The sequence below is a fragment of the Mustela lutreola genome, chromosome 15 (genome assembly GCF_030435805.1).
Source record: "Mustela lutreola isolate mMusLut2 chromosome 15, mMusLut2.pri, whole genome shotgun sequence".
NCBI classification, from domain to species: Eukaryota; Metazoa; Chordata; class Mammalia; order Carnivora; family Mustelidae; genus Mustela; species Mustela lutreola.
Genome location: NC_081304.1, coordinates 23,205,438 through 23,338,312, shown reverse-complemented (window position 1 = coordinate 23,338,312; position 132,875 = coordinate 23,205,438). Strand labels below are relative to the sequence as shown.

General features: G+C 40.1%; 1 protein-coding gene across 3 annotated transcripts; it reads right to left on the bottom strand.

Moving 5' to 3' along the window:
* Positions 1 to 28,380: 28,380 nt before the first annotated feature.
* NPEPPS (aminopeptidase puromycin sensitive) lies at positions 28,381 to 116,687 on the bottom strand. Of its 3 annotated transcripts, none has more exons than XM_059149533.1 (23): positions 116,579 to 116,687; positions 100,554 to 100,638; positions 72,139 to 72,216; positions 63,055 to 63,176; positions 58,087 to 58,194; positions 56,682 to 56,882; positions 56,137 to 56,233; positions 55,992 to 56,025; positions 55,030 to 55,144; positions 52,764 to 52,928; positions 51,826 to 51,930; positions 51,330 to 51,390; positions 48,787 to 48,896; positions 47,619 to 47,682; positions 45,822 to 45,961; positions 44,143 to 44,277; positions 42,533 to 42,752; positions 37,726 to 37,868; positions 37,220 to 37,276; positions 33,399 to 33,506; positions 32,744 to 32,899; positions 32,383 to 32,430; positions 28,381 to 30,030 (listed from the first exon to the last, which is right to left on the bottom strand). In XM_059149533.1, the coding sequence occupies exons 1-23, from the start codon at positions 116,654 to 116,656 to the stop codon at positions 29,878 to 29,880; spliced, it is 2,583 nt and encodes an 860-aa protein (XP_059005516.1). In that variant the 5' UTR covers positions 116,657 to 116,687; the 3' UTR covers positions 28,381 to 29,877. The 3 variants fall into 3 exon arrangements, with proteins under 3 accessions (XP_059005516.1, XP_059005514.1, XP_059005517.1); XM_059149531.1 differs by lacking the exon at positions 116,579 to 116,687 and adding an exon at positions 111,529 to 111,950; XM_059149534.1 differs by lacking the exons at positions 100,554 to 100,638; positions 116,579 to 116,687 and adding an exon at positions 97,621 to 97,741.
* Positions 116,688 to 132,875: the final 16,188 nt, after the last annotated feature.

Genomic DNA, 132,875 nt, shown 5'->3' with positions numbered 1-132,875 from the left:
GCTCTCATGGCCAGGCCTACTTGGTATCAGGCTCTCAGCTGGGAAGGACCTTGAAGACCATGCGGTTCAACTTCCAGTTTGCAGGTGTGGAAACTGAAGCCCAAAGAGGGTATGCGACTTGTCCAAGATTACACAGTCGGTTAGTGGCCTGCTCGGGACTGGCCTTAAGCTCCCCTGACTGCCCTTGGTCTTACACGCAGCTTCCCTCCCCCTCGAGGAGGTGAATGCTAATGCAGTTTTGAGGCCTAACTAAGGTGGGGTGGGCATCCCGGATGCCCCCATCCTTAGCTGCCAGCTGTTTGAAGGAATAGTAATGTTTTCAGCCTGCGAAGGTGCCTCTCTAAAGGCACACTCGTGAACCCGAGAGAGTGTGTTTGCAGGCATAAAGGATTGTTAGCTCTTAATCTTTTTTAGTTCAAATCCTGCAAGAAATTAATGAAAGCCTTTCTGTATCAAAATGCAGATAAAGAAAGTGTGCATACATTGACCTCTGAGATTGATACATGGGTTTCTGGCGAAGAATTTCCTGAATTACTACGTTTTCACCGTATTGAGTTAGAGTTAATGGGATGTAACTAGTTGAGAGAGCTCTTTACCGTATCTCTTGAGCTTGCAGAGTAATTACTCTAGCCCTACTGGGAAGACCTAGAAAGACTCTGTCCTTGCTCAGAGGGTTCCACCCAAGAATTAGGAAAGGTTGGCTAGCTACCCTCAATCTTTTCTTTGCTAGGGAAGTCTTTGCAGTTCTGCATCTTAAAGTGTGGGGACCATTCTCACCCATCCTGTGACTGCTTGGTTTCCTATGGCTTATTAGCAGCCCGCCTGACCCCAGCCTTTTGCCTCACCTATGAGCTCAGGGAGAGCTGCCCTATGTGTGTAAGTTATCTGGAATCAGTGAAGATTCAGTAAGACGACATCCATGGAAATCTTTTGAGTTGCCCTTATGTGGACTCCCCATACTACAAATGATCCACAATTCTGCCTCACTCCAACCCAGCTTCCTCCCGTCCCTCAGCAGTTTGCTCCACATGATAGTACCAGGGAAGGCAAATGGATTTTTTAAAGACCTGGAATAAAATGCTGGGAAGAGAATATGTTGTGCAGCAACGTTCCAGTCAAACATAAGATCCTTGCCAAAACCCAAGTGAAATGATTTTTTTTTTCTTTCAGTTGAGCTAAGGTTAATGATGGTGCTATCTAGTCCCTTTCAGAAGCACTCAACACTAGCCTGCATTCAGTGATGACACACAGACTCCGAAACAGACTGCCTGCTTTTATATCCTAGCTGTGCCACTTCTTAGCTTGTATGACTTCCTTTGCTTACATGGAAAATGGGGCTAGAAATTGTACCTACTTCATCTAAGGCTTTTGGGAAATCTTAAAATGAGTTAATACATGGGAAGTGCTAGGAACACTGCCTGACATGTTATATATGCCCTATATACATTGGCTGTTATCTATTAAGCATGTATTTTGTACTAAGTGAGTGGTTCTTAGTCTTTGGCCTATTAGGGAAGAAAGATTTTAATTGATTAGTCTCACAAGTAAATGTAAAAGTGATGCCAAACCCTGACCCAGTTGGGGGCTCAGGGAAAATTTACCTGAGAAAGGGAAGAGTTATTCAGGTGGAGAAGGGAGGAACAGCATGTGTAAAGGTCCTGTGGTGGGAGGGAACATGGGGATTATAAGGAACAGCAAGAGGGCAAGTAGCCCCAAAGCCCAGAGAAGAAGGGATTGAGGTAAAGTTGGGAAGTTGAGTAGGAGAAAGAGCGTATGAGACTTTGTGTACCATGCATGTGATTTTGTCTATATTCTAAGAGCAAAGGCAGCGAATCAAAGGTCTTAAGACTGGTGATGATAATGTGGATATTAGACTGGAAACAGGGCAAAGGAGATGCAGGGAAACCAGTTAGGAGGCCTTTGCAATATTCTACGTAACAGAGGATACATGAAGAGAGGAGAGAGGTAGAAGTAATAGTGGAAATAGGAATAGGTATCAAAATTAATTGAACCTGGTAATTGATGGAAACAAGAAGGAGGTGGCACTCATACCTACTAGATTTCTGGGCTGCACTATGCAATGGAGGGTGATGTGATGCCCTTGCAGTGTTTCCCAGGTAGGAGGAATTGGAGGCCACATGGTTTGGTAGAATGCACAGGCACACAGGCTTCAAGTTGTGTTTCTTGAGCTGTGGATGGTGTCCATGGGTTTCAAGATGTTATTCTCTCTAACTTTTTGAATGTCAAGAATACTCAGGTCCAGTGGACAAATTCTGAAATTAAAGAGAAAAACTGGGTTTCGTTCTTACTCTGCCCCATTCCTGCTGTATGATCTGGAACAAGTTACTTAATCTTTTGGATCTGTGAAATGGGAGAATCTCTGTCCCCAGCACTGGGTGATCTGAGCACAAATGGGAGCCTGTCCATGGGGCGCTCACTGCAGGCGTCCTGCGCTGGGAGACGCTCACGGGCGTCTTTGAAGCAAGTGTGTTTATGAAGGGACGGCACCTGCTGGCGTCTCCCTACCCAGTCCCCCATCCCACAGGGCACATGAGTGAGAAGATCCGCTGCCAAGGGAGAAGCAGTCAGCCTGTGACCTGATGCCCTTTCCTCCTGAGCAAAGCTAACGGACCCAAGATGGGTCAGACCTTGGCCTCCTTGGGGCTGAGGAAGAAGGGAGGTGAATTATCATGTCTGGAGATCTGAGTGCCCCCCTGCTTAGTAATGGGACAAACTGACTCTCCACACCACACTCCTTCCAAGTTAATTCAGAAAAGGGATCATTTGAGGGGCTCCTGCATGGCTGTTAACTGTCCAAATTGATTTCAGCTCAGGTCGTGATCTCGGGGTGCTGAGATCGGGCCCCATGTTGGGCTCTGCGCTCAGCAGGGAGTTGGCTTGAGGATTCTCCCTCTCCCTTTGCCCCACCCCTCCCTCCCGCTTGTGCACATGCGCACACTTTCTCACTAAAATAAAAACAAAATCTTGGGGGGAGAAAAGGAAGAGATGATTTGCAGAAAAGCAGCTGAGACTTCCTGCTCTTTCCTCCTCAGTCCTCGGGGCAGAAATACTGTCCTCATAAAACAATCCTTCCAGCCCCCCTGCGGTCCTTACCTGTGCTCACTAGGCTCTAACCTTCTTGTTCCCTGAACACACCTCAGTTTGAGTCTCAGGACCTTGGTATTGGCTGTCCCTTCCGCCGGGTCACTCTTCCGCCATTTGTTCCTTCCCATTCCTCTCTTAGTTCAGATGTCACTTCTTCAGAGAGGCGTTCTCTGATCAGCCCACCTAAGGCAGGTTCCACAGGTGCTGGTTGTGCCCTATTTGCTGATGATCAGAACTCCTCAGTACCGGCAGTAATCTGTCGGTGCGGTCTGTCCCCACCCCCACTAGAATGGTGGTCTACAGGAGCAAGACCTTGTCCATCTAATTTGTTCCTTAAAATTGTGCCTCACACCATAGTAGGTGCTCGGATATTTGTAAAATGGATGAAGCAGTAACTAAGCACGTAACGTGTCCTTAGGGCCTATGAGGAGCGACTGTCTAGTTGTGTTAAAGGTGCTTCATGATTTACCTCGCTCTCTCTTCCAGTGTTGTCCACACTGGTGCCCAGGGGTACCTTTGGTCCAGTCAAGCCGGCCATGTGACTGTATCTCCCAGAAGTAGTTCATCATCTGTCCTCCAACCTGGAATCCCCTCTTTGTCCCTCCCTGTCTTCAAGATGGTTCTCTTGTTAATTTGTTCCCTTGACTACCTTCATTTTGGGGCTCCCCTCTTTCCAGGCATCTCAGGTATAACACGGGGACTATGATAATGGCCGTCAGAAGGGTTTGAACTAAATGCTGTCATGGAGCTAAATTCTCAGAGGAGGAAGAGACAGGTGGTTCCTGGCTTAGCTATGAGAACACTTAGTAGGCAAGGGAGGCTTTGAGCTGAACCTTGGAGGAGTGGAGAAGATTGAAAATTGCGGGCGCCTGGGTGGCTCAGTGGATTAAGCCGCTGCCTTCGGCTCAGGTCATGATCTCAGTATCCTGGGATCGAGCCCCGCATCGGGCTCTTTGCTCAGCGGGAGCCTGCTTCTCTCTCTCTCTCAATCTGCCTGACTCTCTGCCTACTTGTGATCTCTATCTCTGTCAAATAAATAAATGAAAATCTTAAAAAAAAAAAAAAGATTAAAAATTGCCAGGAAGACTTCTCCAGCCAAGGTTGACTTTGTTTACTAATTATGTTATCTTGGGAAGATTTATTTGAGGCCTCTGTGTCTCAGTCTCCTCATCTGCAAGGTGGGGATAAGAGTCTTAACCCCGGGGACGCCTGGGTGGCTCAGTTGGTTGGACGACTGCCTTGGGCTCAGGTCATGATCCCGGAGTCCCGGGATTGAGTCCCACATCAGGCTCCCAGCTCCATGGGGAGTCTGTTTCGCTCTCTGACTTTCTCCTAGCTCATGCTCTCTCTCACTGTCTCTCAAATAAATAAATAAAATCTTAAAAAAAAAAGTATTAACCCCGGTTGGCTTATGGGTACCAGACCTGTACAGTTACCCCTGCGCTTAGGAGGGCTGGCCCCTTCCTTGGTTTAATGCTCTGTTGTCACCACATGAAGTTCTTAATAGTTTTTGAACAAGGGGCCCTGGAAATTGTGTTCTGACTATGCTTCAAACGGTTACTGAGAAGTCCTAGGAAGTTAATACATGAACATCTTTTAGAACAGTGAGGGCCTGGCATTTAATGGGGGTTTACTAGGTGCCCGCTGTCATTACTTGTATTGGTATTCTTCAAACTCTTGTCTTGGCACAGCTCACAGTGCCCCTCAGGCTAGCCTTTGAACAACCCACAACATTTTTAAAAAACACTTTTATGTATTTGATGGAGCACCTGGGTGGCTCAGTCAGTTAAGCGTCTGCCTTTAGCTCAGGTCATGACCTCAGGGTCCTGGGATGGAGCCCCACATCTGGCTTTCTGCTCAGCGGGGAGTCTGCTTCTCCCTCTGCCCCTCCCCCATGACTTGTGCTCTTGCTCACTCTCAAATAAATAAAATCTTTTAAAAAAATAAAGATTTTTTTGGGCATCTGGGTGGCTCAGTGGGTTAATCCTCTGACTTCAGCTCAGGTCATGATCTCAAGGTCCTGGGATCGAGCCCTGCATCAGGCTCTCTGCTCAGCAGGGAGCGTGCTTTCCCCTCTCTCTCTGCCTGCCTCTGCCTACTTGTGATCTCTCTCTGTCAAATAAATAAATAAAATCTTTTAAAAAACATAGTATCAAAAATAAGGATTTTTATTTATTTGTGAGAGAGATCACAGAAGGAAAGGGAGAAGCAGACTCCCCACTGAGCAGAGAGCCTGATCCAGGACTCTGGGATCATGACCTGAGCTGAAGGCAGAGACTTAACCCACTGAGCCACCCAGATGCCCCTAAAATCATACTTTAAAAATTAAATTTGGGGGGTACCTGAGTGGCTCAGTGGGTTAAGTATCTGACTCTTGATTTTGGCTCAGGTCATGCTCTCAGGGTCATGAGATTGGGCCGTGTGTTGGGCTCCATGCTGGGCATGGAGCTTGCTTGGGATTCTCTCTTTCCCTCTCCCTCTTCCACTCCCCACCCATCACTACCCTCCCTCAAACGCATACACATGTGCATGTGCTCTCTCTTAAAAAAAAAAGTGTGTATGTGTATATATATATATATATATATGGATTAAATTTTTCAATGCCTGAAAAAGCTGAGCACATAGTAGATACTTAATTATGGATTACTTCCTGTGGAGCAGAAGATGGTATCCTAGGAAGGGGCAGTCACAGAGGGCTTCCTGGAGAAGATAATTCACCCCTACAAGTAGTATGTTTGGATGGGAGGAAGGCTTCTGATGACACAGTCTAGCAACAGTCAAGATATTAGGTGGCCCTATTGGAAGAATGCTGAATCGCAAAGTAATTGATGGGAGTTAGTGGCTGAGTAGATACAGAGGAGAGGAAGGCTGGAAGGTGAGGCCTCAGCCTCCAGCTTGAGTGAGGGTGGGTCATTTTAAAAACTAGGTCAGGTATGGAAGCTGAGTTGGTGCAGAGAGGTTGGGGGGAGGGGTCACCAATCCAGTTTTATTTATTTATTTTTTAAATATTTTATTTATTTATTTGACAGACAGAGATCACAAGTAGGCAAAGAGAAAGGGAAGCAGGCTCCCTGTCCAGCAGACAGCCCAACGTGGGGCTTGATCCCAGGACCCTGGGATCAGGACCTGAGCCGAAGGCAGAGGCTTTAACCCACTGAGCCACCCGGGTGCCCCACCAATCCAGTTTTAAAAACAATAATTTTTAAGGTCACAAGACATCCAAGGGACTAGACACTCTTATTAACATGTAATGTGTTATTTGTTTCAGGGGTACAGGTCTGTGATTCCTTAGTCTTACACAATTCACAGCGCTCACCATAGCACATACCCTCCCCAATGTCCACCACCCAGTCACCCCATCCCTCCCACCCCTCATCCCCCCTTCAGCAACCCTGTTTGTTTCCTGAGATTAAGAGTCTCTTATGGTTTGTCTTTCTCTGTCTGGTTTTGTTTTGTTTCATTTTTCCTTCCCTTCCTCTGTGATCTTCTGTCTTGTTAGTCAAATTCCTCATCAGGGAGATCATATGATAATTGTCTTTCTCTGATTGACTTACTTCGCTCAGCATAATACCCTCTAGTTCCATCCACATCGTTGCAAATGGCAAGATTTCATTTCTTTTAATGGCTGTATGCATTCCTTTGTGTATGTGTGTGTGTATGTATATATTATATATATGTGTATAAATATAATATACACATCTTCTTTATCCATTCATCTGTTGGTGGACATCTAGACTCTTTCCATAGTTTGGCTAATTGTGGACATTGCTGCTATAAACATTGGGGTCCACATGCCCCTTTGGATCACTACGTTTGTATCTTTAGGGTAAATACCCAGTAGTGTGATTGCTGGGTTGTAAGGTAGCTCTATTTTCAACTTTTTGAGGAACCTCTGTACTGTTTCCCAGAGTGGCTGCACCAGCTTGCATCCCCACCAAGAGAGTAGGGGGGTTCCCCTTTCTCTGCATCCTCGCCAACACCTGTCATTTCCTGACTTGTTAATTTTAGCCATTCTGACTAGTGTGAGGTGGTATCTCACTGTGGTTTTGATTATATTTCCTTATGCCAAGTGATGTTGAACACTTTTTCCATGTGTCTTTTGGCCATTTGGATGTCTTCTTTGCAGAAATGTCTGTTCATGTCTTCTGCCCATTTCTTGATTGGATTCTTCTTTTGGTGTTGAGTTTGATAAGTTCTTTATAGATTCTGGATACTAGCCCTTTATCTGATATGCCATTTTCAAATATCTTTTCCCATTCTGTTGGTTGTCTTTTGGTTTTGTTGACTGGTTCCTTTGCTGTGCAAAAGCTTTTGATCTTGGGATGCCTGGGTGGCTCAGTTGGTTGGACGACTGCCTTCGGCTCAGGTCGTGATCCCGGAGTCCCGGGATCGAGTCCCACATCAGGCTCCCAGCTCCATGGGGAGTCTGCTTTGCTCTCTGACCTCCTCCTCGCTCATGCTCTCTCTCACTGTCTCTCTCTCAAATAAATAAATAAAATCTTAAAAAAAAAAAAAAGCTTTTGATCCTGATGAAGTCCCAATAGTTCATTTTTGCCCTTGCTTCCCTTGCCTTTGGCGAGGTTTCTAGGAAGAAGTTACTGTGGCTGAGGTCGAAGAGGTTGCTGCCTATGTTCTCCTCAAGGATTTTGATGGATTCCTGTCTCACATTGAGGTCTTTCATCCATTTTAAGTCTATTTTTGTGGTGGTGTAAGGAAATGGTCCTGTTTCATTCTTCTGCATGTGGCTATCCAATCTTCCTAACACCATTTGGGAGACTAGACACTTTTGATTGGGACTTTGGGGAAAGGTTGGTGCTTCCAGAGTAAGAAGTTGGAAATCAACAACAACAACAACAACAAAGAAGTAGAGGTCAACAGATCATTGAGATCCTAAGAGTAAATTATGTCTTGAAGGATGTTGTATAAAGACAAAAGCAAAAGATTTGGGGAATGGAAGAGGGTTTCCACACTAGCAGGCAATAAAATAAGAGGGAGAAGAGAAGGAAGACCAGAGGTAGGAAAAGAAATGGGTTAATGGACTGGTTATAGCTGTATAATGGTCTGAATAACATTCCCCCAAGGATGTCCACATACTAATCCCTGGAACCTGAGAATGTGTTACTTTATGTGCTAAAAGGGACCCTGCAGAGGTGATTAAATTAAAAAATTTTTGTGGGGGGTGATCTTCCTGGATTATCAGGGTGAACCCAATGTCATCACAACGGTCTTTATAAGAGGGAGGCAGGAGGATGAGTCAGGGAAGGTGAAGCGAAGACAGTAGAGGCCAAAGTGATGGACCAGGAGCCAAAGAATGTGGGCAGCCCCAAGAAGCTGCAAGAGGCAAGGAGCAGCTTCTCTCCTATAGCATCTAGAAGAAACATATGCTTCTTCTAGAACTATAAGAGGATAATATGTGTTGCTTTAAGGCCCTGCTTACAGTAATTTGTTAGAGCAGCAACAGGAAACAAATGCAAGAATAACAAATAAACAAGCTAAATCATCACCATTAATAGATGGGTTCCGCAAGTCATGATCCGTTGGTGTGGCGACTGTTACAATGGTAGTCATTAACAAACCAGAAGATCATCTAATCATGTAGAAAATATTCCCAATAGATTGCCAAGTATAGACAGCAAGTTATAATATCACCGGTATTTATATTAAAAATTCATCAAGCAGTACCCTAAAGATTCATCCATTTTAGGCATTTGACTATAGGTATGATATACGTCAATAAAAAAGTTTTGCACATTGAGTTTAGATGTCCTGTTTTGTTCGAAGAATAGAAGGCTATGTTCTATCTGTATATTGCCTGAATAGGAAAGACTGCGAATGTATAGACCCAATGTTAATAACAGACGTCCCTGGATGGTAGTACTAGAGATGACTTTTATATTCTTTTCAGATTCTTCTCGGTGTATTCCAATTTTTCTTCAGTGAACAGATGTTACGTTTTTTAATGTGAAAAAAAATCTTTAAAATTTGTTTTTAGGAGCACCTGGGTGGCTCGGTTGAGCAACTGCTTTCAGCTCAGGAGTCCTGGAGTCCTGGGATTGTGTCCCGTATTGGGCTCCCTGCTCAGTGAGGAGTTTGCTTTTCCCTCTAACCCTCTCTCCCCTCTCATGCTCTCTCTCTCTCAAGCAAATAAATAAAATCTTTAAAATAAAATTCATTTTTAAAAATCAAGGAAAAGGGATAGGGAGAAAGTGTTTTTGTTTAGTTTTGATTAAGAGAGAGCCTGCATGCACGTGAGCAGGGTGGGGAAGGGGGTTAGGGCAGAGGGAGAGAGAGAGAATCCTAAGCAGGCTCCATGCCCAGCACAGAGACCAGTATGGAACCCAGCGTGGCTCCATCTCACAACCCTGAGATCATGACCAGAGCTGGGGCCCGTTTCTATAGTGTAGGGGTTATCACGTTCTTCTCACATGACCAGAGCTGAAATCAAGAGTTCTGGCTTAACTGACTGAGCCACCCAGACGCCCCAGGGGTAGGGAGAAAGTTGGAAGAAATAAGTGTTAGCCAACGGGCAAGGCCCCTGCAGCATCTGACCCAATCAAGCTGCTATAAACAGTTTCTGAAAATAGGTGATACTTTTTTTAAAGATGTATTTATTTATTTTTTAGAAAGAGCGCCACTGGGGGGAGGGCAGAGGGAGAGAGACTATCTCAAGCAGACTCTGCACTGAGCAAAGAGCCCAACTCGGGGCTCAATCCCAGGACCCTGAGATCATGACCTGAGCTGAAATCAAGAGTCAGGTGGTTAACCGACTGAGCCCCCCAGGTGTGCCCCTCCCCCTCCCCCAGGCAGAAACGGACTCTGTACTGGGGACAAGGAAGGAAGAAGGAGAAAGGCAGGAATGTGGAGATTAAAGCTTCATGAACCTTGAGTCAGGAGGACCCCTGAGGGAAGTGTGGCAAGTGGAGCACATTATTTAATCAGCCTTCTCCCCGCCCCCTCCCCTGTTTGTGGGCACACCAGACACCCTCGGCCACTTTGTCCTTCCGTTTCTTCAGTCCTCCTTTATTCCCTTGCTTTGTTCTTTTTGATTACCATAGTAATACATGGTTCTCAATGGGAATGTTCTGAAATGCATGAGAGGTAAGAAGCAAAAATCACCTATAATCCCAGATTATACCCACCATGAAAACACTGCCATATTTTTCCGTCTCAGTTGAGAACCAAAACATTACTATGTAACATTTTTTTGTCACCGCCTAAAAATGGACTTCAAAGATTTTTAAATTGGTTCAACTCTTTATCGGATTGCATTAAAAAATAGTATGAAATAAATGTATTTGAAGGGGCGCCTGGTGGCTCAGTGGGTTAAGCCTCTGCCTTCAGCCCAGGTCATGATCCTGGGGTCCTGGGATAGAGCCCTGCATCGGGTTCTCCGCTTGGCAGGGAGTCTGCTTCCTTCTCTCTCTCTGCCTGTTTCTCTGCCTACTTGTGATCTCTGTCTGTCAAATAAATAAAATCTAAAAAATGAAATGTATTTGAACTGGCTCTGAATGGGTTTTGACACAGGAAGTGTAATGCAAAATTCAATGAGCCCTTCTAACTCTGATTAAGCTGTTAAAAGGCCAAAAGAATAAGTGAAAAATTGAAGATCACCGAAGTATGCCCACCAACCCCAGAGCTCACCGAGGCTTCTCTTCCTGGCCAGGTGTTACGGGGAATCCCATATTCTGGGCCCAGACTCGTCTCATTTTTCTGTTCTTCTTTTCTTTATTTGAGTACATCCTCAATCTGGATGATCTGCTTTGTTGTTGGGGGAAAAACCCAGCTCTTCTCTTCTATGTGTCTTCTTTATTCTCACATGACTGCTACACACAGATCTTTTTTTTTTTTTTTTAATTTTTATTTATTTGACAGAGATCACAAGTAGGCAGAAAGGCAGGTAGAGAGAGAGAGAAGAGGAAGCAGGCTCCCCGCCAAGCAGAGAGCCCGATGCGGGGCTTGATCCCAGGACCCCGAGATCATGACCTGAGTCTAAGGCAGAGGCTCAACCCACTGAGCCACCCAGGTGCCCCCACACACAGACTTCTGACTCCAGCTGTGGGTCATACCCCCATCACATGGGTCTTACCCCCCGCCCCCACCCCCAGCAATACTCTGACACCAGCTGGCTCCTACAATTTGACTCAATTCTGACTCTGTCTACTTGCAGACAGCGGCAGATCGCACAGGGTAAGGGTTCATCCCACAAGACTGTCCCCGCTCCACTTCAGAAGCCAGCTGCAAGTGGTGGGTCTCCCAGGTCCCCCATGACTTCTGGCTACAAATCAGAGGTCCCGTGAACCCCCCCCTCCTAGGGTTCAGTCACTTTGCCAGAACAGCTCACAGAACTCAGGGAAAGGCATACATTAGCCAGTATCAAAGGATATGGTGAAAGATACAGATGGACAGCCCAGTGAAGAAGTACACAGGGAGGGTCCGGAGTGCAGGAGCTTCTGTCCCCGTGGTTCATGGATTGTTTGCCCACCTGGAAGCTCCCCAAGCCCCCTACTCTTGGGACTTCTGTAGAGGGATCCTCATGTAGGCATGATCAATTATTAGTTCCATTTCCAGCCCCTCTCCCTGCTGGAGGGGGGCATGGTAGGGCTGAAAACTCTAAGCTTCTTACGATGGCTTGGTCTTTCTGACATGGCTTCCATCCATGAGCCCAGAAGTACCTCATTAGAACAAAAGATGCTCCGAGTGCTCCTATCACTTAGGAATTCACAAGGGTTTTAGGAGCTTTGCACCAAGAACCAGGGGCAGAGACCAATATATATATATATTCAATCATCCCACATTTGTATGCACGTTTTGTTTGCACACATCTATCTTTTTCCCCTGTTATAGCATAACCCAAGGTTTCTCACACTTGGCCCTGTTGTCATATTGGGGCAAACACTTCTTTGCTGGGTAGGGGAGGGCTGTTGTGTGCGTTGCAGGATTTTTTAGTAGCATCCCTGGCTTCCACCCATGAGATGCCAGGAGCACTCCCTTCTTGAGTCATGGCAATCACAGGTATCTCCAGACCTTGCTTGATGTCCTCTGATGGCAAAAATTGCCCCCCCATCCCCCGTTGTTCGGAAACACTGCTATAGCTCCCTGAGGTCACAGTCCATGTCTTATAAATTCCTGTACTCCCTAAAATGCACAGCACATAGCATTTTTATTGTCCAGACAGGATCATTGCCTCGTGAAAATAACAGCTAATATTTATAAAGCCCTTTCTATTTTCCTTGTTCTAAGCTCTTCACCTATATTAACTCATTTAATCCTCATGACAAACCTAGGAGATAAGTACCATTATTACACCCTTTCTACAGTCAAGAAACTAAGGCTCCAAGTGCTGTCTGGCGGGGCTCAGTCAGTTAAGTGCTGGATTCTTGATTTCCGCTCAGGTCGTGGTGTCAGAGTCCTGAGACTGATTGATGCGGGGGCATCAAGCTCCCTGCTGAGCATGGAGCCTGCTTAGGATTCTCTCTCTCCTTCTGTCCCTCCCCCTTTCCCTCTCTCTCTCTCTCTCTCTCCTTTAAAAAAAGAAAGAAAGAAACTAAGTCTCCAAGAGGTCACCCAGGGAAATGACACCCGGAATTTGAACCCTAACCCCGGCAGTCCGGTGGGAATTCTGGGTTCTCAACCATTTTCTCTCTACTGCTTTTAAATACACACACACACAAATCAACTAATTAAAAAAAAAAAAAAAAAGGCCGGACATTATCCATCTGCCTACAGAATTTGCATAGGCAAACACATGATAAAAATAACATTTCCTGTTCTGCCTTTTTACAAAACATGATACAGCAAAGCATTTTGCCATGTTGCTAAGATCTTCTAAGTTGTTTGAGTGGCGGTATCCTAACCAGTCTCTTTTTGTGGGCATTTTGGTTGTTATTAATACTTTATTTGAAAAGTTATAATCAATTTCTTGAAGCGTAATTTACATGCAATAAACTGCATCCATTCTAAGGGTACACTCTGATATGTTTCAACAAGTGTGTACACCCATGCACCCACCAATACATTTTTTTTAAGGTTTAAAAAAAAAAGATTTTATTTATTTATTTAAGAGAGAGACAGAGATAGCAAGAAGAGCACGAGTGGGGAGAAGACGGAAAAGAAGGCTCCCCACTTAGCAGGGAGCCTGACACAGGGCCCGATCCCAGGACCCTGAGATCATGACCTGAGCCGAAGGCAGATGCCCAACTGACTGAGCCACCCAGGTGCCCAAAATAAAGAACATTTTCATCGTCTTCGTTCCTTACTGTATGGTGTGTCAACACTGGCTAATACCCGAGTATCCACTTGGGAGAGCCAAATTAGGTACATCTCTTCTCAAAACCACAGGTTTAGTGACATTGCATAAGTAGTTCAAAATTGGCAATGGTTGAAGTGTTTCCACCAAAGATACCAGTAAAGTGCCATGAATCAGGGTTTGCTTTTTTCCTTTTTGAGAACCAGTTTGCCAGTGCCACTCCTTCTGCCCTTGGCAGTCAACCTTTCGTCCTGCAACCAGTCTTTCTGACATTTTATTTTGTAGTGTTTTTGTTTTTTGTTTTTTAGAAATCTATATAAATAAAATGCATCACGGACTCTCCTGTGGCTAGCTTCATCAGTGCTGCTGTGTGTTACCAATAGCTCGTTCCTTTCCATTGTATTCTATTGTACAGATACACGTCTCAGCCAGAGCCTGTATTGTGGTTAACACAGGAACAGGTGAGGTAGGGTAAACAGGTTTAGGGTTGGCTAGTTTAACAATTTCAGTGGACCTTGGGGCGTAGGTACTGTCTCTGATTGTCTGCTACCTGGCCTTGGAGTGATAAGGGCAGAGGAATAGCGACCCTTGAGGAAAGTAGTGAAGTAGGTAGTTGAGGGAAGGGCTTTGGTTTGGTGGGTCTGTGGGAAAAAGGGGGCACTGAAGGGAGAAAAGTTTACGATCTTGAAGAATTGGCTAGCCTGGGAGGAGCAGTCTTTCCAGAATCAGCAAGGTCCCAAGATGCCAAAGCATCAGGAAATACATAAAGTTAAAAAAAAAAAAAAAAGATTAATACACCTTCTTTAAACACCTTCTTAAAAGGGTAATCTAGAAAAACTCTGAACTCTGGATGACAAAGCATTGTATCGTACTGAAAAGTAAGAATTAGGTAAAGACAACATAATACCAAACGGTGAGACCTCCTGGCCCCCTCGTCCCCTTGGCCCTAAGATTCTCCCAACCGAGCTAATACCCCACAACAAGTAGATTGGAGGATTTTTTTTTTTTTAAAGATTTTATTTATTTATTTGACAGAGAGAAATCACAAGTAGGCAGAGAGGCAGGCAGAGAGAGAGAGAGGAGGAAGCAGGCTCCCTGCTGAGCAGAGAACCCGATGCAGGACTCGATCCCAGGACCCTGAGATCATGACCTGAGCCAAAGGCAGCGGCCCAACCACTGAGCCACCCAGGCGCCCAGATTGGAGGATTTTTGTTTGGGAAAACTGACAAGCCTGGGAGAAAACACCCACAGATACTGTATTTGTTTCCTAGGGCTTCTGTAGAAAATTACCAAGAACTTGATGGCTTAAAATGAAAGAAACTTATCCTTTCCCAGTTCTGGAGGCCAGAAGTTTGAAAGCAAGGTAGCAAGCAGAGCTGTGTTCCCTCTGGAGGCTTGAGGGCCTGTTCCTGTCCTTTTCTCTTCCAGCCTCTGGCTCCAGATGTTCCTTAGTGTGTAAATGCATCCATCATCACGTGCCTTTCTCCTCTCGGGTTCTCTCATAGATATTTCTTATGGGACTTAGGGCCCACCCCAATAATCCAGGATGGTCTTATCTCAAAATCCTTAACTTATATGTGCAAAAATTGTTTTTCCAAACAAGGTCATATTCTCAGGTTGTAAGGATTAGGATGTAGATGTGTCTTTTGGGGGCCACCATTCAACCCGATACAGATGCTAGGAGCTTAGGGTCCCCTGTGAAAATCAGCTCACTATGGGAATGCTCCCCAATCAAGAAGCCCTGTTTCATGAACACCGAACTTTCAGACAATTTTAGTACCTCAGTCTCAGTCATGAATGGACTGGCAAGAACCATTAGGTAATTGTAGGAACTCTCTGACATGAAAGACAAAAACCAAACAAAGAAATAAGATAAGGGGAAATTGGAGAATACAGTAATGGCACAGAGAACAGAACAAAACAAAATCTAAACTTTAAAAAAAAAAAGAGAGATAGGACACCTGAGTGGCTCAGTAGGTTAAGTGTCTGCCTTCAGCTCAGGTCATCATCTCTGGGTCCTGGGATCAAGTCGCAGCAGGGAGTCTTCTTCTCCTTCATCCCTCCCGATACGGGGCTCAATCCCAGGATCTGAGATCATGACCTGAGCTGAAGGCAGAGGCTCAACCCACTGAGATACCCAGGTGCCCCAAATAAATAAAATCTTTAAAAAAAAAAAATAAATATTCTCAGATAAGGAGATATTGCATCCATGAAACAAGAACAGAAGGTTATTTAAAAAGAACATAAGGGAATAAAACAGATCTAAAAATATGAAAACCAGTAACTTTAATCAAAGTGTTGGAAGATAAAATTTAGGAAATAACCTAAAAAAAAAAGTCAGAAAATAGGCATGAGTGGTGCCTGGGTGGCTCAGTCAGTTAAGCATCCCACTCTTTTTTTTTTTTTTTTTTTTTTTTTTAAAGATTTTATTCATTTATTTGACAGAGAGAGATCACAAGTAGGCAGAGAGGCAGGCAGAGAGAGAGAGAGGAGGAAACAGGCTCCCTGCTGAGCAGAGAGCCCGATGCGGGGCTCGATCCCAGGACCCTGAGAACACGACCCGAGCCGAAGGCAGCGGCTTAACCCACTGAGCCACCCAGGCGCCCCAAGCATCCCACTCTTGATCTCAGCTCAGGTCTTGATCTCAGGGTCATGGGTTCAAGCCACATGTTGGGCTCCACGCTGGGCACATAGCCTACTTAAGGAAAGAAAGTAAAAAGACAATGGGCATGAAAGAATTTTTTAAAAGCTAGAGGTAGCCCAGGAGGACTAATATGCAACTCAGAACAGTTATGGAGAACAATGGAGGGAAAGCATGGAAGGAATAATTCATGAAATGATTGCAGAACTGAATGGCCTAGATCTCCAGAATGAGAGGCCCACTGAGTGCCCAACACAATGGAGGAAAAATCATGACAATTCAGATCAGTGAGTAAACAGGGGAAGGTTATCCAAACCTCCCAGAGATAAAAATCACGTCATGTTCGAAGGAACAGCCATCAGAATGGTGCCATGCTTCTCCTCAGCCATGCTGGAAGCCAGTGGAGGAAAACTTGCATATTATTTGCGACCTGTAGTTTTACAAATCAGTCACATTCTGAATTCAGGGAAGTAAGCACGTTTTCAGACATGTGAAATCTTAAAAACTTTACTTCCTACCCATGGACACTTTCTCAGGAAACCTCTTGGAGGATGTGGTACACCAAAATGAGAGAAAAAAAAAAAAAAAAAAACAAGAAACAGGAAGACATGTGATCCTGGAAACACACAATTCAACATGAAGAGAATCCCTGAGATGATGATGGAGGGACATCCCAGGGTGACAGATGGATTGGCAGCAGCCTAGCAGTAATCAGTTAAGACAGGGACAGGAAGACAGAAGGGCCTGGAAAGGATGTCTCCAAGAAATAAGATGAAACGAATAGAAGAAAAATTTATACCTTTAGTGATGGTGGAGGATGAATTCATTACAAGGACATGGAACACTGAGCAAATAAAAATGAATTTGTTTTTATTAATAATTAACTCCAAGAAAGTTAAAAAAAAAAAAAGTGGGGGAGAGCCTGAAAAAGAAACAAAGCTTAATCATAGTAGACTGGAGAGCTTGGCTGTGAATAGTATTTGTGGTGGCATAATTATGTAAACAGAGTATATTGATCTCCACCAACCCCAGCCAGCACGGGTGACTGCCCGCCCGCCAGCAGGAACTCTCTTTATCCCAGGTAATTAGCAAATGAATACATTCACAAATTAAATTGTTGAATCAAAATGGCTATCAGAAAATTGGGTCTAAGGAAAAGGCTGTGGACAAAAGTATACACACACTTTTTTTTTTTTTTTTTTAAACTAAACACTTGGAAAAGATTGTCTGAAGCTTTAAATGTACATGCTGCTAACCCATTTAAGAACTGTTTTTTAGGGGCGCCTGGGTGGCTCAGTGGGTTAAGCCGCTGCCTTCGGCTCAGGTCATGATCTCAGAGTCCTGGGATCGAGTCCCGCATCGGGCTCTCTGCTCGGCAGGGTGCCTGCTTCCTCCTCTCTCTCTGCCTGCCTCTCTGCCTACTTGTGATCTCTCTCTGTCAAATAAATAAATAAAATCTTTAAAAAAAAAAAAAAAAAAGAACTGTTTTTTATTGAGGCACCTGCGTGGTTCAGTGGGTTAAAGCCTCTGCCTTCGGCTCAGGCCATGATCCCGGGGTCCTGGGATCAAGCCCCACATCGGGCTCTCTGCTCGGCGGGGAGCCTGCTTCCCTTCCCCTCCCTCTGCCTACCTCTCTGCCTACTTGTGATCTCTCTCTCTCTCTGTCAAATAAATAAATAAAGTCTAAAAAAAAATAAATAAAAAAAGAACTGTTTTTTTGTTTTCTTTTGTTTTGTTTTTGAATAAGCTCTATGCCCAGCATGAGGCTTGACCTCACACTCGGAAAGTCGAGCATCTCCAGCTCTATCCAATGAGCCAACCAGACACGCCCAAGGTAAGACCTTTTGATTTATCCAAACAACACATCCCTGTTTATACCCAAAGTTCATCCCATTATAGGGAAGGTAAATCATATATATTTGCCTTCAGCATACATTAGACTGACCCTTAACACATTATATTGCAAATGTTTTTCTAGTTTTGTTTTTTATTTTTCCACTAGACTGTGAGGGATTTGAGGACAGCCTCTTGTTCTTTCCTCCGTAACATCCTGGCACCTAACACAGACTTTGGCTTTCTTGCTTTATTTCCTTTATTTATTCTTTTTTTAAGATTTTATTTATTTATTTGACAGAGATCACAGGTAGACAGAGAGGCAGACAGAGAGAGAGGAGGAAGCAGGCTCCGTGCTGAGCAGAGAGCCTGATGCAGGGCTCAATCCCAGGACCCTGGGATCATGACCCGAGCAGAAGGCAGAGGCTTAACCCACTGAGCCACCCAGGTGCCCCAGGCTGGTGTTTTTATTACCATCTCTTCCCCCTCCCGGTTTACAAAAAAGGGTCTGAGTTCCAGAGAGAGCCTTTTGCTCGAGGTCATAGAAGTCAGCATTGAAGCCTCTAGTGGAACTTCTGTCTCCTGACACCCTGTGATGCACTTTAAGTATTAATTAATTAATTGTAATAAACTGATCTTTATTTTTTATCGTTTTATGTATTTTTTTTAAATTTAACTGACACACAATGTTGCAGTGGTTTCCGGTGTAACAAGTATAGTGATTCCACAAGTCCATACGTTAGGGGCTGTGCCGACCACGAGTGCCACCATCATCTGTCCCCAACACCACGCTATTACAATACCACTGACTGTGTTCCTGTGCTGTACCTTTCAGTCCCAGAGGTGACTTACTCTATAACAGAAAGCCTGTATCTCTCATTCCCCTTCACCCATTTGGCTTATCCCATCAGTGATGCATTTTTCACCCCACATTTTATTTATTTGTGGGGGGAGGGCCGAGGGGGAAGGAGAGAGAGAATCCCAAGCAGGCTCCATCCCCAGCACAGGGCCCCATGTGGGACTCAAGCTCACCACCCTGAGATCATGACTTGAGCTGAAATCAAGAGTCAGAGGCTTAACCAAATGAGCCTCCCAGGCGCCCCCCTCCAGGGATGCATTTTAAAAAATTTAATCGTGGTTAAAAAAAAATTATCATCTTATCCATTTTCAAGAATGTAGCTCAGTAGTGTTAAAAAATATTCGCATTGTCGTGCAACAGCTCTTCAGAACTTTCCTCCTTTTTTTCTTCAGAACTTTTTAATCTTGCAAAACTGAAATTCTGTATCTGCTGAATAACCACTCCCCATTTTCCCCTCGCCCCAGCCCCTGGCAAGCACCAGCCCGCTTTCTGTCACTAGATTCCTGATGTGAATGGAATCATACAGTATATGTTTCTGTTGTGTGATCAGCCGGTTTCACTTAGTATAATGTCCTCCAGGTTCATGTATGCTGTTGCCTGTGTCAGAATTTCCTTCATCTTTTAAAAAAGATTTTATTTATTTATTTTACAGACAGAGATCACAAGTAGGTAGAGAGGCAGGGAGAGAGAGAGGGAGAAGCAGGCGTCCCGCTGGGCAGAGAGCCCGATGCAGGGCTTGAACCCAGGACCCTGAGATCATGACCTGAGCTGCAGGCAGAGGCTTTAACCCACTGAATGATCCAGGCGCCCCAGATTTTTCATTTTTAAAGCTGAATAATATTACATAATATTAATAATACTGCATTTATGGTTGGTTTTTTTAAAGATTTTATTTATTTATTTGACAGAGAGATCACAAGCAGGCAGAGAGGCAGGCAGAGAGAGAAGGGGGAAGCAGGCTCCCTGCTGAGCAGAGAGCCCATCAAGGGGCTCGATCCCAGGACCCTGAGATCATGACCTGAGCCGAAGGCAGAGGCTTTAACCCACTGAGCCACCCAGGCGCCTCCAAGGAATACATTTTTTTAAAAAATTCTCCATCTAAAAATGATTTGAGAACACTACCTTACCATCTCCATAAGTATTACCAAAATAAAAATTCTGAGTCTTAAATGAAGGAATGAATGAATGAACGAAGGAACAGGTGAGTCAGAATGGAAAAGGGGAGCCAATAGAGTGACCTAATCTAAGTCTTTGATGGAAGGAAGCTTTTCATCCTTACCCTCCAGAAGTAGCTGCAAATAATCACCTAAGAGCCATCAGAGATGGCCTGGAGGGACCAAAGCTTGTTTTGTCACCTACACATTCCTTAAGTTACATTCAGAGTAGGCTCTTTACATATGAAAGGGTCACAAAGGAGGGATAATGAAACTCATAATACTTGGTCCAAATGGGAGTGAGTGCACAAGTGCAGAAATTCTGGGCCCGTCCCTCCACCTTCCTGAGGTATGGAGGCTGACTGGGGACTGTGGTCTAACAGGCTGGTCATAACAAGGTACTCAGCCCCGGACAATTTGCCAGATCTTCTGATTATTCAAGATAAGACGGAAAGCTGGATTTTTATGTAAAATGTGATATTTATTTATTTATTTATAAAGATTTTACTTATTTGAGAGAGAACGAGCTGGGGCTGGGGGAGAGCAAAGGGAGAGGGAGAAGCAGACTCCCCACTAGGCAGGGAGCCCCACGCCGGGCTCATCTCAGAACCCCAAAATAGTGACCTGACTTGAAAGCAGATGCCCAATCAACTGAGCCACCCAGGTGCCCCAAATATTGTGATTTTTAAAAAAATTTTTTATTTATTCGACAGAGAGATCACAAGTAGGCAGAGAGAGAGAGAGAGAGAGAGACAGAGGGAAGCAGGCTCCCTGCTGAGCAGAGAGATGCTGGACCGATCCCAGGACCGATCCCAGGACCCTGAGACCATGACCTGAGCCGAAGGCAGTGGCTTAACCCACTGAGCCACCCGTGCCCCAAATATTGTGATTTTTAAAAACTGGCATTTACATTTTCAAGAAGATTTAAAAGGCATTATATTGGTCAAGGAGAAAATACAAGTTTTCAACCTCTGGTGTGTAGGACTGTGGAGCATTTATGGTCATCAGTTACTCTAGGGAAGAATTGTGTCTGGTTTGTTCAACCAGAGCTGGGAAGCGGGTTGTGGTAATGGGTCCTCAATCACCTGCTGAAACTCTGTCCTTCCGCACTGGGGTAGTCGTTAAGATGTTGCCTTTCTGTACCTGCATAATAGTTGATCAATTTCAGGCAGAGAGGTGCTGGTCATGCTGGAGAGGCGAACCCCAGGTTTTGCATCTGTCCCAAGGCTCTGTTGTACCTAGTTCACAGAAGCATGGTAGGAATAAAATGTCCCAGATTTGGAAAGGTGTTGAAATTTTCCTAAAATGTAATCCGTGTGCTAAGTGGGATCAATATTTTGCCATGAACAGCTCAGAGGAGTGTAATGTTTTTGAACGAGGGCAGTTTCTACAAAATCTGACCTAAGCAGATGCTGGGCCCAAGTCCTGATGGGAAGAAATCAAGAAGAAAGGGTGTCTGAGGGACGCCTGGGTGGCTCAGTTGGCTAGGCAGCTGCCTTCTGCGGCTCAGGTCATGATCCCAGCATCCTCCGATCGAGTCCCACATCGGGCTCCTTGCTCGACAGGGAGCCTGCTTCTCCCTCTGCCTCTGCCTACCATTCTGCCTGCCTGTGCTCGCTCTCTCTCCTTCTCTCTGACAAACAAATGAAATCTTCAAAAAAAAAAAAAAAGAAAGAAAGGGTGTCTGAGTGTTTCTCCTCTGGTGGGCATGAGGATGTGGCACGCCAATCCTTTCTGGGAGTGGTGCTGGAGAGTTGGTATGGAGTTGGGGAATACACATGGCCATAAATGGTGTGATCCTGCTCCAAACAACTGAGCTCATCCCTGGGCTTCTGGAACCTCATGCTGGAAATCTCAACCAAAATAAACTTCTGACCTTTCCATCAGTTCCCTTTTTAATTTTTTAAAAGATTTTATTTATTTATTTGACAGAGAGAGAAAGCACAAGCATGGGGAAGAGCAGGCAGAGGAAGAGGGAGAAGCAGGCTCCTGGCTGAGTAGGGAGCCCGATGCAGGGTTAGATCCCAGGACTCCAGGATCATGGCCTGAGCTGAAGGTAGATGCTTAACCTACTGAGCCACCTAGGCGCCCCTCCATCAGTTCCCTTGAGTAAGTCAGGGTTTTATGGACTATTTCATATCCCCACTTAGAAGGGGACTTGAACTATTACTTCTATTACTCAAGAAGGCGGCACAGCATGTTATTACCACTAACGATATTATATAGTTTTCCTACAGCACTAAAGACCTTTCCCTTGTATTCTCATTTTGTTCCCTGGTGACTCCAGGAGTATTACCATTCTCATTGCACAGATGCAGAAACTCATGGTTTCCTATTAACCTTTACCTAAAGTATAGAATCTTCCTCCTCCTCCTTCTTTTTTTTTTTTTTTTTTTTTTTTTTTTACAAGTAATCTGTGTACCCAATGTGGGGCTGGAACTCATGACTCCGAGATCAAGAGCCACACCTTCTACTGATGGAGGCGGCCAGGCGCCCTGGAGTGGGATCTTTAATGTGGCCTGAGTCCCTCTCTAGTCTGGCCCTGGCCTGCCTCTCCAGGCTTCTCTTCCACCACTTTTCCAAGAGTTCTCTTTGTTCCAGCTATTCTGGATTTCCTTTGGTTCCTTAAATAGGTCAGGTTCTTTTTTTTTTCCTTTTTTTAAAAAAAGATTTTATTTATTTGACAGAGAGAGAGATCACAAGCAGGCAGAGAGGCAGGCAGAGAGAAGGGGAAGCAGGCTCCCAGCTGAGCAGAGAGCCTGATGGGGATTTGATCCCAGGACCCTGAGATCATGACCTGAGCCGAATGCAGAGGCTTAACTCACTGAGCCACCTAGGTGCCCCTAATTTTTAAAAAAATTTTCAAAAGATTTTATTTATTTATTTGATAGAGGTCACAAGTCGGCAGAGAGGCAGGGAGAGAGAGAGAGAGAGGAAGCAGGCTCCCCGCTGAGCAGAGATCCTGATGCAGGGCTCGATCCCAGGACCCTGAGACCATGACCTGAGCCGAAGGCAGAGGCTTAACCCACTGAGCCACCCAAGCGCCCCTAATTTTTAAATTTTTAAAAAGATTTTTACTTGGGGCGCCTGGGTGGCTCAGTGGGTTAAGCCGCTGCCTTCGGCTCAGGTCATGATCTCAGAGTCCTGGGATCGAGTCCCGCATCGGGCTCTCTGCTCAGCGGAGAGCCTGCTTCCCTCTCTCTCTCTCTGCCTGCCTCTCCATCTACTTGTGATTTCTCTCTGTCAAATAAATAAATAAAATCTTTAAAAAAAAAAAAAGATTTTTACTCATTCATCTGAGAGAGGGAGAGAGGGAGAACACGAGTGGGGAGGGCAAGGGGCAGAGGGAGAGGGAGAAGCAGACTCCCTGCTAAGAAGGGAGGCCCAACATGGAGCTTAATCCCAGGACCCTGGGATCACGACCTGAGCTAAAGGCAGACTCTTGACCAATTGAGCCATCCAAGCGTCCCCAAGTGGACAGGGGTTACTGATACAATGTTCCTAGACGAAGAGCAATGTTACAACGTGGCTGGTAAAGAAGAACATGTATCATGTAATTATTTTCTACCATAAACAAAAAATACACTTACACACCCTTGGTGTTTGGAACAGAGTGGTCCAACAGAACTTTCTTCAATGATGGACTAGGATGTGTACCTGGTGTTGCCCAGTATAGTGGCCACTAGCTGTATGTGGCTAATAAGCACTTGAAATGCAGAATTTAATTTTTAATACATTAGAATTTAAACTTAAATAGCTACATATGGTTAGAGGCTACTGTACTTGGACACACAGCTCTAGAAGCTTCCATTTCCTGAGAAGAAGAGTGCCAGCAGGGGCAGGGAGAGCAGACCAGATTTGGCAGCTGTGTTGTCTTAGGTAAGTCATGTACTGTTCTGTTGGCTATACAGAAATCACCTGTATATTCTATTACTGTTCGGGGAATGAAGAGAGAAAGCCTGAATGGCCAAAGCCACCTTGAGAAAGAACAACAAAGCTGGAGGCATCATACTCCCTGATTTCAAACTATACTACAAAGCTCTGAAAATTAAAACAACATGGTATTGGCATAAAAACAGACACATAGATCAACGAAACAGGATAGAGAGCCCAGAAATAAACCCATTTATATATGCTCAATTAATTTATGACAAAGGAGTAAAGAATATACAACAAGGAATAAACCGTGTTGGGAAAATGGTGAGTCGCATACAAAAGAATGAAACGTGACCACTATCTTTCACCATAAAAGTAGATTAAAGACTTGAAAATAACCATAAAACTCCTAGAAGAAAACAGTTTGGCATAGGTCCTGGCAATGTTTTTTTAACCTGACACCAAAAGTAAAAGCAACAAAAGCAATAATAAATGAGACTACATCATATTAAAAAGCTTCTGGGGGCACCTGGGTGGCTGTCACTAAACGGCTGCCTTCAGCTCATGTCGTGATCCCAGGGCGCTTCTCCGGCATGCTGCTCCCCCTGCTTGTGTTCCCTCTCTTGCTGTGTCTCAGTTAAATAAATAAAATCTTAAAAACAAACAAACAAACAAAAAGCTTCTGTACAGGAAAGGAAACCAACAAAACAAAAAGGCAAACTTTACTGAATGGGAGAAAATATCTGCAAATCATGTATTTATAAGGGATGAATATCCAAAATACATAAAGAACTCAATAGCAAAAAACCCCACAAAAAATCAAATTAAAAATGGACATAAGATCTGAGTAGACGGGGCGCCTGGGTGGCTCAGTGGTTGAGCCGCTGCCTTCGGCTCGGGTCATGATCTCAGGGTACTGGGATCAAGTCCCGCATCGGGCTCTCTGCTCAGCGGGGAGCCTGCTTCCTCCTCTCTCTCTCTCTCTCTGCCTGCCTCTCTGCCTACTTGTGATTTCTCTCTGTCAAATAAATAAATAAAATCTTTAAAAAAAAAAAAAAAAAGATCTGAGTAGACATTTTTTCAAAGATATGCAGGGGCACCTGGGTGGCTCAGTGGTTTAAGCCTCTGCCTTCAGCTCAGGTCATGATCTCAGGGTCCTGGGATTGAGCCCCGGGTCAGCGCTCTGCTCAGCAGGGAGTCTGCTTCCTCTTCTTCCTCTGCCTGCCTCTCTGCCTACTTGTGCTCTGCCAAATAGATAAATAAAATCTTTTTTTTTTTTTTTTTTTTAAAGATTTTATTTATTTATTCGACAGAGAGAGATCACAAGTAGGCAGAGAGGCAGGCAGAGAGAGAGAGGAGGAAGCAGGCTCCCTGCTGAGCAGAGAGCCCGATGCGGGACTCGATCCCAGGACCCTGAGATCATGACCCGAGCCGAAGGCAGCGGCTTAACCCACTGAGCCACCCAGGCGCCCCGATAAATAAAATCTTAAAAAAAAAAGTCTTGGGCTGCCCAGGTGGCTCAGTGGGTTAAAGCCTCTGCCTTCGGCTTGGGTCATGATCTCAGGATCCTGGGATCAAGCCCTGCATCAGGCTCTCTGCTCAGCGGGAAGCCTGCTTCCCTTCCTCTCTCTCTGCCTGCTGTGATCTCTGTCTGTCAAATAAATAAATAAAATCTTTAAAAAGAAAGTCTTAAAAAAAAAGATACGCCGATGACCAACAGGCACATGAAATGATGTTCAACATCATCAGTCATCAATGAAATACACATCAAAACCACAATTAGCTTTCATTTTACGCCTGTCAGGAAGGCTAGCATCAAAAAGACAAGAAATAACAAGTGTTAGGGAGGATGTGGGGAAAATTGAACCCTTGTGTACTATTGGTGGGAATGCAGGTTCACCAAAAAATTAGAAATAAAACTACCATATGATCTAACAATTCTTCTTTTGGGTATTTATCTGAAGAAAATGAAAACACTAACTCCACAAGATATATGTACTCCCTTGTTCATTGCAGCATTATTTACAATAACCAAGACATGAAAACAACCTGCATCCATTGATGGATGGATGAATAAACTATAGCTTGTAGACACACATACACACGAATATGACTCAACTAAAAAAGGATGAAATCTTGCCATTTGCAACAACATAGATGGACCTCAAGGGCATTATGCTAAGTGAAACAAACCAGACTAAGAAAGACAAATAGTGATTTCTCTTAAAAGTGGAATCTTAAAAAACAAACAAAAAAAAAAACCCCAAGTTCATTGAAACAGAACAGATTGGTAGTTGCCAGAAGCCCCAAAGAGTAGTGGTGAATGGGGTAGAAAACAAGAAAAAAGAACAAAGTGAGAGAAGGTACTTCTTTATACTCTTAAAGGCCACAGTATTAAAAAAAAATATCTTATTTATTTATTTGACAGAGATCACAAGTAGGCAGAGAGAGAGCCAGGGAAACAGGCTCCTTGCTGAGCAGAGAGCCTGATGTGAGGCTCGATCCTAGGACCCTGGGATCATGATCTGAGCCAAAGAAGGCAGAGGCTTTAACCCACTGAGCCACCCAAGTGCCCCAAAGGCCATGGTATTAACTTCTCTGCTTGAGAAACTCTATCCTCCCTCTGCCCCTCCCACTCTTGCTTTCTCTGTCTTAAAGGGTGCCCAAGTGGCTCAGCTGGTTAAGCGTCTGCCTTCTTTGGCTCAGATCATGATCCCAGGGTCTTGGGATTGAGCCCCAGGAAATCTGCTTCTCCTTCTCCCTCTCTCTCAAAGCAATAAATAAAATCTTAAAAAAAAAATCTTAGGAAAACAATAGTCATCTCATCCATCCTCATTCATGTCAACTATTTTAAATGTTTTGTACTTTTTCTTATAAACTGTTTCTCCATCACCTCTTCATTATCTTGCTTTCTGTGTTCTTGAGATTCTATTAAGTCATTAGCCATTCAGTATTTACTTTTCTTCCTAACTTCCTTAGTAGAAGTCTAAATAGTAGCGATAACACTGAGAATATCCACAAGATTAGCATATATAATACAAAGTAGATGATCAGCCCCCCAATAGAGTGGGCTGAAACTGTAGTCTTACGTAATATACCTACACAATTTGTCAAATTAATGATAAAGGTTAGAGTTGGCTGGGGGTGGAGGGGAGGCAGGTGTCTTAGAGGACCATACTCGTATGGTCAAACTATGGTTAAGATTAAATGACTTTTCGGGACGCCTGGATGGCTCAGTTGGTTAAGCAGCTGCCTTCGGCTCAGGTCATGATCCCAGCGTCCTGGGATCGAGTCCCACATCGGGCTCCTTGCTCCGCAGGGAGCCTGCTTCTCCCTCTCCTTCTGACTCTGCCTTCCACTCTGTCTGCCTGTGCTCGCTCTCTCTCTGACAAATAAATAAATAAAATCTTTAAAAACAAAAAAAAAAAGATTAAATGACTTTTTTTTTCTTCCTGGTAGTCACCGTAATTGGTGTATAGTGTGTCTACTGTCAGCTGCTGGCCACTTCCCGGAGAAAGCACAGATTAACAGTAAGCTATGTTTCTCCTCTGTTGTTAATTCTAGCCCAATGCTGGAACCAGAAATTCAATGGTGAAAGCTACAGCCACCAGATGCCACCAAGAGAACTACAGGGGCAACCAGACCTTTTTCCAAGTAGCACTTACAACCCAGTCGACTCTCCTTCCCCTGACTCTGCCCTCGATCCCATTTGCCATCACATGTACCAGTGGAACCACCCATCTTCTAGTTGGGTTTCCAAGGGAAAACAATTGCTTGGCCTCATGTGTTAGTAACACCAGGGTCTCCTATCGCTTATGCTTGTGTTTGAAAACAAACACCTTGACCAGTCTGTGTCAACCGGCGGCAGTACAAGAAGGCACAGTCCATCTTGGGTTGAGTTTTTGTACCATCACAAGAGAAGACAGTGTTATAAAAAATTAACAACGACAACACTGAGAGCCTAAAACCAGTACATAGCAAGAGGAGATTCATTTCTCCCCAAGTAATCTATTATTCGGTCAGAAACGAGATTGTCTGTAAGTACAGACTCAGTGCTATAAATAGATGATCAGAAGCTTGCTTTTATTTTCTGCCCTAAGAAAAATAATCACTCACCCTACAGAGGTGGCTCCAAGTCTTTCTGATAACATTCTAGGACCTGCTTGGCTACTAGAACTGAAAGAACTCTTTTAAAGTTACAGAACTCCTCTCATATCCCCTAAATTGCACACTACAGAGACACATTCTTTACAAATAATTTCAAAGGGTTCCTTGCAGCCTAAAACCCATCCTGGAAACTGGAAATTTAAGAATTCATCCAAATTTAAGAAATTTAAGAATTCAGCCTAAGAAAATCCAATTTCTCCAGTGCAGCTATGAGTGTGGCCCCTAGACAGGAAAGCCTTGATAAACGGGAATCGGTAAGTCTCCAGTTAACTCCTGAATGCTAACTCTAAGTATCTCCACAAGATTTCTGAGCATCCAGAACGAATTTAGAAGGAATCTTAGGATTTTTCTCTTTAGGTATCACTCATTAAGCAATTCAGAAATTGGATTTTCTTAGGCTCAGAAAATCCTCTGGTTGTAAAACTTCTTGTAATCCTAGTGAATGACAGGAAAGTTTATAGTTTCTTATGAAAGAGAATAAAAGAAATCAGGACATCAATTTCACATTGACATTTTTATTAACGCCAACTGTTTTTTAATTATTATTTTTTTAAAACAATAGCACAAAAATGTTTCAAGGAAGCAGTCTCACAATCTGATGACCTTCTGAAATACAGTCAAGCCACACCAAATATGAAATTCCTGTTAATAACACAAAACAAATATTTTTAAAAAGGAAAATAAAAAGAAGAGGAAAAAGAGAAGGAAAAAAGGTAAGGGCAGAGAAAAGCAATGAGATGTAGTTAAAACTCATTGGGTCAGGCAGGTGAGGCTTATTAGTAGAATACACTGTTAAAGCAAAGAGTGGCACACACAGGCTTACTATCTCTGCTGTTCTACCCAGTCACCACTAATACACGGCCCCCGGCAGCGGCGGCCACTGACTTCTTCCACGTCCACAGTGAACCGGGAGAAGCCAGTGTTGATACTGTCATGAAGAGGTTTAACCGTTGGCCTGTCCGACAACTATGACCATTCTGTTTGTTTTTTAGCAGAATAATTCCTTCAGGATGGTCTGGCTGAAAACCCTTTCTTTTCTATGTGTCACTTATATGCATCTCAGGGCTCTTAAAAGTTGTCTTAAAAAAGAAAGAAAAAAAATCATGTATATCAGTTTCTCTTATTTAATGTGGCTATAAAAGATGTTTCCTTATTATTTCTTTATCTCTAAGAAGGACACCGGGGATGGAGGTTGGGGGTGGAACTAAGAGGAAGAAAAAACCCAGACCAGGTTAGGTTTTTTTTTTTTTAAACTTTTTTTTTTTCCCTTTTGGCCAGGGGTGGGGTCACACAGAAGGGAAGGCATGGAGGAAAATTACGATCCTTGGTTTAGATTGAGTTATGCAGGAAAATATATCTTCCCGATCAGTCCCCATGCCAAAAAAACCCCAAAAAACAAAACAAAAACAAAAACAAAAAACCCCAAAACAAACCAAACAAAAAAAGCCTAACAAACCCAAGAAACCAAAAAAACACTTGGAATTAAGCACAGATTCTATGTTATACCAGCTATCAGCCTTTCATGTTTAACCATTCCCAGCAATGGACACTACCCTCGGCTTGTAGGCTGCTTGCAGAACCCACTTCACAAAAAATCTTCTTCACCCAGAAGCCTCTAGTTTCCTTTTGGTAGGTTATAAAAACAGAACATCTGTCATTAAGAGGAGAGTGTTAAATACTTTTAACCACTGACAAGGCTTCAGGAAGTTTCACAGTTTCGTTATGCTCTATTTTATTACTATCATATTTACATTTTTATTTTTTTATTTTTTTGCTGAATCGCTGATTTTCCTTTTTCAATAGAATTTAATTCTGGAGTGTGAGCAGGAACCAGTTAACTACATTCATTGTCCAACCCCCACTGGTTTGAAAGAAGACTCCAAATTCTCTGCATATGAATCAGCTGTTCAGTAGCCCCACCTCCCCCCGTCCCCCCCCCCCCCCCCCCCCCCCCCGACAGCCAAGCAGCAGGACCGAAGCCGGTGGCACGCCAGGCTCACGCTGTAGGGGGCGAGGACTTTCGCTGAAGGAGGTACTGGTGAATGCTCTCAGCATCTCGCTTTAGCCAAGCAGCATTCAGCAGGATATTCTCACAACACTGCTGGATGGTACGCTCAGCTGACGGAGCCGGGTGACTCTCGAAGAAAGCCTGGCGTAAAACAACCCAGAGTGTAGGGTCAGTACCAGCAATAGTAAGAAGGTAACAGTATCACAGCTCTGGAAAAAATACCACTCTTCTGTAAAGGATTCAAAAACTTCAATCATGAAAATTTACCACTGCCACTCCCAGGCTAAAAGAAAACAAGCAGCTCCTTAGACTTGCATTCAGGAATTCTTTCCCAAATACATGCTTAAAATCGAATCCAAAGTTAATGAAGAGATAGAACCTATGGCCTTTCTTTTAGTGTAGGCGCTAGAATTAGACTTGGGACTCAAATCTAGACTGGATCATGTATAAACCTATGACTTTTCGCTAAATTAACTCTTCTGTTTTCTCATTTATGAGAAAATATTTACTCCAGAAGATTCAAGAAAACCCCATATAAACTGTTAACGTAATAGTTGGCAGGCAGGGTCCTTAAGGACTCAAAGCACATTCTGGCTGCTTCTAATAGAGATTAAACTGCAAAGGATGATAAAACCATGAAGCTTTGATAGACTCACATTTTTCATACAAGACTATTTATGAGTTTGTTGTAATTTATTACAAAGCTTATTGATTAAAGACGCAATGAATTATTTTCTAATGAAGTATGCCAAGATTCACAGAAAACAAAGCAATTCTTGGGGCGCCTGAGTGGCTCAGTTGGTTAAGTGTCTGACTCTTGATTTCAGCTCAGGTCATCATGATCTCAGGGTCCTGGGTTCAAGCCCCGTGTCAGGCCCCACGCTCAGTGGGGCGTCTGCTTGGGATCCTCTCTCTCCCTCTGCCCCTCCTCCACTCTCTCACTCTCACTCACTCTTTCTCTCTCTCTGAGATAAATAAAAACTTAAAAAAAAAAAAAATGAAAACAAAGCACCTCTTAAATACCAACCAGTGAAAGGATGGGGGTCTTTACTTTGAACTCATCATCATAGTGTATAAGGGAGAATGACTAATTCATCAGATTACGTCTAGAACTTTTAGAAATCAATAACCTTATTTTGTTTACATACAAGACAACGGCTCCTGCTCCAAGGCTCTTTAGGGCCTGAGTAAGATACAAGACTTCCCCTCATTCCAACTCCACAAACAGCACTACCATTTACATTTTAGGAACCTGGGAATTATCCTCAACTCTTCCTTCTTCCTCTGCCAGGTATGTCCATAACACAGAGAAGCCACTCAGTAAATATTTGTTGAACCAAAGATTAACAAAATCAAGCCCCCTGAATTTCATTACTCCATCTCCCCCAAGCTACTTTATCATTCTTGCTTGGACAGTTAGCATCCCGACATCTTCTCTTCGCCAACCCAAACTTTCTCCACACTGTAGCCAGGCTGAAATTTTTATCACACAAATCACATCAACTCACTTTGTTTATAGGCAATTCAAGGGCTTCCTGCTTTTAGGAAAATTTTTATACAGCCTATAGGGCCTTCCACGGTCTGGCCTCTACCTATCTTACCAGCCTCTGCGCAGCCACTCACTGTCCTTCCGCTCCAAACCCAGTGTATGTACCTCTCCTTCTGGCACTTATATCCTTTACAATAAGGGAACTGTTTGCACAATATACAATGAAAACTAAATGAAGGCAGAGATCAAGTCTCTCACTGTTTTCTCAAGCTCTGAATTCTTAAAATTTTATTCCTAAAATTTGCAGAATGAATGAAACAACACTACAGCTCTCAGAACTTCTAAATTTACCTCTCATAACCCCATTGCCTTCAACAAGAGGAAGGTGAAAATGATATTTCAAAAGTACTTCACAATTAAAGGCAATGAAAGGCTTAAAGTTAAGATTTTCCTCATCAGTGTAGATTTGTTCCTCAAATGTTGAACTTTACCACTTAACTGATTATTATCCTTCGTAAAGGCTAAGAGGAGAGCCCCTACATAGCCATCTTCTCTCCCTGTGCATATGACAGATTACAAAGGTTATTAGAAAGGAAAAAATTATCAAGGACCTACTACTCCATTCCAGTCTGTTACTGGTGATGTCAGTTACTCTAAATAACAATCTTATTATTACCCCATTTTATGGATGAGGAAACACAGGGAGATCATGGGGTTAAAAACATGCTTGAAATCACATAGCTAACCAGGGCAAGGGATGGTTTTCTACTCAGACTGACTGATTCCAAGTTCCATGTTTTTTCAACCATATTTCAACGCCCTCAAAGATGATTCCAACCCCAAATTCCTCAAGCATTAAAGATACAACCCAAGCGGTCTTTTTCCAAGCAAAAACAAGGATAAATACAGCATTACCCCATTACCTGCACTGTATGATTACAATGTGGCTTATCAGTTTTTACTTACTACCTTGAAAAGTAAAAAGTAAACAGCACTTTGCTTACCTTAACCTCTCCAGCCATTTTGTCAACTGCAAATCCCTCAACTGACAGCTGAAAAAACAATGGGTTAAACAGTAAATGCAACTAAAAGAGGCTAGGAACAAAGTTCCATTTATCCTAAAAATGAGCCATTCTATTCTCTCCCAACTTCAGAATATTCTAGAGAATGCACGATGGGTGAAGGACAAGCCCTTTAATAAAGCTAATAACTATTTAAAGAAACTTTCTTTTCTTTTTTCTTTTTTCTTTTTTTTAAGAAACTCTTAAAAAGCAAAGACCATTGTCTATAGACCTAGTGAATCATGGATGTCCTTAAATAACATCTATGATGAACAAGGTACTCAAAATAAAAATCTTCACATACCTTTATTAGTCTGGATATTAAGAATCCTCCCTGGTATCGGTTATATAGTTCTTCCCAGTTGTCTTTTATAAACTTCCAAGCAGCCTTCCTTCCATGCTTGCTGCCTCCAGCCACTCCACCGATTACTGATACAGTGTCCTGTGGACGTACCTCTTCCTAAAAATAGAAAGGGAACTAAAAATCTACTGTATTCAAAACATCTTCTGGTGCTAGAAAGGGCAGATACTTTTGAGGTACCCAAGCAATCACACTGAAGACCCGCATTCCTGGTTTTAGGAATAACTGGCACCAGAAGCAAAGAGAAGAATGTTTAACCTAAAGATGAGCCAAATTGAGAATGAGGCACTGGGACAGGTACAGACAGGCTGCTCAAAAGATATTTGCTTGGGTTCCTCCAGGGTAAAGAAAGGAAGAGACAGAAGGAAGGTACTGGGATAATTGTGCTTTCCAGTTTATTTCTGCCTCCAACTATTCTGATTCTCACCATTATGGAGTGATATACAGGTCAGTAGCAAAAGCCCATTCCATTTTCCCCAGACTAAGAGGAAGCCTCAGTTTAGGGTTAAAGCAGATCAAGAGGATACTGAATCAAAGACATGTGCCACAGATCAGTGGGTTACAATTCCCTCTGTAGGCAGTTTTTGTTGGAACTTACTGAAAGTGCAAACGTGAGGACTTTTTGAATCAATTCAGGTGAAAGAGTAGCCCCAAGGACCCTTTCAATTCGGTTTTTCTCTTCCTGCATATCTGCTTGTTTGTGAAGCTACAATGAAAAAATAAAGATATAGTTAACTCTCCCCTAGAAGTTATGCATATGCTTGTATGAGTTTCTCCCCGAAACTTTTTGCTCTACATTCTCGCTGGCCGAGAGTGCACAGTATTAAATTAACAAAAGGAAATACTTTTTAAGATGTTCAGGCACTACATTTTTCATATGTCAAAACAGTAAGTCACTATGTAAGTCTGTACTATGTGAATGGCTTGTCATCAGTTCTGAGCAGTTTAACATCAAGGTCTGAGGGATATATGTCTGACTAATGTTCTATGTTAGATGATCTGACTAATGTTCTATGTTAGATGAATAAACTAATCATCATTAATACCATTGAAGGTCATCAATTTAATTTCTAATAGGAAAAAGTAAATGTTAATTAAAAAAATATTTTATTTACTTATTTATCTGAGAGAGAGAGAATGAGAGAGAGAGCATGAGAGGGGGGAAGGTCAGAGGGAGAAGCAGACTCCCTGCTGAGCCTGATTCGGGACTCGATCCTGGGACTCCAGAATCATGACCCAAGCCGAAGGCAGTCACTTCACCAACTGAGCCACCTAGGCGCCCCAATAAACGTTAATATTAATTCATGAGTCTCTGATCAGTGGGATTCTGTATCATCATATTTTTTAACTGCAAAATCAGCACATGCCGAACATAGAAAATTGCGAAAATAGAGAGGCATAAAGAACTAATTAAATTATTGGGGCACCTGGGTGGCACAGACAGTTGAATGCCTGCCTTCAGCTCAAGTCATAATCTCAGGGTCCTGAGAACAAGCCCCACATCAGGCTCCCTGCTCAGTGGGAAGTCTGCTTCTCTCTCTCCTTCTGCCCCTCACCCTCACTCATATTCTCTCTTTCTCTCTCAAATAAGTGAATAAAATCTTTAGAAAAAAAAAAAAAAGAAGAAGAAGGGGTGCCTGGGTAGCTCAGTAGGTTAAAGCCTCTGCCTTCCGCTCGGGTCATGGTACCAGGGTTCTGGGATCAAGCCCTGCATTGGGCTCTCTGCTTGGCGGGGAGCCTGCTTCCTCCTCTCTCTCTCTGCCTACTTGTGATCTCTGTCAAGTAAATAAATAAAATCTTTAAAAAAAAAAAAAAAGGACAAAAAATTAAAGTATTGATATGTACATTACCAATCAGAAATAAGACCCCCTTATACCTGCTATTTTGTGACTTTTAAAAAATATTTAAATTACAGGTAATTTTATTTTCTTTATACTTTCATGGCCTCTAAATCTTCCACAGTGAATATACCAGGTTTTTTTTAAATCATCAGAAGCAAAACATTATACATGTAAATAATTAGAATTACAAAGGTATATGAGATACCTCTCCAAAACAACAATTTATAGATTCTGCTGATCATCTCTCCCATTGAAGAGTCTATACTGACCAGTGTCTGCAGACCCCATCACAGGTCCCATTTTCCCCTTTCCTTTGGACTCTTGAGCAGCAATGTGGTAAAATAAATAGGAAGTTAGGAGATCTGGGTTCTAGTCCTAGTTTTGCCTCTAACTAGCCGTGTGATCTTGACTAAGTCCTCAACCCTTCTAGATCTCAGCTTCCCCAGCTGTAAAATGAGTGGGATGGACAGATAATTTCTAACGGTCCTTTTCTGCTCTAATGCTCAGTCTGAACTCTGGCTTTCAGGAAGCATGGTTTTCCCCAAGGAGAACCTGTTACATTTGACCACTAGATGGCACCATAACACCACATTCCAAATACACTTTGATATAAAAGTTTGGTTTTGTTTCTTTTAATCCTGCCTCATTATTCCTAAATTACCAATAGAAAACAATCCTCCTCATCTCCCATCAACTGGTTCCTTGAAGAAACTTAATTTGGTCTTCATTAGAGCTCTGCTTATAGCAAAGCAGAACTACAGTCAGCTCCCTTGTATTAACAGATGCAAACACTTACTAAAATATACATAGTGTAAGTTCTTTAAAGTATGCCAGGACATGAAAATGTCCAGGTTATCTGTCACAAGAATTCCAGAACCCCTATTTTTGTGCCATACTTTTATGGAAAAGACAAAACCCACAAATACCTGATTTCATCTACAAAGAAATACATGATTTATAGTGCACAGGTTCACAGAATATTAAGAATGAGAAACGAGGGATGCCTGGATGGCTCAGTTGGTTAAGCAGCTGCCTTCGGCTCAGGTCATGATCCCAGCATCCTGGGATTGAGTCCCACATCAGGCTCCTTGCTCAGCAGGGAGCCTGCTTCTCCCTCTGCCTCTCCTGCCATTCTGTCTGCCTGTGCTCGCTCGCTCTCCCTCTCTCTCTCTGATTAAAAAAAAAAAAAAAAAAAAAAATCTAAAAAAAAAGAATGAGAAATGACCAACCCAAAGTATAATTTTTCTATTATTAGAAAGGAAACTCTTGCACAAGATCAGTAAAGTGGCACATTTTGAGTTTCTTAAAGTTTCTATTTTTCAAAATATTTTAGTCATTTAAATAGGATTTGTTTAAAACTAAATACTAGAAATTAGATTTGCAATTCTGATCCACTTGAGATCAGAAATGCTCTTAATCCATTAAGGATGGAAGTAATAAAGCACATTTCATTCCTGTTCTGGTTGTTCCCCTCCTTAAGTGTGGGTCTTTAAATGAATGGGCTTTATAGGTCTGGCAGATAATTTGGATATTTACACACACTTTGCACATTTTATTTGATGGTAATAGATTCAGCTCCCTCCACCACTGATGCAATCAGCATAGTCCAGTTATTCCTTAGATTGATAACTACATGGACAGGGACTTAGGAAGTACTTGTTCCACAGTATTAGTATTTAAGTTTAATTATATGCCAACCACCCTGGGAAAACTACAGAGGCAATGTAGGCAGGTCAGTTAATTTCCTGTCCATTCACAAATGGAGCACTGGTATAGCTCAAATCCTTGAAGTATGTAATCATCTATCCGCTTTCTCTCTTTAAAGGATTTTATTATTTACTTTTTATTTACTTGACAGGAGAGAGAGAGCACAAGCAGGGGGAGCAGCAGGGAGAAGGAGAAGCAGACTCCCTGCTGAGCAGGGAGCTTGATGCAGTGCTTGATCTCAGGACCCTGGGATCATGACCCGAGCCAAAGGCAGACACTTAGCTGACTGAGCCACCCAGGTGCCCCCATCTATCCCCTTTCCAAGCACAGACACAAGCCTTGGGAAATACCCTAGTAACTTTACACTAAAGGGAAAAATTTTAAGAACCTGACATGTTAATCAAAATGAACATTTCAATTTTTTATATTTAAGGTGCATAAACTTACGAATAAAAAGAAAGAAGTGAAATTAGATGACTTTTGGCATTGTATTGGTAGTATACATGAACAGACATTATGTATTTCTCCCAAGTTTTCTTTTTGAGAGAGAGAAAGAGAGAGTGTATGTGCACATGCATGTGGGGGGTGGCACTGAGGGAGAGAGAGAATCCTAAGCAGACTCCCTGCCAAGTGCACAGCCTGACACGGAGCTCCATCTAATGACCCTGAGATCATGACCTGAGCTGAAATCAAGAGGTGACTAAGCCACCCAGGTGCTCCTCCCATAGTTTCTTAGTATCTGCCTGACTGCAATATGCAGATCTGCACGTATGTCTTTTGCCCAGACTTTTAACCACCTAACAATGCGCACAGTCTCTGTGTCAATCGTGTTAAAGAGCAGAAAATGGGAGCCCTTCCCAAATTTACTCACCTTTAGCATAATGTCTAAGGTAGTGCCATCACCATGTTTCAGCACAGTCAGATAGACCTACAGAGAACACAGGAACAAAAAAGAAGACATCTGATTAAACGTATCTTCTTCCAAATAGTTCAATGTTAAGAAAAGACATAAGGCGAATCAAACAATTTATAAATAGCTGTGTGTGGATGTTACATACAAATGTGGCAAAGAGCTTAGAGCCCACACTGAAAAGCAGCAAGGCAAACAGCACGTGGTGAGTAACAGCAGCACACACCCGCTTTCTCTCAGGGAAATGTGCGCTGATCATCACCTTTCAGCACCAGAGTCTGGCCTGAGAAACGTTAGACAAAGGACATGCTGGCTACAGAACACTGAATGCACCTATTAAATCAGAATCAGACATGATTTGTGGGTCAGTACTTAGGTCATTTTTGGTTCCCATTAAACACATTCCACAGTATACACAGAATGATGCAGTCACTTAGAGATCAAGGTTATTCATCATGAAAACGTACAGGACTCCTCAGATCAGCGGAGAGAATCTGTTTCCCTTCTACGTGGTCCTTAAACCGACGACGGGCTTCTTCTAACGTTGCCTTATGTCCTGCTTTTCCTAGTTTGCCCAGAACCAAGCCCCTCAGGAGTGCATCTAGATGACCTGATTAAGAAGTAAGAGACACGGAACTGCTTAAAAATCCTGTTTTCACAAATACGCTACCTGGCTATCCTGTAATTGTGTTATACTATGTCTACCATCTTGAACAAACACAATCAATTACCTTAGTACTTGAGAGAACACCTGATTTACATTATTCAAATCATAAGAGTGAAATGAAGTACTAAACAGATTAGCTAAACAAATAAATTTGCTGACTTTGTCTACAAATGTCAATGATCTGAATTTATTAAATGTTTACTCCATCTAGGAAAGTACACTGCTAAGGACTGTATGTGAAAGGAAGAGGCAGAACAGGCTTAGATCATGCAGTTTTGACCCAAGATTCAGAGAAAGATCACATACAGAAATAGTATGCTGTGTATAATAAATTGAAATCTTAGATTTAAAAATCAACTTCTGATGGATCTATTGACTCCAAAGACGTGTATATGTGCAATAAGCACATAAGGAGAGTCTCAATATTGGTGATTAGGGAAACACAAATCGAAATCACAGGGAGATGCCACTTTACACCCACTAGGATGACTGAAGACAGACAGACAGACAGTAACAAGCACTGTTAAGGATGTGGAGAAATTAGAACCCTCATACATTGCTGGTAGGGTGTAAAATGTGTGGCCACTTTGAAAAACAAGCTGGCAATTCCTAAAGAGGTTAAACAGAGAGTTACCATATGATCCAGCCATTCCACTTTTAGGCATATACCCAAGAGAAATGGAAGCATTATGTCCACACAAAAACTTGTTTACACACATGTTCACAGCAGTATTCACAGCTGTCAAGTAGGAACCATCCAAACATCCATCAAGTTATGAATATACAGAATGTGGTACGCCCATACAATAGCGTATTACTCAGCTATAAAAGGAATGCAGTACTGATAGACAACGCAAAATGGACGTACCTTTGAAACATTCTGCTAAGTGAAAAACATGAGACACAGAAGGCTACATGGGGTAGGAGTCCACACATATGAAATGCCCAGAGCAGGCAAATCCATAGAGACAGAAAGCAGATTAGTAGTTGCCAGGACGGAGGTTGCCAGGAAACGGAAAGTGACTGCCAATGGGTAGGGAGTTTCTTTTAAGGCTAAAGAAATTGTTCTGGAATTAGATATGGGGATAGTTGTGTAACCTTGTGAACAAACTAAAAAAGACTAAGCTGTATATTTTTAAGAGGTCTGTTTTATGATATATTGATTATATCTCAAAAAAAGAAAGTTAACACCAGCAATGACAGATTGCAATACCAAAATGGACAGGCAAGTCGTGGCATATTCACATAGTGAATACCACTAAGCAACAGAAAGGAATGAACACACTGGATGTATCTTAACTATGATACTGAGCGAGAGAAGCCAGATAGAAGAACAGAATATATATTAGCATTCCATTTATATAAAGTTCTAGAAGAGGTAATATTAACCGAGGGTGAAAGAAGGCAGAACAGTGTTTGCCTGCAGGGGACGGGCAGGGGACACCTGAGTGGCAGTGACTGACAGGGAAGAGGCCCTGAGGCAACCTCCTTTGGTGTCTGCATTTGTCAAAAGTCAGGGAACTGTAACATTTACACTGTGCACCTTGCTACACCTAAATTGTACCTCGGTAAAAAGTAAGTTTAAGAAAACCACAGATCAATAGATAACACAAGAGGACATCAATGAAGAACCAATTTGTAATTCTGGCTCTGGTACTGACTTGCAAGGCAATGTTTTTTTTTTTTTTTTTTTAAGATTTTATTTATTTATTTGTCAGAGAGAGAGTGAGTGAGAGCGAGCACAGGCAGACAGAGTGGAAGGAAGAGTCAGAGGGAGAAGCAGGCTCCCTGCGGAGCAAGGAGCCCGATGTGGGACTCGATCCCAGGACGCTGGGATCATGACCTGAGCCGAAGGCAGCTGCTTAACCAACTGAGCCACCCAGGCGTCCCAACAAGGCAATGTTTTGTTATTTTGCAGTTTGGCCCTTCCAGCTATAAACCTAGAAAGCTAAAGACATTCTCCTTGGGGCACCTGGGTGGCTCAGTGGGTTAAGCCTCTGCCTTCGGCTTGGGTCATGATCTCAGGGTCCTGGGATCGAGCCCCGCATCAGGCTCTCTGCTCAGCTGGGAGCCTGCTTGCCCCTCTCTCTCTGCCTGCCTCTATGTCTACTTGTGATCTCTGTCAAATAGATAAATTTAAAAAAAAAAAAAAAAAGACATTCTCCTTATTTCATAAAGCTCTATTTGAGCCCATAAAGTTTTACACATTATCACCATGACAAAGAAAGACAACATCCACTATTTTGCCTATAACTGTCTCCACATACCCTCTCCTGTCTTGTTTCTGGGATCTCTGTTCCTGCCTAAAGCCAGTCCTCCACTGATCTGACTTTTCTCCGTCACTTGGCCATCACTCCAGCAATTACTCCCCTCTTTTTACACCATGAATTTTTCTGTTACTATTCCATCACTGTCATCAGCACAAAAACGTTATAAAATCTCCCACTTTGTTAAAAAAAAAAAAAAGTATCTCCACTCACCTAGCTCTCTCCAGACTACCCCCTTTCAGCCAAGACTCCTTTAAAAAGCTGTCTAAGTATGTTGTCTCCTCTTCCCCTACTCCCAGTCTGGAGAACCCAAAACTGGTCACCACCACTCCACAAAATTTGCCAAGGTAATCACCAATTCTTTACCTTGCCTGACTCAGAGCAGCATTTGTCATGGTGGATTACTCTCCAACTGTACTGTCTTTTTTTTTTTTTAAGATTTTATTTATTTGAGAAAGAGAGAGAGTGTGCACAAGACGGGGTAAGGTCAGAGAGAAGCAGATTTCCCACTGAGCAGGGAGCCTGATGCGGGACTCGATCCTGGGACTCCAGGATCATGACCTGAGCCAAAGGCAGCCACGTAACCAACTGAGCCCAGCCACCCAGGCGCCCCTCCATCTGCACTGCTTCTTAAGCTGTCTGGGACATCTCCTTGCTCCTTACTCTCTCACCTCCCTGGTCAGTGAGTCTCCCTAGCTGATACCTCCTCTTCCACCCAATCTCCAAATCCTAGCCTAGCCGAAGACCTAGTCCTCAGACTATTCTTCTCTCCACTTACATTCAGGCCCTGCATGATCTCTAGTTTCGTAGCTATATATACCATCTACAAACTAAGTGGATTTATTTGGCCTAGACCACTAGGATGTTTAAAAGGACCTCACATTTCTCATGTCTAAAACTCAACTCCTGATTGCCTCCGCCCCCAGCCTGCTGCTGCAGCAGTCTTCCCCATTCCTGCAGATGGCAACTTCACTCCTTCAGTCTCGAGGCCAGAATGTGGCGACTCCTCTCACTCCACTGCAGCCAGTCCACCACCAAACAGATTCAGTTCTGCCTTCAGAACAACCACAGAATTTACCACCTACAAGCACAAGCTGCAACCAGTGCCTCAACTGCACTTTGTAACCTGTTTCCCTGCTCCTTTCTCTGGGCTCTCAACTCCATTCTGGTTTCCACAAAGCAGATCCAGTCATGTTCTTCTTCAGCTCTCAAGTTTGCTTCTCATACCACTAACTGTGAAAATCCAAAATAGTGTACGAGCTCCCACAGGTCCTACAGGAGCTGAACCGCTTCCCACTCCCTGTTTCTCTCACTACTCTGTCCTGACTCTAATCACAAGGACACAAGCATGCTCCTGCTGCAGGCCTTCCACACTGGCTGTTCCCTGCTGGAACCTTTCCCTCTGGATGGCCTCCCAGCTCTCTCTCAGAGGTCTCTGCTTATGCACACACATCACCTCATCACGAGGGACAGCTGCTCTGACCACTCGATGAGCTACTGGCCTCCTCCTCTTTGGCTACCTCACCTATCTGGATTTTTCTTCATGATGCCGCTGCTAGCTAAAATATCATGTATTTAATGATTTTCCGTGCCTCCCACTAGAAGTAAGCCACACAGGGCAATGCTTTCTTCACTGTTGTACCACCAGCTCCCAGAACAGAACCTGGTTATTTACTAGGTGCATAAGTATTTGCTGAATCAATGAAGGTAAAACACAGAGCTCTAGGTAATTGTTTCTGCTGCTCTTACTGCAAAAGACCCCCTCTGGGACAAGACTGCTCGGGAGGGAAATACCATCTTTAGTTATTTGCAGATGGTAGAAAATAATTATATATAAAGTCTTCAGATCACCCACCATTCCCAACATGTACAGGACAGCAAAAGAGTAAATATGTGATTACAGAAATAATCAGAGGAGAGAACACATGGAGAAAGTAAATAATTTCCTTAGTTCAGGTACTGTCTCTCAGTGTCTTTATAAGTCATACATATAAGGTGCCTGGAATTTAGGGTAATAATAAATAAAATAATCCAAAATTCCCTTTAGCTTTCCTTGATTATAGATTGGCCTTTGGAACTCTGTAAAAGATTTCTATTTCCACCATTTGATTTGTTTACAAATCATATTTAGCCGTGAATACACATAACCACCACTGTTTTTACTTTGCAACCCATGTAATTTCACCAATAAACTTAAAAGGCCTAAGAGTTAATTTCTGGTGAGCTGAATACATAGTAACATCCAGCAGATACAAAAACATTACTGACACTGTTAACAACAGCTGAGTAAAAAAGGATCAATTTCTCCTCTACTACTTCCCCATTCAGCACACCCATTACCTTCTCCAGGTTTGGGGTCCCAGCCCAGTCTCTCCCCTATAGGTGAAAAGACATCTTTCACAAACTCCTGGATTTCCTCATAGAAGTCTGTGTGGGACAAGAGAGTTGAGAGAATCCCCAGGTTACAGCTCAGGTCGCTCCACACAGTATAATTGGGCTCATTCACAAAAGCCTCCATGACTTTTAGAACCTCTACAGTGCTAATGATTCCAGCTCGAGCCTGGGATAGGAAAAAACATAAATTAATCTAGTCTTCAAACAAAAACTAAAACAAAAAAACACAAGCATGTATTTTCAGCATTATCTACTGCTAGTCAGTCATGTCTCTGATTTAAAGGAAATGAGGCTATATAAAATCAGGGGATTATTTAAATAAAAATGCTATCATGACAACATTCCTTATTTACTTTTTTTTTTTTTTGCTATTTATAAAAGAGCCAAGTAAGGAAGCACACTTGGTCTGGTGACAGATGGTGGCTACACGTGCAGTGAGCGCAGCAAGAGGCACAGACTTGTGGAATCAGTAAGCTGCACACCTGAAACTCATGTAACATTGTGTATCAACTACACTTCAAAGCGAAAGAAAGCAAGAAAGAAAAAAAAAGAAAGCAAGAAAGAAAACAATGAACTTCTATTTCTATCCAGTGTCTGGGCTTTGGTTTTCTTTTTATTTAAAAAAATTCTCAGACTTTCAGAAAAGATGCAAAAATAGTCAGGGCTTTGGCTTTTGACAGAGGCTCTTTCAAAAACTTGAAGACTGTGTCAACGTCAGCCTGTCCTTCACTCATTTCTAAAAGAAGGCAAACTGGAAGGCACTACAAATTCAGAGTCCTTTCAGAATTAACTAACAGAGCTAGGAAAAAGAACTTCTGTTACAGCAGCCAACTGCACAAACACACCACTCTCCTGGGACAGGTCTCTCTCAGCAATGAGATCAGCAGATGTGAGGTTTTGTGCATCAATGCTAATCTGTGTTTATACAAAGGAGGAATCCAAAACCAGTTACTGCAGAGGGGAGGGAAAATTTCAAGTCCAATTTAAAGGAACACTAGGAGGAATCTGACAATTTTATCACAGACATCTGGCAATTATCTAACCTATGTTGGAGTCATAAAGATAATATTACTAATTGCTGATTTATATCCTTTCTGGAACAAAGTCAAATATAACATAATTCTAAAGCTAATGGGCTATTATTAGAGTAGCAATGGAATGTTAAAGAATACTAGATGTTTCAAGAGAAGTACAATCACTATTTTAGAACACATAAATCACTCTAAATTAATTATTTTTAAAAAAACCAACACATCAATAGGGAAGTTTCTTCCAAGGCTCATACCTATTTCTACCAAGAAGAATTTCTGCCTTACAAAGGATAGTTTTAGTTGCAAAACCTGCCTTAGGAGTAGTGAGATGGGATTTGTTTCTGGTAAATTAGATGTGTTTAATCTTGTCTTGTTAATTAATAATTAGTCATTTGTTCTAGTCCCAGAAGGTGTTCAACCTTCAGGAAGAACCATATTCTTCTAATTATGTTTCAGTCAGACACTCCAGGAAAAACAAAATCCTTTAATCAACAAAATCCATCATACTACTTGAGGGAGACTCACCAAGGAGAAGAGGTCATTCTGTAATCCAAGTCGATCCACAGGGGGCAGAGAAAGATCACGAATGCCTGGTAATAAACTTTCCAGCATGGCTGAGCTATACTGGGTCCGATAAAATCCAACTGTTCCCAGGTTTAACTGAAAAGACACCCAATGGTCATTGTTAATAAAACAGTTTTTCTTTTTCTTTTTTTTTTTTTTTTTAAACAATCTTTAGCAGGTGTGAAAAGTGTTCTGGTTTTTGTTTATCTGAGCAAAAACAACAACAAAGCTCACATATGCAGGCAGGGATGAACATGAAACAACACGTAAAGATAGAAATCGGTTGTCGGGGCGCCTGGGTGGTTCAGTTGGTTAAGCTGTCTGACTCTTGATCTCAGTTCAGGTCATGATCTCAGGGTCAGGAGACTGAGCCCCACATCAGGCTCCAAACTGAGCCGGATGGTAGGGAGGATGGGAGTCACATGGGCCAGTTTCTATCCACTCGAAGTGGACAGTTTTAAGTTTACAGAAAATATTTACTGTATGTAAGAGTGCATGGGCTGTGGAATATCTGAGGAAGACTAAGCCTTTACACTCATCTACTCAGCCAGACTCTCAAGAGAACAATGCTCAGGTCCTAGATTTTAAAGACTTAAGGAGACTTAAAAGGTAATTTCACATGATTTGTGGAGTAAGGTAATCAGGGACTGTCATTATTCTCTATAAGCTATTTACTAATAGGCAAAAATATTTCTTTTTTTAAAAGATTTTTTATTAACATATAATGTGTTGTTAGCCCTAGGGAAAAATATTTCTGATAATACTTATATACATAACACTTTGCAGCTAAAATAATAGCATAAGATATAAATATTTTTCTATTTATATGTAAGTATTTTTTAAAAAATCACCTCACAATAATACAACTGCTATTTTATTGATTCCCTTTACCTTTCATTACAGGAATAATACCTTTATTTACTCAATTACAATCACTGTGTACATATGTTTTTCTTATTTGTAAGAAAAATTTCATACAGCTACATCATCTTCCAGATATAATTTCAAATGGTGGTAATACACTATTCCAGTAAGTAAAATATGTATTAAAACAAAGGGAAAAATGGTTCTTTTCAGAAAAGCAAAGAAGTCTGTGACAACATATAAGTCTTATTAGGAACCTCTAACTGGGTAAAAAGTCTAGTAGATACTTTCATTATGAATGGTGCAGAGTACAGGATAATGAAAAATCATCTTTACCAACTGTTATTTTTTATGAAATGGTTTCCCAACATCAGTTACAGGATTTCACATTTCAGTGACACAAACTTATTATTACATGTCTGAGCTCACCTGATTATAGCTGTACATTTCCAATGACAACATATCATCTCATCACAATGACAGTGCAGTTTGAAGTTGCAAGACTACAAATCGTTTGGTTAATGTGACTTCACACATAATCTACTATTTTTTCCCCTTTGATCCCATCTTTTAATATCTGCTTATCTATCACTTCCTTAACTGACATAAGGGAAGATATCTAGACCATATTATTTGAAAATTGGCCCTACGTTTCTGTCTTTGTAAGTCCTAGTCCAAACTAACGCAGAATTTAGAGCCAGCCATAACATGCATAAGGGGAGTGACAGAAATCAATCAATTTAGGTCAGATAAAAACAGGCCATTTCTAGACTCACCTTTACCCACTGGTCTGGTCTGACGTTTTTCAAAACCACATTCATCTCTGGCTTATCCATCAGAATTTTCAGTTTGGCATGGTTGGGATCTTCGCTAGTAGAGATCGTGATAGGAACCATCCACTGGGGACAGTCTTCTCCTTAAGCAAAAGAAGAACGAATAGGAAACTTGAGAAATAGTTTGTCACTGGAAGAAAAAGAGGGTAAGGCGGAGAGAGAGGACAGGCGTCCTACACATGAACTCGAGTCTAACTGTTAAGCCAACAGCTCATGTTCAATGGTACATAAACTCTTCCACAACCGGAATAATACTAGTATAAAGGAAGAGCCACTTTCCTGTTACAGAGCAATAGAGACAGTAATGATTTTATTGTTAAGAGAAATTTCGAGTACGTAAAAGCTCTCACATAGCATTTAAAAACATTCTAAGGTGCAGGTATATATACTCCTGAAACAATGAAGGGTTGATTTTATTTCTGTGATAGACACGACAATCCCTGGAGCTGATGGATTCCACCACTAAAAAGTGATAGCTAAAAGTCAAAACTTTTTTAAGGCAGATAACATACTGCCTTTGAGGTATCAGATAGCAAAACAGACTCTGAATTAAGATACTGAACAGAATAGAGTCACCGCCCAGTGCGTTAATGTAAACTCTTAATAAGTTATATACTTTATGCTATTAGGCTAAACGACAAATCAGAATTTTCTTCTAATGTTGAGATAGTTCCGGTTTTATTACTACCTATACTGGTCACAGAGTGTTTGAAAAAACTGCAAATCCTGTCAGTCCTATCATGCAGACTGTTATGAGGCAGCAAACAGAAAATGTAACACTTAAGGATTTATTTTGGATAACAAGCCTGTCATCTAACTTATCAGACATAGTTATTTAAAGAGTAATTCTAAATGCTAAGCAAGGGAAGGATGGAAGGCTGTACCTCTTAACCCTAGTAGAGTGTACCATATTTTGGAGGGTGGAACATAAAAACATATTGGTGATTCTGATATACATCTCCCCTTACTAAGAATTGTTATTATAAAGGAGGTGAGAAAGGTACAGAGAAACACTTCTAATTTTCTGAGCAAAAGAATCAACGACCTGTAGAAATCTTTGAAAAACCAGAGTCGAGTGGTGGTTAAAGGTATAAACTCATGTAATCCAACTATTTTGTTTGAATTCCTACTCTTTAACTCATTAGATAGGTGACCTTGGGCCACTTAACTAACCCACCTTTGCCTTAGCTCCCTCATTTATAAAAAGGAAATAATACTATCTACCTAATGGGGTTGCTAAGACTTTAAAAGAAGGATCAGTACTTCTAAGTACTACTAAGCTATACTGCTTAGCACGGTAACTGGTACATAATAATGCTAAATAATGACTGGGCTTTATTTATTTACTTGTTCACTTACTTAGTATGCCCAAGAATTAAAAAAAAAAAAAAAAATTAGCTACCCATACAAGTGTGCACCAAGGCTTCTTTTAGGAATGAAGGCTAGAGACATTACTTCTTGGGTGTTCCTAATTTATTCCTTATAGCTTCCAATAATACACAGAAACAGGGAATTTAAAAAATCAAAGAATATCAAAACACTACAAATATCTCATGAATCATTTTTGATTTCCTAGATTTCATTTTTATTTCATTAATATTTCCTTATTTTTTTCCTTATTTTTAATTCTATTAATTCTATTAAAAATACTGAAAAGTGGATTATTTCCTATTAATTGGAACACTACTCATATGGTATTCAAATTCATTTACCAACTCCCACTTAAAGCCACTTGCTTACCAACAAATGGTCCACTGGCACAGAACTTCCTTTGGGACAACCTCAATAATCTGTCATCTTCTACCTAAAGAAGGAAAAACAAAAGCTAAAATAGTAGTATTGACTTTTTTTTTTGTGGGGGCAACACTTCTGTGACAAAACAGAAGGTGAAACCAGGACAGCCAAGTGTCCCAAACTGCAACAGTGATGAAGATGACGACACTATATAATGGGAGAAGACATCACTTCTCATTTAGTCCTCAAAATAACAATACTTTTTTTTTAAGATTTTATTTATTTGATAGAGATTACAAGCAGGCAGAGAAAGAGAGAGAGAGAGAGAGAGAGAGAGGAGGAAGCAGGCTCCCTGCTGAGCAGAGAGCCTGATATGGGGCTGGATCCCAGAACCCCGGAATCATGACCTGAGCTGAAGGGAGAAGCTTTAACCCACTGTGCCACCCAGGCGCCCCTCAAAATAACAATACTTTAAATAAAAGGCCATGTTGTACGTAATGAAGGGATTTATACGCAGACAAGAACTTAAAACTACTACCACTTCCACAAGGATACATAATAAATAACAGTACAGCAAGCTGTTTTAATCTTTATAGAGGGAGGTTATGTCTTCAGACTCTTCCACTTCTAAAAAGTGCAACCTTAGATTAGCATGTCAGGAATTTAAATTTTCAGAGTGACCAATAAACATGAAGAAGCACACAGCTTGGTTCAAAGGCTGAGCTTAAACCAATTCTGCAGTCCTGGAATAAATCCCAGTTGTTCATTTTAGGTTTACACCATGGGGTGCCTGGCTGGCTCAGTCAGAAGAGCAAGCAACTCTTGATCTCAGGGTCGTGAGTTCAAGCCCCACATGGGGAATAGAGATTAAATAAATAAATAAATAAACTTAAAACAACAACAACAACAACAGCAACAACACATCAACAAGTTTACAGAGTTCTCCTTGGGGACAGTGAAAGTAGACAACACTTTGTTTTCTCCTGTAAGTATGTATGATTTTAATGATGTGGGGGACAAACGGTCAGAGATAATATATCGCCAAGGAAACAATGCAAGGGCTGGGTTCAATGTTACCTAGAATACAAACATACAGAAAAGCAAACCTGATGACACTGACTGAATTTCATTCCACGCCGCGGCAGGGGAACTGGAGGGTCTGTTGTAAGGTTACCTGTTCTGCTTCCACATAAATGAGGGGGAATCCCATCTGTTTGGTCCAGGTGTTCATCACTGCTGCTATAGGTTTACCACTGGCATTCTCTAAACTTTCCCAGAGATCCTCTAGAAGATAAACACAAACAATGAAAATCTAAAATGTTTATATTTTTGTTTTCTTAAACAAACCAAAAATTTTCTGTAACTCCTGACATCATACTGCTAACCGATTTTTTTTCCTTTTTTTAAGATTTTTTAAGATTTTATTTATTTATTTGACAGACAGAGATTACAAGTAGACAGGCAGGCAGAGAGAGAGGAAGGGAAGCAGGCTCTCTGCAGAGAGCCTGATACGGGGCTCAATCCCAGGACCCTGAGATCATGACCCGAGCCGAAGACAGAGGCTTTAACCCACTGAGCCACCCAGGTGCCCCTTTTGCTAACCAATTCTTTGGTTCTTTCAGGTTCAGGAGACAAACAGGAGTCAAATTAATGTCCCCTCATCTCCACATTAAATAAACTCTATTACAAAAACTGGTCTTAAAAGTCTCAGATGTCCTTAATTGTTCCAATGTACTAAAAAAAAAAAAAAAAAAAAAAAAAATCACAAATTATAGGGGTGCCTGGCTGGTTCAGTCGGTGGGGCATGCAACTCTTGATCTCAGGATCATGAGTTCAAACCCCACGCTGGGCCTAGAATTTACTTAAAAAAAAAAAATCACCAATTTTAATAAATAAAAGACAAACAGGTAAATTCATACAAGAAGAAATGGAAACAAATAGAAACATCTTCAAGATCACCCCTAAACAATCCATATAAAACCATTATACCCATTCAATTAACAGAAGTTAAAAAATACTCAGTGCTCTGAGGCTGCAGTAAACTCACGGTCAAACAGCACTGGTGGTCAAGTAAACAAAAAAGCAATACACTGTAATACACACTAGAAGGAGGACATGAACAGAGGAAAAGCCCTTCAAGAAAAATCCAAAAAAATAAAGGCTTCATGAGAGTTAGGCTTTTGGACTGCATTTTGAAGAGGAGTTGTTCATTAGACTCACAAAGGGAAAAGGGCAATCCAGGTAGAATAAATGGCCTATGTACAAAGAAGAAAGTATTAAGAAAAGACAGAAAATATCAATAACAGCAAATGTTCAGTAAGCATAAGACAGAGGCCCAGGTGTGGGAGCAGTAGGCAGTGAGGCTGAGACAGTAGGCGGGGCTAGCTGCCAGGGGCTCTGCTGTACAGGGGAGTAAAGTAACACAAGTGTTTTTAATCAGCAGGTGAGGCAGTCAGAGACTCGCTTTAAAAAGATGACCCTGGGCAGCCTCAGGGTGAGAGAGAAAACTGAAGAGAGGGGGGCAGGCAAGAAGTACTAAGCTGGTAGGCAACTATGGAGTTGAGGAGAGAGATCGTAAAGGCATGGATTAAGCAAAGGGGAGTGAAGAGAGACAATCAAAACCATGGATGGGGGTTGCATTGTGTCTGAACTACCAACTGTCCTTCATAACACCAGCAAATCAAGAAATAGTACAAGGTAGGCCTCGCTGTGCAAAGGGTGGCGGCTAAACCAGAGGTACCGGCTTTGCCCGGAAGCTTGTTAGGCAGATCCTCCGGTCTCTCCCCAGACCAAATGAACTACAAACACTTCCACAGACCCTGGGTCATGGCATGTATGTTACAGCTTAAGCACTATAAGGTTCTGTCCTCAGGTATTACATGTGGGCATGCTAAAGACTCAGAAAACTTACAGGAGCACATTTCCCTGTAGCTCTGCTTTAAGGAATGGAATGCCTCTCTCTTATAAACTGAGATGGAAATTTACGGTGGGGGGTTGGGGAGGTGGGAGGAGAGAGTGTCAGGCCTACATCATGTCCTGAACAGAGGGCAGATATACTGTATTTTTAAATTCATGGGTTACAAACCTCAGAAACAGCCCATGGCCAGCCCTCTCTGAACTTCTGTCATTCTATTAGGTATTAGTGACATTACACACATCTTGCTTTTAAACTATTTTTGTTCACTGAAGAACTCAAAACTCCAACTCTGGCTCTTTTTATCTTCAGTCAACTCATACCTTTATTCTTTCTTTTGGCTCCCATACACAGTAAATCACAGATCACTACACACTCTTAAACCACTTAAAAATCTTAAACCTTCACTCAAACTCACTGAACTAGTTTCATAAGTTCACTAAAAAATGGTTAATTTGCAGCAATTTTAATGGCCAATGGTCAACTTGGGCCAAAAAAAAAAAAAAAAAAAAAAAAACCCCAATGAGCCACCAAAAAGAACAAGTTCTGGTAAGGTAAACCAAACTCTTCAGATTCTCTAAGGTATCAGGACACTGAGCTATGGAGAGCAGAGTCCTAGAGAGGGACCGGTAGGATAACAGGTTCTGTTTCATGCTGATCCATCACTTAACACATGGCACCAAACAGGTCAACTTTGTTTCCTATCTATCACAAGGAAGGTTAAGCATTTGGAAAAAATGTCCCACTCTGGATAGAGTGCCAACACCTCCTCTTCACTGCTATCTCAAGCTCTTAAAGATTACCTGTGGCAGCATTCTTTTGTTGGAACTTGGTTAAATACATGTTCATTCCTTTCTTAAAGTCCTGAGAAAACACAATTTTTAAAATCCAGGAGATTAAGACCTTGGTATTTATAGTGTATTTGCATATTAGTACTCAAAAGCTAATTTACTCAAATTAGCTGAGTGTCAGACTTACTGAAAAACAACTATCTGTCATAATGTCTACTGTCTTTTACTTAAGTATGCATCCTCTTTGCCTTGCATGTCTGTTTTTAACTTTTATACCAGCCTCCCACACATCCCCCAAACACATTTATACATCATTCATCTAAGAGACCGTAAGAGTCAATATTAAAAAGAAAAAAAGATAAGCCAGATCAGGGTAATATCCTTCCAGAGTCTAGAAAAATTACTTAGGAACTTAATCTAAATAAATGTAGACACTTTTTTCCCCATGCAAAACACTGTGTGATTTCACCATAAAAGGATGGAAGACTTTTTAAAATGGCTTTTTTACCTTATCCCCAATGTAGTCATGGAGCATTCGGATGACAGATGCACCTTTGCTATATGATATAGCATCAAATATCTCATCAACTTCAGCAGGATGGCCCACACTGACCTGGCAGACAGTGTGATTCAGGGTTATGACAGGAAACGAACAACCTCTAATACCGAATGACATAAAAAGCTTTCTAGGAAAACCCTCCTAACTCATAAGACACTCTTCCGCCTTTAGCTCACTCATGAATACATAATGATGACCCTTAAAAAAGAGTGTAGTAACTAACAGTAATAAAATGCATAGAACATGATCCCCATCATCTCTCCAGGTCTTGGCTTGGCTTTGCCAGGAGGCAAATCACCATGGATCTTTTTATTGGGGAACTGGGAGAGGGAGGAAGGAAGAAATGAGAAACATTTGATTTCTTGCAACTGTAATGGCTTACAATTACATAGGAGCCTGGTTAAATATGTTAAAGTAGACTGTAAGTCTAGTTCTTTGGAGGCAAAATTTGTCCATCTAAACTAGCCAAAATAAGGACAGGCTAAGTCAAAAGAAATAAAATATATATAGAAACAGACAATGACAACAATAAAAGAATATGTTCAGTTTTCTTTGAAACAAACAATAGAATCATGATGTTCTCTTGTGCATACTGCCCAACAAGCATGGTTCTCCCATACTAGTCAATAAAAATGTATTTAATGAATGCTTATGGGTATATAGCACTTGCCTCTACAAAGATAAAATTCTTACGCTGCCTACCTTAAAAAGAAACATAATTATTAAGTCTTGTGAGATTTCAAGACTGAAAACATGAACTAAAAAAAAAACAAGTGAATTGTCCACGCAATTTTCCTTTCTTTTCAGGCTCCTAAGTATGTCTATAAAAAATTACTTATTTCTTTAGAAATGAGAGCAAAGGACAATGGCTGAAAAGTATGGCTCACTTCAATAGGATGGCTGTTATCTAAAGCATCAAGTTCCTGGGCACGGGTGTAATCAGCAGATACAAACTGAGTCCAGATATCATACTCTGGGAAGCAGTGGTCTACACACAAATATTCAATCCATGATGCAAAGCCTTCATTTAACCAAAGATGAGTCCACCATTCCTAAAAATAAAAGAAATAAATGTATAAAGAAAACAAAATTTTTATCATTCCACTAATTTAAAAAACTCACATGTCCCTCCCACTATACTCTACAACTTTTAATAAGCCAAAATTCAGGAAAAAACATTCAGTAAATAACTCACATCTCTAAACAGAAAAGATGCTTAAAAGAGATGCTAAGGAAGGCCAACTGGTGATTTTGGCATTAGGCCTAAGGGACCTTTCAAAACATAGCTAAGTAACTCTATTACCAAAGCTAGGAAAAAATGGAAGGAAAAGGGAGGGAGGGAGGGGAGAAAGCCTTTATACGGAAAAGAGGAAGAGAACAGGTAAATGGAGGCAAGAGACTATATATATGGTCAGGTAAAATTTAGTTGAATAAACCAGAAAGCTACCAGAACCAAACAAGGAAAACTGGAAAAGATTTCCATAATGACTGACTGACAAGTTAAAACTTTCTAGATAAATAGAAAAGTAGTACTGCTTATAAAAAGATTAGGTAAAATTAACAGAAGTTTCATGGCATAAGTAGTTCAGTAATGAACGGTGTTTAAGTACTTATAGATTATAAAATTCTCACCTGCTAATAAAATTAAACATTAAAATGGACAAAGAATATAAATGAGTCAAAGATAAAACCAACTTTAAAAAAAAATCAACTTTTTAGAAAGAGATTTTATTCTGTTTCATTAAAGTTGATTAAATCACTTACAAAAAGAAAGCAATATAAGAATCCAAGATATATGCTAAAAGACTAATGTAATGGTGAAAAGAAAAAAGGCATTTAAAATTCTGAAAAGATCAAATATTTTCAATATTTAAGTGATGAAAGCCTATCTAAGTGGTTTGTACACTTACTTAACTAGTAGCTTCCAAGAAGATAAGCTGGTACAGAGCTCATTATTCACCAACTTATCATGAGCCCTTAAATTTCAGTAAAGAAACAACTGGCATCTAATAACTATAAGGTCACTCAATTCAGTAAAAAGTTGTTTAAAAGCTATATGAGAATGTGCACATTTTCCCTACTAAAATTTATTGCTGGTAGTTTAAAAATAAAATCATAAAAAATAAAGACTGCTCAAAGCTAACAAAAAATTGGTAGCAACGAACTTGCTACATTTGGAGAGGAGAATATTTCTGCACATGTTGGAATACACGTTCCAGCATACTTAATTCCACATGAAATTATATTTCAAAACTTTTTTTCAGCCCCAAGTAAAAATTTAAACATCTAAAGCAAAAGGAAATGGTTTAATTTCAAGGGCTGGCGTTCTTTAAAAACTGCCTCAGACATGTAATGGTTGCTAAATGTCTTACTGTCTTGCTTATTCCTGTGACATATGGACCCAACTAACATCCAAGTCAGGTTCTGCTCTTTGGCAGCCTAAAATGCTATCAGGGAATTTGGCTGGCTCCAGAACTTCCAGTTCTTTCCTTATAGAGGACTTCTAGTTCAAACTCATTAAACTCTGCTCCCAAGTTCTAACACAACTAGCCAACATAGAGAGTACTTATTTGGAGTGAGAGGGAAAGGTCAAGACTTGAGAACAGAGATCATTCACTGCAAACACTGTAAAATTCACTGCAAACATAATAAACAATAATTTCAATGGGACAGCTGGAAATTTTATTCTACTTAACAGTTACTCCCTAGTTTCATTTCTATCAAATTTCAACTTAACATTTTAAGCAATGAGAAAACTGACTCCTAAAAACATTGCAACCTAATGGATTATGTTCAGGTTACTTTTCAGCTACCTAACTTACATAATAAATATGCTCAAGAAACTACAGTTAGCCTGGAATCTCTGAACCTAAGAGGAGTCTCTTTCTCTCACCATAGTATTATGACTTCACCATTTGCAGGCAAATTCTACAACAGTTTAGGAAATATTTTCTGTTGAATAAAGACTGTCCACATTCTTTTGATTGACAAAGTTATCTGATAAACACTGCTGAGCAGACATTCTAAAATAAAGCTTTTCTCTCATTCATTTTTTAGTACTATGTTCCAGTCAAACCTGAAATACTATGTAGCCAAAATAATGTGCAGCAGGATGAAGATAAATATATTTGAGCACTTAAAAATATTAAATACCATAGTAACAAGATTTCCAAACCATTGATGGGCGAGTTCATGTCCCACAACCAGAGCAACCCACTGGCGTGATGAGGAACAGGAGTTTTTTGGATCAATAAGCAATGCAGTCTCCCTGTGTTTAAAAAAAACCTTTTTTTAAACAATGTTAAGTATTGCAATAAAAGGAGGCATACACAAATGGGGGAGGGAGAGTCAAACAGTAAATAAGATGGTCAAGATAGGTTTTAGAGATATCAAAAAAACATTTCCTCAGAGTGCACAGAATAGAAAAAGTTCTGGGAAGATTAAGGACTATTCCAACAGAATTCATACAACAGAAGATCAAAGATGAGACACAAGTTTAATCATCAAGTTTGTAAATAGGACAGTTGTCTGAAAGTTTTAAAAAGCTTTGTCTAAAGGATTAGGGATTATTGTGCTAGACAGAGAGTAGACAGTCCTTCCATTAAAAGAAGGGGAGTGGCAAATGGGGGGGGAGATGCATTCCACAGTCCCAACAAGAACACTGAGCAGGCTGTCCAAAACTTAACTCATCAAAGAAGGCGGGGCAAAAGCTTGTTTACAGATCCTGCTTTAAAAATTATACAACCCACATGTTTGTATTGTGGTGACAGATAAGTAAAAACTTGGCTAGAAAACATTAAAGCAGAGATCGTTCTTCAAGCTGGAAAAATAACTATGAAACTCCTGGGAGGAAGAGGAGGTACCAAAATGAGAAACTCAGCCAAAAATAGATCTAAAAATGTTACTAATGCCAGATGCTCACTTTAAAATCTTATAATCTGATAGTAGCACCAGAGGGTGTTCATCTGCGTTCCTGAAATGTGTGCAGAAGTGGGGGAGGTAGGAAAATTTACAGCAGATCATAAAGCAGAAGCTACTCAACTGTGATTAACAGTGAAGCTCTTATGAAATCAGTGACTGAAAAGATAAGGCAGGGTAATGAATCATTAACATACCTATAAGTAACAAGGCCCCAGTTCTCCATGGCACCTTCATAAAATAAATATAAACATTTATTGATATATGTACATACTTCTTCCTCAAAATCACAAAATTCAAAAAAGTTATTACAATTCAGCAATAAAATGAAATTTACTTTACCAGCTGCAAAGTCTGCAATAGCAATGAGATCAATTTTAGGTAGAGGATAAGGAACATTGAAGTAGTCCTTATAAAAAGGCAGGGTTTTAGCAGCAACCTACAAAAGTATAAACAAAAGAACCATCTGATAAATATTTTATTGTAATTCATATAGAAATCCACAAAGGAATCCTGTTGCAAGCCAAAGCATCTCAAGTTACTAGAAACCAACCCTGGGGAACCCTACCTCCAAGTCTTTGGCTTTTGTTATGTTGGCCAAACTTTAATCCATTTATAATATATTGGTATGAAAAATACATTACATCTTTTCCCAAGCACTCTGTGGATAAATAAATTCCACTCTAATATTCTCTTAATCATTATCTTACAAAATGCTAATGTGACACCAAGGTTGGTAGCTTCAAAATTCTATTAAAAATAAACCCAAAGTACACAACAAATTTCAGACTAAATTATAAATAATTGTACTAGTAATTGATCAGAAATGTAAATTCCCCAACCTGGAGTTATGGACTGTTGGAACAATCCTCTTCAAGTACATTTACCTCTAACGCAAATTTTCCTTGCTCTGCTTTGCCAACAGGGGTGTAAACACGGACACACACACCGTCTTTTGACCTTGTTTCTACAAAGTCATATTCACCCACAACAAATGCCACCAAATATGTAGACATGACAGGTGTGCGGGCAAACTTCACTTCCACTACATTTTCATCATCAGGGTATGGTTTCCGATCAATTACATTCTTAAAAAAAAAAAAAAAGAAAAGAAAATTTAAAAAGATTTACATTAAATATCTTAAAGCAAATACTAGCCAAAAATATGTGCGGCTTCTCCCTCCCCCTTTCCAGCACGTCTTACTTATCTATCCCAATTCATCTACTGCTTTTATGCTATCAAAATCTCTCCTATTAAGAAGGAAACACTAAGAAGTTGGGGGCTGAAGTGTTAAAACTACCAGGGATCTATGAGAGAAAAGAAGCAACTTTTCTTGAATACCTACTATATGCCAGGCACTGGGATGTTTTAAGTAAGACCTCAACACTTTCCAAGTGAAATAAGGATAGAAGGCAATAATTATTATAAACGGTAATTGTAAAATCTACATTTCAAAGGGTACAGATATCTAAATTTAGAACATTCTCTATACCAAGCCTGACTCAACAAATTTGTGGAGGAATCTCCACTTTACCAATAGAGTTCCTAATTTCTCTTTGTTGTTACCAACCTCCACCCCCCTCTGCCTTATTTTTTTTTTTTCCCTATTCAGGGTCTCCACTTTCTCAAGACCTCTCTATTCTTTCTTCCAAGGAAGTCTTATTCAAGAACAGATGGGATAAATTCATTCATACTAAACTGTAAAATAGTATTTCAGTTTAATATATTAGCCTCCTTTTTAGAAATATTTTAGAAGAGAACGGCATTCTCTCTATGGAATTCTCTCTACCATAAAGGAGGCAGAAACCAGTTAGTTTCAAAGTAGGCTTTTCCAAGTTCCCAGAGTCTTATGACCAGCTGTTGGGCACTCTCTGTGTTAAACAATACACTTCAAGAGGTAAATGCTTACTCTGTTTATGAAAGAGATAATGACATCAGTGAAGAGAGCATATTCTAAGAATACAATCAACCAGAAACCTAAACACACTTCATATATGGCTGTATCTTTCGGCACTTAATAAGAAAGTCAGATTTTTTTTTCAGGCAATATTTATTAAACTCATCATGTTTTTAGTTTTCCAAATTATAAGAAATTTTTTCCATGAGGAAGGAAACTCCAAATAAGGGAATTTAAAAAAAGAGGGCTTACTGGACATAAAGATGACGACCATCTGTGTTCCTGTTATGTATCAAGCACTGTGCTAGGTGGTTTCATGCTATTACATCTAACCAGCAAACTAAATATTCTAAACACTTGTTCAAATTTTCAATATACTTACATACATACATACCATGTTTGATAAAGCTACTCTGTCTTTAGGAACAACCAATGAGATATCAAAAGTTGCTTTGATGGCAGGCTCATCCCAGCAAGGAAAAGCCCTCCGGGCATCAGTAGCCTTAAAAAAGGAAAATGAAATATGAATATTACTGAATTAACCTAACCGACTGTTTTATGAAGTAACTGTCATCATCTTTCTATCATCCATTCCTTCACTTGTTTAAATATTTACTTTTTACTCCATGCCAGCAACACACCAGGCAGTGACTACAGAGAACACACGGGGCGTATTATCCCTGCCACATCAACAATGCAAAAACAAACAAAAACAAGCAATAACCCAGGAATTAGGTCTGCTACAGATCTTAATAATCTATAGTTTTAGAATAATTTAGAATAATATATTTTTTAAATTTAATTTTAACTTAAATTTTTTTAAGATTTTATTTATTTGACAGAGAAAGAGAGATCACAAGTAGGCAGAGAGGCAGGCAGAGAGGGGAAAGCAGGCTCTCCGCTGAGTAGAGAGCCTGATGCGGGGCTCGATCCCAGGACCCTGGGACCATGACCCTAGCTGAAGGCAGAGGCTTTATTTATTAGAGAGAGAGAGAGAGCATGAGCAGGAGGAGGAGGAGAGGGAGATGTGGGGCTCGATCCCAGGACCCAGGGATCATGACCCGTGCCAACTAATTGAGCCACCCAGAGACCCCTAAATTTTTATTTTTAAGAGAACATTCCAACATCTCAAAAATCCAATTTTAATGGTTTCAGCAGTAATGTTCAAAACACAGAGCACAGGAAGGTCAAGAAGTATACTGTAGGGACGCCTGGGTGGCTCAGTGGGTTAAGCCGCTGCCTTCGGCTCAGGTCATGATTCCAGGGTCCTGGGATCGAGTCCCACATCGGGTTCTCTGCTCAGCAGGGGGCCTGCTTCCCTTCCTCTCTCTCTGCCTACTTGTGATTTCTCTCTGTCAAATAAATAAATAAAATCTTTAAAAAAAAAAAAAAAAAAAAAAAAAAAAAAAAAAAAAAAGAAGTATACTGTAAGAATTTAGAGCTGGGAAAATAGGATAGATTGCCTCTCTGGCTTTTATTTCAAAAACAAAAATATTTCCAGAATCTCTAATGTGCTTTATCTTCATCTGAAATGATAACAACAGGAATAAAGACAGATGCTCTTACCAATTCTAAACAGGTCATTCTTTGTCTTTGTTTTTTGTTTTTTAAGGGGAGAAGGGGCAGAGGGAGAGGGAGAGAATCTTTTCTTTTTTAAAGTTTTTATTTATTTATTTGAGAGAGAACACAAAGGGAGAGTGTGAGAGAGAAGCAGACTCCCCGTTGAGCTGAGAGCCTGATGTGGGACTCGATCCCAGGACCCTAAGATCATGACCCGAGCTGAAGACACTTTAACTGACTGAGCCACCCAGGGGCCCAAGACAGATAATCTTAAGCAGGCTCCCCGCCCAGCACAGAGCCCAACTTGGGGCTCAATCTCATGAACCTGAGATCATGACTCGAGTTAAAGTCAGGAGCTAGACACTTAACCAACTGAGCCACTAAGGCGCTCCATCATTTTTCTTTTTATTATTTATTTATTTTTAAAGATTTTATTTGTAAGTAGAGTGTAAGGAAAGAAAAGATAGCACAGAAAAACTGAACTTAGGAGCAGCAGCAGTAGAGAAATGAATAAGCAGGGAGAATGGCAGGCAGAAGGAGAAGCAGGCTCCCTGCTGAACAAGAAGCCTGATGCGGGACTTGATCCCAGGATCCTGGGATTATGACCTGAGCTGAAGGCAGATGCTTAACTAACTGAGCCACTCACGTGTCCCAGGGTATCCATTTAATAGCATTTCCATATAGAACACATAAAACTGTCACCACTTGACCTACTTAATGAGAACTCATTTTTTTCTTTAAAAATAAAGAGGAAAGTTGTTTTTTAAGAAAGAGCAACCTTGTTAAACCAAAATATAGTCTTTGTAGAATACCAGTTATAAGAGAAAGAAACTTTAATAAAACAAAACAAAGTAAAAATAAAAAAAGAACCAATTACAAGATTCTGTATCATGAAAAGAAGGAATAAATTATACAGAGGTATAGGAAGCACATACTTCTGGAAAAAAGTTTCTCTAAGGAAAATGCTAGATGGCTAACTGCACTCTCAAAGAAGTTAAGTAAATGATGAATTCATTCAAAGAATAAATAAGACATCTGAAAAGTAAGCAGAGTGTACAGAAAGAAAAGATAGCACAGAAAAACTGAACTTAGGAGCAGCAGCAGTAGAGAAATGAATTTATACTAGAGGAAATTAAATGAGTAACACAGATAACAAGATCTAAAAGTTTCTAATACAGAAAGGACAGTGACGAAAGCCATCAAAACTTCATCTGAGGGACAGACATCAGATATAAACCTATTATGAAAGAGCACACACCACAGTGAATGTAATATATAAGAGGAGAAAACTTGGCTACACTGAAGATCTAAATCTGAACATCAAAAGGGTTCACCAATTACTATGTAAAGTTCATGAAAAGTGAACACCTGGTAAAAAAAAAATTTAATTTTTAAGTACAAGGAAATAATTTAACAAGCAATCAGGAAGAAAGCAAAGCAAAGCAAAGCAAAACAATGTTATTCTACAAGGGAAAAAAAGATATTCCAGTCTGATTCTTCCCCTTGACAAGATGAGATATGAAAGACTGTGGAACAACATTTATATACCTTTGAAAGAGAAAAACTATAACCCAATTGTATATACTTGCTCTTACAGTTGAAAAGTTGGGTTTGTACTCTTTGTAGCAAGGGAAAACTCACAGTAAGGGGAACCCTGGGGTGTGTGAGAAACAAGCTATCATATGTGTATTCAGGATTTGGCCCGGTGAATTGGGGGAGGATTTAGATTCACTGTAAACTGGGTGCTGTCAGAAAGTGGAGGAATTCTGTGGGTAGGCATCTCAACAGATCTCACTTACAGAGAGGGCAGACTAGAGCAAGAGTAAAACTGACACTGAAAAAGAAGTAGTATTCATTTTAACTAAGAGACGGACTTGGTCGCTATTTCATGGGTAGCACAGTGGCCCTGCTTTTGTCTGTCCTTAGATGAAATTATGAAGCACCCTTGTTTTGTTTCCCTTTATCATAGTCTTAGAGTAACCCTGCCTGAGGGTGGTGCTCTACGATGCTTTATGTCGAAAAGGAGACCAACAGGGACTAGCTGGGAGTGCTGGCACAACTTTTTAATGTTAGGGGCTGCTGCTCCTCCTTTCCCCCACCCTCAACAAATCTATTATACACCCATTAACACTGGTCATGTATTAAGCAAATGAAAGATTTTCAGTTGTGCAGAGACTCTGGAAGTGTACTATCCACATACCCTCCCTTAAAAATTTTATTGGAGAAATACTCCAGGCAACCATTGCAGGATGCAGAAGCGCTTAAAGGGCTAAAGATAAGCATTGAAATAACTGAAACACAGAACTAAGCCTAAATAGTTATGGGAATTTTTTTTTTATTTATTTATTTTTTTTTTTTTTATATGGGAATTTTTTTTTTAAAGATTTTATTTATTTATTTGACAGAGATCAAAGTAGGCAGAGAGGCAGGCAGAGAGAGAGAAGGGGAAGTAGGCTCCCCACTGAGCAGAGAGCCCCATGTGGGGCTCGGTCCCAGGAACTCCGGGATCATGACCTGAGCTGAAGGCAGAGGCTTTAACCCACTGAGCCACCCAGGAGCTCCTAGTTATGGGAATTTTTAAAAAAATATTTTATTTATGGGGGAGGGTGGGGGGGAGCAGAGGAGACTCCATGCTCAGCATAGAGGCTGACTCAGCTCAATCCCACAACCCTGAGATTATGACCTGAGCTGAGTCGGTTCACCCAAGTGCCCCTGCAAATGTCATTTTAAAACAGAAGGCAAAACAAAATTCTTGAAAGAGAAGATACACCAGGTTAGACAAATTAGTAGTAAACTAGAGCTGAAACTTTATTTTTTAAAAAGGACTATATTTATTTATTTGAGAGAGAGAGCTAGGAATAGAAAGCACAAGCAGGGGGAGCTGCCGGCAGAGGGAGAAGTGGGCTCCCTGACCCCAGGATCATGACCTGAGTCAAAGGCAGATGCTTAACCAATTGAACCAACCAGGCACCCCAAATCCAAAACTTTAGGTGTGCAAAACAAACAACACAGAGATAAAGACAGAAACATAAAAACAGATATGATCAGCTATTTCATCATCCACACTGAAATGTACAGGACTAAAATTAATTAGATTTACTACTTAAAAGTACCACTAGCAAATTCAAAACAAGTTATGTAATTTTAATATACATGATAAACAAAAATCAAAGAAAGTACAGATAATATAGTAAGATAAACAAATAGGACATTTCAAAGAAGCAAAGGAATGCTATACAACATTGCCATTAATTTGGTAGGATAAGCTACAGGTGTCAAATACTAAGAGCATAATTTTAATTAAGAAAGGTACACAGTATAAAGACAATTCAGGCACTGAAATTCTGCCACATATATGCATGTATGCAGATGTATACATACATGTATATACACATACATGCATATATAATTTTGTCACATACATATTTTATTACATATATGCATACACATTTATACAAACATATGTAACAGAATTTCAATACCTGAATTGCTTTTATATAAGCACCTTTTTAAATTAAAATTATCTTCTTAGTATTTGATTCCTGTGGCTTCTCCTATGAAATAGTAATGCCGTTGTGTGTGTGTGTGTGTGTGTGTGCGCGTGTCCATTCTCCATCCTACATCTCTAATTCTGTCCCTCTATAATGGAGATAACTGGATGAGTACGCAATAAAAATTCCAAAATCATGAATATAATCATGGCCAAAGGCACCTACCTGGAAACAATCACGCAAATAATGGAATAGAACTTTGTCAGAATATCTACTTTAAGATCACAGCATTTTAGAGAAGAATACCATACCTCAAACTGTGTGACAGCAGCATAGCGCACCTCTCCAGAAGGGGTAGTATATTTACTTCTATAAAAACCTTTCATTTTGTCATTCAGCTCTCCAACAAAATCTATCTTTAAGGTTCCTGTACCTGTGATTGAAGATGAATGAAACCACTCAAATACAGATATTAAGTACAAGTTATCAAAATACAAGTTATCAAAAATATGTCCTTAAGACACTAACTTATGTTCAAATCATTTTTTTTTTCCTTTCTCAAACACTTCTGGCAATGGACAGAATCTAGTATCTACTGAAAAATGGTAAACTAATCCTAAAGTGAACCTTAATATCATGTTTAGGGTGACTGTTTAGAAAGTTCTTTAACTGTATTAACTTAATCTCTAATCACCAATCCATAAAGATAAAAACAGGAAAGGAAATGAACATTTATTATTAAATTTATGACATGCTACTGTGCATGGAGCCTTAAAAATATTTAGAAACTTGGAAGTAGTATAGTCTCCATTTTTTCAGATGAGGAAACTGAGGCTGAAAATTAAGTAACTTGCTTGATGTCACATGATTATTAAGTAGCAAGAAAGAGATAAAAAATTTAGGCCTGTTTAATCCAAAATTCATGTTCTTTGCCAATGATGCCATATAAATTGGTCCATTTAGAGGACTTCATGACAATTTAAGACAAAAACCCTATCTGTTCAATCCAAATAGAACATTGATTCCATACTTTTGAAAGGAACTATATAGGGAAGATCAATGATTTGGCTGGCAAAAAGGCATTAAAAACTCTTACAGTCACCTCAATCATTTGAAATGATAATATTAAAGAAATACATTTATCCAATAATTACTAAATGCAAAATGAATGTATATTCTACTGGTGTATAAGGGCAAAAACAAATTAGACAAAATGGGAGTTTTGTGAGTATATATACCTTCTTTCATAACAGGAAAGAGATAATAATTAATATCTATCAGTCATCTACCAAATTCAGGTGCATGACAAAACAAGAATCCCCTTCTACATTTTACAAATTAAATCTCCCCAAAAAGCCAACTAGAAAAATGTTGACTTTTAATTGATTCTTTTAAAAATGCCTATTTATAACAGGATCTACAGCATGGGAATCTAACAAATCAAAGACACAGTATGACTATAAAGTAATTAGGCAATGATTCCAAAACTTTTATATCCTAATGTTTCAAACTGTCATTTTGGAATGCCATAGAGCAATGACACTGACATTGTTCAAAATGTTCTTAAGTCCCTCTCTTTCTGACATATCCTTTTGGATGTTCTCAGTCAGATAGCCACCTTCCAAATCCGAACTGACTTTTTTGAAAAGCTCCAAAAGTCATGAAGAGTCCAAGTCTACAGAAAAAGTGAATGACAAACTGCAAACTGTTTCTAGATAAAATGCTGTTGTTTATTAAGTATGTCAATTAAGTAATTAAAACGATTTTCACATGTGCTTCAAACTCATTCTGAAAGTAACTTCAAGAGAAAATTTCAGGCCTCTGCTGTGAAGTCATCATCAATAAACAGAGCGCCATATTCTTTTTTTTATTGTGCTCAACCTACGGCCTGAACTCACAACCCCAAGATCGAGAGTTGCATAATCTGCTGACTGAGCCAGCCAGACACCCCGAAGTGCCATATTCTTAATGTAATCATGCTGGGGGGAAAAAAATTGAAGCTCATTTGAATAAATGTGTGTGAATCTTATTTTTTAAAAATCAGACCTTCTGTCTAAAGGGGACAATGAATACTCTCTTAGAGAGAATGACAGATTACTGGAACGGTAAGTAAGAATACAGTAAAAGAATGTGAAAGAATTCTTAATGATTGATACTAAAGAATTTAACTATAATATAAAATTTCTCCCTGTTTTCTTTAGGAATTCAGTAATCTTTAGGAAAGCAGATATATATACATTAATAAAGTTTACAAGGAATATCTAGTACATTGTAAAAACTCACTGCATTTAAAGAGAAGTATTTGTTGGAATTTTATGTTGCAATTCCACAAATGGAACTGGCCAGTCTGTTTTCACTAGTCAGCTAACATGTTAAGATTTCTTTTCTATAACTCATACTCAAGGGGAAATCTACTTTTGCCTCTTCCTACTTGGAATAATATGATTTAAAACTCATAACTAAATAAGAAAGGCTGCTTACACTTTTACTTGGTTTTAAATCTCCAAGGCCATCAAACCATAACAAGATACTGATAGTGACCACTTCCAAAAAAGTGGCATACTAAACAAAATACAAAGTATTGGAAAAGGTTATTACCTGAAATTCAAACAAAACACAAGTTAAAGTTTTAAAAAATTATAATAAATGTAACTAGTGTTATATTATACAATTATAATAATTACAAAATATTTACCATTAATATAGTAAAGTTACAGGGCAAAAACAGGAGAAAAAATGCTTAATAAATGTCAACTTATCAAATTTACACCATATTGAAGAACTGATTGCCAGACTGCCTAATCTTATAACTGATTGCCCACATAATTTACATTGCTTCCTCACATTAGACACCTTATTTCAATATCCATTATACACAATATTTATCTGCTTGGGATGATAAACCTTTTAAAACATACAATAAGCTCATTTATAAATTAAACAACTGGAAAATTGCAACTTCTACCAAAAGCCTTATTTCTTTAAAGGTTAGGAGAGTATAATTGCTGTAAAACCTGAAGTAGATCTTGAAAAACTTCAATAAAAATTTAATGAGCCTACTAAATACCAAAAATATTAAAGACAGATTAATTTGTACAGAAAGAGAGTAAATAAAGGTCTCTGCCTTTGTGTCACTGTTTCCTGTGATCCTGTTTTTCACTCTTAGAAATGTCAGTATCACCTATGTTTCTCCAAATAAACACCACTCTGTAGGATCCTTAACAGAAGATTATGAAGTTGTTGCCAGCTTATAATGATCATGGTAATTTAACCACTATTCTAGAACATGCCAATTCAGGAAAGAAAATGTTTTGCTTAGCTTTGAAATAGCTGGCATGACTGTTAAGTCTGGTGAGGCTAAACACAAAGGTTACTAAGGTCCTTTCAATACATGCTCCAGATTTATTCCCTTACCAGAAGACAGAATGTTTGTGCAGCTTACCAAAACTTGAAAAAACATAGGTAATTGTGCTCCAGAGAATAGTGGGAAAATGTGAAAGCCGAAGATTTTCAAGCAAATAGTTACAGATGTTCAATACTCAGTATTAGTCTCAATCTCAAACAGGATAATTTCTTTTTTTTTAATTAAAGATTTTATTTATTTCTTTGACAGAGAGAGACAATGAGAGAAGGAACACAAGCAGAGGGAGTGGGAGGGGGAGAAGCAGGCTTCCTGCTGAGCCGGCAGCCCAATGTGGGGCTCGATCCCAGGACTCTGGGATCATGACCTGAGCTGAAGGCAGATAGATGCTCAACAACTGAGCCACAGGCACCTCAGATAATGTCATTAAAAAAAAAAAAGATTCTATTTATTTATTTATTTGAGAGAGCAAATGAATGAGCGAGCACGAGAACGGGGAGGAGCAGAGAGACAGGGACAAGGAGACTCCATGCTCAGCATGAAGCCCAACTCGGCGTTTCATGACCCCAATTCATGATCTGTGTGGAAATCCAGAGCCCAAAAACTGAGCCACCCAGGTGCCCCTCAAGTAAGATAATTTAATTCTAATACTTACATCAGTTACTTTTTTATACTGTTGTATTAATTAAAAATCTCCAAAACTCTGCTGAATTCCAGTATACAAAAGGTCATAACCTTCTCAGACCTTAGAAATGACTTCACAGGGGCGCCTGGGTGGCTCAGTGGGTTAAAGCCTCTGCCTTCGGCTCAGGTCATGGTCCCAGGGTCCTGGGATCAAGCCCCGTGTCGGGCTCTCTGCTCCACAGGGAGCCTGCTTCCTCCAATCTCTCTCTGCCTGCCTCTCTGCCTACTTGTGATCTCTCTTTCTGTCAAATAGATAAAATCTTAAAAAAAAAAGAAAAGAAAAAGAAATGACATCACGATTTACCATGTCTGCTGTAAATAGTCCTTATCATGAATGACAAAGCTCTTATATACTGAAAGCTGACCCTTTTTAAAAAAAAAAGATTTATTTATTTATTATTTTAGAAAGATTGAGAGAGAGTGGGAGAGGGATACAGGGAGAGAATCCCAAGCAGATCCCCCCATTGAGCATGGAGCCCAAGGTAGGGGTCGATCCCATAACCCTGAGATCACAATGTAAGCTGAAACCAAGAGTCAGATGCTCAAGCAGGTACCCCCGACCTCTTTTATTTACACATACACACACACACACACACGTGTAAGAGGGAAAGAAGGGTGTAGAATATGATAGATGGCATGCCAGTTTCTGTGTTCTTAAACAGTATACGCAGAAACGCTTACAAAACCATCAAATAGTTTTAAAAGGATACATAGGAAACTGGTTGCTTCTGAGAAGAGCTGAGAGAGGAAGAAAGGGCTAGGATGGCAAACACATTTCCACTGTATGTCATTTGATTTTTAAACCATGTATTGTATTTTTATAGTATTTAATTAAAAAATAAAAAGCATAATATGATGGTTTCAAGTATAGACTTTGAGATTAAACTGCTTTGGTTTGAAATCCAGACTCTGGCACCTAATACATATTGACCTTGGGCAAGTTACTTAATTAAACTACCTTTGTACCTTGGTTTATCTATAAAATGCAGGTAACAAACTATCTCAAAAAGGATGAACAAATTAGTATTTATGATACACATAAGACAGTACAGATTAATCTGGCACAGATTAAGCATTCATAGAAGCATGCATGTATTATACCTACACACATTTATACATATGCATGTATAGAGATAATGTATACATATATCACACATGCACCTTCTAGGGGTTTCTGTCTGCTCTTACCTGCTTAAGCATTCTAGCAAATATATTCCAGCTTCCTTTTTTTTTTTTAAGATTTTATTTATTTATTTGACAGACAGAGATCACAAGTAGGCAGAGAGAAAGGCAGAGAGAGAGGAGGAAGCAGGCTCCCCACTGAGCAGAGAGCCCGATGCAGGGCTCGATCCCAGCACCCTGAGATCATGACCTGAGAAGAAGGCAGAGGCTTAACCCACTGAGCCACCCAGGTGCCCCTACATTCCAGCTTCTTTTGATAAATCTAGTATCTTGAAATTTTGACTTAATAATGTTGTCATATTTCCTAATGCTAAACAGCTGAATCTACTCTCTACACACACACACAGTTTATGTATACTCCGGGATGATTTCAAAAACCTGCTTTAAAATTTTTTTGCTCCTAGGATGTCTGGGTGCCTCAGTCATTAAGCATCTGCCTTTGGCTCAGGTCATGATCCTAGGGTCCTGGGACTGAGCCCCTGCATCAGGCTCCCTGCACTCCTATTCTACCTCTTTAAATTCACAATTTGGTTAAAAGCATAGAATCAATTCTAGGCTGAAAATCAGATACACAGAATTTTGAAGGAATGGCTCCAGTGGAGTCTAGTTTCCATTGTTCCCTTTGGTTAATCTGCTATTCCGTTTTTAAAATTTCATTCAAATATTGTTGATAGACAGTGTTACATTAGTTTCAGGTATTCAACATAGTGATTTGACAACTCTATACTCTTTGCTACGCTCACCGTAAGTGTAGCTACCACCTGTTACCATACAACCCTATTATGATACCACTATGTTCCTTATGCTGTACCTCTAATCCCTGATTTACTCATTCCATAACTGGAAGCCTGTACTCCCACTCCCTTTCACCCATTTTATCCACCCCCCACCTCTCAGTCTACTACTACTGCTATTCTGCTCCCTGAACTTTGAAGGTAATCTGCTAGCCTTCCTTCCTTCCTCCCAAACCCGTCCTTGGGAAGAAACTCTTATTAGAGAGCCTCACTTTATTCACTCATTCAAGAGTAAGTACGAGCAGGGGTAGGGGTAGAGGGAGAAGAAGTGAGAGAATCCCAAGCAGACTCTGCACTGAGTGTGGAGCCTGACTCCACCAGGCTCAATCCCCACAACCCTGAGATCATGACCTGAGATAAAATTAAGAGTCAGATGCTTAACTGACTGAGCCACCTAGGTGCCTTTCGAGAGCTTCACTTTTATCCCCAGAAGTTCTAAAATTTGTATGGGAGTTTTTACATTTATTGAGTTAGCCCTTCTCAGTGGTATACCTTTTCTTTCTTCTTCTTCTTCTTCTTTTTTTTTAGTGGTGTACCTTTTCAAACTGAAGTTCCCAATTACCTCAGAAATCACCTCAAGAAAATGTTCTTCTTTTGGATCTTTAATAACTTTCCCTTCTCATTTTCTCTGTCCTCTCTTTTACTAGATGGATGTTGGCTCTGCTAGACTGGTCCTCAAATTTTCCTACCATGTGTAAGATTCCTCTATTTCATCTTCAAAAACTCGTATCAGGTTTTTCATACTGTTGTATTATAATTTCTGGAAGTTTTCTTGCTCTAATTCTTTCTGTTTGATAATGATCTGTCCTGTTCTTTCTTTCTTTCTTTCTTTTTTTTTTTTTTAAAGAGAGAGAGAGAGTACACAAATGGTTGGGGGAGGAGCAGAGGGCAAGGGAGACAATCTTAAGGATGGAGCCCATGCTCCCTCTCATGACCTTGTTATCATGATGTGAGCAGAAATCAAGAGTTGGACGCTTAACCAACTTGTTATTGTTTAATGAATGTGATATTAACAATATTTCTAAGGGTATTAATTTGTTTTGTGTGGGGTTTTTTTTGAGACTTTCTTTTTCTTTTTGAGACTTTCTTTTCCTTTGTCTTTGCTTTTAACAAGTTCCTATATTTCTATTCTTGTTAGGCTTTTTACTCTAGTTTTCATAGTAGAAGTTAAATCAAATCTCTGGTAATTATTGCCACAGTGACTTTGGGCTTGGCCATACTATCTGCTTTGGCCAATGAAATGTGCATGGACATCAAGTATACCACCATCCATGCAGAAGCCTGAAATGTATCTGTGTGGTTTGTCTTTGTTCCCACCCCTGAGCTTCTGCCCTCTGCCATGGGAGAGAACAGCATGCTGCAGACAGTAGCTGCTCACTACCGGTCCTGGAATGAGAAGAGCTGTGAGCTGAGCAGAGCTCTTAAGCAAAGGTGGAGATAGGCTGCAGGAGTCCTCAGGGCCAGGTGTGAGCAGGAAATATTTGTTGTAAGCCACTGAGATTTGCGATCCCACTCATGGATTAAAATTATGCGTATACTTATATATACACACAAGATATTTCTGGAAATATTCACAAGACAATGGAAGTGGAAGGTGTCAAAAAAACCAGAAATCTTAATTTTTATGTTATATTCTTTGGTATCTTTTAATACATGTTCATGGCAAAACATTTATTTTTATAATAATTTCATCCAAGAAATCCTAGTTAGAAAAAGGCAAAATGAAAGAGCACTGAACAAAAAAGTAAAACTCCAATTTAAAATTTTTCTAAAGATCCTACTATTAAGGCAATATATTATCAGTATAGAAATTATGGAAACTAAAAAATGTATAAATAAGAATAAAAACCCATCAATTATGTCAAAAACCAGACGTATCATTTTATTTGTATCATTTTAGAGATATGATTCATCACCCTGTATATGTAATTTTGTATTTTGTTTTTCAATTTTACATTATAATAAGCACTTCACAATGTTAAGAATTCATGAAGCTCACTTTTAGTTGCTATATATATGCTACCATACTGATGTCATAATTACTCCCTTAGTGCTGAACAAATACATTCATTCTAATTTTTTACTACCTTAAGTAATGTCTCAATAGACATTTCTAGGCATAAAGCATTTCTTGCATTTATGATTTTTCTTTAGGATATGTTCCTATTATCAGAATTGCTGGGTCAAAACCATGAACATGTTTAGGCTTTTTTTTTTTTTTTTAAGATTTTATTTATTCATTTGACAGATTGAGAGAGATCACAAGTAGGCAGAGAGGCAGGCAGAAGCAGGCTCCCCGCTAAGCAGAGAGCCCGATGAAGGGCTCCATCCCAGGACCCTGAGATCGTGACCCGAGCCAAACACAGAGGCCTAACCCACTGAGCCACCCAGGTGCCCTTGTTTAGGCTTTTGATACATACTGCCAGACTGTCTTCCAAGGACACTGCATGGATTTACAGTCCCACCAGTAATATCAAGGTAGTTACTGATACAAAACAGGCAAAAACTGGTATATCAGTAACTGCTGTTTCAGATTTCTCATTATGAGAAAGCCAAATATCTTGTCACATGGTTTAGTCATTTGTATTTTTTTCATACAAATTCCCTCTTACTTTTTAACTTTTAATTTTAATTCCAATTAGTTCACGCACGGTTTTGTATTAGTTTCCAGGGTACTCTACAGTGGTGCCACACTTTCATACGTCATCTGGTGCTCATCATGACAAATGCACTCCACTTGTTGCTTTTCAACTGATCATTAATCAAAGTCTTAGTCTTTACCAACTGATTTGTATAGAATTTCTTACACTACATTAAGCTTAGAAAGTCTTCCTTTTTCCTTTGTGCTTAGATCTAGATTATGACGATGATGATTTTTTAAGGAGGTGCCACACCCAGTGTGGACCCCAGGGCCAGGCTTAAAAACTCACGATCCTGAGATCAAGACCTGAGCAGAGATGAAGAATGAACACAAGCAACTGAGCCAACCCAGGCGCCCCTACTTAATAATAGTGTTTTATCAACAAATCTTTCCTTCCATGCCCTCACTGTACTTTTCTACATCAAAATCAACTGTGGGACATTCATCTCAGAGATGTGGCCTCAATTACTGGAAGATGGAGCTGTGTAGCTGTATTTTTAAAAAGATGAGACTGAAAAGGTGAAAAACAATGCATTATGTTCTAGGGTAAAATGATCATTAGTTTTGGTCTTTCTTCCTGGTGGCCCAAAAGCTGCAATGAACCTCTTTCAAAAGCTCTGTCTTAATATTTAATCTGCTTAAAATGAGGGAAAAAAGGCATACAACAAATTTCTTTGGAAGAAATAAGGTGTCACTATTCATCATGGGATTTTACAAAAGCCACAACTCTTACCTGTTTGGAGAGTACTAGGAAAAGACAAGGTGACTTTTTCATCTTCATTCTGATAGTTAAATCCTGTAGCATGTATTTCTGGAATAGAAATTAAAAAAAAAAAAATTAGTTCAAAAATCTGACTGGACTAAAACAAAATCCAGACTACAGCAATTAATATTTTTCAGGGCAAAATCTCTACTAAAACTAAATATTCTTTTTTTTTCTTAAGATTTTATTTATTTGACAAAGGGAGAAGGAGGGAGAGAGCACAAGCAGGGGGAATAGCAGAGGGAGAGAGAGAGAAGAGGCTCTCCACTGAGCAGGGAGTCCAATGCAGGGCTCCATCCCAGGACTTTGGGATCACAACCTGAGCCAAAGGCAGACACTTAACTGACTGAGACACCCAAGCATCCCCCACACTTTTTTCAAGTAAGCTCCAAGCCCAACATGGGGCTTCAATTCAAGACCCTGAGATCAACTGGGGCGCCTGGGTGGCTCAGTGGGTTAAGCCTCTGCCTTCGGCTCAGGTCATGATCCCGGGGTCCTGGGATCGAGCCCTGCATCGGGCTCTCTGCTCCGCGGGGAGACTGCTTCCTCCTCTCTCTCTGCCTGCCTCTCTGCCTATTTGTGATCTCTCTCTGTCAAAAAAAACAAAAAACAAGAAAAAACCAAATTCAAACCTGAGATCAAAAGCCACATGCTCTACCAACTAAGCCAGCTAGGTGCCCCTAAAACTAAATATTCTTACTTAAATAAATTAAGTTTCTATTAACAAAAGTGTCATTTCAAACCAACCTATTTTAGTCCACATCCTAAATTCAATGTGCTCCTGAAACACATTTATACATGCTATATTAATTCACAAAACTTTTTTTCCCCTTAAAACTTCTATGATACAAGGGGAATAAGGGCTACTATAAATTTTCTACCAGATTCCCAGACATGCTTCATTCCTATCTTTTTGCTTTCTAAGTTGCAGTTTTACTCATGAACACTTGAAAGACTGAGCAAACTGCCGAGGTTTCAGTGTTAAAGCTGTATCAATGAAAGTTCTGTCCCCCAACCAAAGACAGGTAACAATTCCAACTAAAATATAGGTCATCCTTATTTCCAGTAAAATTCATTGTTACATGTTATAGAAATAAAGGTGAAAACAGATGTGTGGGTTAAATTAGGCTTTGATTTACTCTCTAGTAGGAGTGAGAAGACATTGCTTATTTGATACTTCAGAATGCTCAGCATACACTTCAGGGAAAGAGCTAGCCTTAATACGCAAATGAACAGATGCTTAACATCCTTAACCATTAGGGAAATGGAAATCAAACCAAAAGGAGACACCACTTTACACGCACTTAGAGGACTATAATCAAAAAGACAGATAATGCTAAATGTAAGGGAGGATGTAAAGACACTGGAACCCTCATACACGGTTGGTAGGAATGTAGAGGCTAGTAGGAATGCTGAACGGTGCAGCCACTTAGGAAAACAGCCCAGGAAGTTCCTCAAATGATTATTAAATGGACTTATCAGAGGGCCCAGAAGTCCCACTCTTAGTGGGGATATATAAATCCAAGAGAAATAAAAATGTATGTCAAAAACTTATACACAGATGTTCACAGGAGTATTATTCGTAATAGCCAAAAAGTGGAAACAACCCAAATGTCCATCAAACGATGAACAGATAAAATGTGGTATACAATGGAATACTGCTTGACAAAGAAAAGGAATACCAAGTGTTATCCATGCTACAATATGGATAAACCTTGAAAATATTATATTAAGTGAAAGAAACCAGACAAAAAGGGCCACATATTTATCAGAAATGTTCAGAACAGGCAAATCTATAAGACAGAAAGTATATTAGTGGTTGCCTAGGGCTGGAAGTTTGAGGTGAAAGGTATTTTCTTTCTGGGGTAATGAAAATGATAAAAACTGATCCTGGTGATGGCTACACAACTCTGTGAATATACTAGAAACCACTGAATTGTACACTTCATTTATTTTTTTTTTTTTTAAGATTTGAGAGAGAGAGAGAGACAAATAGTGCATGCAGTGGGAGAGGGAGAGGATCTCAAGCAGACTCCAGGCTAAGCACAGAGCCCAACCTGGGTCTCTGTCTCACAACCCTGACATCATGACCTGAGCCAAAACCAAGAGTCAGACACTAACCAACAGAGACATCCAGATGCTCTGACTTGTACACTTTTAAAAAAAAAGATTTTATTTATTTATTTGAGAGAGAGAGTGCACGCACAACTGCGGGGAGAGGCAGAGGGGAAGTAGACTCCCTGCTGAATAGGGAACCCAACAGGAGGCTTAATCCCAGGACCCTGAGATCATGACCTGAGCCAAAGGCAGACATTTAACCAACTGAGCCACCCAGGTGACCCCTGAACTGTGTACTTCAAATGAGTGAATTTTATGGTATGTGAATTTTATCTCAATGAAATTTTTATTAAGAGAGAAAGGTGGATTTATTAGTCATGGACTTAAATTTGATATGGTAACAGTGATTCAGATTTAGTAACATTCTATGAGCCAGGCAAGATGCCCACAATTCATTTCTTTTTATGAATCACCCTAAGATTGAATTTTCAATGTTTCTAATACAATTATGGTTCAAACATCTTTATAAACCTAAATCTTTAAAAAACCAATATGAAACTATAATTTCAGATTTTAAAAGAACTTTAATCAATTATTCCTCATTTTACAGATGAAAAAAATGAGATATCCAAAGTTAATGATTTGCCTAAATTCACATAGCTGGACTAGAATTTAGTTCCCTTCCTATTCCAAAATTCTTTCTACTATCATAAATTAGCTCCTATAAATTTGAAAAGAAACTCATAACTTGGCATATATACAACACTGATGAAATCACAACTGAAACAATGACTTTTACTGGCAAAAACTCAAGATTTGCTTTAACTTGATTCGATATAGAATCATACTTAAGCTACAGGGAAGCTAAGAATCACCTTAATGCATAAGAATGTACTTTTCTGACAAAGATACAAAACTGCATTATGGTCTATGATCAAAGACTATCTCCATAAAGGATTATTAAAACTAACTTGTTTTTATAAATGCACAAAAAGTCCTCAAGTTGGTAATGAAGATAAAAAGCCAAAAGAATAGCAGTATTTACTTTTATATTTTTAAAAAAGATTTTATTTATTTGAAAGAATGAGAGAGAGCACACAGAGGGAGAGTGAGAGAGAGAGAAGACTACCCACTGAGAGAAAGCCTGATGTAGGACTCAATCCCAGATCATGACTTGGGCAGAAGGCAGATGCTTAACTGAATGAGCCACCCAGGAGCCCCTATTGTTATTTTATTTTATTTTTAAAGTAGGTTCCACGCCCAATGTGAAGCTTGAACTCATGACCCTGAGATCAAGAGTCACATGTGGGATGCCTGATTTTGATTTTGCTTTTATTTTGACTCCTGATTTTGTCTCAGGTCATGATCTCGGGGTTCTGAGATTGAGCCCTGCCTCGAGCTTCATATTCAGCACAGACTACCCAGGATTCTCTCCCTCTCCTCCTGCTCATGCCCACACGTGTGCTCCAAATAAATAAATAAATAAATAAAATCTTAAAAAAAAAAAAAAAAAAAAACCATCTCACATGCTCCACGAACTGAGTGAGCCAGGTACCTCAAGAATAGCAGGGTTTTTTTAAAATATAATTTTTATTTTATTTTATTTTTTATTTGAGAGAAACAGAATGAGAGAGAGAGCATGAGAAGGGAAAGGTCAGAGGGAGAAGCAGACTGCCCCATGAGCAGGGATCCTGATGGGGGACTCGATCCTGGGACTCCAGGATCAGGACCTGAGCTGAAAGCAGTCACGTAACCAACTGAGCCACCCAGGAGCCCCATGAAAATAGCAGTTTTAAAATTTAAACAATCAAGTATTGTTATTGCATGTATTCTATTCTAACACATGATTCCAAATATGCACATCAACTCTATTACATGTATATTAAAAAAGAATAAAATTTCCTCTAAAATTCTCTCTTAGAAAAGAGGGTAGTAATCATATATGTCTTCCTTTTTATCTTTTTTTTTTTTTTTTTTTTTAATTTGAGATAGAGAGACAGCATGTGTGCACACATGAGCAGGGAGAGGGACAGAGTGGGAGGAAGAGGATCAAGTTGATTCTGGACTAAGCACAGAGCCTGTCTTAGGGCTTGATCCCATGACCAGGAGATCATAACCTGAGACAAAACCAAGAGTCAGATACTTAATCAACTGAGCCACTCAGGTGCCCCATAATCTTATATCTGAATTTCTGAAGTTTCTTGTATTATGGGACACTCTTCCAATTACTTTATTTAAAAAAAAATTTTTTCCAATTACTTCATGTTGAACAACATACTACTTAACAAACATACATATTAACAAAATTATTAAAAAAAATTTTTTTCCAATTACTTCATGTTGAACAACATACTACTTAACAAACATACATTAGACTTTAAAATAACCTTGGTCAATTGTAGCTTCGGATATTCTGCAAATGGCACAAACCAGAAATACAGAAATACAGAATTTCTCAAACGAGAAATACAGAATCATCCTAACTGCTTCCCTCCATGACTGTCTCTCCTAACACATTCCAAATCAGCAAATTCAGTAGCCTATATCTTTAACTCCAGATTTTTCAATGCCCCCATCACTACAACCCTAGTCAAATGTACCACTATTTCTCTCTAGATCACTATGGTAGCCTCTTAACTAGTCTGTTTCTGCTCCTGCTGCTTTATAACCTATTCTTGACACAGCAGCCAGGGTAATCTGTTAGATCAAAGCCTTTAATGAAGTCCCAAAATATTCAGAATGAAAAGCCAGGTCTCCTTGAGGTTGGTAAATATTTTAGAGAGGACCAAAAGATTTCATTAATATTTACAACCTGTGATTAAGGGCACCTGGCTGACTCAGTTGTTAAGCGGCTGCCTTTGGCTCAAGTCATGATCCTGGAGTCCAGGGACTGAGCTCTGCACCAGGCTCCCTGCTCAGCGGTAAGACTCCTTCTCCCTCTCTCACTCCCCTTGCCTGTGTTCTGTCTTTTGCTGTGTCTGTCTCTCTGTCAAATAAATAAATAAATAATCTTAAAAAATTAAAATAAAATTTGTGATTATCTAAAGATACTGTGAAGAAAATGAATAGGTAAATCAAAGATCAAGAGAAAATATTTTTACAGAGAATACACCTAAAAACTTCTAAAACTCCATGATAAAAGGAAAATTTTATTAAAATACGGGTAGAATACTCAAACAATCTCACAAATGGCCTGCAGAGTTTGAGGAACAACAAAGACACTGGCAGCAAAATGAGTTGTAGTTACTCTGTACCCTTGATAACATTTTTGTTTTTAATCCCTTTAGATTTATTCATTCTTGTTGGTATGTGGTAGTATATCATTGTGATTTTAATTTGCATTTCCCTGATGATAAACGATGTTGGGCATTTTTTGTTTGGTTTTTGGCCAAATGCAGGCATTCTCTAACTTCAGGGTTTCTACAGCTGCTAAGAAGGTTCTTTCCTCAAATATCTACAAATTTTATGTCAGTCACTTCTTCAGAGATCTGCTTCATCACCTTGAAGAACAATCCTCACTCCACATCCTCTTACTGTGGTTTTGAGTACTTATCACAATTTTACATATTTGTTACTGTCTGTCTTTCCAAATCAAATATATGTATCTGGAATGTTGATATTTGATTTTGTCCTCTACCTCCAATGGTTTCTGACATATCATGTTCAGTCAAATATTAGCAGAATGAATGAATGAATCAGTTCAAAAAGCACTACATTAAGTGATAGTGTCATGAAGATCATCAATACTAGCCGTATGAGATATACTAACGAAACACCACCTTTACTAATGTTACATAAATGGGGACTTATGGCTAGGGATAAAATTCCCAGCTACAACACAGTACACAGATTAAAAAAGGGATCTATCTGATACTTTAGAAGATACTGTTCGCTGTGGAACTATTAGACTGTTCAAAGAGGAGCGCCTGGGTAGCACAGTTGGTTAGGTGTCTGCCTTCAACTCAGTTCATGATCCCAGGGTTTTAAGATCGAGCCCTGCATCAGGCTCTCTGTTCAGTGGGAAGTCTGTTTCTCCCTCTGCCCTCAACCCTAACACATGCATGAGCACATGGCCACTCTCTCTCTCTCAAATAAATAAATATAATCTTCAAAATATATACATGCATATATATATTTTAGGGAATCCCTGGGTAGCTCCATTGGTTAAGCATCTGCCTTGGGCTCAGGTCATGATCCCAGGGTCTTAGGATCAAGTCTCACAATCCCCTCCTTGATCAATAAGGAGCCTGCTCCTCCCTCTGACTCCCGCTCCCCTTGCTTGTGTGCTCCCTCCTTCACTCTCTGACAAGTAAATAAATATAATCTTTTAAAAATATATTTTTTAAATGAGAGAATAGGAGAGAATATATGATTATTTTAGCAGTGTGAGTCTCTGTTTTCACAGCTATAAAATTAAAATCATTACCTACTTCTTAGTCATTTGAAGATTATACAACATTCTCATGAGGTGCCTGGGTGACTCAGTGAGTTAAGTATCTGCCTTCAGCTCAGGTCATGACCTCAGGGTCCTGAGATGGAGTCCCACATCAGGCTCTCTGCTCAGCGGGGAGCCTGCCCCCCCCTGCTTGCTGCCTCTCTGCCTGCTTGTAATCTCTCTCTCTCTCTGTCAAATAAATAAATAAAATCTTTTATTATTTTAAATATAATTGGCATTTTTAACTCTATGGATATAAATACACACATTAGGGCATACACATGTGTGCGTATGTTAGTAGTATACCCAACAAAAACAAAATTTGAATATAAAAAAGTATGTATAAATTTGTAACAAGAAAAATCTTATACTCAAAACTACTACAAACAGATAAACATTGATAATAAAAGTTTACTCATGATAATACAGACCTACAAATTTCATAACAAGATAGACCTGTAAACTGAGTTTTAAATGTCATTTAAAAAAATTAAGATATAATTTTCATTATAAGTAAAAAAACCCATGTCTTATGTATTCTATGCTATCATTTGTAAGCACACACACGAACACTATACCTATGTACATATATAAATATATACAAGTCTGTGAATGCATAGAACATCTGAGGAAGGATACATAAGAAACTGGTAACTTTACCTCCTTTATTGAGGGAAGAAAGGAGCCTCAATGTCACTGGTACCCTTTGAAATTTTTTTTTTTTTAAGAGTTTATGTACTGATTTGACAGAGAGAGACACAGCGAGAGAGGGAACACAAGCAGGGGAAGTCGGGAGAGGGAGATGCAGGCCTCCCGAGGAGCAAGGAGCCCAATGTGAGGCTTGATCCCAGGACCCTGGGATCAGGACCTGAGCTGAAGGCAGATGCTTAACAACTGAGGCACCCAGGCGCCCCACCCTTTGAACTTGACATTACGTATATATTAACTATGAAAACTTTTTAAATGTTAAAAAATCCTTTTTATTTTATTTATTTTTATTTTTTTTTTAAAGATTTTATTTATTTATTTGACAGAGAGAGATCACAAACAGGCAGAGAGGCAGGCAGAGAGAGAGGAGGAAGCAGGCTCCCTGCTGAGCAGAGAGCCCAATGCGGGGCTGGATCCCAGGACCCTGGGATCATGACCCGAGCCGAAGGCAGTGGCTTAACCCACTGAGCCACCCAGGCGCCCCAAAAAATCCTTTTTAAAGATAATTTCTTTTGAGATCTTGGTCAAATTGTTATAGCAAGCCTATTTATCAAATAAATCAAATGAATATGTATTCCAGCTCTGGGTTTTCCAAGTGTGGTTTATTGGCAAGGTTTACTGACATTCTTGGTTAGCTCTCTAGTGTGGGGTTCGATCCCAGGACCCCAGGATCATGACCTGAGCTGAAGGCAGATGCTTAACCGATTGAGCCACCCAGGTGCCATGCTTTTTATGTCTTAAAAGACCTTTATCTAGGGACACCTGGGTTGCTCAGTTGGTTAAGTGTCTGCCTTCAGTTCAGTCATAATCCCAGGATTCTGGTATTGAGTCTCGTATCGGGACTCAATTTATGAAACAAAAACAGAGACTCTGCTGTCAAAAGATTCATACTAAACAGTACAAAATGTATTCTTCAAACATAAAAGAGAATGATTCTAGAAGGACTGCTGGAATGAAGAACAACAAAAACTGCAAATATTTGGGTAAAGCTAAATAAACATTATACTATATAACAAATAATAACATCTTGTGACTTAAAAAATAAATAAATAAAAATAGGGGCTCCTGAGTGGCTCAGTCCATTAAGCATCTGCCTTCAGCTCAGATCATGATCCTGGGGTCCTGGGATCGAGACCCACGTTGGCTCTTTGCTCAGCGGGAAGTCTACTTCTCCTTTTCCCTTTCCCTCTGCTCCTCACCCCATTCATGCCCCCCTCAAATAAATGAAATCTTGAAAAAATAAAAATAAATAAAATAAAATACGAAAATAACAATATATATGGAAGAAAATTAAACTATTACACAATGACAGCATGTAAATCCAATGGAGATACATGGAGATTACATGCTCCTAAGATCTTTGAGGTATCCAGGAGAGTTGTAAAATAATCAATTGACACTAGATTTTCTGAAGTCAGAGATGGCTGTTGTAATTCTTAGGATATTGACATATACCCAAAACAACAACAACAACAAAAATAGCTTAAAGCACTTTAATTAAGGGGCGCCTGGGTGGCTTAGTCAGATAAGCATCAGACTCATGATCTTAGGGTTGTGAGACTAAGCCTCATATCGGGCTCTGTGCTGGGTGTTGAGCCTGCTTAAGATTCTCTCTCTCTGGGCATCTGGGTGGCTTAGTGGGTTGGGCCTCTGCCTTCGACTCAGGTCATGATCTCAGGTCCTGGGATCGAGGCCCGCATTGGGCTCTCTGCTCAGCGGGAAGCCTGCTTCCCCCTTTATCTCTGCCTACCTCCATGCCTACTTGTGATCTCTCTGTCAGGTGGATAAATAAAATCTTTAAGAAAAAAAAATATTCTCTCTCTCTCCCTCTGCCCCACCCTTCCTCTCCCTCTCTTTAAAAAAAAAAAAAAAACCATAAACATAAAACAAAAACCCTTTATAATTAAAAGACTGAGAAAGCATATATAAAATACAGTAGATTTAAAGACAGGTAACAACATATATTAAATATAAATGGATCAGATGCTTTATTTAGAAGACTAAGATTTCCAGATTAGAACTAAAAGTAAAGAGAGTACAACAAGCTGTTTACATGAGCTATACCTACAACATAATAATTCAGAGAGGTTAAAGGTAAAGAATTTGAAAAAATGTGACATGCAAACACTAACCAATAACTCATAAAACAAGCAGGAAAAAAATCAGTAAAAATAAAGATTTAAACTGAATTAACAAACTTGATTTAGTAAGACATATGTATTACATATGTATACATTACATCCAACAATTATAAAATCACACTCTTTTCAAGCACACACAAGCATTTAAAAAATGACCATTATCTTAGGCCATAAAGCAAAAGCAAGTCTTAAATCCCAAGTGACTGAAATCATATACAGGTATTTTTCATTTTATTATGCTTCACAGATGTGTTTTCTTTGCAAATTGAAGGTTTGTGGCAACCCTGTGTCAAACAAGTCTACAGGTGCCATTTTTCCCCAAAGGCATTTGCTCATTTCATGTTTCTGTATCACATTTTGATAATTCCCAAAGTATTTCTGAACTTCTTATCATTTTATTTGTTACAATGATCTCTGATGTTACCATGGTAATTGTTTTGGGGTACCATGAACTGTCCCATATAAGACTACAAACTTTATAAATGTTGTATATGTTCTGAATGCAGATGTGATGTAAATAGCAAAAGAACTAGAAGAGGGTCCTGAAGATATGACTGAACTACTATAATCTCATGATGAAATGTGAACAGCTGAAGAGTTACTTTTTACGGATAAGCAAAGAAAGTGGTCTCTTGAGATAGAATCTATTCCTGGTGAAGACACCTTGAAAACTGTTGAAATAACAATAAAGATTTAGAATATTACATAGACTTCACTGATAAAGCAACAACAGGATTTGTGAGGACTGACTCCAATTCTGAAAGAAGTTCTATTCTGGGTAAAATGCTATCAAACAGTATCACAAGCTACAAAGAAAGTATTCATAAAAGGAGGAGTCAATTGATGCAGCAAACTTAATTGTTCTCTTATTTTAAGATAATACAACAGCCTGGATGCCTGGGTGGCTCAGTCTGGTTAAGTGTCCAACTCTTGATTTCAGCTCAGGTCATGATCTCAGGGTCATAAGATTAGGCCCCACATCAGACATCAGGCTCAGTGTGGCATCTGCTTGAGATTCTCTCTCCCTTTCTCCCTCTGCCCCTCCCCCAGCTCACATTCTCTCTCTTCCTCTAAATAAAATCAATAAAATCTTTAAACTAGAAAAGCTCCAGGTACATCTAAATATTCCCTGGATCAGAAATCAGAAAATAGGGGTGCCTGGGTGGCTCAGTGGGTTAAGCCTCTATCTTTGGCTCAGGTCATGATCTCAAGGTCCTGGGATCAAGCCCCACATCGGGCTCTCTGCTCAGCAAGGGGCTTGCCCCCCCTTTCTCTCTGCCTGCCTCTCTGCCTGCTTGTGATCTTTCTCTCTCTCTCTCTGTCAAATAAATAAATAAAATCTTTAAAAAAGGGCGCCTGGGTGGCTCAGTGGGTTAAGCTGCTGCCTTCAGCTCTGGTCATGATCTTGGGGTCCTGGGATCGAGTCCCACATCGGGCTCTCTGCTCAGCAGGGAGCCTGCTTCCCTCTCTCTCTCTGCCTGCCTCTCTGCCTACTTGTGATCTCTGTCTGTCAAATAAATAAATAAAATCTTTAAAAAAAAAAAATCAGATATTCTTAACTAAATGATAAAGATATTATATGTCAAAAAATGTGGAAGCATATCAGTAGTTGCCTGGAAATGGGGGAGAACAAGAAGAATGGATCCCAAAGGGGCATGAAAAAACATTGTGTGGGTGATGGTGTTCATTACACTCATATACTGTGTATTTGTGCAAAACCTTATAGAAACTTAACTATTTATCAGAATCTTTCATTATCATTCAAATCCAACTAAAGTGAAAGTGAAAGAATGCAAGTATATACAATTACAAAATTCATGTTTTTTAAAATCTCTGACTTGTACTAAAAAGGAATAAAAGGGTTGACTAACAGTATCATTTGTTCCTTCTAATGCAAGGATATATTCAATCTGATGTCAGTTTGAACTAACTGTGTTTACAAATTACTTATTTTAAAATGTATGCATTTTGCATAAAAAGCAGTTTCATAGATAAACTAAGAAATCCCAGTAAGATCAGGAATTAGAAATTTAAGATTTTAATCTTTAAAACTGCATCAAAAATAAGAGCACTGTTAAATTTTTAACATATCACATTATCTGTTATAGATAGGATTATCAAATATCCTTCCTAAAAATTTGCATCGTTTTACATGTCCAATCAAGAATATCAGACTGTGTTCTGTTTTCCATGAACCTTTTATTAATAGGGCTGAATAGCTTTTCATAAACATACTGACCTTTTGCTAACTCTACTCTCATTGGTGCACAAAAGATGTCCTTTGCACTACTGTTCACAGCAGTCAAATAAGGGAAGGATGATGTGTGTTAAGAAATGGCTTTAGAGGGACGCCTGGGTGGCTCAGTTGGTTAAGCAGCTGCCTTCGGCTCAGGTCATGATCCCAGCGTCCTGGGATCGAGTCCCACATCGGGCTCCTTGCTCCACAGGGAGCCTGCTTCTCCCTCTGACTCTTCCTTCCACTCTGTCTACCTGTGCTTGCTCTCACTCACTCTCTCTCTGACAAATAAATAAATAAAATCTTTAAAAAAAAAAAAAAAAAAAGAAATGGCTTTAGAAGGGGTGCCTGGGTGGCTCGGTCATTAAGTGTCTGCCTTCAGCTCAGATCACGATTTCAGGGTCCTGGGATCGAGCCCCGCACCAGGCTCCCTGCTCAGTAGACAGCCTGCTTCTCCCTCTCCTTCTGCTGCTCCCCCTGCTTGTGCCTTCTGTGTTTGTCTCTCTCTCTCTCTCTCTCTCATATCAAATAAATAAATAAAATCTTTTAAAAAAAAATGGCTTTAGGGGAGTGCTTGGCTAACTCAATAGGAGAGTATGTAACCCTCTCCCACTCAGGGTCATGAGTTCGAGCCCCAGGTTTGAGGTAGAGATTACTAAAAAAATAAATAAACTTAAATGTCTGAAGGAAAGGAAGAAGGGAAGGAGGGAGGGCTTTAGGCATGCCTGGCTGGCCCAGTCAGGACAGCATGTGACTCCTGATCTTGGGGTCATGAGTTCAAGACCAACCCTGACCAGAGAGCCTACAAGAAAGAAAGAAAGAAAGAAAGAAAGAAAGAGGGAGGGAGGGAAGGAGGGAAAGAACGAAAAAAGAAAGGGAAAGGAAAGGAAAGAAAGAAATGGCTTTGTAAAATGACAGATATATACTAGGTCTTTATGAGAAAGATCGAAGTATACGGTCTAAAAAAGTGAAAACCACATTAGGTTAAAGGAGCAAGTTGCAAAACATTTTATATCACAAACTCACTTCTGTGATTAAAAGCAAAAATTTGCATGTATGAGAGAATTCATATCCGATTATTAACAGTGGCTACTTCTGGGGCTGGAGGGGTAGGTGGTACAGTGAAGGCGGGGGGAAAAGAGGACTTCTTATCTTATATTCTATACTGCTTGATTTTATGACAACAAACATGTATTTCTTTTGTAATTAAAAAAAATAAGCAAAACAATATATTAAATACCATGCAATGAAGATAACCTGTAACTGTTTTATAATTCTTCACATTTTAAAAAGAATTCCTGGGGCACCTGGGTGGCTCAGTGGGTTAAGCCGCTGCCTTCGGCTCAGGTCATGATCTCAGGGTCCTGGGATCGAGTCCCCGCATCGGGCTCTCTGCTCAGCAGGGAGCCTGCTTCCCTCTTTTTCTCTTTGCCTGCCTCTCTGTCTACTTGTGATTTCTCTCTGTCAAATAAATAAATAAAATCTTAAAAAAAAAAAAAAGAATTCCTATAAAATGTTTACAAAAGTATTTTAAGCTTTAATAACACTCTTCAGATCATTAAACCATCATCTTAATACCTGCTAATGATAATGTGTATCCGGTTTAAGGCCAGTAACTGTCATACCTACAAACAGTTGAATGAAATAACATTTTCTACTACAGATCTCATAATGAATTATGTTTCACCTTTTTTTTTTTTTTTTTTTTTTATAAAGTAAGCTCTACACCCAACGTGGTACTTGAACTCACAACCCCAAGATCAAGAGTTGCATACTCACTCAATGGACTGAGCTAGCCAGGCCCCAATTACGTTTCACACTTTTTTTTTTTTTTTGAAGATTTTGCTTATTTATTTGACTGAGAGATATCACAATTGGGCAGAGAGGCAGGCAGAGAGAGAGGGAAGCACTGTTGAGCAGAGAGCCCAATGCGGGGGCTCGATCCCAGGTCCCTGAGATCCTGAGCTGAGCCGAAGGCAGAGGCTTAACCCACTGCGCCACCCAGGCACCCCGTACGTTTCACTTTTTTTTTTTTTTTAAGATTTTATTTATTTATTTGTCAGAGAGAGAGGAGCGAGAGCAAGCACAGACAGACAGAGTGGCAGGCAGAGGCAGAGGGAGAAGCAGGCTCCCTGCCAAGCAAGGAGCCTCCTGTGAGACTCGATCCCAGGACGCTGGGATCATGACCTGAGCTGAAGGCAGCTGTTCAACCAACTGAGCCACCCAGGCGTCCCTGTTTCACATTTTTAAATGATGCATCCAGACTTCTGCTTCTGGCTATGACAGCTTAGGTGGTATCAGAACAATTATAAAAACCAGATAAGGGATGCCTGGGTGGCTCGGTTGGTTGGACGGCTGCCTTCGGCTCAGGTCATGGTCCCGGAGTCCCGGGATCGAGTCCCGCATTGGGCTCTCGGCTCCACAGGGAGTCTGCTTCTCTCTCTGACCTCCTCGCTCATGCTCTCTCTCACTGTCTCTCTCTCAAATAAATAAATAAAATCTTAAAAAAAAAAAAAAAAAAAACCAGATTAAAAAAATTTTTAAGTGTTTGAATGGGAATCACAAAAAGATCAGCTCTATGTTCATGGGTTCCTTATTCCCTTGCTGCATTTTCTGACTTCAAAGCAGAACATAGAGGCTAAGGAAGAAATAAGAATCGTAAAGCTTGCAATCGTCTTGCGGGGCTGATGACACAAAAATTGGAATTCAGGCCACCAAAGCTGCCAGGATTCAAATGGCCAATATCCCAGAGAAACTGAATGACAAAGTCTAACATTCTTCATTCAAGACATTTTCTGACTTTTCCTTCAAGACATTTTCCTTCAAGACATTTGCTGACACCTAGATTTTAGCAGTTTTATGATGGGAGGGAACTAAATACTGGATTTCAGGGCCCAGAAGGAAAGGGATAACCTTAGTAAATATCCTTGACCAAACTAGAAACCAGGAATAAGAACAGCTTGGAAAAAACAAACAGATTCAACCAGATCAAGACAATCTCACTTAATGAAAGAATGAAAGCTTTTTCTTTCAGATCAGGAATAAAACAGGATGCCTGCTTTTGCCATTTCTAATCACATAGTACTAGAGGTTCTAGTCAGAGTAAATAGGCAAGAAAGAGAAATAAAAAGCATTCAGACTGCAAAGGAAAAGTAAGTTTCTCTATTCACAGACAAAATACAAAAATCTTATATGCAGGAAAATCTCAAGGTTCCCCCGGCCAAATTGTTAGAATAAATGAATTCAGCAAAGTTGTAGGATACAAAATCAATGTACAGAAATCAGTTGCGTTTCTACACACTAACAATGAACAACTTCAAAAGGAAATTAACAAAACCATTCCATTTTCAGTAACATCAAAAATAATATAACATACTCAGGAACAAATTTAACCATGGAAGTGAAAGACTTGTACACTAAAAACTAAAAAATGTTGTTGAAAGAAGTTAAAGAAGATAGAAACAAACAACAAATATAAAGACATGCTTTGTTTATGGGTTAGAAGTCAGTATTAAGAGGTTCATAACATCCATGGGGCAGGACAGCCCAGCTGGCTCATTCGGCAGAACATGCAACTCTTGACCTCGGAGTTCTGGGTTTGAGCCCCATGTTGGGTGCAGAGATTACTTAAAAAATGTTTTAAAACTTAGGGCTCCTGGGTGGATCCGTCAGTCTGCATCCTAATCTTGGTTTCAGCTCAGGTCATGATCTCATGGGTTATGAGACTGAGCCCTGAGTCAGGCTCCATGCCCTGCAAGGAGTCTGCTTGACAGTCTCTCCCTCTGCCCCTCAACCCACTCATGCTCGCTTATCGCTCTCTCTCTTTTTCTCTCAAATAAATAAAATCTTTAAAAATTTTTAAAAACTTTAAAAAAAAGTTCATAATATCCAATGCAATCTATAGATTCGGTACAATCCCACTCAAAAGCCCAACAATGTTGTTTGCAGAAATTTAAAAGTCCACCAAAAGTTCATATAGAATCTCAGAAGTCCCTTTAGAGCCAAAACAATCTTTTTTTTTTTTTTTTAAAGATTGTTTTCATTTATTTGATAGAGAGCACAAGTAGGGGGAGCTGCAGCAGCAGCAGGAGGACCCCACCAAGCAGGGACCCGATGAGGAGCTCGATCCCAGGTCCCCAGCATTACGACCTGAGCCAAAGGCAGACACTTATCAACTGAGCCACCCACGTGCCCCCAGAGCCAAAATAATCTTGAGAAAAGAACAAAGCTTCACATTTCCTGATTACAAAGGTAAAATAATAAAAAAAAAAAAAGTGTGGTACTGGTAATATATCCAGAATATATTAAGAACTCCTATACTCAACAATAAAAAAGCAAAACACCCAATTAAAATATGGGTAATGGGGTGCTTCAGTAGCTCAGTCAGTTAAGCATCTGACTCTTCATTTCAGCCAGGTCATGATTTCAGGGTCCTGGGATCAAGCCCCATATTGAGCTCCATGCTCAGCAGAAGTCTGTTTCTCTCCCCTCTCTCTCTCCTTCCTTCCCACTGCATACATGCACATACTTCCTCTCTCTAAAATAAATAAATAAATAAAATCCTTTTTTTTTTTTTAAAGATTTTATTTATTTATTTGTCAGACAGAGATCACATGTAGGCAGAGAGGCAGGCAGAGAAGAGAGAAAGGAGGAAGCAGGCTCCCTACTGAGCAAAGATTCCCGACGTGGGGCTTGATCCCAGGACCGCAGGATCATGACCCGAGCCAAAAAGGCAGAGCTCTGCTTTAACCCACTGAGACACCCAGGCACCCCAATAAATAAATCTTTTTAAAAAATGGACAAAGGACTTAGACATTTTTTCTAAGATATATAAATGGCCAATAAGCTCATGGAAAAATCACTAATCATTAGGGAAATACAGATCCAAGCCATGATAAGACACCACTTCATCCCTATTAGGATGGATACTAACAATAAAAGAAAAGAACAAGATATAACAGATGTGGAGAAACTGCTACCCTTCTGTACAATTGATGGGAATGTAAAAAGGTGCAGCTGCCACAAATAAAAAGTATGTTGATTCTTCAAAAAATTAAAAATAAAATTAACCATATGATCCAGCCATTCCATTTTGGGTATATATTCAAATGAAGTGCAATAGTTTCAAGGAGATATTAGAACACCCATGTTGACAGCAGCATTACTCACAACACTTAAAAGGTGGAAACAACCGGGAAAGCCTGGGTAGTACAGCCGGTTAAGTGTCCAGCTCTTGGTTTCGGTTCAGTTGTGATCTCAGGGTAATGGGACTGAGCCCTGTTTTGGGCTCCGTGCTCAGCAGGGTCTGCTTGAGATTCTCTCTCTCTCCCTCAGCCTCTGCCTATTCATAGTGCATGCTCTCTCTAAAATAAGTAACTATCTTAAAAAAAAAAAAAAGTTTTACTGACATACAAATGGATAAACAAAATGTGGTAGAATATTATCCAGCCTTAAAAGAGAAATTCTGAAACAAGCCACAACATTGATGATCTTGAACATTATGCTAAATGAAACAAGTCAATTATAAAATAGCAAATATTGTATGATTCCACTTAAATGAGATATCTAGAATAGCCAAATTCATAGAAACAAAAAGGAATATAATGGTGTAGAATGATGGTTGCCAGGGGCAGAGGGATGGGAAGAATTAGTTATTTTAATGGATACAGAGTTCGGTTTTCTAAGATGAAGAGTTCTACAGATGGGCGGTAGTCATAGTAGCTCAATAATGTGAATATGTACCAATGAACCATACAATTACAAATGGTTATGATGGTAAATTACACGTTACCATCTTACATTATATGCATTTAACCACAATTAAAAGAAAAATTGATCTGGCTGTATTCTGTCTTCTCCCCCTAAGGAAACAGAGAATTAAATTTTTCTCTAGAATAAACTAAAATTAAGTAGAAACTCCTACAATCTGAGACAAATTAAGAAAGATCTGAGTAAGTAGAAAAATATATATTCTTTATGAATGAGAAAGTTCAATTTGCTCTCCCCAATGGAGTCAGTGCAATACCTATAACAATACCAGCAGGTTTTATTGTAGGACTTGACAAGTTGATCCTAAAATTCATATGAAAATTAAACAGACCCAGAATAGGCAAAATCATTTTTTAAAAAGAACAAAGATAGAGGACTTATATTACCTAATTTCAAGACTTAAACAGAACAGAACAAAGAGTACAGAAGTTCAATAGGGAGAGTTATCTTTTTATTTTTTATTTCTTTAAAAGATTTTATTTATTTATTTGACAGAGACACAGCAAGAGAGGGAATACAAGCTCTTTCTGTGACAAATAAATGTCTCAGAGACAAATATTTGTCTCTCTCTGACAAACAAATAAAATCTTTGAAAAAATATATGACAATAAAAGAAAAATTCAATCAATAGAATTCATCAAAGTGCTTGGCTGGCTCAGTCAATAGAACATGTAACATTTGATCTCAGGGTTGTGCCCCACATTCAGAGTAGAGTTAGCATACATACAGACAGACATGCATAAATTGGAATTCACTGAAATTGAAAACTTATATTCATAAAAAAAAAAAAAAAAAAAAAAAAACACAACCCTAACAACAATGAAAAGGCAAGCGACAACACTGGGTGAGAGTATTTGCAAAACTATTTGACCAACAAACGCTTGTATCTGGAACATATATAGAACTCTTAAAATGCACTAAGAAGACAAACAAACCCCTAGACAAATGGCAAAGGTTCTGAATAGACAGTTGACCAAAGAAGAGATAAGGATGGTAAGTAAATATGGACATGAAAAGATGTTTGACATCATTAGCTATTAGGGAAATGTAAATTAAAACGATAATAAGATACCACTAGATAATCACTTGAATAGTTAAAATTTAAAAGTGTTAGCATTTAAAAATAAGGATATGGAGCAACTGGAACTCTCAAACACAGTTAATGAGAACATAAAATGGTACAACCACTTTAGAAAACTGGTAGTTTCTTTAAAAATTCTCCATTTACCATATGATGCAGCCATTGTATTCCCAATTATCTACCCAAAGAAATGAAAGCATATGCCCACAAAAAGGGCACAGATTGCTTGTATATTTTTAAAACACAATCTTTTATATTGGAAATAAAAATAAAATTGCCAGAATTTCTGGTCTTGCATATAATAAGTTCAGAAGTTGCCACTCCATCCTAACAACAAGTAAAAAGCTAAACAAACTAAAAAATCAACAACTCTCCATAAATCTGTCAGAGACGTGAGGTCCCCTGGGTAGCTCAGTCAGTTAAGCATCTGCCTGCGGCTCAGGTCATGATCTCAGGGTCCTGGGATGGAGTCCCCATATCAGGCTCCCTGCTCGAGGGGAGCCTCCTCGTCCCTCTGCCTGCCGCTCCCCCTGCTTGTGTGCATGTGCATGTACTCTCTTTCTGTTAAATAAATAAAATCTTTTAAGAAATAAATAAAAATTCCAGGAGAACCGGTCATGGGGGGACTCCCATGACAGTCTTGTGAGTTTTACCTCTGAGAGTTACCAGGTCCTAACAGTGAATATCAGAGAAAAATCCCCTCATGCTTCTGGCAGGAGGAAAGAAAAAGGAGTATTCTGAAATACGATAGGGCGTTCTGTTCTCAACAAACAAAACCTGCCTTCAAGAAAAACTATTTTACCAGAGCTTAACCTGCTGGGTTTTGTCAGAGCCTAACCTACTTGGGGAAAGGGAAAGAACAAACTCCAGCACCACCAGCCATCCTGTCCCACCAGTGGGGGAGAAAACCTGAAAGTACTGGTGAAGTTCACAGACCAGAGACACCAAAAGATTGAGACCTAGTAAGAGATTCATACATACTCCCCTTACCCCTTCACCTCACCACAGCATTATTAAAGGCCTATTTTACTGTCGTTCCTTTTATCCAGTACATCATGTCTGCTTCTCAAAAAATACCGGAAAGCATACTAAAAGGCAGAAAATGCAATTTGGAGACACTAAAAAAGCATCAAAACCAGAGTCAGTTATGGAGGGAATGTTGTAAATCTCAGACTAGATTTTTAAAACTATGTTTAATATGCTAAGATCTTTAATGAGAAAATAGACACATCAAGAAGAGATTGATAATGCAAGTAGAGAGAGATTCTAAAAAAGAATTAAAAAATAAAGACAGAAATTAAAAGCACAGTAACAGAAATGTAGAATGCCTTTCATGCACTGATTGTTAGACCGTTCAAGGATGTAGAAACAATCTCTGAGCTTACAGACATGAAAAAAGAAACCTCCAAAACTGGAAAAAAAAAAAAAAAAAAGACTGGGGGGCTGGGAGGGACCAGAACAAAATATCCAAGAACTGTGGGAAAACTACAAGAAGTATAACATATACACAATGGGATGACCAGAAGGACAAGAAAAAGAAAGGAACAGAAGCAATATTTGGAGCAATGACGGCTAAGAATGCCCCCAAATTAACATCAGACACCAAACCACAGATCCAGGAAGCTCAGAGAAAACCAAGTAGGATAAATGCCAAAAACTCCAAACGTAAGCATACCATATTCGAACTTTGGAAAAATCAAACATAAAGAAAAAGTCTTGAAAGAAGCCAGAGGGATGGGGCGCCTGGGTGGCTCAGTGGTTTGGGCTGCTGCCTTTGGCTCGGGTCATGATCTCAGGGTCCTGGGATCGAGCCCCGCATCGGGCTCCCTGCTCCGCAGGAAGCCTGCTTCCCTCTCTCTCTCTCTCTCTCTCTCTGCCTGCCTCTCTGCCTACTTGTGATCTCTGTCTGTCAAATAAATAAATAAAATCTTTAAAAAAAAAAAAGAAAGAAAGAAAGAAAGAAGCCAAAGGGAAAAAACACTTTATTGAAGAGCAAGATAAGAATTAAATTCAACTTCTCAGGAGCCACGCAAGCAAGAAGATAATGGAATGAAATATTTATTTATTTATTTATTAAAAAAAAAAAAAAGATTTTATTTATTTCACAGAGAGAGATCACAAGTAGGCAGAGAGGCAGGCAGAGAGAGATGAAGAAGCAGACTCCCTGCTGAGCAGAGCCCCTGATGCGGGGCTTGATCCCAGGACCCTGAGATCATGACCTGAGCCGAAGGCAGAGGGTTTAACCCACTGAGCCACCCAGGCGCCCCTGGAATGAAATATTTAAAGGGCTGAGAAAGAAAAACTAACTAGAATTCTGTATTCTTCAAACTGATCTTTCAAAAGTGAAAGAGAATGTTCCTCTCAATCTTGCTGTGAACCAAAACTGCTCTGAAAAAATTAAGTCTTCAAAAAAAAAAATGGGGAGAGGAGCACATGGTTGACTCAGTTGTTAAGCGTCCAATTCTCAGCTCGGCTCTGGTCATGATCTCAGGGTCGTAAGACATAGCCCCACGTGGGGCTCCATGCTCAATGTGTAATCTGTTTAAGATTTTTTCCCCTCCCTCCCACTCTGCTCTTCTGCCTGCTCATGTTCTCTCCCTCAGATAGATAAATAAATAAATAAATAAATAAAATACATTTTTTTAAAAAGTGGGGAGAAATAGATTTTTGTCAGACAAAAATTGGGGGAATTTGTTGCAAGTACATATGCTTTTACAAGATATGTTAAAAGAAGTTCTTTAGAGAAAAGGAAAATGACACAGATTAGAAACTTAGATCTATATAAAGAGAGAGCATCAGAGAATAAATAAAAGAAGGTAAAATAAAAATGTTTATGATTGCTATTTTTAATTGATCTAAAAGATAACTGTTCAAAGTATTAATAGTAACAATATTTGATTATGTTGGCTTCTGTGTATGTTCATGCATAAGTGAAATGAATGACAGCAATGAAACAAGGGATGGTAGGAAGAAACTGGTCATATTTTGTTATTATAAGGTACTTGGTACTACTTGTGAAGCATTATGGTATTATCTGAAAGTGACTGGATTAATTATAAATATATATTGCAAACTCTAGGGCAACCACTATAAAAAACTTTTCAGATTAAAAGTAAAGTGACAGAAAAAGATATACTAACACTAATCAAAACAAAGTGGGAGTAGCTGCATTAATTTCAGACAGAGCAGACTTTAAAGCAAGAGAACTTAAAAGGAACGTTACATAATGAGAAGAGGGGCAATACTCCAGCAAGACGTAAAAATTCTTAATGTGGATGCATCTAATAATAAAGCATCAAAATACATGAGGCAAAAACTGACAGAATGGCAAGGAGGAACAGATGAATCTACTATTAGAGCTGGAGACTTTAACAGCCTTCTATCAGAAATAAACAGTGTCAGCAGCAGAAATCTGTAAGGATAGATTTGAACTCAAAAGCACCACCAACCAATTGGGTATCTGTTGACGATTTCATCAAACAACAGCTTGTGTTACACATTTTACTCAAGCTCATTTGGACCATTCACCAAGACAGACCATATTCTTGGTCATAGATACACTTGAACTAATTAAAAAAAAAAAAAGAAAGAAAGAAAGAAAGAAATCATAAAATGTCTGTTCTTTGACCACAAAGGAATTAAATTAGAAATCAGTAACAGAACTATAGCTGGAAAAATCCTCAAACAATTAGAAATTAAATAATTATAATACTTCTTTTTTTTTATAATTTTATTTCTTTATTTGACAGAGATCACAAGTAGGCAGAGAGAGAGGAAGGGAAGCAGGCTCCCTGCTGAGCGGAGATCCCTGCTGATGGAGCCCAATGTGGGGCTCAATCCCAGGACCCCGGGACCATAACCCAAGCAGAAGGCAGAGGCTTTAACCCACTGAGCCACCCAGGTGCCCCTATAATACTTCTAAATAACACATAGGTCAAAGAAGAACCCTCAAGAGAAATCTTTAAATTGAAGCAGAAAGAATACTTCCTAACTCATTTTATGAAGCTGCATTACCCTACTATCAAAACAAAAGACACATATAAGAAAACTATAGACCAGTGTCTCTTAGGAACATAAATACAAAAATCCTCAACAAAATATTAGCAAATTGAATCCAACAATATATAATAAGAATTATATGCCATGACCAAGTGGGATTTATCCTATTATGCAAGGCAGTTTCAACACACAAAAATCAATGTCCTTCATCACATCAACAGTCTAAAGAAGAACTATTACACAACTATCAGAAGATGCAGAAAAAGCATCTAACAAAATCCAATACCCATTCATGATAAAATTTCTCAGCAAAGTAGGAATAAAGATGAATTTCTTCAACTTGTGATAGAACATCTACAAAAACCCTACAACTAACATCATATTTCATGGTGATAAAGTTCAAGCTTTCCAGCTAAGATGAGGAACAAAGCAAAGATGTCTTACCACTGCTTTTCAACATTGTACTGAAAAGTCCTAGCTAATGTAGTAAGACAAGAAAAGGAAATAAAAGGTATACATATTGGGATAGTAGAAATAAAACTGTCCTTGTTCACAGATGATGTGGTCATGTAGAAAATTCAAAGGAATCAGCAAAAAAACTCCTGGAACTAATGAGCAATTATAATAAGGTTGCAGAATATAAGATTAATATATATGTCAATCACTTTTCTATATACCAGCAATGAATAAGTGGTATTTGAAATTGAAAACACTTTATCATTTACATTATCATATTCAAAAACAAAATACTTAGGTATAAATCTAACAAAATATATGTAAGATCCAGGAGAAAAACTACTAAATTCTCATAATAGATATTAAAGAACTAAATAAATGGAGAGATAATCCATGTTCATGGGTAAGATTCCATATTGTCAAGACATCAGTTCCTCCCAACTTGATCTGTAGATTCAATCCCAATCCCAATAAAAATCCCAGAAAGTTATTTCATGGATACCAAAAAACTGATTCTAAACTTTATATGCAGGGGTGTCTGGGTGGCTCAGTCATTAAGTGTCTGCCTTCAACTCAGGTCCTGATCCCAGGGTCCTGGCATCCAGCTCTGCATCAGGCTCACTGCTCAGTGGGGAGCCTGCTTCCCTCTCTCCCACTCTCCCTGCTTGTGTTCCCTCTCTTGCTGAATCTCTCTGTCAAATAAATAAATAAAACCTTTTAAAAAAACAAACAAAACAAAACCCACAGCATGTATAACACCAAGAGTGAACCCTAATGTAAACTACTGACTTTGTTAATGAGGTGCCAAGGTAAGTTTCACTGACTTTAACAATTGTACCACTTTGGTTCAAGATGTTGATAATGAGGAAGAGAAGGGTGGGTGGGACAAGGAATACGGAGGAAATCTCTGTACTTTTTACTCCAAAGTGCTCTGAAAAATAAAGTTTATTAGTAGGAAAAATAGAATCAGCATTTTTTTAAAAAGAGTTTTATTTATTTGACAGAGAGAGGGAGAGAGAGAGTGTGCACACAAGCAGGGGGAGCAGGCAGAGGGGGAAGCAGGCTCCTGCTGAGCAAGGAACCTGACATGGGGCTCAATCCCAATATCCTGGGATTATAACGTGAGCTGAAGGCAGACACTTAACTGACTGAACCACCCAGGTGACCCTAAAATCACCATTTAATTCAGAAAACAGGATGCCCTGAAAGTTACCAAAGACCTGGGAAAACATCTGGTTCCTCAATATAGCCCAGAGTAGTGGTTAGCTTATGCATTAACACGAAGAACAATAGCACATAATAGACTTTATGTTTGAAATCCCCAAAACTCAATATACTCAGGACTTGTAAATAAAGCAGAGGCAAAATAAAAACAAGAGCTCAGAAATAAGGCCACTGTAGTGCCCAAAAAACTTTAAAAGCTTCCTGAAAAGAGGTATTCTGATTTTTTGAAAGAATATACCACTGGAACATGTACAGCAAACTAAAATAACCTGCTAAATATATTAAATAGTAATATAGCATATTATACCCCAGTTTCAATTAAGAATCTAGAAGACTCTCAAAAGGCTTTTTGCTCTTTTTAATGAGACAGCTATGCTCAAGTCTTATCTTCATGTCCAAGTGATAAAGAATATGCGTAACACACAGTTCCCTGGTAGGTTGCAAATTCAACAGATGTCACTATAGCCCCCAAAAATGTTGTTGGCCTGAAAAGTTCTTTAAAATTTGAATACATTTAAATATTCTTTAATACTTTCTTTGGTCTGGCCTCTGTCCCAACATTCTAGCTTTGCTACATCCAGTCCAATTCACTCGTGTTTGTTATTTCCTTAATCCCAACCATAACTTTGGTTTGAGGCCCCCTACCCTATATTGTTATTTGTATTACTAAACTTATACTTTGATTCTTTCATTTAAAATCTTACGAAGTTCTGCATCATATTCCAATACATTTGTATTAGAAATGAGTATTTCCCCTTCTCTTTCAATTTTCCACATTTCAGAGCTAGCACTTAATTAGTCATGCATGTATTTTCAGAATGATGACAAAAACAACTCTTGCAAAGAGATGGTGGTTTAATGCTATTCCTAATCTACATTTAACTGCATGACGATGGAATATATATCACTGATGGGCTTATAAAGGCCTACTGAAGCTCATGATAAAGGCCTCTGATTGAGTGTGAGGAACGATTCCTTTTTCTCAAGTTAATAGTTTTGCTCAAAATTGTTACCATTTGTCAGTATTTCTGACTAGCTGCTTCATCCTCTCATTAAACACATACATGCACTCATCTGCACACTGAAAAATGTACCTCTGCTTCAAGAAGAAACATGTTAAGATTTACATGCCTTGCATGGATAAGGCAGGGTGATGCTAGTGGATCTGAGGCTAGAATCAGAACTTTGAATGGAACAGGGAAAATTTCTTCCTTACACAGCTAATGCTACAAACATACCTGAGAAAGTATACTAAGGGAAAAGTTAATACAAAACTTTCAAATGATCAATGTCCGTGTGGTTATGCCCAAGCCATCTATTAATGATAAATTAAAAGTCTCGTTACCTGTCAGGACCTGAGTTCAGGCACTCCTGCGGAAGCTGGTGACAATACTAACCCCTGCACTCACTGTGTAGGGAGGTGCACTCCTTGCACTGGGGCTTAAGTGCTAGTGATTTCACCAACCCTTGAAGTGCAGAACAGTAAAAAAACAGTTTTCAGCCGTTTTTCTTACTGAGTTCTCATTTTTTAAATATTACAAAGATCTCAATTAGGTTTTAAAATAAGTTATTTTTGTTGAAAAGGCAGTGCCTTAGTTTAAAGAGACACACGCCAATAGGTCTTTCTGGGTCACTGCACAAACCACAAAACAGCTTCTTTTTCATCAATTAAAAATTTATACAAAGAAGCAACAACTTCATGACTTCGAACGACTTTCTGACTTTACCGTAAAGTACCAAGATTTAGTGGCTACACATATGTAACTCGGTCTTACAGGAGGCAATCATAAATATTAATAGGTACTGTACTAAAGGAGATCAGCCAAGTTAAAAAATGGTAGCTTTCCTATTGACTCAGTTATTCCCCTGTCAAACCATACCACCCTGGAAGGAGCTGGCAATCAAATTTGCAACTACTAATTTCTAAAGAACAGCATGTTGTACTCTTCCATACAGTAAAAATCAAGAAATGCTACTATGCCCAAGGATAAAATTACACTGTATGTGTATCTGGAAGGCCAAAACTGTTTGACTGAAATCTTAAAATGCCACATTAATACAATTTCCCATTCTCTTATACTCTCAAATTAGATGAGCTTACACATGACTCTAGGTTTTTCCCATTGCTGTAGGAGAAATGAGTTGAAAAATACCCCTTAGCTAGTTTTGAAGAAAATACTTTATGTACCTAAAAAAGAGTAATGTTTTATCTGAATCTCTCTCCAAATCCCCTTCACTTCTACAAGCTTTCATTTCTCTTCTGACCCTCTTAGAACACAAACACTGCTATTCTAACTATTAGGAGCTTGGCACCATTCAGTTATGCATACTCAAAGCATTTGAGTTCTCTGAATTCTTTCCTGACATTTTAGTAGAGGATGATAAAAACAAAATTTATAAAAACAAAAAAAAATTTAGTAGAGGAAGATAAAAACCTGAGCTGAAACCATGCCAACTGGAGGGTGCGAGTATATTTTACAATCTCTTCCTATCTATAGTGGCACCATTTTAAAACTACATCAAATTTAAATGTTCTCTACCTAAAACAGAGCAAGCTTGCCTTGATATGCTTGGCTAAAATGCTGACATTTTTCTTCACAGATAAAGAAACTAAATAACCCCTCTCTCATTTACCCAAACAATTTTTTAATGTTGGCACTCATCCAAAGTCCATTTGAAGGATGTGTTCCTCTAGCTTAAAATCACAGCAATTTGATCTCATTTACAAACAATTGAACAATAAATACTTTTTGGCAATACTCTGCTCAACTGCTACTTTTGGGGGGGTCATTCTATGGACAAGATAATTTAAGAAAAATTCATGAAATAAAATAAATTCATGAAAAAAGTATTTATTTTTCCTTATATGCTTCTTTTCAGTGTAAAGGAGAGGGTTAAGAGCAATACAAAATGTGAACTAAAAGGCTAAATTTCTAACTTATTTGATATCAAATGAAAAGGTTTTTTCTTTTCTTTCTTTCTTTCTTTCTTTTTTTTTTTTTTTTTTAAAGTAAGCTCTACATGCTAAGTGGGGCTTGAACTCACAACCCTGAGATCAAGAGCTGCATGCTCTACTAGCTGAGCCAGCCAGGCACCCTGATAGCAAAAAAAAATTTTCTGACAGGAAGTCTCATAGTAATGAAGACTAACCAAAAGATCATTCTGTCAAAAGCAAAAAGCACTTCAGTTCCAGTATTAATACACTTGTGACTTCATGCCAAATATGACAATTTTTTAAAATGGAGCTTATGTGGGAATAAGATTTCAGGCCAAAACAGACTACTCAATTTAATCCCTTGTTACAATTACAAGGTCTAAAATAGTTCTCATTTTAAAGATGCTAAGTGAGTTCCCAGACATTCTATATATTTCCTTTTAACATATTCTTACTCTGTAACTAACTTGGTCATCTAGCTTCTAAGCTCCACATTCCATCCCGCAGGACAAATATTTTTCTCTCAATTGTGAATAAGATTCATTATTGCAATTTTAATCTACTGTTCAAGAGGGAAATAAAAAATCTTTAAGAGGGCGCCTGGGTGGCTCAGTGGGTTAAGCCGCTGCCTTCGGCTCGGGTCATGATCTCAGGGTCCTGGGATCGAGTCCCGCATGGGGCTCTCTGCTCAGTGGGGAGCCTGCTTCCTCCTCTCTCTCTCTGCCTACTTGTAATCTCTCTCTCTGTCAAATAAATAAATAAAATCTTTAAAAAAAAAAAATCTTTAAGAAAACCAAATATGAACTAAGCCACCTTAATAAACCAATCTTTCATGTTCAAAGCACTTATTTTAAAAATATCGCTTCAGTTTTGGGTACCTTGGTGGTGTGGTCAATTGGGCGAGTGACTCTTGGTTTCAGCTCAGGTTGTAACCTCGGGGTCATGGAATTAAGCCCTGCGTCGGGCCCCACAGTCAGTGCAGTGTCTACTTGGGATTCTCTCTGCCCCTCCCACTCAAGCTCTCTCTCTCTCTCTAAAATAAATAAATTAATTTAAAAAAATAACTCTTTAGCTTTATATGCATGGTATTATATTCATTTTACATTTATGGAAATGTAATCTGCCTAGGGTTACAAAATACGTTAATGTTTGAAGTAGAATTAGAATGTGGCATCTCCTTTATCTCATAGTACAAATTATTAAAATATTTTCCACGAACATCTAAAAATGTTTCCTATTTCTAAAGTAACAAACACTGCTACCTTAATCTGAAAATGTATATGCCACCACACATACATGATACACACAGAGAGATAGCAAATTAAATGGAAAACAGCTCTTACCTTCATCTCCCTCTGGTGCATATGAAGCTGTAATAATGTCAATATCAGCACAATTCATCACAATCTGATTGGTTGCCTGCCTCACCTAAGGGAAAAAGAAAAACCAGCAGTGTCAGAAATAGCCAAGATTGGGACGCCTGGGTGGCTCAGTTGGTTAAGCGGCTGCCTTCGGCTCAGGTCATGATCCCAGCATCCTGGGATCGAGTCCCACATCGGGCTCCTTGCTCGGCAGGGAGCCTGCTTCTCCCTCTGCCTCTGCCTGCCTCTCTGTCTGCCTGTGCTTGCTCGCTTTCTCTCCCTCTATCACTGGCAAATAAATAAATAATCTTTAAAAAAAAAAAAATAGCCAAGATTAATAACATGTACATCTTCATCTTGGCCTAATGTATGTCACAGGGCATTTTTTAAAGCCCAGACATCACTAAAACCTAGACTGAGTATTTATACCTAAATGGTAAAAAATAAATGAGTAGTTTTAGGTAATCTAAGGCAATTCACATTTTCTGAATTCTATTAAAAGCAACCATAAACACTTAAGTATTTTAGACTTTAAACATCTGACCAATGAGCTAAATAAAAGCATTTTTCCTACTTAAGCTTTTATTTAAAACGATGAAAACTTTCCAAATTAAAAATTAATTAGGAAACATTTCTTATATATTGCAATTAATTATGTATTTCAACCTACACATCAAACCCATCATAAGACCTTCTTTAAGGATAGAGGAAGAAAAGTGGTATCATAAATCATGTCAAAACTTCGTAAAGCACTCTTTAAATTTTCTTCTCTTATCAAAGTAACATTTTGAATATAAGACACTAATGACTCACCACCAAGATTAAATAAACTTTTTAAGATTTTGTCTTACTTACTTCAGATCCCCCCCAATAAAATATAGATATAATGAAAGCTCCATCCTCGCTTCCTCATTACATGGAGATAACCACTCTCCTAAGGCTAATGTAGCTCTTTATCATGTGTATATATAGTACTTCTGCTACATATATAAAGATCAGTAAGCAATGTTTTTAGTTTTATACAAACAGTATCACCTTTGCACCTGCTTTTTTCATTTAACATTTGTTTCTGAGATGGGAAATGTAGACAGATATAGATCTAATTCATTAATTTTAACTCCTATATAGTATTCCATTATAAAAATAAACCAATTATTTATCCATTTCCTTCCTAAAGGAAGTTAGGTTGTTTCCACTTCTTTTGTTTTTTAAAATAGTGCTATAGGGGCGCCTGGGTGGCTCAGTGGGTTAAAGCCTCTGCCTTCGGCTCAGGTCAAGATCTCAGGGTCCTGGGATCCAGCCCCGCATCAGGCTCTCTGCTCAGCAGGGAGCCTGCTTTCTCCTCTTTCTCTAATGCCTCTCTGCCTACTTGTGATCTCTATCTCTGTCAAATAAATAAATAAAATCTTAAAGAAACATAGTACTATAACAAATATCTTGGTCCATGTTTTCTTATGCATATTTTTCTTTACCAAGAATATCCCAATTATACTCTACAATAGTTTCAATTAACACTCCCATGAGCAAAGAGTGAAGAAATAACCATGTTCCGGATGCCTGGGTGACTCAGTGGGTTAAGCCACTGCCTCCAACTCAGGTCATTATCTCAGGGTCCTGGGATCAAGCCCTGCATTGGGCTCTCTGCCTGGTGGGGAGCCTGCTTCCCTCTCTTTCTCGCCTGCCTCTCTGCCTACTTGTGATCTCTGTCAAATAAATAAATAAAATCTTAAAAAAAAAAAAAGAAAAAAAAAAGAAAAGAAAAGGAAATACGATGTTCATCATCCTCTAAAAAACTTAAAAATCGGGCGCCTGGGTGGCTCAGTGGGTCAAAGCCTCTGCCTTCGGCTCAGGTCATGATCCCAGGGTCCTGGGATCGAGCCCCACATCAGGCTCTCTGCTCGGCAGGGAGCCTGCTTCCTCCTCTCTCTCTGCCTGCCTCTCTCCCTACTTGTGATCTCTGTCTGTCAAATAAATAAATAAAATCTTAAAAAAAAAAAAAAGAAAAGAAAAGAAAAGAAAATACGATGTTCATCATCCTCTAAAAAACTTAAAAATCGGGCGCCTGGGTGGCTCAGTGGGTCAAAGCCTCTGCCTTCGGCTCAGGTCATGATCCCAGGGTCCTGGGATCGAGCCCCACATCAGGCTCTCTGCTCGGCAGGGAGCCTGCTTCCTCCTCTCTCTCTGCCTGCCTCTCTCCCTACTTGTGATCTCTGTCAAATAAATAAATAAAATCTTAAAAAAAAAAAACAAAACTTAAAAATCTTTGACAATCTGGTGGGTATTAAATGATTTTCCACCATTGCTTTAATTAGAATTTTCCTGATTAATTGTAGCACTGGTTAAGTAAGCATCTTCTCTACTTAGTTTCTTTCTCCTTTTTTTTTTTTTGCCATTGCTTTTTCTCTGCAAATTGTTCATTTATAACCCTTGCCGACTTTTCAATTTGGTTGTAGACTTGATTTTATATACTTGCTGCATTTAAACAGAACCTCAGATTCATTTTCAGACCATTCATTTGAATGATCTGAATGTGGCAGTTTTGAAGAAAATAATTTTTCTATCCCCTTCAGCCTCTCCCTCTCCCTCAGTCCCTCCCTGCTCACGGGCAGACACTTTCCCTATCAAATAAATAAATAAAATCTAAAAATAACAAAAGTACAGATGCCCTAAATCACAAACAAATGTCTACAGAGGCCAGCGAAACAGGTGAATAGAGTAGGCCAGGTGAAGGCTGTGGATAAAGGAAGGGGAAGTAGTCATTTCTTGGAGCTAACCAATTATGCTATATTGAAAAGCAGACTCCATATTAACAGATCTTCCAACTACAAAAGAACAAAAAACAAAAACAAACCCCACAGGGGCTCCTACTTGGCTCTTTTGGTAGGGCATGTGCAACTCTTGATCTCTGGGTCTGAGTTGAGCCCCACACTGGACAGAAAGATTATTTAAAAAAAAAAAAAGCCACAAATTCAGATTTCATATACGATCTCCCAAATTGTAACTGATGGCAACTAACACAAAATTTGCAAGAACACTGTGCAGTCCAAACAAAACCCACAGTAGGTCAATACTGCCTCGAGATCACTAACAGAACACAGAACCAGGTAAGGAAACAAGAGTAATATAATGTCTGTATGAAAAAACTATACCAAAGAGTAATCATTTTATTAATAACCAATAAATAAACACGATTAATCTCAAACTAAAATTACCTGACCTAAGTTACAGATATATATTAGTAAGCCTGTAAGAATGGCTAACACATAATGTGAAACTATTTTGGCTCATTAAAAAAAAATCCTTTTCAGAGACTCGCTACGTCAGTTGGTAGAGCATGAGACTCTTGATCTTGGGGATATGAATTCAAGCCCCACACTGGGTGTAGAGCTTAGTTTAAAAAAAAATCTTTTTTCATAAATCTTTCTGTTTCTAAACAAAAATGTCATTCGATGAACTTTAAAAAAAAATTTTAAGTGGCAGGAGCACCTGGCTGGCTCAGTCCATAGAGCATACAACTCTTTTTTTTTTTTTTTAAAGATTTTATTTATTTATTTGACACAGAGAGATCACAAGTAGGCAGAGAGGCAGGCAGAGAGAGAGGAGGAAGCAGGCTCCCTGCTGAGCAGAGAGCCCGATGCGGGACTCGATCCCAGAACCCTGAGATCATGACCTGAGCTGAAGGCAGCGGCTTAACCCACTGAGCCACCCAGGCGCCCCGAGCATACAACTCTTGATCTTGGGGTTACATACAGACATTACTTAAAAATAAAATCTTTAATTAAAAAAATAAATCTTTAATTAAAAAATAAATTAAACTAATCTTTAAATATATAAATAAATAATTTTTGTAAGTGGTAATATTCCTTCACACCATTTACTTCATCAGGAACATTCCTAAGCAGTAACAAAACCTTTCTGTCCCAACTGGACATTTATAGCACTACATTTGAACAAATAAAGCAAAAATGATCCCTGTGCCTATTTATAAATTCACTTTTAAAAAATTCAGCAACACAGAGAAACGAAGCACTTAATGAGGCTGGGGTGGACTGCAGGGAGGTGTCTCCAAAAAGTAAAAATGAATAAAAACCTTCCAGAATTTGAAGTTTATGCCAACAGGATAATAACAGCAGTTTAGTTACACATCTTCAACTTTATTGAGGCAAGCATATTTTCATTCAACAACATCTACAGTGAATTTAAGCCCCACACTGGGTGTAGAGCTTAGTTTAAAAAAAAATCTTTTTTCATAAATCTTTCTGTTTCTAAACAAAAATGTCATTCGATGAACTTTAAAAAAAAATTTTAAGTGGCAGGAGCACCTGGCTGGCTCAGTCCATAGAGCATACAACTCTTTTTTTTTTTTTTTAAAGATTTTATTTATTTATTTGACACAGAGAGATCACAAGTAGGCAGAGAGGCAGGCAGAGAGAGAGGAGTTAATCTGCCAATGTCAAGATAGCTGTACAACACTACATATGCCAATTGACATTCACCTCACTACTACTTAACATTCTGAGGGAAAGAGTTTGCATACTTTGGAAAGGCACAGTCTACAACATCCATTTACAAGTACATTCTAATTCCTCCTTTATTTAGGGGAAACCCACCTGTTTATACTACTGAGTTAAGCCGTTTGTTGAATAGCTAATAATTTTTTTTTTTCCCCAAGACGCTGCCATTTCTGGAAGGGTGGGAGGGAAGAACCAAAGGAATAAAAATACTTATCTTAGTAACAGAACACTACTCAAATTTTTAAAATCTCACTGTATACTCTGCCTCATCTTAACCATGTCCTTTAAACAGGATAGAAAGTGTTTGTTTTAGTACTTAGTACCTGATTCACAGTAATCAGTTAATAGATATTGTTATTAAGACACACACACACAGAGGGGCATGTGGCTACCTCAGGCGGTAAAGCATGCAACTCTTGATCTCAGGGTTGTGAGTTCAAGCCCCACACTGGGCACAGAGTTTACTTTAAAAAAAAAAAAAAAGGCATACATAGAGACCAAGATTAAAAGTGCTGTAATCATAAAGATGTTCTTCCAAATATCATCTAACAGCATTCACCTAACAGTTTATAAAGTGTCTATCAGAATGACAGAAAATTTAAAAGCTTTGTGCTACATTATATAGTACTTTGGATGTCAGCATACATGTACAGATTTTATTTTATTTTTTTTTAAATATTATTTATTTATTTATTTATTTGACAGAGAGTGAGATCACAAGCAGATGGAGAGGCAGGCAGAGAGAGAGAGAGAGAGGGAAGCAGGCTGCCTGCTGAGCAGAGAGCCCGATGCGGGACTTGATCCCAGGACCCTGAGATCATGACCTGAGCCGAAGGCAGCGGCTTAACCCACTGAGCCACCCAGGCGCCCTGAGATTTTAAATACCTACATAGATTTAAGTGCTTCAGTGCCACACTGTAACACTGCTCTTTTTTATGTTTTCCCCACAATAGCACTGACCTGATGATTCACTACATGAATTCTCACATCTAACATCACCATTAGTGATATTTTCCACTACCAAAAATACAGGTAATAATTCAAAGGAATTTCAGCATTAAGATCTTCACAGTTTGCAAGCTTAAAATAGAAGCAAAATGTTAAAGTAGGCATATATATCGTGTAGATAACAAGCTCACTTTCAACATCTCCATTTGATGCTACTAAAGAATGGAACACAGTGTTTCCTTTCCTTGTTTCAAACCCAGGGTTAAGTCCTCTAGAGCCCCATACAGACTGCACTGCAACTCAACCAAACACCAAGTAATGGCTCTACTGAAGAGCCAGCTTGACCACTGGTAACAATTTTACAATGGAAGTTTCCTATGAGTTAGGAAGGCAGCAATGTGAGATTTTTTTTTTTCCCCTGAATGAGTCTTTATTATGATCACTCAGAAATACATCTTACAGGTACTATAAGACCCAAGAAGTTTTTCTGTGATTACCAAAGCCCTCAGATTTTAGTAAAAGAAAATCTCCAGTGTGACAACTCCAAACACCAGTCTGAAGCCTGAGACACTTTGCCTTACAAGCAATTTCATTGTTAAAATTTTGAAATAATCATTGTCTTTGTGGAATAGGGCTGTAATTTCTAGAGACAATAAGGAGCAGTTAATTAGTAAACACAAACTGAGCCAAGTTTTCTAACAAAAGAGACAGTGAAAAGAGCAAGATGCAGAAAGTCAAATGTAGCACCCCAAATGTAAAAATGTTAAACATACAGAACATTACTATTTATTGCTTATGGCTACTTACATACGCAATAAAACTACATATATAGGCATAATACTCACCTACCTAGAGAGAAGTTACCTCTGGGAGTGGGGCTAGGAAGAGATGGAAATGGACTTTAGTGGTATCTGTGGCATTTTATTTCCCAAAAAACACCAGGCGCAGTCTGAAGCGAATGGGGGAAAACTTTAATATATGCTAAATCTTTGTGGTGGGTTACTTTTCTGTATTTCTAAAGTATTTCCTAATTTAAGTAAAATTTTAAAGTAATTACAAGTGGCCAAATAAACTAAGAGCTACATACTTAAATGATGTTCAAAACTGTATCTCCAAGATCTGGAGAATTAATCTCAGTTAACAAGAGAGCTATCAAAAGACTCAGTCCTTTGCCACTGACTCACATATAGATTAGAATAAAATCTATTTTACAATAAGAACAGGCTCATTTATGTAGCAAAGTTCAGAGAAGTTTCATAATTTACTACTCAAGATCACATTTGTCCAGATTGTATTGATGGACAATATCAATTATTCAGAACCAGGAAGTTAAAAAAAGAAAAAGAAAAAAGAGCCTGTTTAAAAGCCAAAATAAATGATACAAAGTCCATACTATAAAACTCATTCCCTTCACTCAGAAGAGAGTCCATCAAACCCACACTTAGAAATTTCTTTTAAAGGTCACACAAGCTTTTTTCTGGTTACTTAGACCTCTTCAGATCAAGCTCAGTAAGATAGAAGAGGGAATAAATTGCACAATAGGCAGCAACAAAGCACAGTAAGCAGCAAGAAGTAATCACCCAACAGTAAGAAAAACAAACAAATATGAAACTAACAAATTATAGTGCCCAGTTTGGGGTAATCTGTTGTTATAGGTACTAATGACAGATATCCAGAATGATATCCAGTATTTTTACAAAGAAAAAAAGAAACAAGACTCGATTATAAGAAACTAGAGTTTAAAAAAATAATACATTTTTGGAATATTTCCATCCAAATCAGTAAATATTTTTTAAAGTCTAAGTGCCTCAAAGGATAAGATTCATTTATCTGGAAAGTTCACTGTAAAATTCATTGCCAGATGATAGTAGATAAAGCTCAACATATAAAAGCTTCTTATATTGAGGTGTTTCATCATACATACATTTCAAGAAACAACAGAAGATCTAAACAAGTTCAATTTCTTATCACCAATCTTTAAAATTTAATTTCTTAAGACCATGTAGTGATCCAGCAAAATGTGGCACAAATTATTGATTTTACCACTTTTTAAGTAATTAAAAAAGCAACCAAAATGACTGCATAGAAAATACTCAAGGGGTGCCTAGGTGGCTCAATCAGTTAAGCATGGGCTCTTGATTTCCGTTCAAGTCGACTTCTTGGGGTCAGGAGATCGACCCCATGTGAGGCTCCACGCTCAGTGCAGAATCTGCCTAAGTTTCTCTCTCGCACTCCCTCTAACCCTGCACACTTACACTACCCACTCCCCAATAAACAAATAAATCTTAAAAAAAAAAAAAAAGAAAATATGCAAAATTTGGGCAGAAAATTCCATAACACAGGATTGACAATAACATGCATTTAGGTGCCAAGTTTTAGCCTGCCAAATAAACTACTATATCTGTAACTCTCCTCTAAGTGCCAATTTAGTCATCACCAACATGAATATTTTGTTGGCAAAGGCCAGGGATTGTCTACTATATCCTGACTTCTGGCCTTGAAGGATGAAGTTAATTTCTTTGGCACAGGTTAAATATTTCCATAAGAGAAAGTCCAATTACTGAATAAACCACAATGCACTCATAACAAGGCAGAGTAGCCACTCACATAAACATCTTATCTATTTTTTAATTAATTATCCACAAAGCAAGAGAGTCAGAATTCAAAATAGCTACAAAAATCCATTGAGCTCAAATATCCTGATGTAAAGGGGGAGTGCATGGGAGGGGTGACAATGTCCCATTTCTCTAGGCCCATGGTAGCACTTTTGCAAAAGCTGCTGACCTAGACCACACACACTTATGTAAAAGACAACTACTTATAAAGTCAGTGCACACTGACTAATTTCTTCACCATCCCCAGGAGTCCACACCCCAGACCAGGTTAAAAATCCACTAAGTTTCTAATATGTAACCTGTACAAATACTCTGGGCTTATCATAAAATTTTGCAACTCAAGCAACCAAGCAACTTGTATACTTTGTGTAATGTGATTCCAACTGTTAGGAAACTGACCCAATACCAGTTACAAATCTAGATTTCTAGAGATACAATCCTGTCCACATTTTTAGATTTTCACAATAAAATACCTTATAATGCCACAGTTTAGTCTTACTGCTCCAATCCATGGATCTCAAAAATATGAATATATGCTTCTTTACTAATGTTAACTTTTCACCAACCTGAATTCCTTTATTCTTCCAAAGGTGGCAATGTGTACAATTAAAAAGTCCAATCATTCTTTAATAAAACCTGTTAGAATTCACTCTACTGCCATCTTTCATTTGTGTTGCCCTCTAGCCTGAAAAGAATTTCTGGAAACAACTGCTTTGAAAAGCTCCTGTTACTAAAAAAGATTTATTTCCTTACACCAAATTAACAATTCCCTGTTCATGTCTAGTACATTCCCATGTGCTCCCTCAATGGCCCGAAGCAGCCTTCCACATATTTCTCATCACTTTGGAAAAACAAGGAGAAAAGGGGGAAGGAGAAGCATGTCATTGTCTCCTGCTCTGTCCTAACACTTAAATAAAACCGTCACTTCCTAATAATCACTTAAAAATCTTTATTGAGGGGCGCCTGGGTGGCTCAGTGGGTTAAGCCGCTGCCTTCGGCTCGGGTCATGATCTCAGGGTCCTGGGATCGAGTCCCACATCGGGCTCTCTGCTCAACGGGGAGCCTGCTTCCTCCTCTCTCTCTCTGCCTGCCTCTCTGCCTACTTGTGATCTCTCTCTGTCAAATAAATAAATAAAATCTTTAAAAAATAAAATAAAATAAAATAAAAAATAAATAAAAATCTTTATTGACAATTTTTTTTCCTGAAATTTTTCCCTAAATAGATATCTCTCAAAATTATGAACCGGTCACACCAGTTAATAAGGTAAAGAAATAAATGATTTCTTTTTTTCACATCTTAGTCTTTTCACATAATGCGAACTCATTCATCACAGGTCCTTCTTCCCCAAGGTTTGCCAAGTCACAAGACACACTACTGTTTACAATCCCTCCCATCTGCCCCCTGCCAATATATATCAAACACTCTAGTTACTTGGCTTAAACAAATCGTCTACCAAATAACCCTCTCAAATCCTAATTTAGACTGAAGATACACTCACTCTGATTCATATTCTCAATGGAAAATTTTTAAATCACTTGACTTTCCAAGGGTTAAGTTTTGCCTTTTGATGCAGCTGGACCCTAGGGCCCTCCTGTTTTCACACAAGCACTCCATATATGACAGTATACTTTTTAATTCTACACTTTCAGACATAATTTCAATCTGAGTACTCAGCTTTCAAAGACAACTTCAAACTTTCAATTCATTCCAACACTATACATTTCTTTCATTTTACTGCTATATCCACCCTGTCTTTAAGGTTGAGGCCTACTGGTTTTTCCTGACTACAGTAAAAAAGACATAATATATTTACCACTCTTCTCTTTAAAAACAACTACTAAATAGTTCCCATTTTTCACCAGACTTCACATAATACATCATATAACAAGGTATGTCAGAAATGTCTATTGTTTGGGACCTCTGTAGGGCATCAGTACTAACAGTCTCCGAAATCAAACAATACTTCAGATAACGTGGGGGGGGGGGGGAAGCATGATTCACCAAAAACTGCAATGAAGAGTAATGGAATATTTTCAACAGTGGTATGCTAAAACTAGCAGCTTCTTTCAGAGAAGAGTACTGCTAAGCAACCATCGCCGTAACAATAAATCCACCTGCTTCACAGGCGGCAAAGCTAGGAAGAGGGGAGGAAAAGCAGAGATGGGGTCCTCCTTCAGCTTCTCTAGAGGTTAGGAGAGAACAAAGTCACTGCTGCACTGTCACTTGAGGGGAAGGGGGAGGGGGCGGATCATCTTGGAAACCCAGCCCCTGGGCCGGAGCAGGCGGGGAGAACTCAGCAAGGCTGCCTGGGATTAGCATTCTCCTTCTCACCTTCTCCCCCCCTTCTAGAATCTCCCCTCCTCGCTAACGCGCGGCGGCCGGAGTCCCAGATGACCGCCCCCTTACAATGTGTCCTCCGTGGGGCGTAGGGAGAACCAGAGAAAATAACTGAGTCAGGAGGCTGAGACAAGAGCGTGGACTCCGATGACCCCTCTGGCCTCCTCCTACAGCCTCCAGCCTCGCCCAGATCACTACCAAGCCCGGAAGGGCCGGGGGTCGGGGAGGGGAAGCCCCGCACAGGTGTGCTCGCCGGGGCTGGGGGTGTGTGGGGGGGGTGCCCCTCGGGCAGGGCCCGCCAGCTCCCTCGCTGCTCCCCGCAGCGCGGCCCGGGTCCCAGCCCAACAGGGCAGAGCACATCGGCCAGGGCGCCCCGCGGCAGCCCCAGAGGGGCGCGCCGGTCCCCGAGCCGGCCTCGCCAACCCCAGGCCCGCAGCGTCCAGGCCGCCGGCCCGCCCGCCCTCCGGGCCGGGCCCCCAGCCCAGCCCGCGGCCTAACTGCTTGCCCCGCAGCTCGCCCCCGGCGCCCGAGGGTCGCCGTACCTGGGCGGCGGCCTCCAGCTTGCCCTCGAAGGTGAAGTCCAGCAAGTCAGGCTTGAGGCAAAGGCTGTAGTTGATGGGGGAGACATCGGCAGGCAGCCGCTCGAAGGGCCTCTTCTCCGGCATCGCGGCGAGGCCCAGGCTGTGGAGGCGGCGGCGGCGGCGAGAAGAGCGGCTGAGGAGGAGAAGGAGGAGGGGAGGAGGCGGAGGGCCGAGGAAGAGCAGGCGGCGAGCGAGGGAGGGGGCGGCGGCTGCCAGCCACATCCACCGAGCGCGGGCGACCGCCTGAAGAGAGCGACCGGGGAGCCTGGGTGGGTAGGGGGGCGGGGGCGGGGGAGAGACCCAGCCGGAGCGCTCGGGGCCGGGAGGGAGGCAGTGCGGGCGGGCTGGCTGCCTACGGGGAAGGGGGCGGAGGGGAGGGCAGGGGAGGAGGGCCTGCAGGGAGGGGAGGAGGCGGTGGCGGCGGCAGCTGCGTGCGCGGCCCCGCTGGGCGGGCGCGCCCCCGCTGGTGTGCGCGCGCGCGCCGGGATTGGGGGCGGAGCGGTGAGGGCGCTGCCGGCTTCGGGGGAGGGTGCGGGGTCGCGGGCGCGTGCTGGGGGCGGGAGGCGGCTCGCTGCGCTGCACCTGTCCGCGCCACTGGGGAGTGCCGACTCGTGGCGGGCGGGAAGGAGCCCAGAAGGGTTTGAGAAACAGAGGGAAGGCGTGTGAGGACCCCCTCCAACTCCCAGCAGTATTTGGAAGTTGAAGCCTGTGCAACTGGCCCAGGGTAAAATGTTAAAATATAAATTCAGAGCGAAATCCCACATTGGATTTTTACCTCCACATCAGCAGAAAGCCCTGACTGGAGGCTCTTTGGCAGTAATTATGCCTATATTAAATAGCAACTTCAGGAGATGGTTATGAAAAGATTTGTCAGAAAACCTTTAATAATCCAGGTTTCTTAAACCAATGAGATCTGAACCTTCGAGGTAGTGCTTTCAGAAGTTAGGAAGATTTTTGTTTCCATAATTTAATGTTCAAAATAAGGTATGCTTCACCTTTTTCCCGTTACATCTTTATTTCTGCTTTTTTGAACTAAAAGACGTTTACAAATTATGGCCTCTTTAAACTAGCTGTGGTTCCATCCGTCAGTGCTGTAGATAACTCACAAGTTGGGGTTATATACATTTTAACAAAATGTGTTCTAATTATATATAAATATGTAATACATATTTATATTTATATGTATTACATATTTATATTTCTTAAAGTGTCAAGGGCAAGAGATTTATCCATAATCCCCATATTTCTTTATAGACCTTCTCATGTAGAACCTTTGAATTTCCAAAACTCAATGCTGAATGATACACGGGACCAGCACTGTACAACAGAAATATAATCAAGCCAACCAAGTAACTTTAAATTTTCTAGTACAAAATAAAAAAAAGGAAACGTGAAATTGATACATATTTAATGTAACATATCCAAAGTATCATTTCAATATGCAACCAAATGAAAAATAATGAGATTTTTTTCCATAGCGAGGCTCTGAAATCCAGTGTGTATTTTTTTTTTTATTCCAGTGTGTATTTTACATTCATAGCACATCTCAATTCTGACTAGCCACATTTCTGGTGCTCAGTTGCCATGTGAGACCAGTGGCTGTTGTCTTGGACACTGGGCCTCCCTCCTAGTCCTCGGAATCCTGAATACCTCTTTAGGACACACTGAACAACTGCAATCATTTCAAACTAAGATGTGAGATGGGGCCTTTTGTTACATGCAGACCACTTCTAGGTCATAGAAATAAGAATTTTAATAATATGTTAATCAAATTAATATTTGAATAATAATGTATTGAGTGCTTGCTAGACACTTTTCATATTTTAATTCATTTAACCCTTTCAACAACTCTTTTAGGCAGACACCATTATTCCCATTTTACAGATGAGAAAACAAGCACACAGAGATTCAGTGACTTGCCCAGGATCATACAGCTAATAAATGGCAGAGCTGGCATCAGGACCCAGCCCTTTTTTTCCCTCTCCCGAAAAATTTTGCAGCAGCTTCCCTATTTTTCTCTCAGTTTTGTTTTATTTCAGTCCATCTGTATCTCGGCTTCCTACAGAGTTATTCTCATTATACAAGCACCCGTAAGGTTCCCTCTTGTCTGTTAAAGCGTATTTGATTTATAACCGTTTAGGGCACTCCGTGAACTGTCCTTAGGCTTTTTTTTTTTTTTTTTTTTTACCCTTTAACCTAGATTGTCACGTCTTAGAAAGCTCACCTGTTTGCCATTTGGCCCTTACAGTTTGCTCATTTTCTCTTCTCTACCGTTGTCATGTATTATTGCTGGAAAGACCTCCTTATCCTCTTGGATATCCTCCTTATCCCCTTCCTTCAAAACTCACCTTTTCCAGAAAGTCCTCATTGACTAACTCTACTCAGCTGCAATCCTTTCCTGTCAGTTCCCAAGTACTGGTTTTGGCTGATTTATTTGTACTTGTTCTGTAATTATACTTTTTTTAAAAAAGATTTTATTTATTTGTTTGACAAAGAGAGAAAGCACAAGCTGGGGAAGTAGAAGGCAGAAGGAGAAGGAAAAAGATCCCAGAAGGACCCTGGGATCATGACCTGAGCTGGAGGGAGACACTTAACTGACTGAGCCACCCGGGTGCCCCCCTGTAATTATACTTTTAATTTGTTTTATATGGATTTCTTTTTAAGACGTACTTCTAATCCTTTATAAGTGTCAGAACAGAGCCCTGGTCCAAGTACATCTCAGTTATTGACCCAGCTAACCCATTGACCAAGAGAATATTTTACCCAGTCTGCAGCCTTTCCTTTATGTACAAGGTGTGTGTCCCACAGAGAAATTATGTGAACCTAAGACTAGGGGTAACCTTTTTTTTTTTTTTTTTAAATAAATTCCAGAAATGGTTTAAAAAACAAAAGGAAAACCTAAAGGCAGCTGCCTGATTCAGTCAGTAGAGCATGCAACTCTCAACCTTAGGGTTGTGAGTTCAAGCCCTGCATTGGTCAAGGAGCCTACTTTAAAAAAAAAAAAAATTGACAATCACAAAGGCCATAGACTTCATAACAGCAGTAGATGTCCCCCTGCTGAGGAAAAAAGGAACTTACTTGGCCCTATCCCTAGTCCCATGACCCAGGACTTTCCAATGAAGCAAGTCAGGAATGGACCCAGACCTACTACCTATAGATTTGGATTGGGGAACGGAAGGTTGTAGGTACAGTTCTCATAAAGAAGACTGGCTAGCGATCAGATACGCTCCAGGCAGTCTTTTCTGGAATAAGCGAAATGAAAAACACAGGTCTCTTGGAAATTCATTTGCCTCCATGGTGTTTCAAAAGGAGGTGGGGGTGGGGGTGTAGTGTGCACCCCCACTGGGTGGCACAGTCATTTAAGGACTGGCTCAGGTCATGATCTCAGGGTCATGAGATTGAGCCCCAAATCAGCTTAAGAGTCTGCTTCAGTCACTCTCCCTCCGCCCCTCTCCTATGTGTGCATGCATGCGTTCTCTCTCTCTCTCTCAAATAAGTAAGTCTTTAAAATAAAAAAGGAGGGCTCCTGGGTGGCTCAGCGGGTTAAAGCCTCTGCCTTTGGCTCCAGTCATGATCCCAGAGTTCTGGAATCGTGCCCAACATCGGGCTCTCTGCTCAGCAGGGAGACTGCTTCCCCCGCCCCCCCCCCCCCCGCCACATGCCTACTGCCTACTTGTGATCTCTGTCTGGCAAATAAATAAATAAAATCTTTTAAAAATAAAATAAAGGGACGCCTGGGTGGCTCAGTTGGTTGGACGACTGCCTTCGGCTCAGGTCATGATCCTGGAGTCTCGGGATCGAGTCCCGCATCGGGCTCCCAGCTGCATGGGGAGTCTGCTTCTCCCTCTGACCTTCTCCTCGCTCATGCTCTCTCTCACTGTCTCTCTCTCTCAAATAAATAAATAAAATCTTTAAAAAATAAATAAATAAAATAAAATAAAAAAGGAATGGGGGGGATTGAGTAATGTCTCAAGGTCATTAGTCTTACTTCTAACAGATTTCTAGGTTTCTCTGTTTCACAAAGCCCTTGAAAATCTAAATTCAAAATCCCATGCAAATCGCAACTTCAATAAAAACTAATTAAGAAAGTAAAAACTAAAGTCATTCTAGGGTCACCTGGCTGGCTCAATCAGTAGAGCATGTGACTCTTGATCTCAGGGTCGTGAGTTGGAACCCCACGTTGGGTATAGAGATTACTTAAATAAAGAAATCTTAAAAAAATAAAGTCTTTCTAATCTTAGGTACTTTTGTTTTTAGGTTTTAGGCACTAACTAGTCTCAGAGTCTGAGGACACAATCCCAATCTTATCACTAACTTTATCTATGGCCTAGAACAAATCTTATAATTTCCTTTCTGTGCTTTCCCCATTTGTAAATCAGTTAAGTGCATAATGCACACTTTCCTCAAAAAAATTATGGGACCTGTGGTTCAGGAATTTCTAAAAGAAGGCTTTCATGTTCTTAGTGTCAGAATGGACTTCATAGCAGGAGTGCTAGATAAAGAGAGTAAGGGATATGTAGAACAAATGTAAATCGTTGAAAGAGATGTTTTATTTTTTATTTTTTTTAAAGATTTTATTTATTTATTTGACAGAGATCACAAGTAGACAGAGAGGGAGGCAGAGAGAGAGAGGCTCCCTGCTGAGCAGAGAGTCAGATGCGGGACTTGATCCCAGGATGCTGAGATCATGACCTGAGCCGAAGGCAGCGGTTTAACCCACTGAGCCACCCAGGCACCCGAAAGAGATGTTTTAAAGCAAAGAGAATATAAAGGAATTGGGAAAGGAAGCCAAAATATTCATGGAGGAGGGAAACATATCCTGGCTGTGGTACACTGAAAAGGGAAGAGAAAGATGTGGATGAATTTGGGAGACCATTACAAAACCCACCGTATTAGATCAAAACTAAGCATAGCTGTTAATATATAGCCTTTCTGACTTAGAAATTATGGCCTTCAATGTCAATTTCAAGCATGGAAATTATAACTGTAATTTCACTAATGTGAGTCTTACCTGCTGATGATAGTGAGGGGGTTCCGAAAACCAGGGACACAGAAAGCTAGAAAGCAATCCATAGGAGGCTGATGCCATGAGATCCTAGCTTTGACTCTTTGTAACTTAAAATGGCTGTTGGAATGACTGTTGGAAAAGTGGGGAGTAGATGGAATGTTGCCTACCCCTCCTGTGTTTTCCATGAAGGGAAAGCAGATTAATTCCATATGTTTTAAAATGTATACTATATTTAAAATAGTGAATATGATACTGATGGATACTATATATAACAGGTGATGTGTGTGTGTGTGTCTGCATATGGATCTAAATACAGCTGACTCTTTTTTTCTTTGAGATTTTATTTACTTGAGAGAGAGAGAACATGAGAAAGGAGAGGTCAGGGGAGAAGCAGACTCCCTGCCGAGCAGGGAGCACGATGTGGGACTTGATCCTGAAACTCCAGGATCATGACCCTAGCCAAAGGCAGTCACTCAACCAACTGAGCCACGCAGGCACCCCTAAATACAGCTGACTCTTGAACAATGCAGGGACTGAGCCACAGACTCCTGTGAGTCTGCATGTAACTGCATGTAACTTTCAACTCCCCCCAAACTTAACTACTAATAGCTTACCATTGACTGGAAGCCTTACTGATACCAAAGTTGATCAACATGTATTTTGCCTGTTGTGTATATTACATACTACAGTTTTACACTAAAGCTAGAGAAAAGGAAATGTTAAGAAAATCATAAGGAAGGGGCACCTGGGTGGCTCAGTGGGTTAGGCCTCTGCCTTCGGCTCAGGTCATGATCTCAGGGACCTGGGATCAAGCCCCGCATCGGGCTCTCTGCTGAGCAGGGAGCCTGCCTTTCTCCCTCTCTCTCTGCCTGCTTCTGCCTACTTGTAATTTCTGTCTGTCAAATAAATTAAAAAAAAAAAAAGAAAGAAAATCATAAGGAAGAGAAAATACACTTACAGTACTGTATTTATCGGAAAAAAAAAATCCATGTATAAGTGTACCCATACAGTTCAAAGCTGTGTTGTTCAAGGGTCAACTATACACATAAATGTCGGTGGCAAGAGGACATTATGTCCATCCAAATGTGGCCAAAAAAAAAAGGTCCTCAGAGTCAGAAAGAGTTCTATTTCTCTTGGTATCTTTCCATCAGGAAGTTGAAAAAGTCATACATTTCCACCTACCTTTCTTCTTTCCTAGCTCTGCCCAGCTCCCCCCCCTCCCCCGCCAACCCGCCCATACTTCTACTTCCTTTTCCCCAAGCACTACTCCAGGATTAGTTACCAATCCCAAATGACTGACAGCTACACGACTAAACCCAAGCCCTCTGTTGGTGGTCTTCGTATTGCCATGAGCCTCTCTGGCGGTGTACTCTTAGGAAGGGTTAGCCACCAGTCCGGCAGGAATAAGAGTTTGTGGAACTGACATCCTCCGCCGCAGGCAAGAATGCATATGTCTGGGACTGATGATTCGTGAGTCTCTGGAATGCAACAACATTTCTCATGGAATCCCAAGTCCTTAAAGGTTGGAATGTTCTGGAGCTGGCACACCAGAATTGACTTAGCAATGTTGTTGCCTTGACTGCACATCTAGAAAAATAAGTGAGGGTTCACGTTGAACGAGACTGGTGGAGTAGCCAAGAGGATTAGAAGTCTCAGCAGCCTGGCCATCAGTCAGCCTCAGTTTCTCCACCCTTGGCTCTAGTTCTGTTTGCTTTTCAAATCCTTGACAAAAACAATGGACACCAGGCTTCATCCTCACTCAATACCTGATGCCATGCTCACCAAAGAGATTAATAATCTCAACCTCTGTCTTTCCTTAGATTAAGGGTGGGGTGAAGGAAAGAGACCCAAGACATTAAGACCTGCCAATCTGGGGGAATCACATCCTGTAGAGTGAGATTTTATGAGAGTGATTTGCTTTGGAGTTTTAGCCACATATCTTAAATGAGTGAGGATAAAAAAAAAATCTGCTGCTGCCAGCCTTCCTACAAAATTTGCATAGGAACCAAGATTAATAAACTCTTAAGAAGTATAGAGAGAGCTAGAAATTGGCTTGTGGCCTGCTTATGCACAGAACTGAACTGAAAGTCATCTTGTCCCCAATAAATGAAGAACAGCAGAGAGACTGTAAGGCGTGTATCTAAGCCTCTTCCATTTTCAGATATTCTATATTTTCTGGGAAAATAGTCTCAGCGTGGAGACTAGCCTTTGGGGATATGGTGCCTTTTTTTTTTTCCTCCCCAAATAAAATCTATATGGTGACATCTCTGTATTGTGGATTGACTCAGGAAGAAGCCAAAAAGAGACAAAGCAATTCAAACTGCTCATATTCTTTCATCCTGGGAAGCCATACCAGCGGATTTCTAGATATGATCTATTTTAGCTCAAAGTGCGATCACACTGTATAAAATATACATTCACTGAGAATAAGACATAGCAGATACCCTAGGGACCTGACATCAGGAATTAGGGCAGGCCAAAAAAAAAAGGACAAAACTCTTTAGGCAACAAGGCACAATTCAAACATTCAAGAAAGATTTCTATTTGTCCTGCCCTGAACGTGCATTAACTATGACATAGAGACCACAATTTTAGGAACTCTGCAGCAGGAAGCCCTGAACTCTTGCTGTGCCCTCTCCTGATGTGTCTTCGTGACAAGAGATGCCAAAACAAGACATCTTTGTTTAGCCTTGTGTACTTTTGCTAAAGTGATTGATGACTGTCTTACGTCAATTTAAGAGGACATCACTATATGGCGGGGCTGTAACAGGATCAAAGGAAATGAGAACGTGCAGGGCAGAAAAAACAAGTCGCTACCTCACAGAAAGACTGTTCTTACTGTCTGAGGGGGCAAATCACTTTCTTTAATCTATAAGCCCCTTTTGGGGCGCCTGGGTGGCTCAGTGGGTTAAGCCTCTGCCTTCAGCTCAGGTCATGATCTCAGGGTCCTGATCTCAGGGTCCTGATCTCAGGGTCCTGGGATCAAGCCCCGTGTCGGGCTCTCTGCTTAGTGGGGAGCCTGCTTCCCCCTCTCTCTCTCTGCCTGCCTCTCTGCCTACTTGTGATCTATCTCTCTGTCAAATAAGTAAATAAAATCTTTTTTAAAAGTTTATAAGCCCCTTTTAATTTTTTCCAGGATTTAGAATACTGTGGGTTCTAGCCAGGCCAGATTCAGATTTGAAGTTTACAAATTAGTTGTCCTGAAAGCAGGCACAAGTTTCATTCTCCTAAACAAGGAAATAAAATGGTAAACTCTTTAAGACTTTTGTTTTCCATAGCTTCTCCCTATTCATGGTAAAGGGACAGAGAAACCTAGTAAACCAGGTTACGAACACTAGTATTTGACCTTAAATTTTAAGGCTAGGCAAAGTAAGTTGGAGAAGAGTTCCTTTCGGCTCTGTTCTTTTTTTTTTTTTTAATTATTGGTAGAGGGGGTTTCAAATAAAAGAGGTTCAGAAACCGGCACAGGACAGAAAGAGGTACAGTACTATTTGTCCAAGTTTACCTGCAAAGCCGTGATTTTAAATCCACAATGAGAAGCATTTCTGACTGTCGGTCCTGTCTCCTCGCCAAATATCCTCGCCATCATGGGTAACTGTCAGAGGACAAGTGTTGAAATATTAGGGAGATCACAGGTCCTAGATTTTACAGGACTGTCCTGATTTTACATATTCTCTACTGTTGTTATAGCCATGTAACTGTCCTAGAAATTCCAATATTCTGGCATTGGAGTTTAAAGAAAAAGAAAGAATTGTGTGTCTGGGAGTCAAGGAGAAGAGGGCACCGGGTGACAGGAAGGAGACAGAAAGATCTGATTGCTAGAATAACGAGGTAGCTCAAATGATGGTAACAGTCCTGTGCTGCCAAGCATCAACTGAGGCTGAAAAGAATACTTTCTCCATAAGTGTTTATTTTAATTAATTAATTAGTTAATTAATTAATTAAGAGGAGGATTTTCGATGTTTTTTTCAAGATTTTATTTATTTATTTATTTGAAAGACACACAGCAAGAGAAGGAACACAAGCAAGGGGAGTGGGAGAGGGAAAAGAAGCCTCCCTGAGGAGCAGGGAGCCTAATGCAACGGAACTCTATCCCAGGACCTTGGGATCATGACTTGAGCTGGAGATGGCCGCCTCCGTAAGTGTTTAAAGATTTTTTTTTTTTTTTTTTTTTATTCGATAGACAGATCACAAGTAGGCAGAGAGGCAGGCAGAGAGAGAGGAGGAAGCAGGCTCCCCGCTGAGCAGAGAACCTGATGTGGGGCTCGATCCCAGGACCCTGAGATCATGACCTGAGCCGAAGGCAGCGGCCTAACCCACTGAGCCACCCAGGCGCCCCTAAAGATTTTTTTTTTTAATTTATTTATTTGACAGACAGATCACAAGTAGGCAGAGAGGCAGGCAGAGAGAGAGAAAGGGAAGCAGGCTCCCTGCTGAGCAGACAGCCCGATGCGGGACTCCATCCCAGGACCCTGTGGGACTCCATTTCAGGACCCTGGGATCATGACCTGAGCCAAGGCAGAGGCTTTAACCCACTGAGCCACCCAGGCACCCCAAGTGTTTAAAACAAACTCCGCAATGTTGCTGTTTTCAACCCACCTCTAGAGTACCAGTACTCCAGCCTCCATCAGAAGCAGGCTTCCACCTTGGAAGCATAATATATGAGACCTCTCAGACACAGAACTAGTCTTATAAACCAAAACAGTATGAAAGGGGTGGGGGAATAACTTCCTTAGAAAAAGATATTTTCATGCGGCAATTTTGAAGTCTTCAAATCGCTTTACAAAGTCAGGTCTGTTCATTCCTCACTTGGAAAAGCAAACCTAGCAAATGAGTTCTCTGGGTTTGCACATCCATAGGGTTAATCCTAGGCTCTCAGCCCCTACGCAAACAAACCGTACAGCCCCAATAGCAAATACAGGCTGTATTTAGTACAACTAGTTCATTACCGCTTTAAATAATGGGAAAGACGTTTAAATGCTTTTTGCAGTATTTTTCAGTGTGACAGAGAGAGTAGAGATCCAGGAGCACAAGAAAGATTCAGTTCTCCTTTTCCCACAACTACTAACCTTGGAATTCCATGTAGGAACCCTGAAGACACATTAGCCCCAGCCAGGTTGGGTATCTTGTTCTGCAGAGCAGTAGCGTTCCCCGGGGCTAGGGTTGCCAGAGAAAATATAGGATGCCTAGTTAAATTTGATTTTCAGATAATACATAGTTTTTTTAGTATAAATCTGTCTCAGATATTTCGTGAGACATGCTCATACTAAAAATATACAATATTTGGAGGGAATGCTTATACTGAACGCTATTCATTGTTTCATCTGAAAGTCAAATTTAATTGAACATCCTGTATTTTTATTTGCTAAATCTGGCAAACCCACCAAGCAGTCTACTTTCAGATTTTAAAGATGGCCACCAAAGGCTTTTGAACTGTTTGATTTTATAAAAGGGAATTTTAAAATAGCTCTGTGTGTTTGCAAAAATCTTTTTTCTTGAGAGTTGATTGGCATTCTGTCATGTTTAGTGTTTTGGTTTTGTTTGTTTGTTTGTTTTGGTTTTTTTTAAGGCTCTGAAACCCCCAAACGGATTCTCTCTCTCTCCCTTCTAATTTCTGTGTACCCTGAGGTATTAACCTTCATGGAAAACAGGATAGGTTCATACCAACGAACTCCATCAAAAAATCAGCTTGTCTCTTCAGACATTTCAAATACTTTAAATACTTTTTCTGAGATTAAATACTCATGTTCAAAATACGGTGGGGATTGTGCCATATTTTATAAGAGAAATTGCTTTGAGAGCGGTGTTGGCAGGACTGTGTAGAATGGCAGCCAAATGCTGATCTACCAGCCTGGGAAACCGGTAATGGTTTCTGACTTCTTTCTCTCACCACTGTTACTATCTTGATACACTTTTAGTGTTTCCACTCACCTGCAAATGATGCAGGCAGACATTATAGACCCAATTCTGCCACTCCTGTAGTTATCAAATCTTAACCATTTTAATGGTGGAGGGGAAAAAACCCCGCTGTGAAGAATAAATATTCACAAGATTTTAATCAAGGAGTATTCCAAAAGACTCTCACATTTTACCATAACCTAGCAGAAGGAAATCTTTTCTGTAATTAATAATAATTTGGGTCTTTAGAAAAATCATCTCCACTTGCTTATTAAACATTTATTGATTATGTGTGTGTGTGTGTGTGTGTGTGTGTGTGTGTGTGTGTGTGTATGCTCCTCTCGGTGTATATAAGCTTTTACTGAAGTAAAATTTACATACAATAAAATGGGTAAATAATTCTAAACTTGCAGGTCAGTGCCTACTGACAATTGTAACCTCAGTGTAACCACCACTCAACATAAGACAGAATCTTTTCATCACCCTAGAAAGTTTCCTCATGGTCCTTTTCGGTCAATCCCCACCTCTGTCCCCAGTTCACCCAAGCAACTACTTCCTGGTTTCTGTCACCACAGATTTGTTTTGCCTATTGTTGTACTTCATATCAATGGAACCAGTCAGTATGTGTTTGGGGTGTGTGCGTGTGTGTATACACACACACACACTTCTGGCTTCTTTTATACAACCTAATGTTTTTGATCTACATGTGTTATATCAATGGTTCATTCCTTTATATTTCTGAGTAGCATTATAGGACTATAATATATTTATCCCTTCTCTTATTGATAGACATTGGGTTATTTCCAATTTGGGGTTATTATAACCAGGGCTAGCTATGAGCATTCTTGTACCATTTTTTGGTAATATGTCTTCATTTCTCTTGGGTAAGGATTGGTTAAGGATGGAATTGCTGGGTCATAGGTTAGATATGTATTTGACCTTCTTAGAAGCTGCCAAACAATTCTCCAATATGAGGGTACAATTTTGTACCCTCACTACCAGTGTATGAGAGCTCCACTTTTTCCACATCTTCACCAGCATTTGGTTTCATCAGTCTTTCTTCAAAGCCCTTTGGGCTGATGTGAAGTGGCATCTCCTTATGGTTTTCATTTGCATTTTCCTGATGATTACTGTGTTGAGCATTGTCATAGGTTGGGTTCCCTTGGAAGCAGACTCTGAGAGGGAGATTAGTCAGCAGGAGGATTTTTCCTAGAGTGTACTTAGGCTCAACCCCTGTGACATGGAAGAAAAAAGCATGATTAGACAGAGGAAGAGCTGAGCTCTGATGTAGTCTCAGAGGTTTCAGCTAACCCTAGAGAAGCACTGAAACTGGGATGACCCTTTAAAAATATTTTGAGTTTGGGCAAGGGCCAAATAAATAAATAAATAAAAATAAAAAAAGAAAAGACAAAATGAAATCAGATTACGTTAATAAGACATAGCACTTCTCAAAATCCTCCTTTCTCTTTTTTTTTTTTAAGATTTTATTTATTTATTTGACAGAGAGAAATCACAAGTAGATGGAGAGGCAGGCAGAGAGAGAGAGAGGGAAGCAGGCTCCCCGCTGAGCAGAGAGCCCGATGCGGGACTCCATCCCAGGACCCTGAGATCACGACCTGAGCCGAAGGCAGCGGCTTAACCCACTGAGCCACCCAGGCGCCCCCTCCTTTCTCTTAATACCTTATGCAGAGGTTGATGGTTTGAAACTTCTCTCAACCAGCCCCTTTTCTCCTGCTTCCCCCTTGCCTGCCTTCCTTTTCCCATCATTTCTTCCTCCCCACCCACAGAATGTTCTGAGAGGATTCCTGTCATGTTTCTGTGAATATCTACCTCTCAAATGTCAATTAAATTAAAGCTGTATCTAATTTTCCCCAGGACCCTCATTTTACTCATCTAGCAGCAAAACATTCTTCTTGCCATGTGGGAGAGAGGAAAGTTGTGAAAACTCATCCTTACTGTATTTTTTTCCTTACATATAAATCACCCATATGAGCAAACTTATAGATAGCTATAACCCCCCCAACACATGATTGTTTGCTTAGACTAAATGCCTAGAGTAAAACCCTGAATCAAAGAGCAAGACCATTTTTTTAAAGGATTTCATCTATTTTTATTTTATTTTATGTTCATCTATTTTTTGCAGTCATCTCTACACTCAAAGTGGGGCTTGACTCATGACCCCAAGATCAAGGGTCACATGCTGTTTCGAACAAGTCAGCCAGGTGCCCCCAGAGTGTGAATATTTTAAAAAATATTTTATTTGTTTATTTGTTTGAGAGAGTGAGAGAGTTGGGGGTGGGGCAGAGGGAGAGGGAGAGAATCGCAAGCAGACTCCATGCTGAGTGTAGAGCCCAACTCGAGGCTTGATCTCCACCAGGAGATCAAGACCTGAGTTGAAACCAAGAACTGGACACTTAACCAACGGAGCCAGCCGAGCTAAACATTTTTAAGGCTCTTAATACACATTGCCTAACCGACCTCCAGAAATGTACTGATTTATACCCCTTCCAGCATTATATGAGAGTATCTGCTTCCACACCCCCAGAGTGTTATTAGCTCTATTTTCTTTTCATCTGTGCCAATTTGGTAGATGAAAATGGTACCTCCTCGCTCTTTATTTTGCATTTCTTTGAAGTGCACTTGAAGAATTTTTTTTTCCTATTGGCCATTTTTATTGCTTTGGTGAATTGTTGTGCACTTCATACTCTATTCTGTCACTTCCGCCCCCAAGTATCACATGAAGCAGATGTTACTATTCTCATTTTTGAAAACTGAGAAGTGCGTGGATTAACTTGCCTGGGCTCTCAGCGGCTGGTAACTGGCAGAACCAGAGCAAGAACCCAAGTTTGCTTGACTTTGAACCGGCACTCTTTTCTCCTCCACTTCTCATGATCTTTTTCTGTGAACTCCAGGGTTGATAGAATTCAACCCAAAGAATGGTTGGCACAAGAAAAGACTAGAGCTCGGGTTCCCATCTCACTCTTCCCTAACACATGGTGCATAACTTGGCCCTGTGCAGTGCAGACGAGTTTTTACCCCCTGTTTCATTTAAATATTAAAAACTTGGGGTGCCTAGGTGGCGCAATGGGTTAAGTATTAAAAACTTATGAACATAACTTATTTTCTCTTGATGACTATCAGAATCTTCCGGTTTTCCAGCAGTGTCAACCAAATTCTTTATCTGTCTCTAGAACCTCTCAAAGCCTTAGTTTCTTCAATCGTAAAATTAAGTGTTGGACTGGATCATCTTTAAAGTTCTTTCTAGGGGCCCTTGCGTGGCTTAGTTCATTGGGCATCTGTCTTCGGCTCTGGTCATGATCCCAGAGTCCTGGGATCAAGCTCCGCATCGGGCTCCCTGTTCAGCTGGGAATCTACTTGTCCCTCTCCGTCTGCTCTGCTTGTGGTCTCTCTCAGTCTCTCTCCCTCAAATAAACAAATAAAACAAAATATTAGAGTTCTTTCTTTTTTCAAGATTAAAAAAATATATTTTATTTATTTATTTGACAGAGATAACAAGTAGGCAGAGAGGCAGACGTGGGGGAGGTGGAGCAGGCTCCCTGCTGAGAAGAGAGCCCAATGTGGGGCTCGATCCCAGGACCCTGGGATCATGACCTGAGCCAAAGGCAGAAGGCTCGATCCCAGGATCTTGGGATCATGACCTGAGCGAAGGCAGAGGGCTCAATCCCAGGACCCTGGGATCATGACCTGAGTCAAAGGCAAAGGCTTTAACCCACTGAGCCACCCAGGAGCCCCTTTCAAGATTTTATTTTTAAGTCATCCCCAAAATGGGGCTTGAACTCACAACCCCGAGATCAAGAGTTGCTCGCTCCAGCAACTAAGCCAGTCAGGTACCCCAAGTTCCTTCCAAGTCTTAAATTACATTTTCCTATTAATTTTCTGTAGAAAAAGTTAATATGCTCCCATCTATCAGATTTGGCTAATGAGGGCTGCATCTAACAGTTTGTGAGGTCTAGGAAATTCCCCTTAATAGTAATACATATTGCAAGCATTGAGAACATTTTCAAAGTTTCTTTCTGCAAAATATCATATACTCAATATCTAAATCCAAGTCAGGCATGGGAGATCAGTGTTTAACATTGGATGTTTTGTGTTTTATATTTATATTATAATGTTCAAAAGGCAGGTATAACATTTTAATATTTGTCAACTTGCTTTTACAAAAGTAAATCCTAAATTACTACCAAAAAAGAAAAAAAAAAAAAGAATGCTTTTTTCTTTCTGTCCTTCTCACTGTCCTTTCCTTTCCCCTTGATATATTGCCTTATTTTCCAGAGGATGTTTCTCTCTCTTTTTGTCTCTCTGTTCCCTGGGTTGGGATATCCGCCCCTCCCCACCCCAGTTTTGTTTCCATGGTCACATTCTCTGCTTCTACTTTTACCCTCTATCACTCTCTAGACTCTTTGCCATTTTCCTTGTTTTACTGTTCTTTACTGTTCTCTGTGTTCTTCTCTGTGGCAGCTGCAAGATAGCCATAAAGCCTGGCTTACTTTTAACAGATTGAATCTCCTTGATTGCTTCTTCTGGGGTTTGTAGGTTATTCCGTGAAAATGAAAATCAAAGGTCAGTTACACAAGACAAGGCATCACAGACTCATTTCGAGCACTGATAGAACCTCAATTAGTCCTGCACGCCCTGTGGACCGGCCCATCGCATTGAACTAAATGTTCCTAACGAGGGACATTGACCATATGATGTAATGTTATTGAACATAGCATGGATTGCAATATCTATAAGCCTTTTATTATGTATATTTGCCGGTTTCCAGGTTTTATGACCACTTGTAGTTCATCAATGGATTTTTTCCTTGCCTTTTCTCTCTGTGTTATCCATATCTTCATAAGCATCCTCTTCCTTAGAACTGGCCCTTGTTATAACGATTTAACTTTGCAGACGGAACCAGACACTTAAGTGTAGTCTATTGAGAACCAGAAGTTGTAGAACAGCTCAGTTCTATTTTGACCCTTCTGTGTATCTGTCAAGGGCCAGAATTTCTGTTCCAATTAAGAGGAGGAAGTTACTCAAGAGAGGCCCCTTAGCAACACTCAGCATCCATTTAAAAAATAGCCTATAAGCCAAGGACGTTTTACTTTTCCGAAACAGTCTGAGAAATTATTAAAAACAATAAAATATGTCTCTGCAGAGTACTACTTCCTGAGGCCTTTAAGTGTTTATCTGTTGTTCCTTTCTTTCCTTTGTTCACAAAATCATTAAGAGACAAGAATTTATTATTCCCACAGCGCCAAAGAGAAACTGGATGTGCAGATCCGTTTTGAATTTCCAAAGCATTCAGTCGGTTGGGCCAGATCTGAAACCAGAAACTGGGTCTCTCTGCTGGCTGAGTCTCTCATCCCGAGCTTTTCATCCTCCTACCAGAAGCCGCCTGACTCGTGTAGAGGATGTGACTTGGCTTATTCATCGCTCTTGGAAAATGAACCTCTCTCTTCCTTCCCACCTTTTACCTCTTTAAAAAAAAAAAAAAAAAAAAAAAGGTCAATAATACCCTCACTTTACTAAATAAGCAGGAGAAAATTTATAAAGAATCTGTAGCAGCCTGGGCGCCTGGGTGGCTCAGTGGGTTAAGCCGCTGCCTTTGGCTCAGGTCATGATCTCAGGGTCCTGGGATCGAGTCCTGCATTGGGCTCTCTGCTCAGCAGGGAGCCTGCTTCCTCCTCTCTCTCTGCCTACTTGTGATTTCTCTCTGTCAAATAAATAAATAAAATCTTAAAAAAAAAAGAAAGAATCTGTAGTGGCCTGCCATCGGAAATGGCTCAGGTGACAGCCAGCCACCTGGATGCAGAGAAATGGCTCTAGTCACTGGCAATTTGGGTAATTGTTCCACTAGCTGCCATCACAATTTCCAGGAAAACTGCCAAGAAAAAGCAGGAATTCGCATTTCATAGAACCCCCTCCCCCACGTTATTATGGACCTTGGAACTTTTCCCCGCATTGCCCCTTGCCCTCGTGCCTTCATTCCCCTGCCCTCCCCCCACTGCCAAACCCCCACCACCACCACCACCATTCCAGATAAACTGGCAAGGTATTTGACCTCACCTGTGTTTGAAGAACTCAGTACTCATGGAGGTGCTTCCCTCCGGTCAGAAATCCTTATTGAGACCGAGTTCGTATTTCTTTTCCTCATCTAGGATTGTTTTCTTAAAATCAAAACTCCCAGGGACAAGTGCCTTGTCCATACTTTTCCTTTCACTTCTTGTCCTCTCACTCTAGGCAATACACTCAGGTCCTTAGTACTGAGGTACTTCTCACATGGAAGTAACTGGCAATGGAAGCTTATCTTCACCTCCAGAGCATGTGACTCATTTATGTTGTACCCAAACACACCACAGTGCCTGGCCCATTGTTAGGACTCAATGAATGATTGTTGGATGGAACTTGCCTAAATTGGCCTTAGGCATCTCCTGAATTTCCCAGTGTGCCGAGTTCCAGGGAAAATGAGACTCACTAAGTCAACTGCTCCCTTCCTGTCTGGGGAGACCCACCCAGAGACCAGAACGGGGTCAGCCACACCTCTGCAAAGGGAAAGGGCTTGACTGATGTCCCCTTCTGCCTGCGATCCCACCCCATACTTTTTCCTCTGCTGCAGGTGAAGTCAAGCAGTCCTGAAACTTGTTTTTTCCAGAGCACAGCTGCTAATAGAACAGGCTGTGGGTAGGGTTCAGGGTAAATACCAGAGCCTGAATTGTATCATGGGCATTGCTAAGAAAGGTTAGAATTTGATGAGGATCTAAATAGGACTAATCTCCCAAGAGGGTATCTATCTGTATGCAGGGGTTAAGAGCATGATCTCTAGAGGTCTACCATCTAGGTTCAAACAGTTTTTGTACTTTTTAAACGGTGTGACCTTAGAAAAGCTACTTAACTTCTCTATACCTCAGTTTTCTCACCCGTGAAGTAGGAATCATAATAACACCTGCATCATGTGGTTGTTGAAAGGATTAAATAGTTTACTACATGTTAGTGCCCAGTATTGTTATGCCTAGGGAGGATGGCTTTGGATGGTAACAAGATTACCCTGTTGAGGTTTGTGTGTGCAAATACAGGGCTGGGGCAGAGTTAAGTAGTAGGGTCTGGAGATAGCAGAATTACTTTGCACAAATGATTGAGAAGAATTTGGATGTCAGGGTAGGGGAGCAATCACAGGAGAGCGTAAGGAGGAGAAATGAGGGAGAAGGGGAAAATTAAAAGCAACTTCAATTTTTCACTAATACCAAGACATCTTTTAAGAATGGGCATATTTAATTTGAAATTCCTGGTGTTGCTGGGATCTAAACCACCACTAAAGTAAAATGGTACAACTCCTTCGAGAACAATTTGGTACTATCTAAATTAAAATGTACATATCTTTTGACCCTTCAATTCGATTTCCAGGAATCTATCCTACCTTAGCACTTGCAAACAGATTCATGGCCTCTTTGTTTGTGATACCAAAAGCTAAGAACCACCTAAGGGCCTATCAACATAGTGTATCTACAAAATGGAATATTATGTAGTCACTACAAAGATCAAGACAAGGTTATAATACTATTCACGGAATAATACCCAAGCTAAAAAAGACAGTTCTATTGTAGGCAGAGGGGAAGCACCCAGGAGCCAATGAGAGAAGCCAAAGTCCAAACTAGAGTCTATATTCTTGAGAAATATACATTTACTAGAGTCTATATTCTAGAGGAATATACATTTCTAGAGGAATATACAGAAATCAGTACATTTCTGGAGGTCCGTTGGGCAATGTGTATTAAGAGCCTTAAAAATGTTCAGCTGGGGGGCGCCTGGGTGGCTCAGTGGATTAAACCGCTGCCTTCGGCTCAGGTCATGATCTCAGTGTCCTGGGATCAAGCCCCGCATCGGGCTCTCTGCTCAGCAGGGAGCCTGCTTCCCCCTCTCTCTCTGCCTGCCTCTCTGCCTACCTGTGATCTCTCTCTCTGTCAAATAAAATAAATAAAATCTTAAAAAAAAAAATGTTCACAAAGCCTCCACAAGAGTTGCATGGAGGAACAATCCCCATTACAGCAGCTGGGGAATTAGCAAGAGGGTAGGTCTTTGATGATTCCTTTAAAAAACAGCTTGTGCTTATGACTATCCATATAGAAATTCGTAGTTGTGTGGTGCCTCGGTGGGTTTGGTGGGTTTAATGGGCCAGGGGAAGATCAGAGAAAGGTAGTAAAGGAGCAGGAAGATGGGGCTAAGAAAATGAGACAAGGGAGTTGTGGTTAGATAATCAGGTAGATTTTTAACTAGCCTTTCAAAGGATACTGAACTCAAAGGATATTGATTAAAAGATTGATATCAACAAAAAGAGCCCTCTCTGTCCTATTAAACATTTTTTTAAAAATCAATAACTTGCATGATGATCTAGCTGGGAAAGATAATTAATAGGATGGATGATAGCAGTGAGATTTAAAATCATCTTGACAGATTGGAGCAAAGAGCCAACATTGACAAGATGAAATTTGACAGGGATCAAGTGAAGACCTACATTTAGGTTTTAAAAAAACAAAATCAATAGTACAGGAAGTAGTGGTACTGGTTTGACAGCATTTTATGTGAAAAAGGTTTAGGACTCACCAAACCCAAGGTGGTCACAGTTTCATGAAAAAACACAGTGTCATATCAAGACAGGTAATCATCTCATCGTGTATTAAACTGCGCGGTTCTGGGTGCCCCATATGGAAAAAGACATCTATGAATTAGTATGTGCCCACTTAGAGAACAGATTGGAGAAGAATCCGGTAACTTTACCAGGGGAGGAAGAATTAGTGGAGTTCAGAGATATTAGATATGTGGAAAAATAATACCTGTCCTTGGTGTGCCTGTGTGGCTCAGTCGTTGTCTACCTTTGGCTCCGGTCATGATCCCAGGGTTCTGGGATCAAGCCCCGCATCAGGCTCCTGCTCTGTGAAAAGCCTCCTTCTCCTTCTACCACTCCCCCTGCTTGTGTTCCCTCTCTCACTGTGTCTCTCTCTGTCAAATAAGTAAATAAAATCTTTAAAAAAAAAAAAAAAAGCTGTCCTCAAAAAGATTACTTTGTCAAGTATAAGGCTAACAATAAGAAATTGACCATGTTCAACCATTTTAATCTATAAAAATGGCAATTTCATGTGAATCAACCTAAGTAGAAGAGGATGTAGCCTCATTTTATAATGTAGCAGAGAGCCAATGAGAGTCATTGGGTGAAAAGGGGGAGCAAATATAACATCAATATAGAAAGGCATTTATTACAATCTGATGCTCGAGAGGAGAATGAACTGCCTTGCCCAATTCTGGGTTCCCTGTCACTGAGAGAGCCCAGGTGGAGCTGGGTGACAGTCTGTTAGGGATATGCAGAATTTCTGTATTTTGTGGGAGATGCTCTGTGATCCAGCCTGAGTCTCCAACCTCTACAGCTAGTTGCCACAGTACAGGGACAATGCACCAGATTCCTGAGCGCCCTGGCCACGTTGCATTCTGAGTCATCCATACGGGAGAGCGCAAAATTGGAGGGGGGAGGTGCATCAAGAACAAAGAATAAAGGGAAAATTCTGAGGTGGGACAGCCAGGACAGATACCCACACATGAAAGATACAGGAATGGGAAGGAAAATAAATCCTGGCTAAGGGTTAGGAGGAGGGGGTAGGTGTGGTTCCGCTGGGCCAGGATTTTAGGCTTGAAGATGTGATATTGAGATTATGGAGCTTGGGGTTATAACCCTGTAGCTTTCTTCTTCCCTCCCTGTGGCGCACTCTCCCTTCCTCCCCTGTAGGCAGCCCTTATGGAAACTCTGAAACTCTTTTTCTCTTTTCTTCCAGATGGGGAGCTCTGGCAGAATGTTCTGGCCTGTGTGCAATGACTCCGTTCTCTCTGCCAAGGGATAGAGCTAAAATCTGCTTTCTTGGAAACCAGCTAATATCTTTAGGAAGCATGACCCTAGTTAGGGAGAGATTGGGATCTTTGACTAAAGGGGAGGGTAAGAAAATAATGTTCAGCATCCACTGGCACAGTGATTCACAAGGATATTAGGATCTGAATACCAAAAAAAAAAAAAAAGATTTAAAAATGGAATCTTTGATCTTGAGATGTAACCTCACACAGACAACTGCATTGGTCTTCTTCGAATCTTAGATTACTAAAAGCGTTTCTAACAATCTGTGGAGGAGGCAACAAAATCTAGCTCGCATTTCCACGGGACAGATATTGAAAGGGACACGTATGAAGCCCAGAAGCACATTATAATTGATTTCCTATTGAACCCTCATGAATTTGGGGGTCATAAGAACTCCCGTAAAGTCCAGAAAGCCCAGAACACTGCTATAGGCCATCGGTAACTAGGCCGAGGGAAAGAGAATGGAATTTGGGGTGAGGTAGGCAACCTGACTTCAGTCCCTAA

Excerpts from the sequence above, each read along its gene's own strand:
- NPEPPS (XM_059149531.1), bottom strand. The coding sequence starts at position 111,789 with ATGTGGCTGGCAGCCGCCGCCCCCTCCCTCGCTCGCCGCCTGCTCTTC. Across the intron at positions 45,962-47,618 it reads TGCCAGTGGACCATTTGTTG|GAGAAGACTGTCCCCAGTGG; the intron begins GTAAGCAAGTGG and ends CTTTTGCTTAAG. Across the intron at positions 33,507-37,219 it reads CCTTAGACATTATGCTAAAG|CTTCACAAACAAGCAGATAT; the intron begins GTGAGTAAATTT and ends TTTTCATTGTAG.